This window comes from Aethalodelphis obliquidens, unplaced genomic scaffold, assembly GCF_003676395.1.
Source record: "Aethalodelphis obliquidens isolate GAN/ISIS:26980383/991018 unplaced genomic scaffold, ASM367639v1 scaffold2, whole genome shotgun sequence".
Lineage (NCBI taxonomy): Eukaryota > Metazoa > Chordata > Mammalia > Artiodactyla > Delphinidae > Aethalodelphis > Aethalodelphis obliquidens.
This window is the reverse complement of record NW_020837946.1, coordinates 52815950-52960128: the sequence shown is the minus strand read 5'-3', so window position 1 is coordinate 52960128 and position 144179 is coordinate 52815950. Positions and strand designations below refer to the sequence as shown.

At 37.4% G+C, this 144179-nt stretch overlaps 1 protein-coding gene across 1 annotated transcript; it reads right to left on the bottom strand.

Annotated features, from left to right (window-relative positions):
* Nucleotides 1–24003: 24003 nt before the first annotated feature.
* CWC22 (CWC22 spliceosome associated protein) lies at nt 24004–86635 on the bottom strand. The gene is made up of 20 exons (XM_027126877.1): nt 86520–86635; nt 65872–66009; nt 60938–61005; nt 59481–59591; nt 56657–56896; nt 52561–52689; nt 50849–51017; nt 50411–50464; nt 48045–48180; nt 47748–47954; nt 47595–47657; nt 43329–43433; nt 41982–42063; nt 38331–38391; nt 34512–34589; nt 33731–33883; nt 31462–31589; nt 29421–29522; nt 29110–29327; nt 24004–24833 (listed from the first exon to the last, which is right to left on the bottom strand). The coding sequence occupies exons 2-20, from the start codon at nt 65896–65898 to the stop codon at nt 24262–24264; spliced, it is 2703 nt and encodes a 900-aa protein (XP_026982678.1). The 5' UTR covers nt 65899–66009; nt 86520–86635; the 3' UTR covers nt 24004–24261.
* Between the last annotated feature and the right edge of the window lie 57544 nt (nt 86636–144179).

Here is a 144179-nt window from a genome sequence, read left to right as displayed (position 1 = left end):
CTCTCCACGGCATGTGGGATCTTCCCGGACCGGGGCACGAACCCGAGTCCCCTGCATCGGCAGGCAGACTCTCAACCACTGCGCCACCAGGGAAGCCCTGTCTGGCTTCTTTTGTTCAGCATAATGTTTTAAAAATTGTTTCATGCTTTTTGTTCTATTGTATACCACAATCTGTTTATCCATTTTCCTGTTGATGGCCACCTGGGTTGTTTCCAGATTTTAGCTATTACAAATAAAGCTGCTATGAATATTTTTGTATAAGGCATTGGTGAACAATATGTTTTAAATTCTTTTGGATTAAATACTTAGGTGTGGGACTGCTGGATTATAAAGTAAATATATGTTGCTTTTTTCTTTAACTGCCAAAGCATTCTCCAAAGTAGTTATTCCACGTTATACTCCCACCATGAATGTATGAGAGTTTTGGTTGATTCACTCCTTGCCAACTTTCGTATGGTCAGCCACCTTCATTTTAGCCATTCTAGTGGGTGTGTAGTGGACTATAATGTTCTCTTCTTGAATATTCTTGTCTGATCTTGATTGATATCAGGGAAATCTGGCCTCATAAAACAAGCTGGGAAGCATTTCCTCTTTCTGTATTTTCTGAAACTTTGGGAAGCTTTATATGATGATTTTGAGTTCTTTACCAGATATAAGTCTATCAAGATTTTCTTCAAATTGTCATGTTAATTTTTGTAATTTGTATCTACACTGAATTTGCCTATTTCATCTAAGTTTTAACTTATTGGCGTAAGATTGTTTATAATAACCCTTTAGTATCTGTAGAATTTGTAATGATATCCCATCTATCATTCCTAGTATTGGCTATTTGTGCTTTATCTCTTTCTTGATCAGTTCTGTTAGATATTTAACAATTTTATTAATCTTTTCAAAGAACAAAATTTTGACATCATTCATTTTTTGGTTTTTGTCCATTTTCCATTTCACTGATTTTAACTCCTGTTTTATTAGATCATTCCTTTTACTTATATTTGGCTTAATTTGCTCTGATTTTTCAAGCTTCATAAGTTAGAAACCTAGGTCATTTAATCTATATCTTTTTTTCCTAATATAAGCTTATATTGAAACTTATAAAAATAAAATTTAAAAAATTAAGAAAAAATGTAAGCTTATAATATAAAAAATATATTTTACAAGTTTATATTTTTTTCTAGTATAAGCATTTATATTTGAAATATAAATTTACCTCTAGGCACAGCTTTAGCTGCATGACACACATTTTGAAATGCTGTGTTTTAATTGTTATTAGGGCCTAAATATTTTTAATTTCTCTTGTGCTTTCTTCCTTGGTCCATGAGTTGTTTAGAAATGTGTTGTTTATTTTCCAAATATTTAGGGATTTTCTAGACATCTTAATGTTATTAATTTCTAATTTAATTCTAGTGTGAAATAACAAATGTTGGTGAGGATATGGAGAAAAGGGAACCCTTGAAATGTTGATGGAAATATAAATTGGTGTAGCCACTATGGAAATTAATATGGAGGTTCCTCAAAAAACTAACAATAGAACTACCATATAATCCAGTCAATTCCACTCCTGGGTATATATCTGAAAAAAATGAAAACACTAATTCAAAAAGATACATGCACCCCAATGTTCATAGAAGCATTATTTACAATAGCCAAATTATGGAAGCAACTAAGTGTCCAACAACAGATGAATGGATAAAGCATATGTGGTATATATACACAATGGAATATTACCCAGCCATAAAAAGTTATATTTGGCCATTTGAAACAACATGGATGGATCTAGAGGGTGTTATGCTAAGTGAAATAAGTCAGAAAGAGAAAGTCAAATACTGTACCTTATCACTAATATGTAGAATCTAAAAAATGAACAAACAAATGTATATAACAAAAGGCAAACAAATTTACAGATATAGCAAACAAACTAGTGCTTACCAGTGGGGAGAGGGACAGGGAGAAGGGCAAGATAGGGTTGGAGATTAAGAGATGCAGACTACTATGTGTAAAATAAATGAGCAAAAACAATATATGATACAGTACAGGGAAATATAGTTATTATTTTGTAATAACATTAAATGGAGTGTAATCTATAAAAATATTGAACCACTATATTGTACACCTGAAAAAAATACAATATTGTAAATCAACTATACTTCAATTATGAAAAATACTATTGTGGTCAGAAAACATAATCCAAAGATTTCAACCTTTGGAATTTATTGAGACTTGTTTTATGGCCCAATATACAGTCTACCTTGATAAATTTGCCATGTGTAATTGAGAAGAATTTATATTCTCTTGTTTTGGGCGGTACTGTTTTGAAAGGGACAATTAGATCAAGTTAGTTGATCCAGTTTTTCCAGTCTTCTATATCTTTACCGATTTTTATTGTCTACTTGCTCTATCATTTACAGAGGTGCTAAAAACTCCCAGTAGGTTTGTCTATTTCATACTAATAACTTCAAGCATTTAAGAGCTTTATTAGATGCACACATATTGTTTTCTGTTTTATTATTATGAAATGTCCCTCTTCCATCTATGAATATTCTTTGTCTTGAAGAGTCATATTTTAAAGTCTCACTCTGATGCATGAGAGCAAATTGTCTTTGAGTATGAGAATCTTAGGATTTCTGAAACATCACGCTAGCCTTTACTCAGATTTTCAAAATGTGTTAAAAAAGCCCAGCCATTTTCTTCTTACTCACTTTTGTGGCATCTTCCTCTTCCTCCAGCTGTTCCACCAAGAACGGAGCATCTGTGGATCTCCTCTCTCACTTTCTGAATTGTAGTTTATTAGGTTTCTTTGCATCCTCAGCTCTCTTCTGTGCTCCCCAAAAACAAAACAAAACTATGAATTTGTACATTATCCAGATTGTTCTTGTTGTTTTGGTAGGAATAATGCTTTCTTGTGACTTTCTATGGCCTACACCATAACTGGATGCAAAAGGGCCAACATAAGCATTTAAATAACATAAGACTCTCTCTCTTAAATCCTATACAATATTAAGTTCTTCAGATTAGTTTGTTACTTCTCCTTTCCCCAAGCAGGACCATGATTACATTAACCCAGACTTGATAGCAGGGGTCCTCAATCTTTTCTTGATGATGTTACTTTCAATATAATAGAAGTTTCATGTACCATCACAGAGATTATATCTAATATAAGTGAATCTTACCCTAAGCAAGTCCCTCAACTATGGAGTCTCCTCTCATTGGTGCCTCTCCACCATCCTTCTTTGTCACCAAGGCTCCCTCCTCTAATCTTGCTTGTTCTCATGTGCACTCTGTACACTGCTGAGAGATAATTCCTAAAACACAGTTTTAAAGCCCTTCAATGGTTCCCCACAGCACAGTTTACAATGCTTCTTATGATCTGGCCCTGCATCAAATCTACAGCCTCTTCATTTTAGATCACAAGATATGTGGTTTTAGTTTCATCCAAAAACCCTCTGTTTTGAACTCTATTTAGTGACAGTAAAGTTAATCTAGCCAATCTGGGGTAAATCCAGTGAAGCCATGGTTTTCTTGTTCCCTCTTTTCTCCCCTAGATTGGGCCTCTCATTCTTTAGTGTTTGGGTCCATCTTGGAACACTGTAGTTATCACCACTCTTCTACACTGGCAAATCCTGTGATGTCTGAGCGCTCATGAACCCACAGTGTGAAACAGTTGTGGGTTTCACAGTGTATCTGCTGCTGTGCCTTCTCCCTCTTTTGATGCCCCAAACCACAAATCCACAGGTTCTCAGTGTCATATTCACAAGAAAGTCTTTTGGCTAGTTCCCTCTCCTAGCTGAGTTTTTTGAGGAATCTATAAGTCTTCCTAAGATTCTTTCGTCTATTTATTGTATTTAGACATTTCTAATGTATTCTCCAGTGCTATGATGATATAAAGAATTCTTCAGGGCTTGTCACCTTCCCAGGAAACCCAAAAGGGCAGCAGATTACAGGACTCTTGAACTCTGAGAATTTCAAATTTATACCGGTCATCTGCTCTCCCTTAGGATTCAGAGAATCTTTATCTTAGATGGGAGTGATAAAAAACAAGTCCTCCTAATCACATATTCTTCCAAATATCTCTGCCTTACTCTTTTGAAACTCAAAAGCGAAGACATCTTTGTTCTCTGATTCTACTGGGGCAACTCCCATTGAGGACAATAAGTCACCTGCCTAATGATTTAAATGCTGAAAAGGGTAATAGAAAGTAGAAATAGCAAGAATAGAGATAGCATTCTCTGCAATACTCCTGAACAGTCTTAATGATGGTGTTATTGAGCCTCTATCAGTAGAGCATATACTTGGGGAGGTTTTCTTATTGTGGCCACACAGTTGTGTTAATTATTCACCAGTCTCCCTCATCCTGCACCTCTGATTAGTAATACACATCAGAAAGACAGTGGCTAGGAGATAGGGACTACCATGCACAGCTAAGAGAACTGATTCATTATATAGAAGTCTCCTAAAAACTCAAATTACAAGCCAAAAGTCTCTCAGAGTGAGGAAAATTATAAAAATTACTGGCTGTCCTACTACACTGCAAAGAGATGAATGCCAACTTTTCCTGAGTTTGCTTCTTTATGTTGCATTTGTGGCATAAACTAAAATCATGGGTTTGGCAGGGATCAAAAGATTACTTTTAGATATGTCCAAAACGGAGAGAAGTCTTTCTTTCGAAAGCTTAAAGTAGATTCCACAACCCTCCATGGTAAATTTGTTCAACATTTCTCTGACAGGAAACATATTCCTTTAAAAAAAAATCATGTAGTTGCTAAAGAACAGTTTTGACCATTATTTTCTAAACAGATAGGAAACAGTGATCAGCATGGTTTGTGGGAAAAACCTTACTATATCTGTAGGTCATTCCTGGAGTTTTCAAAGAGGCTGGTATAGTAAAACAAAATAATGATAAAAACAATGCAATAGATATTTTAAATAGTTTAATATTTGTAAAGCTAAATATTGGAGGTTTATGTTGTAAAACTGACCACTTAGGAGGAAAGACTAGAAGAACAAGGAGAAATCTCCATCATTATTAAAACATTTGTTAACTGTGTAATAATATGTGAAAGGTATTATACTAGTTGCTGTGCAAAATGTTCAGAGATCATTGTTGTATGTATCTGTTAGGTTTTGTTGTATAGCGAAATACTCTTAAATCAGTGATTTAAAAGAGCAAACATTTATTAGTTCATAAAGTCCTGAGGGTTGACTGGGTGGTTCTTCTGGTCTGTGACAGCCAGGTCACGGCTCACTCACGTTTGGTGCTTGGCAGTCTGGTTGGTCTGGGGGCCTCAGTTATATGTGTGGCAGTTGTCTCAATGCAGGCTAGGGGGGTGGCCCCAGCCTCTCATCACCCAGCAAGCTAGCCTGGGCTCATGCACTTGGTGGGAAAAGGATTTCCAGCATCACAATATGCCATGCCCCAGTGACAAGACTACTCAAGCCTCCCTGTGCATGTCTGCTAATAGTCCATTGGCCAAAGCCAGTCACATACCTAGATTTAAACCTCTCACAGAGGTGTAAATTATATATTCTTGTTGTAAAAAGGCTGAAATTCTAACTAGGGTTCAGATAAATACTCAGATTCAGTATTGGGTATCTCTTTGGGTCCCAACAGTGGAGTGATAGAGTATAACTCAGTGATAAGGGGTGTGCAGAGAGAGATTAGATAAATTTGTGGCCATGAATCTCCTTCATCGTGCATCTTTTTTTATAGTTATCATGAGGCAATAATTCCAGCTGTATCTGAGTTGGAAAGAAGGTCAAAAGCACCTATAGATTTTACACATCTGTATCGTTTTTTGGCTTTGCTACTGAACAAAGTGTACAAATCCAAAGTCAATGCATTAGCTCAAAATGAAGACAATTTTGTAACTAATACCCGGAATGTATTAATTTTAGTAACTAGTTACAAAATTAGTTTTGTAATAATAACTAACGTCTGGAAATAGAACAATATCAGTACCCCAATAGTCCCATTTGTCTCTTCTCCCAACATCGTCCCACTCTCCTCCCCAAAGGTAACCACTATCCTGATTAGGTCAGTTTTACTGTTTTCCTATTTCATATAATTGGGATCATATAGCATGTGTTCCTCTGTGTTCTTTCGTCAACATTTATGTTCTTTACATTTATCCATGTTGTTGAACACAGCTGTGGTTTTATCATTTTCATTTCTGTATAGCATTCCACTGCATGAATACAACACAAGTTTATTTATCCATTCTACTGTTGATGAATGTTGGGTTGTTTCCAATTTTGGGCTATTATGAATAATGATATTATGAATATTCTTGTACTCGTCTTTTGGTGCATATCTGTACACAGTTCTGTTGAGAAGAAAGGAGATTGAAATGTTTGTAGTTCTCTTACTGTTCAAGTACCTAAGTACGTAACATGTGGTGTTTTGGGGTTTTTTTAACAGCTTTACTGAGGTATAATTGACAAAACTGTAAGACGTTTAAAGTGTACAAAGTGATGATTTGATATACATTTACACTGTGTAAGAATATCCCCCCATGGAGTTATCTCTTACCTCACATATTTATCATTTTTGTTTGTTTGGTTGGTTGGTTTTTTTTGGTGAGAACATTTAAGTTCTGTTCTCTTAGCAAATTTTATTTATATAATACAATGTTATCAACTATAGTCACCATGTTGTACATTAGGTTCTTAGACCTTATTCATCTTATAATTGAAGTTTGTACCCTTTTACCACCCTCCCCCTATTCAACATGCAGTATTCCACTGCCCTGTTGAGCAATTAGGAGTGAAATTACTGGCTCATAGGGAGCACCTATGCTCAAATTTAGCTGATACTGTCAAACAATTTTCAAAAACTGACTTTACTCATTTACACTCCCATCACTTCTGTACTTTTTTTTCCTTTAACACACTTTTATGCATACATCTTTATCTTTCTTTTTTTTTTTTTTGCGGTACGTGGGCCTCTCACTGTTGCGGCCTCTCCCGTTGCGGAGCACAGGCTCCGGACACGCAGGCTCAGCGGCCATGGCTCACGGGCCCAGCTGCTCCGCAGCATGTGGGATCTTTTCGGACCGGAGCACGAACTCGCGTCCCCTGCATCGGCAGGCAGACTCTCAACCACTGCGCCACCAGGGAAGCCCTATCTTCATTTTGGTGTCCTAGGTTTGAAGCTAATGCATTCTTACCTTCTATTTTCTCTTGCTCTACTACAAAATACTTACATTTGGACTCCAATTAGGTTAACAATAATTGATCCTGCATTTAAAATTTCATAAAACCCAGAGGATCCCAAAGTGTATCAAATCATTCTGCCTAGCAATAAACCAAAATAATCTGTTTGCCCATCAAATGCTTATTGACTACCTATAAGAGATAGATTTGAACCTGGGGACACAAAGGAACGTAAAATTGAATGTCTGACCTCCAAGGAGTGTCTACAGTAGTAGAAGACTCTTTTTCATTAGTACTGCTTGTTCCTCTCCAGTGCCTCCCGTCTCTCCTATCGATTCTCCAATACTTGCCTCCAGCCTAGGCGAGAAATGCAGCGTCTTTCATTAACCACAAACACAACTTTTCCTCCTCTCTCTTTTCCCTCTTTAGACAACTATAATTAAGAATTTTGTTTCTTCCTTTTTGGACAGAAAATAATATTAAGGACATAAGGAAAATTGTTCTCCAAACTTGAGGAATGGCAATATTTACTTTCTGCGTTTTTTCTATATTTTGAGGAAGCATCTCTGTGTATCATGGGGTTTTCAGGCTGCATTTATATTCTGTAAGAAGATTGCAAATGTTCGAAGTCTTCTTACTGTTCAGTATTTCATAGTGTAAAATGATCAGGAGAATACATTAGTTGTAAAGGTAATGAGCTCAAGTATCTTTGTGGTTTAAAGGAGGCATTACAGCTCCCCAAATAGCTGCAGTTAGTCTTTTTCACTGGTAATATGAAACCAATTTTTGTTTGTGAACTGAATTGTTACATCTGTGCAATACATTTCAAAGCCCAGGAAGAGTGCTGTAGGAAAAGTGAGGTTCTGTTATAAAAATAGAGCACTAGTAATAAAATTAACCTCATTTAAAATCACTCATTTAGATATTTCCGTGAAGTATTAAGAGCCACCCAAAGGTCCTTCTTTATATTTTTCACAGGTTATCTTTATGGAGTATATATTTATTTTCTTCTATACTCAAAAGGAAAGGCTACATGCAGAAGTATATAAGCAAAAGTATAGTGTGGTGGGAAGAGCTGTCCTTGTCACCCAAAACTGCCGAACAACAGGAATCACCCTGAATTAATACAGATGCTTTTAGTGCAAGTGGTACAAATCCAAATCAAAGCAGCTTAAATAGAAAAGTGAATTCATTGGCTCATATAACTTGGAAGTCTAGCGCCAGCCACACTTAAATTTATTTAGGAACTCAAAATTGTTAGGACTCCTCCTCTATCTGGGCACTGCTTGCTTTTGAGTTGTACTCATCCTCTGTACTGCAGATTGGCTTTTTCCATGTGGCCGTGGATGCTCTAGCTTCAATAAACACCTTCCTTGCTCCGTGTGCCCTTAGATATGGCCCTGTGTTTCATGTTCCAAACTGAAAAACTACTGGAGAAGCTCTGAGTGGCCCAGCTTAGGTCACATGCTCACTCGTGAACCAATGGCATTGCCCAGGGGGATCAGGTACTTTGTATGGCTAGGCCAGGGAGTTCTTTCTTTGGCAGGTTTACCAGAATTATCTGATAAGAGAGAAGGAATAATCCTCATACAAAAACAGCGAATGTTCAGTACAGCCCTCATAAGGCTTTTATGACCATATATCGGTCGTAAAAACAGTGTTAGAGGTCCTTCCCTGGTGGCGCAGTGGTTACTAATCTGCCTGCCAATGCAGGGGACACGGGTTCAAGCCCTGGTCCGGGAAGATCCCACATGCCGCAGAGCAACTAAGCCCGTGCGCCACATCTACTGAGCCTGCACTCTAGAGCCCGCGAGCCACAACTACTGAAGCCTGTGTGCCTAGAGCCTGTGCTCCACAATAAGAGAAGCCACTGCAATGAGAAGCCTGCGCACCGCAACAAAGAGTAGCCCCCGCTCACCACAACTAGAGAAAGCCCGCACGCAGCAATGAAGACCCAACACAGCCAAAAATAAAATAAATTAAATTAAATTTATATTTTAAAAAAAGTGTTAGAGAAGGGTAGCTCTCTGGTTAAGCAAAACGGGTGCTATATAAAGTATGGGACTCATAAGGACTCCTAATTCATACCAGATACTGTTCCAGGATTTTTTCTAGGAGGGAAACCGACTCACAGGAGATTCAATCCCATTTGCCCAATCATTTAGGTCTTGTAATGCACGAAATTACTGATTAAATGACTAGTTAATTCACTTTAACAACCATTTGACTGTCACTGAAGTGTATGATCAAAAATTAAGGTATTTGGATATTGGATAATCTAATTCTCTAATATGGGATTAAAAATAATACAATACTCACAGCTGGTTGTTTTCCATTCCTAAAATGTGTTGGTTATAATAAACAGCTATGACAAGAAACCAGAACCTATATGAGACAATCATTTGAACAGGCTAATCATGCTTCCATTTGCAGAAAATCTACCTTTTAAAATGTCAACCAGAATGTGTTCTGTTCTCTATTAAATGGTGAGTTCCTCATTTAAAACAAATCTTGCCCTCACAAAAACAAGAGGGCTGTATAAGTAGACACAGCTTTATATGAGTGGAAGACAGTGAAGTTCCCACAATAAACACTATCATTGTGATCCACTGAAGGGTATTTCCTAAGTGCTACATCTATGGCCGTGGTCATCAACTAGAGATGATTTTGCCTCCAAGGGCCTATTTGGTAATGTCTGGAGACATTTTTCATTTTCAGGACTGGGAGGCTGGTACTACTGGCATCTAATAGGTAAGGCCAGGGATGCTGCTAAACATTCTACGATGTACAGGACAGGCCCCCAAACCAAAGAATTAACTAATCCAAAATATCAATAGTGCTGAGGTTGAGAAACCCTGGTCAATAGCAAGGTACAGACAGAAAGGCAATGTTTAAGACAAAACTCCTGCCACTGACAAATGTATAATCTACTTAGGTGGGTTAAGACAAAAAATAAAAACGATCTCATTGTATGACATACAAGTGCTAATTACAAGGTGTTTACTATGTGTGCCTTGAAATGCATCAAGCGCTATAGAAGCAAAAGCCATTGTTGGGTTCTACAGCAGAGCAACCTTCAAGTTAGTAGCAAGGTGGATGTGTGTTGAATCTTGAAAGATTTGAATGGGCAAGCAGAAAAGGATAGTTTAGGAGGAGGGTAGGAGGGAGGCAGAAATCCAGAGAGGAGAAAGGGTAGTATCTTTCCAGGGCAGTAAATAACCAGCTCAGCTATAGCAGTGTTTGTGCGACAGGGTAACCTTAAGAAAAAACTGAGTTCACCTGTCATGTGTGATCACGTGGGGGATAGAGTTCTGGCTTTGCCATGTCTTAGCTGGGCAGACATGAGCGTGTGAGCTGTAAAACTGGGATAGCTCTCACCTTTTAGTTGTCGTTGTAAAAATTAGGTACTCTAAAATGTGCCACACAGTAGTGCCCAGAGGATGGTCAGCTGCTAGAACCAACATTAAGAAAGACAAATGGAACTTGAACTTTAAAAAAATGCTAGAGAGTGTTCTTGTCCCCACGGTGAGCCACAGCCACACCACGCCTCTGCAGGAGGCCCTCCAACACTAGCAGATACACCAGAAATACATCTACACGTGGGACAACTCCTACAGAGCACCTACTGAACCCTGGCAGAAGACCTCAGACCTCCCAAAAGGCAAGAAACCCCCCACGTACCTGGGTAGGGCAAAAGAAAAAAGAAAAAACAGAGACAAAAGGATAGGGACGGGGCCTGCACCAGTGGGAGGGAGCTGTGAAGGAGAAAAGCTTTCCACACATTAGGAAGCCCCTTCGCGCGAGGAGACTGCGGGTGGCAGAGGGGGAAAGCTTCGGAGCTGCGGAGGAGAGCGCAGCCACAGGGGTGCGGGGGGCAAAGCGGAGAGATTCTCGCACAGAGGATCAGGGCCGACCGGCACTCACCAGCCCGAGAGGCTTGTCTGCTCACCCGCCGGGGCGGGCGGGGCTGCGAGCTGAGGCTCGGGCTTCCATCAGAGCGCCGGGAGAGGACTGGGGTTGACGGCGTGAACACAGTCTGCAGGGGGTTAGTGCGCCACGGCTGGCCGGGAGGGAGTCCGGGGAAAAGTCTGGAGCTGCCGAAGAGGCAAGAGACTTTTCCTTCCCTCTTTGTTTCCTGGTGCCCGAGGATAGGGGATTAAGAGCACTGCTTAAAGGAGCTCCAGAGACAGGCGCGAGCCGCGGCTAAAAGCACGGACTCCAGAGACGGGCACGAGACACTAAGGCTGCTGCTGCCGCCACCAAGAAGCCTGTGTGTGAGCACAGGTTACCATCCACAACCCCCTTCCGGGGAGCCTGTCCATCCCGCACTGCCAGGGTCCCAGGATCCAGGGACAACTTACCCAGGAGAACGCACGGCGCGCTTCGCGCTGGTGCAACGTCACGCTGGCCTCTGCCGCCGCAGGCTCGCCCCGTACTCCGTGCCCCGCCCTCTCCCCGGCCTGAGTGAGCGAGAGCCCCGGAATCAGCGGCTCCTTTAACCCCGTCCTGTGTGAGCGAAGAACAGACGCCCTCCAGCGACCTACACGCAGAGGCGGGGCGAAATCCAAAGCTGAGCCCCTGGGACCTGTGAGAACAAAGAAGAGAAAGGGAAATCTCTCCCAGCAGCCTCAGAAGAAGCGGATTCAAGCTCCACAATCAACTTGATGTCTGTGGAATACATGAATAGACAACCAATCATCCCAAATTGAGGAGGTGGGCTTTGAGAGTAAGATTTATGCTGTATACCTTTGCTTCCACCATTTGTCCTCGGGTTCTATCCGTCCGTTTTTTGGTTTTTTTTTTTTTATTTTTTTTTTTAATAATTATTTTTTTATTTTAATAACTTTATATTTTATCTTACTTTATTTTATTTTACTTTATCTTCTTTCTTTCTTTCTTTTTTCCTTCCTTCCCTCCTTCCTTCCTTCCTTCCTCCTTCCCTACCTCCCTCCTTTCTTTCTTTCTTTCTTTCTTTCTTCTTCTACTAATTCTTTCTTTCTACTTTTTCTCCCTCTTATTCTGAGCCGTGTGGATGAAAGGCTCTTGGTGCTGCAGCCGGAAGTCAGTGCTGTGCCTCTGAGGTGGGAGAGCCAACTTCAGGACACTGGTCCACAGGAGACCTCCCAGCTCCACGTAATATCAAACGGCGAAAATCTCCCAGAGATCTCCATCTGAACACCAGCACCCAGCTTCACTCAACGACCAGCAAGCTACAGTGCTGGGCATCCTATGCCAAACAACTAGCAACACAGGAGCACAACCCCACCCATTAGCAGAGAGTCTGCCTAAAATCATAATAAGTCCACAGACACCCCAAAACACACCACCAGACGTGGACCTGCCCACCAGAAAGACAAGATCCAGCCTCATCCACCAGAACACAGGCACTAGGCCCCTCCACCAGGAAGCCTACACAACCCACTGAACCAACCTTAGCCACTGCAGACAGACACCAAAAACAACGGGAACTATGAACCTGCAGCCTGCAAAAAGGAGACCCCAAACACAGTAAGATAAGCAAAATGGGAAGACAGAAAAACACACAGCAGATGAAGGAGCAAGATAAAAACCCACCAGACCTAACAAATGAAGAGGAAGTAGGCAGTCTACCTGAAAAAGAATTCAGAATAATGATAGTAAAGATGATCCAAAATCTTGGAAATAGAATGGACAAAATGCAAGAAACATTTAAAAAGGGCCTAGAAGAACTAAAGATGAAACAAACAACGATGAACAACACAATGAATGAAATGAAAAATACTCTAGAAGGGATCAATAGCAGAATAACTGAGGCAGAAGAACGGATAAGTGACCTGGAAGATAAAATAGTGGAAATAACTACTGCAGAGCAGAATAAAGAAAAAAAAATGAAAATAACTGAGGACAGTCTCAGAGACCTCTGGGACAACATTAAATGCACCAACATTCGAATTATAGGGGTTCCAGAAGAAGAAGAGAAAAAGAAAGGGATTGAGAAAGTATTTGAAGAGATTATAGTTGAAAACTTCCCTAATATGGGAAAGGAAATAGTTAATCAAGTCCAGGAAGCACAGAGAGTCCCATACAGGATAAATCCAAGGAGAAATATGCCAAGACACATATTAATCAAACTGTCCAAAATTAAATACAAAGAAAACATATTAAAAGCAGCAAGAGAATAACAACAAATAACACACAAGGGAATCCCCATAAGGTTAACAGCTGATCTTTCAGCAGAAACTCTGCAAGCCAGAAGGGACTGGCAGGACATATTTAAAGTGATGAAGGAGAAAAACCTACAACCAAGATTACTCTACCCAGCAAGGATCTCATTCAGATTTGATGGAGAAATTAAAACCTTTACAGACAAGCAAAACCTGAGAGAGTTCAGCACCACCAAACCAGCTTTACAACAACTGCTAAAGGAACTTCCCTAGGCAAGAAGCACAATAGAAGGAAAAGACCTACAATAACGAACCCAAAACAATTAAGAAAATGGGAATAGGAACATACATATCGATAATTACCTTAAATGTAAATGGACTAAATGCTCCCACCAAAAGACACAGATTGGCTGAATGGATACAAAAACAAGACCCATATATATGCTGTCTACAAGAGACCCACTTCAGACCGAGAGACACATACAGACTGAAAGTAAGGGGATGGAAAAAGATATTTCATGCAAATGGAAACCAAAAGAAAGCTGGAGTAGCAATTCTCATGTCAGACAAAATAGACTTTAAAATAAAGACTATTAGAAGAGACAAAGAAGGACACTACATAATGATCAAGGGATCGATCCAAGAAGATATAACAATTGTAAATATTTATGCACCCAACATAGGAGCACCTCAATACATAAGGCAAATGTTAACAACCATAAAAGGGGAAATCAACAGTAACACAATCATAGTAGGGGACTTTAACACCCCACTTTCACCAATGGACAGATCATCCAAAATGCAAATAAATAAGGAAACACAAGCTTTAAATGATACATTAAACAAGATGGACTTAATTGATATTTATAGGACACTCCATCCAAAAACAACAGAATACACTTTCTTCTCAGGCACTCATGAAATATTCTCCAGGACAATCATATCTTGGGTCACAAATCAAGCCTTGGTAAATTTAAGAAAATTGAATACGTATCAAGTACCTTTTCCAACCACAATGTTATGAGTCTAGATATCAATTACAGGAAAAAACCTGTAAAACATACAAACACATGGAGGCTAAACAATACACTACTAAATAACCAAGAGATCACTGAAGAAATCAAAGAGGAAATCAAAAAATACATAGAAACAAATGACAATGAAAACACGATGACTCAAAACCTATGGGATGCAGCAAAAGCAGTTCAAAGAGGGAAGTTTATAGCAATACAGTCTTACCTCAAGAAACAAGAAACATTTCAAATAAACAACCTAACCTTATACCTAAAGCAATTAGAGATAGAAGAACAAAGAGACCCCAAAGTTAGCAGAAGGCAAGAAATCATAAAAATCAGATCAGAAATAAATGAAAAAGAAATGAAGGAAACAATAGCAAAGATCAATAAAACTAAAAGCTGGTTCTTTGAGAAGGTAAACAAAATTGATAAACCATTAGCCAGACTCATCAAGAAAAAAAGGGAGAAGACTCAAATCAATAGAATTAGAAATGAAAAAGGAGAAGTAACAACGGACACTGCAGAAATACAAAGGATCATGAGAGATTACTACAAGCAACTATATGCCAATAAAATGGACAACCTGGAAGAAATGGACAAATTCTTAGTAATGCACAACCTGCCAAGACTGAATCAGGAAGAAATAGGAAATATGAACAGACCAATTACAAGCACTGAAATTGAAACTGTGATTAAAAATCTTCCAACAAACAAAAGCCCAGGACCAGATGGCTTCACAGGCGAATTCTATCAAACATTTAGAGAAGAGCTAACGCCTATCCTTCTCAAACTCTTCCAAAATATAGCAGAGGGAGGAACACTCCCAAACCCATTCTACGAGGCCACCATCGCCCTGATACCAAAACCAGACAACGATGTCACAAAGAAAGAAAACTACAGGGCAATATCACTGATGAACATAGAAGCAAAAATCCGCAACAAAATACTGGCAAACAGAATCCAACAGCACACTAAAAGGATCATACACCATGATCAAGTGGGGTTTATCCCAGGAATGCAAGGATTCTTCCATATACGCAAAACAATGTGATACACCATATTAACAAATTGAAGGAGAAAAACCATACGATCATCTCAATAGATGCAGAGAAAGATTTCGACAAAATTCAACACCCATTTATGATAAAAACCCTGCAGAAAGTAGGCATAGAGGGAACTTTCCTCAACATAATAAAGGCCATATATGACAAAGCCACAGCCAACATCATCCTCAATGGTGAAAAGTTGAAAGCATTTCCACTAAGATCAGGAACAAGACAAGGTTGCACACTCTCACCACTCTTATTCAACATAGTTTTGGAAGTTTTAGCCACAGCAATCAGGGAAGAAAAGGAAATAAAAGGAATCCAAATTGGAAAAGAACAAGTAAAGCTGTCACTGTTTTCAGATGACATGATACTATACATAGAGAATCCTAAAGATGATACCAGAAAACTACTAGAGCTAATCAATGAATTTGGTAAAGTAGCAGGATACAAAATTAATGCACAGAAATCTCTGGCATTCCTATACATTAATGATGAAAAATCTGAAAGTGAAATCAAGAAAACACTCCCATTTACCATTGCAACAAAAAGAATAAAATATCTAGGAATAAACCTACCTACGGAGACAAAAGACCTGTATGCAGAAAATTATAAGACACTGATGAAAGAAATTAAAGATGATACAAATAGATGGAGAGATATACCATGTTCTTGGATTGGAAGAATCAACATTCTGAAAATGACTCTACTACCCAAAGCAATCTACACATTCAATGCAATCCCTATCAAACTACCACTGGTATTTTTCACAGAACTAGAAGAAAAAATTTCACAATTTGTATGGAAACACAAAAGACCCCGAATAGCCAAAGCAATCTCGAGAAAGAAAAACAGAGCTGGAGGAATCAGGCTTCCTGACTTCAGACTATACTAGAAAGATATAGTAATCAAGACAGTATGGTACTGGCACAAAAATAGAAAGATAGATCAGTGGAACAGGAGAGAAAGCCCAGAGATAAACCCACGCACATATGGTCACCTTATCTTTGATAAAGGAGGCAGGAATGTACAGTGGAGAAAGGACAGCCTCTTCAATAAGTGGTGCTGGGAAAACTGGACAGGTACATGTAAAAGTATGAAATTAGATCACTCCCTAACACCATACACAAAAATAAGCTCAAAATGGATTAAAGACCTAAATGTAAGGCCAGAAACTATCAAACTCTTAGAGGAAAACATTGGCAGAACACTCTAGGGCATAAGTCACACCAAGATCCTTTTTGACCCACCTCCTAGAGAAATGGAAATAAAAACAAAAATAAACAAATGGGACCTAATGAAACTTCAAAGCTTTTGCACAGCAAAGGAATCCATAAACAAGACCAAAAGACAACCCTCAGAATGGGAGAAAATATTTGTAAATGAAGCAACTGACAAAGGATTAATCTCCAAAATTTATAAGCAGCTTATGCAGCTCAATAACAAAAAAACAAACAACCCAATGCAAAAATGGGCAGAAGACCTAAATAGACATTTCTCCAAAGAAGATATACAGACTGCCAACAAACATTTGAAAGAATGCTCAACATCATTAATCATTAGAGAAATGCAGATAAAAACTACAATGAGATATCATCTCACACCAGTCAGAATGGCCATCATCAAAAAACCTAGAAACAGTAAATGCTGGAGAGGGTGTGGAGAAAAGGGAACCCTATTGCACTGTTGGTGGGAATGTAAATTGATACAGCCACTGTGGAGAACAGTATGGAGGTTCCTTAAAAAACTACAAATAGAACTACCATATGCCCCAGCAATCCCACTACTGGGCATATACCCTGAGAAAACCATAATTCAAAAAGAGTCATGTACCAAAATATTCATTGCAGCTCTATTTACAATAGCCCGCAGATGGAAACAACCCAAGTGTCCATCATCGGATGAACGGTAAAGAAGATGTGGCACATATATACAATGGAATATTACTCAGCCATAAAAAGAAACGAAATTGAGCTATTTGTAATGAGGTGGATAGACCTAGACTCTGTCATACAGAGTGAAGTAAGTCAGAAAGAGAAAGACAAATACCGTATGCTAACACATATATATGGAATTTAAGAAAAAAAAATGTCATGAAGAACCTAGGGGTAAGACAGGAATAAAGACACAGACCTACTAGAGAATGGACTTGAGGATATGGGGAGGGGGAAGGGTAAGATGTGACAAAGCGAGAGAGAGGCATGTACATATATACACTACCAAACGTAAGGTAGATAGCTAGTGGGAAGCAGGTGCATAGCACAGGGATATCAGCTCAGTGCTTTGTGACCGCCTGGAGGGTGGGATAGGGAGGGTGGGAGGGAGGGAGACGCAAGAGGGAAGAGATATGGGACATATGTGTATGTATAACTGATTGACTTTGTTATAAAGCAGAAACTAACACACCATTGTAAAGCAATTACACTCCAATAAAGATGTAAAAAAAAAAAAAAATGCTAGAGGAGTCACTGGACTTCAGTGGATAAGGACGAAAATAATGCTTTAGATTAACCTGAATCTAGGTAGTTGGTATATAAGTGGTCACTGCACTGATTTTTCTGGGTAGCTAATATTTTTCAAAGTATAAGTTTTTATTTTTTAAACTTGATCTTGTTTTCCCACAAAAATTTAGGCTCAACTGAAAACAGGTCCCCTGTTTGTGTGTCCTCTTTGCTATATCCTCAGAACAGTACCTGGCACACAGTAGATGACCAATAAGCTATTGTCCAAGTCCAGCCATATGTAAAAAGGGCCAAGACTATGGTGGTGTCAGAGTGGGAAGATAGGGATATTTGCAGACTTCCAAAAGCAATATTGATAGAATTTGGCAATTTGAGGATAGGGGAACAGCTCTGAACATGCAAAAGTGACAGGAGATTGGTGGAATCATCTCACAGTTAAGTTGGAAAAGATGCAGATCTGAGGAAAAATGAATTGTATTTTGGATCCATGACATTATGGGGAATAGGCCAGTGAAATGCAGAACTGAAACTTGACACAAATTTTGGAGTAACTTAGCTAGAGGGGATTGCTGAGATTAGCAAAGTAAATGAGGTTTCTCAAGAAAGATGAAGGGCCTATTCTCCCACTATTATGAGAGCAGAAACTAAAGCTAAGATCTTCTTTGTATAATAACAGTGTTATTTCAAAATACGTGAAAGATCGTTTTTGAGGGTTTAGATTGGAATCACAAACCAGCTACTCGAAAGCTAATTTACCTGTAGAGACTGCTTTCTTTGGACCTTCAATAAACTTTGGGCTGTTTTAAACTTACTCAAAGTCATTGTCAACATTAAACAATCAAAAGCTACATACAAATTCTTATTCTTTAATCCTCTTGAAAACCAGGCAGATTTGTCAACCTCAGCCTACGGCACAATTGGGTGGAGCTGGGCACCTATTGCTGCCTTTAAATGACTCCAGTTTACCGCTGCATTTGATTGTTTCAGCTGTGTGATCCACCTGGCCCCTGTAGGTATTTGAGTTTGCAGTTCTTGGTCTAGTGGTACCATGTCAGTACACTGATAGTACAAACTGTAACGATGAGCACTTATTGCCAGGCACTGTTTTAAGCATGCCACAGAGATCATTTACTATTTGAGGGAGTTTCAATTATTAAACCATATTACAGATGAGAAAACTGAGACATAGAGGTTATAGGACCTGTCTGAAAAGTTAAAAAAAAAAGGACTGCCTGAATGAAGGTCAACAACCAGCAAGTGGTAAAAAGTTAGACTGACATGTGCAGTTAGCCAAATAGTATTCAATTTAAATGGTCATAAATTACTCTATATGAACCCGAGTCTTTTTCTAAAAGAAAGCCTGTGCCTTCTGTACGTACACACAGACAGACACACCCTATGTGACTTTGGCTAGCTGAGTATCTCCGCTCTTCTTCTACCTGTGCAAAGTTGGCCTAAGGTGAACTCAACAGTTTCATCCCTCCCCACAAAGCATGGTCTTGCGCAGTGAGGAGGGTGAGTCATAGTGGTAAGATGTCCACACATTTATCTCTAGAAAACATACAATGCATAGATAGGACTAACTTCAAGAAACATATGTTCTAGCTGGAGATATGTAATGTGCTCAAAAGTTTTTAAGGACATTTAAAAAGAAACATGTGGGTGGGTATAAATAGAAGTTGTGGAACATATCCAAGGCCGAAAGGCTGAGGGGACACAAGAGATCAGAATAAGGAGAGCCGGGAAAACCACGTGGAAGTGTTTCAGTTAGGGTTTGGAAGTGTGCACACGGAGATGTCCACAGGAAGGGAACACCAGGCACTCTGGGTTCCCTCCTAAAATATCAGCGGGCATTAATTAAAGTTTGCTTGACTGAAGAAACATCCAGTGGAATAAACATGGAACAGAATGAAAGAATGTGAAAGGTCAGAAAGGACATCTGACTACATTGGAAAAAGTGAGAAAAGGATTAGGAAAAAAGGATCAGGGTTCTAAAAGATCTTGATGAATGAAAACATATAATTATAAAGTAGACATGAATTAGGGGGAAAAAACCCCACACCAGTAGAGTCAAAATGACAGTAGAATAAACAAAGTATTAAAATCAAGAACAAAAAATTCCCTCATAAAAAAAAATTCACTCATAACTATCAGAGATAACGAAAACTTTTTTTCCCCTTTCTGACAACACATTTGGGAAATGTGAAATCAGGGGTATAAGAAGCTGGCCGCTTAAATTAAAAGAATACATACATCTGGAAAAGAAGTACTATAATAGGAGAGAAATGATAGAGAATTACTCTTTGTCACACATTGACTCTAGAAAAATCCATTAATTTTCTGTGTAGCTATTTTAACACAATCCTTTTTTAACACTCTATCACAGATGACTTATAACAGAACAATCATGAGTCAGTCAACGAACCTCAATTTTCTCCTAAGTCTTTGCTAGATGCTGGGGAAAAAGAAAACCGGTATTTGTTAAATGCCCACTTTGTGCTGTGAATTACTACAGGCCTTTGACTGCTTTATTTCATTTAATCATCACTATAACTGTGTAAGGTGGGCACCATAAACTTAAAAAAAATTTTGAGGTATAGTTGATTTACAGTGTTGTGTTATCTCTGCTGTACAGCAAAGTGACTGTTTTACACATATATACATTCTTTTTTATATTCTTTTTCATTATGGTTTATCCCAGGATATTGAATATAGTTCCCTGTGGGCACAGTAAACATTTTAAATTTTAAAGATGAATGTGAAGGTTGGAGAGATGAAATAATTTGCCCAAGTCCACATAGCTGGTAGGTGGCAGAGCTGGTACTCAAATATTACTCCTCTCAAGCTGGAATAAAGCTTATCTGGGTTAAAATCTGGTCCTGCTACATACCAGTTTTGTGGCCTGACCTAATTAACCTCTGGATTTCACTCTTTTCTTCTGCAATACAGGAAGACAAAACCACTTCTCAAAGGGTTATTTTGTGGAAATTAGTTTATTCATTTGTTCATCTATCAAATGATGGACCACAGAACAAGGAAGTGAAGAAATGAGGGAAGGGGTAACATTAGAACAAAGTCAATAGCTCTAAAGTTGTGATGGAAGTAAAAAAAGGTTGCTAGAATAGCAGCATTAAAGCAGATGAGCTGGATGGGCAGGGGTCAAAGTATAGTGCTTAAAGGAGAGTTTTTAGAGCTTGTATGGATTTTGATGTCAACATGAAGGAGATGACCACAGGAGGGGGTGGCTAAGGATGTAAAAGGTAGGGATGGGGGAAGAGAATCTTGGAGGCAAGGAAGTTGCGAAACTGAAAAACAATGAGCAACGCATGCAAAGTATCTAGAACTCAGGTGATCCTTACAAAATGCTAATCCTGAAAAGTAAAAAATTAGACATAGCAAACATACTTCTTGTTTGCATATTAAAAAGGATGAAAGTGAGAAACCTGCCTGAGTGGCAGGCAGTGGACGGGAACACATATTTGACGCTATAGAAATGCATCAAGAAGGCAAATAGTTCATTGCAGCTCTATTTACAATAGCCCGGAGATGGAAACAACCTAAGTGCCCATCATCGGATGAATGGATAAAGAAGATGTGGCACATATATACAATGGAATATTACTCAGCCATAAAAAGAAACGAAATTGAGCTATTTGTAATGAGGTGGATAGACCTAGAGTCTGTCATACAGAGTGAAGTAAGTCAGAAAGAAAAAGACAAATACCGTATGCTAACACATATATATGGAATTTAAGAAAAAAATGTCATGAAGAACCTAGGGGTAAAGCAGGAATAAAGACGCAGACCTCCTAGAGAACGGACTTGAGGTTATGGGGAGGGGGAAGGGTGAGCTGTGACAGGGCGAGAGAGAGTCATGGGCATATACACACTAACAAACGTAGTAAGGTAGATAGCTAGTGGGAAGCAGCCGCATGGCACGGGGATATTGGCTCGGTGCTTTGTGACAGCCTGGAGGGGTAGGATAGGGAGGGTGAGAGGGAGGGAGACGCAAGAGGGAAGACATATGGGAACATATGTTTATGTATGACTGATTCACTTTGTTATAAAGCAGAAACTAACACACCATTGTAAAGCAATTATACCCCAATAAAGATGTTAAAAAAAAAAAAAAAAAAAAAAAAAGAAGGCAAATACTGCAATTCCCCACCCAGGCTCTTATGTATTATGTCCTGATATGACTCCCTTACACTTTAAATACTTCTGCTTGAAGGTACTTAAGTGTTCCGTTAACTGCTTTTGTAAGAGTAAATAAAATCGTGAAGAGTAAAAAAAGCTGAATTAAGTACAACAGGAAACAGTTAACAGTATGCAACAATGGTATGTTATTTTAAGAATATTAAACATCCTCCTTACAACTTTATTTATATTATTAATTCACTTAGCAGTTCCTTTCCTGTTTTAAAATACAGGAACATATCCAATCCATGTTGAATGATATCTATTATCATCTGTTGATAATGATTATCTGTTATCAGGTTATTGGGATTCCAATTAGAGACTTAACTATATTTATAGAGAAAAAATATAAGTAATTTTAACAATTAAAAAATAAAAGTACAACAGGAAATGTTAACAAAACTTTCCAGGCAATATTTATTATAAATAAATATCTATGCCTCAGCAGTTCCTTCTGCCTTGGTTCTTCCCACAGCAAACACACCTTATGAGATATCTTCTCTGTCCTTCCTACGTAAAATCATCACCCCCCGCCCCCCTCCATTATCACACTCTCTTCTTCACATCATTTATTACCACTGGGTACACTTACCTTTCTTGTTCATTGTCTTTCACCATTCTCTCTCCCAACTATAAGAGTTGAGACTTTATTTCTTTCATTGTTTTACCTCTAATTCCTAGAACAGACTTGGGCACATAGAAGCTTGTAAAAGTTACATTAAAAAAAAAATCTACTTTAATAACTCTTTAAGGTCTTAAGTACTCAATAAAAAGAATGGCTTCCCATTTTTACATTTAGAAAAGAAATTATGAACTAAGGTTAAAGTGAAGAAAATAAAATTTCTAGTCCACTGTTTTTTCCTTGATACCACCTCTAAAGATCAATGTTTAGTTAAAAAAAAAATTAATGCTTATTTATTTCCTTTAGGGCTTACAGCCTATGTGTTCCTTAAATCCAATTTGCTGAGCTTCACAGTTCTGTGAAATGTACTATGTCTGTGTCGGTCCATTGTAATCACAACTCACCACCTTCCAACCACCACAGATGGAGAAAGTGTTGAAAAGAATTTTTCCAAGCTGCCATATTTGATTTAATACTTTGGGGGACACAGGAAGAGGAGGAGGAGTTTCTTTACTGACATGGACTTTATTGTTACTTATACTCAAGTTTTTAAATAACAAAAATAGAAGACATTTTGAATCAGAGTACGTCTCAAAGAGAAACATTAAAATGGTGGTCCCATTAGTCTTGAACCTGGATACTGGCTAAAATGGATTTTATGTACTTTTAAGGTGAACAAGTACAAGTAGTCTATTTAGTAAGTAAGGTTAAATGTCTGTCAGCAGATCTAAAATTTCAGAGGCAATATTTTATTTCAAATGTAAAAATAATACGGTCACATATTAACTGGTGAGAGTTACAATGATAGAAACCCTTAAAATTCTTATAAAAAAAACTAGAATTATTTCACAGTTAGTCTTGCCCACACTTCTCATGACTGTATGTTTTCTGGTTATCTATTAATCCAAATTAAAAATTAAATACATATTAACTTACCAACAGTGATATAACTTCAAGGCTGAGAAAAAGCACTAATCACAAAGAATTTCAATTAAACGTTCATCTAACAGTCCAGAAAGAGATGTTATCAAGAGAAGTCCTAATTATAAATCAGATAGCTGTGTATCTGTTTAAAGACTAACATACACCTAGCTTCACCAAAACACTTCTGAAAAAAACTACACATACCTATTTTGTTCAAGACATAATATGAAAATTAAAATAATTCCTCTACTTTAAAAAAAGCGTGACTCCTAATAAAGGTTCATAGCATCTCATTAACAAAGCAAAAATGTTAACCTGAAATGGTTCATCTATTTTGGTCTTCAGTTACAAATAAAAAGTCACTAACAATTTATTATAATAATTCTATAAAGAACTGGAAACATTATTATCAGAAAAAAAATTTTGTCAATGGAAAACAATCACTGATTCAATGAGCATTTGATCATTTTATTAACAAAATATGGGCAAGAATTACATCCCTCTCTGGTGAAACTTTTCAAATAATTTTATGTGGAGGGCCTTGAGAAGTATCAATTACAAAACATTTTTTTAAATGAAAACATTTTTTAAATGTACAAATACAAACCAGTACTTTATACAAGCTACAAAGTTTGTCAATCAATGTAAAAAATAATTTGTTTCAACTGAATATAAGGCATGTTCAGTTTCTGTAATTTTGCAGAATTATTTTTTTTGCTTTGTTGGAGACTTTTCTCTTCGCTGGTCCTGATTCTTCTTTGATTCTCTGGATAGTTCAGAGTATCGGCTAGATTTTTCCCATCGTCTCTCAGCACCATTCTGATACCTATCTTCATCACTTCTAGAGGCTGAATGTTTTTTATCCTTTTCTCTTGACTTGGACCTATCCTTTCTTCTAAAATTCTCACTGTCCTTATTTCTGTATTTGTGCTCATTTTCAGAGAAAGAATTTCTTCTCTCTCCTCTTTTCTTTCTGGGATCCCCAAGATTATGTTCCAAATCCATGTACATTTCTTGGTCTCTGTCCTTCATGGCTCTGCTGTAGCTGTTTCGCTCAGAAGGAAGCCCTCTGTCTGAAGTGTACTTTGTTACGGGATCTTTTGAATCTCTGTCTCTGGGTTTCTCTGACCTCCTTTCTCTCTCGGTCCTCGTTTCCTGGTGCCGTTGCTCTGGTCTCCTTTCTTCTTGTTTCCTATCATTCGTGTGTTGTTTCCTGATCAATTTATTTACTTCTTTCCTTCTGTGGTTCCCTTGCCCCTTCTTTCTTACATCTTTATCTGCATGTGTAAAATGAAATATAGTTAGCTTTCATTTTAGTCTTAATTTCACAACTGAAAAATCACACTTATTGATGCATTACAGGTTTACTAATTCAGACAAACTGGATGCAGAGCCAAATCGATTGAATGCAAAGTCTGATGACAGACATTATACAATAGTGTAATTTTTAAGAATATACAATATATTAACTGAAGTACTGCTTTGACCCTTAACTCAAAAGAGTAAACAAGAACTTTAAGTAAACTATAGCAAATGTAAAAGTTTTAATGAAGTGACTAAAGTGGTACATTTCCACTCACAAATTTTATCCGAAACATAAATTCTAGCCCACATGCATTATGTCATATGAAATATTATGTCAGATCTCGTACATAATTAAAATGCAATGATCATACATGCCAGCAACATCACTTCCTAAGAGGTGGGCTGAGCGGGATGACTGGGTTTGTGTAATGATATGAATATGTATTTTTCAAATGAAAACCTCTGCCTACAGAAATGATAGTCCTGCTATCAGAGAAGTACTAACTGTACTAGCAAAGAGAAGCTATATTGAGATATAATCATAGGTTTTATGAGAGCCACAAAGGCTTGATTTCTGAGAAAACTCTTCTAAGAAGGCCTTGAAACTTTGAATTTTATTAATATGATCACAAATATAAATATTAATTACAATGAAATATCTTACCATTTTAAGCTATAAAACACATTCAATCACGATATCTGTGTTATTTAGTTTGGGTACATAATCAAGGGTACTGAGATGACCACAGTTTCTGTCAAGTTCATATAAATACATACAGAAAGAAGGAAATATGGTGGAAGGTTGCCTACCCTTGTCCTACCTCCACCCAAATGTCAGTGTACCAGCCTCTGTTTCTCCTGCCAAATGCCTACCCCGGCACAGTCAGTTGGTTTGCCACTAAGGACCTATTTCTCTGGTTCCTATCAAGCAGCTCAGCTGAGCTGCAGCTACCCAAGCAGAAACCATCTGGCTCCGTGCAGAATCGACGTCTCTCTGACCCTGGTGTATGCCACTCTTGGTGCTTCTTGACACTAAAACCTGAGCCCTATAATAATATGCACTCTTCTCTCTCTTTGGTGTTTGCTTTAAAATTTTCTAATTTGGGGTAAGTTCATATTGCTTTTATGCTATTTAATATTTTACTGATAAAACTGAAAGCTCTCTACTGAAACAGTATGATGAGGCAAATTAATTCTGAATCAGCAAGCTTCCTTATTGCAGCAGTACATGCTGTGTTATCATCTGTTCTCAAAACAGATACCATGAAATAACAAATTCTTTAGAGGTGAATGGTAAATGAACAATGTTAGTGTATTTCAATTCAAGAATAAAATTTCCTGTGAGCAAATGGAATCTTGCTCTAATAATATAAAACACTGAAAGTCCCCTAATTCTGCATGCCACTTAGTATGTAAAACACTTTGAAGTGAAACAAGCATGTAAAGACTAGCCTTCCAACCTACTAATAAGGCTGTGGGGAAAAGTGCTGCCTGTCTGAAATACGCATTGAAAGATACAAGAAATGACATGCATTTTGGACAATCAGAGTATCTCTTATTCAAACTAAGATACTATGATGAAAGAAGCAGAATTGGCCCTGGGGAAAACAACATAGACCTTTTCAGAAAATGGCATATTTGAAAAAATCCTTTACTATAGCACTTCCCCTTCCCAAGGAGGACAGACAAAATTGTGAAAGACTAGTAATGCTGCTGAAAACAACTAGAAATGCCAGATAAAATTTTAACATCTTCTCTTGAAAGGCACTAAAGATCTGGAGCAACTTAAGATGCTATAAGGAAGTGCTCAAAAAAAGGGATGGGAGTATGTCAAAAGAACACTGGAGTCAACTTGAAGGAACTCCTAATTGCCAAAGTTGAAATGATCTGAACAAGAAAATAAATGATAGCATTGGACTTTAACCCATAGAATAAGATAAATATTCATGAGTCCACACTGATATAAATATATAGTTGAATTAATAAATAAATGGAGGAGGGCACAACTCTTTCTTACAGGAGAAATTCAATTACCAAATGTGGAAAAAGAGACAAACAGGAAAACCACCATTTGGCAAACACTACAGTAGTAAGTGTTGCAGATAAGATCCACAGATGGATGTGAAAATAGAAGACCAAAAGTTAGAGGAGAAAGAGGAGATTTGCATAGTACTGAATTATCTCCCTGCAAGATATTAATTTATAAAGAAAAACAGTTTCCATGAAAAAACCCAATAGATACCACCTTAACCAAGTGGTCAAACTTAATGTCACCAATATCAGTATTATCAACTCCTCAATAAGGCACAGTAAGAACAACATATCGTTTCTATGGTATTCTGGCTAAAAATGAATAACCTCATTCTAATCATGAGAAAACATCAGACAGATCTCCATACTGCGGGACATTCTGCAGAATAAGTGACCAGAGGACTTAAAAAGGGTCAAAGCCATTCAAAACAAGGAAAGCCTGAGAAGAACTACCACAGGTTGTAGAAGATTAAAGAGAAATACAATTAAAGGCAAGGAGGGCCCTGGAAAAAGAAAAAGAACATTAGTGGGAAAACTAGTGAAATTCAAATAAGACCTGTTGTTTGGTGAATAGTATTTTCCTGATGTTAATCTCCTGGTTTTGATAAGTGAACTACAGTTATGGAAGATGCTAACATTAGGGGAAGTTGGGTGAAGACTATATGGAAATTCTCTGCACTATTTTTGCAACTTTCTTATAAGTCAAAAATTAGTTCAAGATAAAAACTAAAAAATAGACACCAGAGAGCTGGCAAAAAAAAATGAGGACTAGAAGGGCCAAGACTCAAGAGAAGGCAGAACCACAGAGAGGTAAGGTAATGTCACTTTCTCCCTACGAGTATCTGCTGATTCAGAGGGCTGCTGCTGAGGGACATAGACCAGCAGAGCTCTGGCAGCCTTGCAGGGCTCGAGAGATAAGAACAGGACTAGTTACTTGCAATACATACATGTGACAAAAAATACATATCTGAAATACATAAAGGCACTTACAAATCAACAGAAAAGCCAACTTAATGAAAAGCGGGGGAGGAGGCAAAAATTCTGAACAGCCACTTAACAAAAAGAAAATATCCAAATGGCAGATAATACAGAAAACGATGCTCAACTTCACTACTGATCAAGGAAATGAAAATTAAAGCCACAATGCAGTACCATTACACACCCACCAAAATGGCTAAAATGAAAAAGACAGTCAGTTAAAGTGTTAGTGAAGATGGGAGCTATGGGAACTCTCATACATGGCTGGTGGGAGTGTAAACTAGAATAACCACTTGGAAGGCTGTTTGGGAGTATCTACACACACCCTACAGCCCAGTGATCCCACCTCTAGGTACATATCCAACAGAAATGTGCATATATATATATACATATATATATATATGTATGTCGCCAAAAGATATGTACGAGAGCATTCATGGCAACACTACTTATAAATTTAAATTTCCGCTGAGTAAAAAGGACAAATGTTAAATATACTGTGGAATATCTGCATAGTGAAAAACTATACAGCAATGAGAATGAATGAACTATAACTAAATGCAATAGTACGGACGTATCTCACAAACATAAAGTTGAAAGATAAACCAAACATAAAGAAGTTCATAATATATAATTCTAAAGTTTAAAGCAGGCAAAACTAATTTATAGAATTACAAATCAGAACAGGAGCTGCCATGAGGCAGTGGATGGGAGGAGTGGTAGTAAGTACAAGAGGGAAAAAGGAAGATTTCTGGGGTACTGGTTGTTCTCGTTCTGGGTCCTGGCTACACGGATGTGGTCTGTTTATGAAAATTTATACAGCTGTTCACTTAAAATGTGTGCACTGAATGTGTGGTATGCGTCAATTACTAATATAAAGCTTCACTATTAAAAGTAAAAAATTAAATTTTCTTTAAAATATAACCATCAGGAAAGCTCCTGTAAAGTAGATTACAGACATTATGAATGGCATTTCAGTCAGCACTCAAATAAATATTTGCCAATGGAATATCTTCATTTCGTTGAAGAGGATTCCAAAAGATAATCTTAGCATTATAAATGCTGAATTCAGTATAGACTGCAACAGTGATAGATGATCATTTATATTATTAACTGTGGCTTTTAAACAAATGAACTCTAAAATAAATAAGCAATCAAATTATTCTCTTCCCTTGTAAACACCACCAGCAATACACTTGTTAGAAAAGAGCACGATCAACTATACATCAGTTTCAGTACCTGAGGCTGAGCTCTGACTACTGGCGGATGAAGCGCTTTCTCCACTAGAAGACTCTGAACTGCTGTCGCTGCTGTCCGAATCAGAGGCAGAGGAGTCAGACTCAGAGGAGGAGGACTCAGGGGAGGAAGAGGAGGCGGGGGATTTATTTGGCTCAACATCTGGTTTTTGTGCCACGATGACCTTTGGTATATTTTTGAGATGCTCACGCAATTCATCCCTAATAAGAAACATAATCTCTGTTAGATTCTGCCTTGAAGGCAACTGTGAAATAATTCTGTAAATTGAATAAAATTCTGATAATAATTCTTACGTTAAACCTCCAAGACCTATAGAAGTAAAGAAGTTGATGGCAAATCGAGTGTTTCTTGGGTTATCTCGGGGTAATAATCCTTCAAAGAATGGCTGCAGAGTTCTAAAAAGGAAAAAGAAAAATGAACAAAAGAGAACAGATTGCTTAAATATAAAAAGGCAAAATCCTTATATAGTCATTTTTCAGATATTCTATACATTAAATTAGTAAATGAAATACAAGCAAGTGATTTAAAAATCATTTATCTGGTCAGGCTGCATGCTATCTAAATGAGTAGGGTCAAGTCATAATTTACTAAAATTAATTTCTAGGGATTTTCCTGGCAGTCCAGTGGTTAGCACTCAGTGCTTTCACTGTCATGGGTCCTGGTTGGGGAACTAAGATCCCACAAGCCATGAGGAGCAGTCAAAAAAAATAAATAAATAAATAGATTTCTAGAATTATACAAGAGGAGGTTTTTAAAAAACTTTCATATACACATACAACACTCAGAATAGATATACGTATATGACACATATAAACCTACATATACATATGTATATTTATTATATGTGAGTGTATGTACAGAAAAGTAAAAAACAAAACCTAACAAGCCTCCTCTGTTGTACATGCAAACACGCCTGTATACACAGCACTGTGGAAGGTACTGGAGGAGGGGAAGAGCAGTCAACAAAAGAGAAATCAAGGATGAAGACTGTAGGAATCACTGTTTCTAGGCAGGGGGAAAAATAGAGAAACATTAACAATATAATGTGGTTTTGGACATGTGTTTTTTTTTTTTTTTTGCGTTACGCGGGCCTCTCACTGTTGTGGCCTCTCCCGTCGCGGAGCACATGCTCCGGACACGCAGGTTCAGCGGCCATGGCTCACAGGCCCAGCCGCTCCGTGGCATGTGGGATCTTCCCGGACGGGGGAACGAACCTGCATCCCCTGCATCGGCAGGCGGACTCCCAACCACTGCGCCACCAGGGAAGCCCGGGACATGTGGTTTTGAGTGCTACATTCAATGCACTAAGCTGCAGAGTTAGGAAAAACCATTCTTCATAGAAAAAGGTAACTTAATGTAAGAGGAACGATTAATACGAGTTTGCTGGATAGAACAAGAGAAGGAATTCCTAGCTCTGGAAACAGAGGTAAGGAGGCATGAATGAGCCGGACTTGCTTAACCAGCTGCGCAGCGTTGGTGCAGTGCAGCCGCAGTGCGGCTTGCTGGGGAGGGAGTATGTGAGCCTGGCAAAGTAGGTAAGGACCAATAAGTAAGTATACGAAGCTAAGAGAAGTGGATGGACCCACCCAGAGCATGCAGAATCCAGGACAGACCTTTAGCGAATACCGGAGAGGCAGGCTGAAGAGGAGAGAGAGGTTGGGGGGAGCAAGGCAGAATAAGAAAGTGAGCTCATGAGCAAGTGGTCAACGGTGTAAGTGAGACCACGAGGTCACGAGGCATGAGGACTGAGAAAGACTGCGGGACTCGGCAGGTGGTCACTGAAAAAAATCTGAAAGGATTTCAGGAGTGTGAATGGAGTAGAAGCCAATGTGCATGGCAATGGGCAATCTGAATACACAGGAAGTAAGGAAGCTGGGACAGGGATTCCATAATAGTCCTGGAACAAAGCCCTAGTTCAGTGTAATAATTTCAACAGTTACAGGACTGATATTCACTGGTATATGTTCACAATCATCCACTGATAATAAAAAAAATTATCATTCTTTGGCTCAATATTAGGGTAAAAATGAAAATAAAACTACAAATACTCATTACTGGGAAACTCCAGTGAGCATGCAAAAAAAATTCTGTATGTTCTAACTAAACTAAAAGAGGCGTTAATTCTGCATTTTCTCTACTTGAACTAATCGATCGTTAAAAGTTTCACGTTGTTCTGTGCCACACAGAGCATCAGAGTCAGAACAGTGTAACGGACAAAGAATGTCCTAAGGACTTAACTTGTATTTTTACAACTAAGGGTGAACTTACGGCTGCTAAAGTAGGGGAAAACCTCCGAGGGCAGTAAGAATAAAGAGTGCTTAATAATAAACTTACTCATCCTTTAATCTTCCATTAAGTTTAGGAAGACCCATGTATTCACACAGTTCTTGGAAAAATATTTTCACAAAAATTCTACTGGATGATGTAGTGGTTTCTTCACTCAGCTTTATGCATTCAAGAACCTGAAAATTAAAATTAGAAAACGATAATTTTATCTTGGTGTTCAAAAGATGAGACAAAGTGACCAATATCTGTAACTTATAGTGTCCCTTGAAATTAACGATTTGCTCTCATCTGCAGTTAGAATTATCTCTAAATATCTTCCCTTATGCTGATACGCATTATTACTTGGGAAAGTTTAAGACTGCTTCTCCATACAAATTTCCAAAATGTTAAGATGCTACAGAAATAGAGTTCATTCTCTTTCCTGAGTAATGTGCTTTTTATAGCAGGAAGGAATATTGTCTTGAGCATATAATGCTAAGATTATTAGCTCCTAAAACTCACTCATCAAAACATGGGTGTAAGAGGGTATGGGGAAAAATGCCACTTAAAGCATCAAGCTACAGTTTTGTCCAGGACTAGAGTACACAAGACGAGTAAAGACGAAGAGTGATGGCTTGTTCTGAATAGTTAAGAGTGGGCTTACTGAAGCTCACAGAGAGAAATTTTAGGGTAAATAAAAATAAAAGCAACCTCCAGTTTTTTATGGATGTGTTCCAGGAGCTCACTTATTTCAATTGTTTAAAACTTTGATTTCATTTTCCCAGAGAAGGGAGTAAAAACAAAGTAAAAGTTATGATTAGCCTGCTGGGTTAGCTTATAAATGCCTATTAAAGTAGCTGGACACACTTAGTACTTAAAGTATTACAAAACTCTATCCACCATTTATAAGCTCAATGATGCTGCTTCATTCTACCACTGGGTTGTGGTATTCTACAATATGATTCTCTTTTTTCTTCCATCTTGGATATAATTTCTTTCCGATTTTTCAGTTCCTTCAGCCTAACCTACTACTTTGTATTTTGCATTATTACCTTGGGCATCTTACCTCTTCTGTTTTATGGTACTAAGCTTCTTGAAAGCAGGGACCATATACAATTCATTTTGGATGCCCAGTGTCTCTTTCTGGGCACAGAGTTGGTGACTAAACAAATGGCTGTTGAATGAATAGTAATTGTACAATTAAGTGCCAGCTTAATGAATGCAGTTCAAATTCCAACCCAGTGTACATTTCCCCATCGAGAGTATCTTTCCTTGTTCTAACTATGACTACAGAACTTCCTCCCTATCACTTACCCAACTTCAATGCCTGCTAAGAAAAATACATCTTGCCAGAACAGTCATTTCTCTTATGTCCTTACCAGAGGAACTATTGACAGTTACTCCGTCAGGAAACAGGCAGTAACTCAGAGGCTCATATGCCACCAGACTATTGGTGTATGTGAATATGAGTGTGCACACACGTGTGTATACAGAGAAGATGAAAATCTACATTTTCTCTGAAAACACTCCTAGCCATCACTATCAGAAAGAACTGTAATGTTTGGACTGTTAATATCATCCAGGATAGTATTTCTTACACTCACACATTATTTACTTAGCTTTTCTTTTTCTAAAATAATTAATTAATTAATCAATTGATTTATTTTTGGCTGCATTGGGTCTTCGTTCTTGTGTGCGGGCTTTCTCTAGTTGTGGCGAGCGGGGGCTACTCTTCGTTGCGGTGTGCGGGCTTCTCATTGAGGTGGCTTCTCTTGTTGCGGAGCATGGACTCTAGGCGTGCGGGCTCAGTAGCTGTGGAGCACAGGCTTGATTGCTCAGCGGCATGTGGGACCTTCCTAGACCAGGGATCGAACCTGTGTCCCCTGCATTGGCAGGCGGATTCTTAACCACTGCAGCACCAGGGGAGTCCCTACTTAGTTTTTTGATCCCATGTTATATGAACACAACCTCAAAGACTGCCATTATAGTAAAAGTTTGCTCCACATTTCTTTTTTTTTTTTTTTGCGGTACGCGGGCCTCTCACTGTTGTGGCCTCTCCCGTTGCGGAGCATAGGGTCTGGACACGCAGGCTCAGCGGCCATGGCTCATGGGCCTAGCCGCTCCGCGGCATGTGGGATCTTCCTGGACCGGGGCACGAACCCGTATCCCCTGCATCGGCAGGCGGACTCTCAACCACTGCGCCACCAGGGAAGCCCTCAACATTTCATTTTAAAGTACATTTCCTACATAGGAAAAGTATGGCTGTGCTATACTTAATATCTATTTCATAATAACAGGGGATTAGGAAAGAAGTACAAATATTGACCTATCTACTTACGCTCCATGGAAGTGAATCGGTGTATAAGAGGTGAGCAAACATCTTAGCAACATTTCTCAATTTGTTTGTTTCCAAGCGATGGATGGTATCATATTGTTCTTTGAATATACTTTCAAAGGATTCCATGTATTCTTTTTTTAGCATGCAAAATCGCTAATAAATTAAAAATAAAAATGTCAATACCATTATGAGCATATTAAATACTAATTTTATTCAATCAAAAGTTAATAAATATTTGTATATCATATCACTTAATCTTCTTGTGCTGTATAATGGGATGCTCAAAAAAGAAGTTAATATATATCACCCCTATCTACCTGGGATTTATATGCTAAAACAAAGTTATACATGTAGCTGACCACAGACATACACATTTGTATAAGATAAATATACTTCTCTGTGGGTTGAGTTTGGACTCAAAAAATTATTTTAGCTCATGCTTTATTTGTGCTGCCTGAGCATGTACTTGACTTCAGAAATTGCTGTGAAATTTTGAAAAGACAGCATTTAACTGTCCTCTTTGGGAAATTTTACAAAGCATGTGGAATTTCTCAAAGTTCTGGAAGAGTAATATGTAGTATTAAGGCACTACAAAAATGAAGTGGGAAAGGAGGAAGCTGCAGAGTGGGAAACCTGTGGAAGGGAAGAACAATTTGCTTTCAGCAAAGATATGTTACTAGACCAGGCAACAAAGCAGACACATTAATTCGCAATACTCATGTTAAGAATTACCCTTGTGATTTCATCAAAATCCAACAAGAAAAATGAGGTTGGAACTCACCCCAGCTAATAAGCCAAAAAATTTCTCATATGTCCTTTGTTGGGCACAGCAGTCAAGTATCATGTTGCACAGTTCTTTCTATTTGGAGAACAATTACATTAATGATTCAAAACACAGTGAATCCATGCTATATGATAATTTATCAATATGATAGAGACAGCCTGAATTTTTAAATAAGGTTTTAAAAACACAAAACTCTGTGAACTTTAGTTGTGCAGACAAAACAAAAAATTCAATCTATTCAAGCCTATAGTTTTTTAAAGTCTTCTGTTTGCCTGACAGAAATTCCATAGTCATTTATGCTAATTAGATTGATTATAAAATTCTAAATTCATATAAGTATGAACCACTTCATGAAAACCTAGTATAGGAAACAGATACATCAAAAAGAGACTGAATATACTGTATTCTAAAAAGATTCTACACAGAAGTCTTTTAAATATAGATCACCAATATGACATATAACAATTCAGTTATACATCTTCCAAAGATTTAAACCCAATTATGAAGGAATATATTTTGTTAGTATGGAGAAGGCAGAACATGGTGAGTCTTTACAGAAGCATACATGGGCACAGCTTCAATGTTAATGTAAATGACCCTCTGGCTGATAAAGAAGAAAATATATTTAAAAGAGCAACAACAAAAAAAGACCTTTGTGGCTAAGTTTTTTAGCCTCAAAATAAATGTTATACATATAGATCTGTCAATAGATGAATCTCTATAAATAGATGGAACCATTTCATAACTGCTATAATAACACACTGTCCAATCAGTTATTTATGGGCCTTGAAAACTCCTTTGTGAAAATTCTGTTGAACTAAGAAATGCAAGAATAAATCCAGGATCAGGAAATACCATCATCACAAATGACTTTAACAAATAAATATTATTTACTAATTCCTGAAATAACCTTAATGAAATATGTGTTGATTATAGAAATTTCATAAGTGAAGAAACTCAGGAAATGTGGACAAATCAATGGAGACAAAATGAAAAAAGGCATAACCCTACCCCTAACCCTGAGCACTGCTGTAGAATTAACTAAATATATTTCTCAACAAAACATTTCTTATCAGAAAGTTTAAAATTAGTTTTTTTAAATACAGTAACTGCAATGTATTTGCTTTCCACAAACAGAAACCAAGCTTATAAAATATAATGTATACATTTCAGTTCATTTTTACTTTAATTTTACCTTTATATCTTCAATTAAGAATTTTGACACTTTTGTCACTTGATAACATTTTGTAACATTTTGTCACTTGATATAATAATTACTAAGATACAACCTAAGCAATTATTGTAAATTATTTAAAAAATGAGGTCAATATGCATTTACTGCAAATATCTATGTGCAAGAGGAAGCAAGGGGACCCTGAAGAAGCACAGAACAGACACTCTAAAACTGTGCTGTCCAGTATGGTAGGCCCTAGCAACACATAGCTATTTAAATTTAAATTGCTTAACATTACATCAAATTTTAGTTTCTCAGTCACACTTTAAGTACTCAAAAGCGACATGTGACGAGTACAGTGGCCACTGTACTAAACAGTGCAGAATATGAATATTTTCATCACTGCAGAAAGTTCTATTGGACAGTGCTGTTCTAGAAGCTGATAATTCACTTATAAAACTATCTACTCAAAGGCCTCCCTTCACAATATAAGATTATTTTTAGATGTAATTATATAACTAGATTATTATAATTTTTTAAAAAATTAGTCACGAGTTGCGTCAATTAAAATGTTTATAAATGTCTAAGTTCTGAAGAGATGTACTTGTCAAAATTTAATATAGTACTAAAAACTTAAATGAGGCTTTTCTGAGTTCTGCCATATAATGTTAATTTGATATATTAAAATACATTTTCAACTTCTTCTACCAACACTGTATTTTACAATAACCTAACAGGTAATCAGGTTTTAAACAATATAACATGGTAATATGCTGATAGCATTGCTAATAAAGTCAGCACTACCTGAAAAACAAATTACTTTCTTCCTTAGACTAAGTGCAATTACAAGTTATTCCCTGTGGCATAAAATAATTAAATATTTTAACATTTTAATTAAATATCATAGTGATTTTAGGAGAGTCTTTTGAGTGCACGAAAATAGATGCACTAAGACACTCTTCCAAATGTTATCAAAATATGTTGAAGTTAAGTTCTAGAACAACTATCCTCTGGATTAATATTAATAAAATTTATAATGACTTAACTGTATTCCTCAAATAATGTGACAAGATCATACTATAACTTCAGTTTCAATTATAATTTTAAAGGTTAATTCACTAATCTATTCCCTTCCAATGACAACACATCAAGTGAACCATAATACAAATAGGTACACTATTATTAATATACCAATAAATAAACTTTAAGAGGGAAAATATAATTTTTTAAATTTGAGAAGAATAATCTCTTTTCAAAATTCCATACCATGGCATTTCAAGAACTAATCTATATTCTTGAACAAAGGTTGGGAAACTTTTTCTGTAAAAAGCCAGAGAGTAGGCTTTCTCTGGTGGTGCAGTGGTTGAGAGTCCGCCTGCCGATGCAGGGGACACGGGTTCATGCCCCGGTCCGGGAAAATCCCACATGCCGCGGAGTGGCTAGGCCCGTGAGCCATGGCCGCTGAGCCTGCATGTCCAGAGCCTGTGCTCCGCAACGGGAGAGGCCACAACAGTGAGAGGACCACGTACCGCCAAAAAAAAAAAAAAAAAAGGCCAGACAGTAAATATTTTAGGCTTTAGTGGCCATATAGTCTCTGTTGCAACTAGTCAATTCTGCTGTTATAGGGCAAAAGCAGCCATACACAATACATCAACCAATGGGGACAGCTGCACTCCGATAAAACTTTATTTACAAAAATGGGTAGTGAGCCTGGGCCACAGTGTGCCCATCCCTGTAACAGAACATATTTAAAGCCTTAAGACAAAGGACTTCCACTTAACGTTAACTTAGCTCAGATAGTCAAGAAGATCTTTTAGAAGAACTAGAAACCAAACAGCCTAGTAGAGCTGATACATTCACTCTGCACCTGTCTACTACATGTAAAGGAAGGTGTGAAAAACAAAACCTTGAAAGCCTTGGCTCAGGTTCCAAGGATCTAAAATCCAGATGGACAGGGAATAATATACATAAGAATACAACTAGAAAAAAACACCCATCTAGTCTTTATTATCCTTGGTATGAGGGTTCTATGATACTTTGAATACTGACGTTTACTAACTAGTTATAAGACTAATGGGCTAAGAGGGGGCTAAAATGTACTTTATGGCCAGCTGAATCCCTGACACCTTGCAGAGTGCCTGACATACAATATATGCTGAATACATTTTGTTAAATGAATTAATGCATGAAAAAAATGGTACAGATTCTTCTGTATGCAATTAAAGTAATGTAACAACATGTATGATGATCTTCACAACTTCTATGACAAAAGAACGTTTTAGTGCATAAAGTAGACGAACCAGGTAATTCATTAGAGAACAAACTTCCTATTGTATTTAAGCCACCATTTGATTTACAGGCAACCACTCAGAAATTTGTGTAAAGTGTGGTGGTTCAGAGAGACTTCCTCCTTTTCCCAAAGCCAAATCAAACAGCCAATTTAAGTCACTGGAATGAGTAGCATATATGAAGCACCTCGGAACTCCTAAGTTTTGAGTTACTTTAAAATTTTAGAAAATCTACATTTAAAAAAATGAGTATTCAGTACTGAGTTACTGTTTCAATTCATGAAACCTATTAACTGTCTTAACCATTTTTATAACCAGTATATATTTCCTAAAGAAAAAAAAGTATTAACTTACTGTTTGACCCTCAGGAAACTCCATTTTCAGCAATTTGTGAGCACACTCTTCAAAATCTAAACTGTAGAGATAAAATGGTCACAATAATTAGGTTAAAAACCTGCAGCATATTTAAACTGTAGCACCCTTTCATATATAAAAATCTTACTTTAATAATTGTTTTAAATATTTTTTTACTATAATTTCATATTACTGTATTGTATATATAAAAAAGACATAGTTCTTAACTCTGCAAGGAATGAAGTACTGATACATACTACAGTATAAAATGGATGGACTTTGACTTATGCTAAGTGAAAGAAGTCAGACATAAAGACCACATACAGTATAATTCCATTTATATACAATGTCCAGAATGTGCAAATCCATAGACACAGAAAGCAAGCAAATTTTTATTACACTGCTAAATATTTCCACTTCTCCTGATCCAAGTCAGGAAGAGGTAAAAGATGTTCCAGGAGCCCAGCATGACATCCAGTGCTTAATCACCACCTTTACAAGTTATCTTGATTCATACCCAAACACAGGGCTTCTATTGTACATTATATAAAAACTAAGTATAAAAACAGTACATAACCAAAATCACTTACAAAGAAAAAAATGTTTTTATACAACATTTATATAAATTACATGAAAAATATCTTCAATATGCTTCACTTAAGAGAATTATCAAACTCAGTGTGAACTTGATTCAGGAATAATGCTAATATCTTTTGATAACAGCAGTGTAAAATAATCACCCACTGAAATATAAGTACGAATTTAGTTTTATACTTCATCTCTATTCCTCAGCTTCTGTTACTGATTGGGTTTCATAAACACAAAAGGGGTAATAATTCAAGATGGTAGAATGGAATTTCAAAAAAACTAAAAAGAAAAAAAGAAAGCTATCAAGAAAGAGCTTTCACAACAGATAATATTAAACAATATCTAGCTCTAAGATTAAAATAGTTGACTGGAGTTGATAAATTTCAATAATATAGCAATACCAGAAAGTATTTTAAAAGATGTGATATTTTCTAGTTTTTATTCAAAAAAAAAAAGAATTAGTACTCAGGAAGAAAATCCTGTAATTTCTGAAAAACAAGTCAAGTAGGTCATGGAAATTTTTACAACTTTCCTTTTATCTAGTAAGTGAAGAATAAGGGAGAAGGTATGACAGTCTATTTCCCTTGTTCCTGTTTTACTTTAGAAGTATTTGGTGACTACTTACCATGACTGTTTTGAAGCTGCACTAAATGTAAATATTAAATGAATTAAATTTGCTTGATATTTTAAACCAAATGAATTCCAGGTTTAACACAAATTAATAGTGACTGAGGGAAGGGGAAAGAAAAAAGACTTTACATGATGCCAGTTTTCAAGCCGTGCTTACAAATGGTTTGTTGATGTCTCCAATTTAAGAAACTTCAAATTGTTGAGGACATTGAAGTCCCACCTCCCTCTGATGCTACAGCTTCAACATCACTTAAAAGCAAGAACAACCAGGAAAGTCTAATTTTTAATAGCAAAGCTAGTTGTGTTGTTTTATGTTTCCATAAATAAAAGAAGACTGCTTAAGGAGCCAGAACATTAAGATCAGAGTACTGTTGAGGTCAGTCAACAAGTCTAAAAGGAAAGAAAGTAAAAAAATAAAATCCCCAAATAGTTCAGTTGCCAGAACTTGGTTTTGTTCAGAAGATTTCCAAAAGTGAACAGTTTATATAAATAATCCAACCTCCTCTCAAGATAACCACTGGTGTTATGTTAATGTATTATTTCTAGAATCTGCCTTCCTATTTGTATACTTAAGATAATGCTACCAGCATGGTATTATATAGTCTATATTATTAGTTTTTATCCCCACCTAACAATAAATCAGACCACTTGCCCACATCAGTACCAATGCTCCATTAACCTAACTTGCCCACATCAGTACCAATGCTCCATTAACCTAATTTTCAATGGTGGTATAAATTGAACATTTTGATTATTCATACTGGGCAATAAGATTCTCTCTCTCTCTCCCCCTCTCTTTTTGCTTTGAACAATTCTGTGTATAATTCTCTGTCAATATGTATTTCTTTGAGAAACAATGAAAAAGAAGGGTCAAATGGCAATCAAACTAAGCCACTGATTCATGCTGCCAGAAGGCTTTCCATAAAGAATGCACCAATTTAAATTTCCACCAGTAATCTTTCCGTGTATCTAACTGAACTCATCATTACTACTAAGTACTGTTGCTTTAAAAAGATAAAGTAAACCACTTTAGCTGTTTTAATGACCAACATTACTTATTCATCTAGAATAATATTTGTTTCGTAACTTTTTCACATTTTATAATCCCATTATGTGAGTCTCCCAACCAAGTCCTTTAAACACCTTTTTATCAAAGTTGTGTTTACTTCCTAAAATTATTTTTACTAGGCATTTAGGGGCTGAGACTCTTAACAAATAACACATAAGACAGTACTTATTGTACTGTTACTAGAATTGGTGCCACTATATAATAGTGGCTGTCACTTGTCTAATGTTTTAGTTTTTCAAATCTTTTTGTGTGATTCAGAGGTTATCAAGGTTAGATCGCTTAAAAAACAAAGTTTCTTTTAAATAATAATTCAAAGAGCTCCACTGTGACTCTTCAAAGTTAGTGTTAATAGCAATATTAAAGCAGTGAATCTGCTCTTTACAACTGATTACTATTGAATTTCTAAAAAAAAGGACAAACAAATAAAAGGTCAAACTCTAAGAATAGCTACTTAAAACAAAAATTTCTCACTTTTAAGTTTGTATAAAAAAACATTTAATAGGTTTTCCTTTCATGTGAAAGGCAAAGAAACATGTAAGGGTAAAGCAAAAAAATTTCTTAGCAATGTTTTGCTGTTTAACATTTCTCTTTTTGAAGACGAATCTAAGCCAAAAAGTTTTCAGACAGACTGAAAACAAGACGACTCCTACTTATGAATCATTTTTGCTATTACATCATACTAAATGGAAATATACAAAACCTAGTAACAAAACAAAACAGAGAAAATATTCCTTCTCCACTGTAAAATATACACGGTGCCCACTAAATCAATAGGCTGATTACCATTCGAAACAACAGATGTACTAAGATTTAATATTTTCATTTATTTCTCTTTAAAAGTCACTGCCTTCAAAGGGAATAGGTTGTTTTCATGACATCATAGTAGTTCTTGCTTAACATTACTTCAAAGGGTCCTTAAAACCTTCCTAATTCCTACTTCTGTTCATATTCATTTCCATTTGCACAACAAGTCAAGTGTGCAAACGTCATCATAACAGTGTTTCTCTGCTTAGAGCCAGAGTTAGAAACCAAATTAAAAAAATAAAACATTAAACTTCCACTACACAATTAAACACTGTGCTAACTCTGTAATGTAGAATTGTTTTCAGGTTATTAGTGATATTTAAACATAAGAAATGACATAGCTTTAAAAAGAAAAACATTTAATTACGCAACAGATAAGTAAAGACAATTTGCTCTTGAAGTGAAGAACCAACAGCAGGAATCTATTAACTGGGGCTTGAGGCAAGTAGTTTGAGACTCCCTGCAATAGTGTCTAGTTTTCTGTTAACAGATTCTAAAAATCCCATCTGCTTGCCCATCCCCTGTCAAAAATAAGGATGAACTGATCTACAGTACCTTACCTTGACTGAATAGCAAGATAAATTGTACGACGAAATGAGACTAGATTAATTTCTGTTTTGTCATGAATAGTCACCGTTTGTCCTGAAATTAAACATAACAAAATTATAAAACTACACAAATAAATGTGAACTGAAAATGTATCCCTGTATAATATTTTCATAATCTATTTAGAATCTATGAGTTTAATAACACTCTCTTCTACAGTATAAGTATTTCCAGAATTCAAAGTAACTATTTCTAGGCTTTTGCCGTATCTTAGAGTATTTTAATAAGTTTATTCACCTCAAAGAAGTCCAGAACCAAGCCAGGAAAACTATTTTTGTTTCTGTGTCACCTGCTCATTTAGACATTATAAAAGGCTGCACTCATGCTGTTGTTTGGTAAAACATTATTTCCATATTTACAAACCGTTACCTTGATAATTTGAAAGAACTGTAACTTATGGGTAGAAATTCAGTTTCAGAGAACACTGGATCATCATGACAGGTTTAATGGGTCCAACAGTAATATGAATATTTGTTAAAATTTTCTCTTACCTAATGCATGAAAACTTTCCTTATAAACATTTAATAGTTTTTATTTGAATAGTATTTTCACATTAAAACAAAGAAATGCTAAAGTTAAATAAATGTAGTACATGGTTAGGAGATGTTTTAAATGAGGAAGACATTGGAAAAAATCAAACTCATTTTTATAAACTATGTTGTAGAAGAGCTACTATACTCTAAGACAGAACATTACGCCCTAAAAGGGAAAGATATACTTTTAATATTTTCAAATATGTAACGTAAGTAAATATTGACCAGTGTTATGTTCTGATGTTTTAACTGAGACTTAACCAAAGTAAAGTTCTGAGCTTATTTTCCTGTGAAATAATATAATCAAAGCTGAAGAGGAAGAACATCATGCCTGCTTCTGTTCAAGTATAGCTTTGGGCCTCTCCACTCTATTTTTCCAACATAAAGAGCAAATATCTAGTCACTCTCATCTGTTACATTCATGTCAGGGTAACATAAATCACATGCCCTCAACATGAATGTACCCTTTTCAGAGTTTATAATCAAAGTCATAAAATGTCAAGTTAAAATTATGTTGATATTAAAAATGAATTTCCTTGTTTAATACTTTCCGAGCAGGGTGTTCCAACCTTGCCAATACTGATACTTTGCTGTGGGGGGCAGTCTTATGACTCACAGGATGTTTCACAGCATCTCTAGCCTTCACCCATTAGATGCCAGCAGCATCGCTTGCAACCCTCCACAGATTAAGAGCCACTGTTTTAGAGGAGTACAGCAGATTACCTTGGGAGTATTTTACAGTTTCATTTGAATAAGCTATACTTTTACCTTCTTCATCTTCTTCTCCCTCTTCCTCCTCTTCTTCCTCCTCCTCTTCACTACTCCCAGCATCTTGGTCTGTGTTTGAGTCACTATCTCCTTCATCAAGAATTTCTAAAAGAAAAAAGTAGGTTTAGAAAATATGAATGAGCAAGGGATATAAATGCATCTCATTCCAAGAAGATAATTCTCAGTTCACTGCAACCCACAGTGGTGTAACAGTTTATCAACCAGTGAAGATGATCACACAGGCCGTATGCTATTGCCTGAGTGTTCACAGAGCATTGTAACTAATTTGACTAGAGAAAGCCATATGTGTAATTCTTCTGCCAGATAGAAAGTGGCCATGAAACAAGCAACGGATGAGAAGAACAAAGAAAAAGCAGATGAAGGTTTTCCAAAAGAGCAAGAGCACTGGAACAATAAATTAGGAAGAGAAGTTAGCATATCGGAGTCAAAATATTAGTTCATCATCAGAAAGAAGATAATTTATCATAAGAAGCTAAGGCTAGCTACAGAAAACAAGAATTTAGGCTAAGAATGTTTTTTGAAAGACAAAGAAGGGAGAAGAAAAAATTGTGTAATTTAGCATTCACTTTACATAAATAGTGGTGAGATTTTTATTAAAATATATACTTATTAAATAGAACATTACAATCCATAGACTTTGCATATGTACAATAGAAATGGAAGTTTAAAGGCCTTTAAGAAAAACTGGTAAGATGAGCACTTCATTGGAATATCATTTCTTAAAATACATGTCACATTAAGAACTGGGCGAAAACAGTGATGTAAATAAGAGACTACATAAGGCCTGTCATCATGTTAATAGTAATAAATGACAAAAACCAGAATCGTATTTTGCCCAATGGTATGTGCTCTATCTGTCTGACAAAGATTTTACAAACCTAGACAACAATTCACTTTTGCATTTTTATTATAATCAGACAGGACTTAATAGTTTGGGGGTCAACTAAGTTTTAGGAAAATTCTAATTTCCTTATATTTAACCAAGTAATATACATCAGGAGCCACATGTAATACTTAATGTTAGCAGAGAACTTCCTACTGTGAGAAACAAATCATTTTACAAAAATGGAGAGTTGTCATTCAGGCCTTAGCTGGCACACAGTCTCCTTGAGAATACCTCTAACAAATTGTGACTTCAAGAAGTGATCTTAAGTGTCTAGTTTATTATGACATAAAGTGGCTTAGACAGACCTTTAAAAGAGGAAACTGTTTAGTATTCAATAGTAGGAAGACAGGCACTCCTGCTGTTTTCCCAAATGCTGTAAGACCTAAAACACAAGTACACCTGGGTCACTCTAAGGTGCTAATTACTAAAGCTGTGCCCACTTCCTGCTGCAGCCATTTTTTAATGCCAACTCTAGAACATTTTCTGAAAGAATTAAGGTCAAATGGATTGTCTAGTCATTTACATCATCCTCTCCTTATCTCTTCACTTTAAGATCTACTTACTGAAATCACTTAGGCCATGACAACTGGATTTTATTAATTGAATAAAGCAGTGGTTTCCAAGCATGGTCTGTGAGTCCTGGGGGGAATCACTGAGACTTGTCAGGTAGTCTGTGAGGTCAAACTATTTTCATAATAATACCAAGATATTATCTGCCTTTTCACTGTGCTGACATCTGAAATGATGATGCAAAAGCAAGAAGGGTTAAAACTTGCTGCATCTTGAGCAAAATCAAGGTATTGAACTGCACTAGCAGTCATTGTATTCTTTACTGCCACACTATTGTAGTAGGGGGAAACACACACACACACACACACACACACACACACAGAGTTTCATTTAAGAATGCCCTTGAAGAAAAAATATAAAATTATTAATTTTGTTAAATCTTAGCCCTTGAGTATTGGCATTTATAATAGTCTGAGTAAGAAAATATGGAGTTTATATATAGCACTTCTGTTAAAGACAAATACAACGGTGGTGGCTATCTCAAGGAAAAGCACTTGTGTGACTGAGCTGCAAGATGAATTAGCCATATTTTTCATTTTTACTTGAAAGAATGGCAGACAAACTAGAGTTGTTAGGTATTTACCAGACATTTTCTCAAATATAAACAAAGTGAGACTATCATTTCAAGGAAAATGAACACAGGTATTTTCAGGTATTTGCCACCATGATCAAATTAAGAGTTTTCAAGAGGAAATTAGAATTTTGGAAAACTTGTATCCATCCCTGTGAGCTTGACAGCTTCCCAATACTTAGACTTTTCTGATAAGATAGGTGGTAATATGAATAAATGTGATTTCTTGACATTGTATTAATGTGTCAATTTTGAAAATGTTAACAAGTTAATACTTGGAAGATGTGAATAATTCAGTGAATCAGTATTTTCCAAATGACCAATGCAACATGTTATGAAATCACGCATGAGTAAAAGATCCATTCAAAGTGACAGGCCAATGGATTTTAATGTTAACAAAGTATGAAAATTTGTGGATATTGTTTCAGGTTTCACAATGCAATTAAATCATTAAGAAGCTACTAAATATTGATTGGAATAGTATTAAAGAGAAATATACACAATTATAATTCTGAAAAGGCTATTAAAATACTCCTCCTTTTCCAACGACGTATCTGTGGTTAGGCTAAATTTCCATTATATATTTCAATCAAAACAACCTACTGCAACAGATTGAAATCAGAAATATGAGAATCCAACTGTTTCCTATTAGGCCAAACATTAAACTGCACAAAATATATAAAACATGCTATTCTTTTTCTTAAATTTCTTTTTGTAGTTATTTTCATAAAAACATGTAATAGGCAAATATGTACTATGTTTATTATTATTTCGAAATCATCTAATATTTTTTATGTTATCAGTTTTAATTTCTAATAAGTAAATGTCAATAGATACAACTCACATAAACAAAAGCTCTTTGGAGTCCTCAACAATTTTGAAGAGTGTAAAGGGATCTTGAGACCACAGAATTTAAGAAATGTTGTAATAAAGAAAAGTACAACTTTCTTGGCCAACTGCCAAGAGCCCAAAGAAATGGATGGGGAATTTCCAAGTTCAAAAAAAAAAATAAAATAAACAAAACCATACCAGGTATAATAAGAATTCCACAAAATCATTTGCCGTCTTTTAGGGAGACAGTAGAAAAAGAAGTTCATAAGAAAAGAAGAAAATGGGTTTAAGGGGTTTCTGCATGTTTGAAAACTAAATTTATTAGAGAAAAAGGAATCTGGCTGTTGCAGTGAAACCCCCCCTAGGAAAACAGCAACTAAAGAGAGAAACATATTTGCTGTACCAGATTTTTAGGATAACGTATAAAACTGGAAGCTTCTTACACCTTTACCCGTCAACATTTCACTTCTAAGCATGACTAAAGCATAGAACGCAGCAATGACAAGAGTTCTACGTCTCTGCTCTCTCTTCCTAGGAGCTTTCAGAGCTGCAAGTATTTGTCAGGTAAAATCACAACTCAAGGTAAAAAAACCGATGAAATTATTATATAATTATAATATATAAAATAATATATATAATTATGTAACAGAATATAATAGAATGATATAAGTAGCTCTGGATATTAGCTTTAGAAGAAAAATAATGACACACATGAAAAAAAAACACCCAGTACCAGTGTCTAAATACATGCTCTGTGGCAATATAAAACACTGTGTTTTATTTATCCTTACACAAACAAGTAACATTACATCAAACAAGCAATTTGTTCTAGGTGACTAAGCTAGTAATGGCAAAAACAAAATACAAACCAGTATCTGTACAAAGTTAGTGCTTATAATATACTAATGATGTACAAATGATAAAATAATCAATTTATCCATTTATTAAGTATATTAAATACCAATACCATATCTAGCACTGTGACTGATTTTATCAGAAAAATATCAACCTGCCCTCAACAAATAATGAAGTATAGAACTTTATAATAAAGTACAGCACTGAATTGAATATTAAATTGGGTGGCAATTTAAGTTAAATAAAGGCCATTGGTAATACATGAATATTTCTTAAGAGGGATGAAGCTTAAGAGCTGAATAATTAAATAGAAAGAGGAGAGGGAAAATTAAATAATTTAGAATGAACTAATACCATGGATAAGCACTAGAGAGAAAAATAATGCATGGGCAAACAGTGAAGAGAATGGCTTCACAGAGCAAATATTTCAATAGGTGGCAGTCAGTGATCTATACCATTCTATCAGTATTACATAATTACATAAATTGCTTCTACTTATCCAAAGGAAATTATTTTGTAAAATTCTACATACCCTTCTTAATAGCTTTGTACTTCTCTTCATTCTCCATAAAATTAGGATCCATCTTGAAAACATCTCAAAAAAAAATTAAAAGTTAAGTTAGTGTTTATTTTCTGTATTTACATTTGTTTGTACTCCACTTCCCAACGCCTACCCCTGACTTACTAAGAACATCTTCTGGATTATAGTCATCTTCCAGAGGGAGCATATGGGTGAACTGATCATCTTCTTCCACTAAGTCAAGTCCTTCTAGAACAACAGGGTGGTCCTTGAATCCATCCTTCCTTACAGCAAACATCACTTCAATCATATACTGAACTCTTTTGTCAATTTCAGACTCATGGAGAATGTTTCGAAGACGTTCAAATATAGCTAAAGTTAAGCCGAAAGAAAATAAACTAAGCAATACATATTACAATACTCAAATAAAAGCTCAATATCAAACCAAGGATAAATACTTACCATTGATTCCTCTTGGTGACACTTGTGTTAATTTGAGACCACATTCCTTAAGAAAACCAATAGCTACTTCAACACTATCATCTGTTGGTCTTTCCAGGAGCAAAGTGAGCATTTCTAAGCATAAAACTTCATGAGCCTTGAACAGAATGAAGACACATAGAATAGAGAAAATGCTTTTACATATATTAATCTACTACTGACGGTCATTTTAAAAATTAGTAAATCTAGCTTTTGCTAGATGATGATGAGCAAAGATTTATAATGTACATAAAAATACTCCAAATATGCGATACAATTTTTCTTTCACTTCCATTATGCATCTGTTAAGAATTTTCTGAGGACTTTTCCAAAAGTCTTAATTTACTACACTGAATACAATTATATGATTTATCTCCAGAAGAAATATTCTCCTTATACTCTCTATATAGGAAATATATATTAGCTATAGGAAATGCCATAATTAACCTCAAAATATAAGTTAAAAAGTCATTTACTAATTTTTAATCTGAGATATTTTCATAATTACTATATGAAGAACAGTAACATGATTCTTTTTATATCCTTCTCCATGACCACAACTCTATATCCATTTCCCAATTCATTCTCTCAGCAACTGTTAGCAAATAGTTCTTAAGTTACATGAATACTGATTTTCTCAGAAAATATCTTTCCAGTAATTTATAGCATACAACAACAGTTTTGAATACTCCTATTTTTAATTAAATCAAACTCTACACTGGCCATGGTCAAAATTTAGAATTTTATAAACAATGCCAGGTAGAGAGGGAATAAAGGTCTACTGACAAGCTTTGCTGTAAAAGAAAATGGACTTAGGAAGCATGTTCAAAAGACCATATATATGCCTTTTTAAAACTAGACTCTTATTTGAGATGGAGAGAAACAAAATCCAAATCTCAACACAGGAAAATATCCTCTTACATTTAGCACAACATCAAAATTACATACTGCTTTTATTTTGGAAAGGCAGGCGAGGTTGAAGTCTTACGTTAGGGACAAGAAAACATTGCCCAGTACCACAGTTTGGAAGATTTAAAATATTTATCATTTTAACTGGTTTATGTCAATGCCAAAAATATCTCCAATATAAGTGTAATATACATTCAAAAACTGAAACATAATATCTGTGCTGTTACAGATTATGAAATTAGGTTTACAGACATGTGAAATCAAGTTTCCATGGTCTTAAGTAGAAAATTATCACTGTAATAATATGACTAGGTTAAAATCTAAAAGGTTTCTTAAAGTGAATAGTGGAAAGAATTTCATATAGGAAAAAACTAAAATATTATTAAATGTTAGAGAAATAAGATTAAGTGTGACTTCAAAATTCTTCCTTATGTATAGATATAATTTTAAAAACAACAGTATATATCTGAAGGAAAACTGTGAGTATGAACAAGAGCAATTTTACTATTTTCACGTTTAAAATGGAGCTAAATCAAAACTCTCAAACAGTGGAAGAAAATAAAAACAAAAACTAAATAATAAAATGATAAATTTCTGCATTTAAAATAGATTAAAATTATTTAATCTACAATATTTTATAAACTGATTCTAAGAATATATGAATATATGCATATACTATGTAGTTATATATATGAATATACACATATACTATGCAGTTGTGGGAAACAGCATTCTTTTTAAAGAATATCAGCTATTAGGTTTTCATGAACACTTAGGTACAGGGAAAAGAAGAAATAGCAACTTTTTAAATAAAAACACATTACACGGGCTTCCCTGGTGGCACAGTGGACAAGAATCCGCCTGCCAATGCAGGGGACACAGGTTCAATCCCTGGTCCGGGAAGATCCCACATGCCACGAAGCAACTAAGCCGGTGCACCACAACTACTGCGCCTGCGCTCTAGAGCCCGCGAGCCACAACTACTGAAGCCCGTGCACCTACAGCCCGTGCTCCGCAACAAGAAAAGACACTGCAGTGAGAAGCCCACGCACCGCAACGAAGAGTAGCCCGCACTTGCTGCAACTAGAGAAAGCCCACGTGCAGCAACAAAGATCCAATGCAGCCAAAAATAAATAAGTAAATAAGTAAAAAAAAAAAAAAAAGAAAGAAAAAGAAAAACCCAACACATTACACTCTTTGAAGGAACAATATGTAGTAAAGTAACCATGTACAGTATTAAGAGTTAAGATAAATTTGATAAAACACTTGTTCTGGGTTCCTCTTTATATTAAAAAATGCACTTATTATAGTTCTAAAATTAAAATATTCAACACACTTTTCCAAAGGACTATAAATCAAAACAAAGATGTCACTGAAGTGGCATCAAGCCTGTGGTCTAATGCCACTGAATGGAACCAAATTTTGAAATTAATACTTACCACATTTTGGTTAATAAGATGTGCCACAAATTTTGAAGCTGTCAGACAAAGTGGCTGAAAAGAGAAAGTAGGGACAAAGTTAATCTATAAACTAAAACCAATTTTCATTTATCTAGAGAGTCTACAGTTCACTTACATACTCTCCTTAAAATATGTAACATGAAAGGTAATTTTAACTTGTAAGAAAGTTATAAAATAAAAACTAATACATATGAAAAGGTGCCATTTCTGGATCAACAGTTATAATTCAACAGTTAACAGCCATCATTTTTGCTGCTCATTATCAGAGGCCAGGAATATTTACTAGAAAAAAGTTCTCATGAAACATGCAATTTTAAAAAGAATTTCTACATAGAAATCAACATTGCTCACTACAGTTGATACTGGTTTATTAGTCTGCCATGTGTAGCAGCCTACTTACAAGTCCATTATACATACCTTATCATTTCTCCGATAGCCTTTTCGAAAATTAAGAATTAACCTTTTGAGGATTAATTCTCCAATTTGTGGAAATTTTGAGTTGATAATTGCCACTAATGCTGCATAAACATGGGTGAAGATTGGAGAAGCACTCTGTGCTTGCAAAACAGATCTGGATAGCAGGCCTCTGATTAAAAGAGAAAAGAAAGGGAGTCAATAATAATTACCAGTTTAATTAGAAGGAAAAAAAACTCAGTTAAAATCCAGCTATACTACTCCTCTGTAAATCATCATAAAAGCTAAATCAGGACTAAATTTTCACCGCTCTTATCTAGGGGAAGAGTTTATCTTACTAATAAATAAAAACTGGTTTTGAGGAAACAATTTTCAATTTGTATATATATAAAATAGACAGATTTAATACAATATTGTTTTCAAAAATTTTTCTAAGTATAATTTCTCTTTTCCAGCTCCTGTTCATTACACCTAATCATGAATTTGAGTTTTTAACTTCTTGTATTAATTTGCTTAACTTTATCAAAAAAATAAAGGGAGAAAAACCTGCTTCAAAAGTACTGAACTTAAAGTAAAATTTCCACTATGGGCCCATCATTCGTATAAGTTAACTCTGGGATTAAAGACAAATCTGGGCGGTTTCCATCTTTAAAGATAGGCGTATGTCTATTGTTCTTGAAAATAAAAGTGGAAATATGGAATTCTCCTAAGAGAGATAAAGACATAATCAAAGCACTGCAAAAATAACGCTAAATCAAGGACAGGAAAATAAAAGGTTCTACCTTCTAACTCATTTTGAAATGGGCATGTTTCTACATATATTTGATAAGAGGAGAGATACAAAGTGGGCTAAATGAAGAGTTATTTTTAGAAATGTAATGACAAATAATTATTGGATTGTCAAAAGGCACAAAAACAATGTCTTTATAATTATCAGGTTTAGGTATGACATCTGAATCACTACAATAGAAAATGAGAAAAGAGAATTCAGCTTATAAACTGTAAGATCTTAATCTACCCTTCTCTGAGTCTGTTCTTTCTGAGTAAAATGTGAGAGCTCCTCCCTACCTCGGAGGACAGTGGCTGCCTCCTGGTCACCTTACTAACTCCCACAACCTGCTACACCTTACTTTATATCCCCAATGTTTTGAGATGATGAATCAAGGTCCTATGAAATGACATGGGAAAACAGCCCTCAGATTTTAAAATAATAAATAGAATACAGAATATGTCTATTTCCTGACCCTTTAAAATATCACAACTACTTAAAAACCACACAGAAAATGGTTGTTATTCCCTTCTGCTTTTCTAAAATTTATTACTAATCTTTCTCATTTCGTTCACATTCCCACTTTGCTTTCATCAGAAATTAAACTGGTCTGAGGTAGCACTTTACGTATATATAAAAAAATTAAATGTTTATTATTACTCATGAGTTTAAAATTATTGGAAGTATTCAGTAAACAAATATAGGTGTAAAAATCATTATGTGACATCAAAGCTTCTTAAAAAGTAAAAATTCCACATAATCTCTAACAGTGGAGTATGTTATCTGTTAGTAGCTTACATTTTTACAGGAACTGCATTTTAAATATTCCTTGAAACTTCCTTTGAAATGAAGTAGCATAATAAATCAATGATTATTATTCATGTAGATATTATGTTCCTTTGAAAAAGTACTATGAAATACTACAAATAAAATAGCTGATGCTTACCTTCCTCTAACTATATTTTCTTGAAGAAGTTCTTGAATAATAATACCAATATTGGAAATGTTGACTTTGTTGATCAGACCATTGATGGACTTCTTTAGGGCTTCCCAGCTCATCCTCTGGTATGCTAAGCTAAAAAGAATTGATTTTAATAAAGAGGAAAACTTACTCAACAATTACAATACCAAGAGATTATAATAACATAAAAAATACTTAGCGTTCCTTTACTTTCAACATTTTCACAAAGTGACCCCAAAGTGCAGTAAAATATATGACCATGTAGATACACAGATTATATCCTAAACCATATTTTACTCTCTGTACATGTGATACTCAGGTACAGACTAATTCCTTTTAATAACATAATAAAGTAATACAAGGATATGTAAGGATAACATTTTGTTCTTATGTCCATGAATACTGTAGTTTATAATATTTATTAGTTAGATTCAGTACATGCTTATTTTACATTATAACAATTTACTTAAACTTGTCTTCAAAGGAAATGTTTTAAAATAAAAGCAACTATTTCTTATTTTAAATTACAATATGAAATACCTAAATATAAGCCATGAAAAAAATTATTATTATGTCCCTTCTCAAAAGCATGACAAGAAAACAAAATTAAGTGTTGTAAACCATAAAGAAACAGTATTAATTACAGAAAAAGGGAGAGTCATACGAAATCATGGGGCTGCAAGACTGTTCAAAGTATCTTAAAGAACATCTCTATATTTAGGCAGTACCCACAGGTTTATCAGCTGAATCTTAGATGGCTACACTGTTTTTTAACTTAGAGCTTAGGTAAATTATTTAGTCTAACTGGGTTTCTTTACAATGAACTTGGTAATATCTAAGGGTCTTTCAAAGCTCTAAAATTCTATGTTTTTTATAATTATTTCTCTGTGGAATATGATTTCAACTGAAGAAAGTCTTAACTTTTCTTTTTCCTTATACTTCTCTGGCAGTCTGGTGAAGGGAATGAACTTCTTAGAATAATATATATAAATACATAGGATTACAAAGGATACCAATCATATTGAAAGAGTTTTCAAAGCATGAAAAGAACAGAAGTTTGATATAGTATTCTATGTGCTTCTTAACACATTAATAACAAGAAGTGGTGATAGGCATGATAACTTCTTTAATTTGCAAGTAGCATAAACAGTATTTTGAGGTATTTGCAACAAATAGTCTATTAATATCATGGTCTGTTGCCTACCTTCCTGATAGAAAGAAATGCTAAATTAGATCAATTTTAAAAGATGCAATTTTCTTCCCATTCACATTCATGGACTATCTGAATTCTATCCATGGACCTCTTGAAAGTTTGTAGGTTAAGAATCCCTGTTCTGAACCCTCCTACATGCTGATGGGAATGTAAACTGGTACAGCCACTATGGAGAACAGTATGGAAGTTCCTCAAAAAACTAAAAACGGAGTTACCACATGATCCAGCAATCCCACTCCTGGACATATATACAGAAAAGATGAAAACTCTAATTCGAAAAGATACATGCACCCCAATGTTCATAGCAGCACTATTTACAATAGTCAAGACATGGAAGCAACCTAAGTGTCCATCCACAGATGAATGTATAAAAAAGATGTAGTATATCTATACCATGGAATATTACTCAGCCATAAAAAAGAATGAAACATTGCCATTTGCAGCAACATGGATGGACCTAGAGATTATTATACTAAGTGAAGTAAGTCAGACTGAGAAGGACAAATAAGATATTATTATCATAGTATCATAATATTATGATATCACTTATATGTGGAATCTAAAAAATAATGCAAATAAACTTATCTACAAAACAGAAACAGATTCACAGACATAGAAAACACACTTATGTTTACCAAGGGGAAGGCGGGAAACAGATAAATTAGGATTATGGGATTAACAGATACATACTACTGTATATTAAATAGATAACAAGGATTTACTGTATAGCACAGGGAACTATATTCACTAATTTGTAATATATAATGGAGAAGAATCTGAAAAAGAATATATAACTGAATCACTTTGCTGTATACCTGAAACTAACACAATTTATATTTAATCAACCATACTTCAATGGAAAAAAAGTAAAAAAAAGAGAAAAAAGAAAGAATCCCTGTTCTGGAGTGGTATACCAGGTATACCAAGGAGAGGTGGTGAGGAAGAGTATTTTATCACTGACATTGTCCTCAGCAGACACTGAAGATAAAAAGCAGACTGACTTGCAGTTAATTTCATTACTGTTGCTGAATTCTCTATAGATTACAGACTCCTTTACTGCCTGCATCCAAGGTGGAAGACTCCTCCGGCCCCCTAACCCCAACCGTTTAGTATGCTGCTGTCTAGAGTAATAAGATCTATGGCTTAACAATTAGCCTGATCAATAAGATATTGCTGATACATAATCACAAACTCTCCTATTAAACTTTGGTCAACAGATGATAATTAAGTACACTTGTATTTCTTAATTAGGAAACCTACACTTAACCTGATTTAGTATCTACTGAAAGCAAAGACTACACTTCTACTTCTCCTGTCCCTTTTATAGCCTATAAGCAGAGTTCAACTGTATATAAAATTATCTTCCAAGAATCTGTTTAAAATTGCATATACTGTGGACTCTTCTCTGCCCCCTTTATAAGGAAGCCAGACTTGGGGATTAACAACAATGTACCCGGTCTTTTACAATTAGGATTGCTTTGGACTGGATTTGGACTGGATTTGCACTTCTCACTAATGCCGTCACACTGCCTCCAGTAAGAGCAGAATTCTGACATGATCATGAAGCTCCCACAAACCACAGAAAGCATTTCCCAATCCCTTCTCAACATATCACTCCAGGCATCACTACCAAGTGCCAGAATATGACGCATAGAGAAAAACTTACTTATTAGTTTTAAATTTAATGTCATTTAAATGTCTCCCTTCTAGCTCATAAATTTTTTAAACTTTATTTCAAATATTTATACTTTATATAAATGACATTTCTACTTCAAGCTAATTCTTGCAACAAATTTAGATTTCATTTATATAAGGTTCTCAAGTACTTTCAAGTTGCCAAGAAAATACCCAAGAAAGATGTGGGAAGATTTTCTTGATTCACCTGGAATCTGTTTTTCTTAAAGCATAGCTATCTTCTATCCCAATCTTTTTCCTGACTACCTGGCAATTGAGTGATCACTTCAATCTTGGACCACAGTTTTCCTGGTTATCTCATTCCACTAGAGAAAAAGACCTTGAAAAACTCAGCTGCACTTTCCTACATAGTTCCTCTTCATCCCAATTATTTTGCAAAGGGAAGAAAAGGTACTTAAAGGGTGAATGGTCATATATGAATTTTGATTGTTTGCCTTAGTGTAGCAAAAAACTATAGTCTAAGATGTTATGGTCTAAGAAAAGGAGGGAAAAGAGAAAACTGTCAACTGTTTCAGAGTTTAGTACAGGGGTTGGCAAACTACACCCATGAGCCAAATTTAGCCTACAGCCTGTTTTTTGCAAATAAAGCTTTATTGGAACAAAGCCATTCTCAATTGTTTACATATTTTATCTATGACTGTATTCACTACAATGGTGAAGGGGAGTAGCTATAACAGACAGAATAATGCACAAAGCCTAAAATATTTACTATCTGGCCTTATACACAAAGCCTAAAATACTTATTGATATTATCTGGCCTTTTATGGAAAAGTCTGCCAACTCCTGGTTTGGTACAACTGGAAAGATCCATTTTAGTTCTGAAATATCAATATTACTCTTGATTATCGACGAAGAATGGACATTACTAATAGGCATGCATGCAACTACAAAAGGAATAGCTTGAAACCAGGAAAGAAAAAAAAGATAAGCGATCTTTCCTCAAACTTTTCCATTCATTCATGCAAAAAGTAAAGAGCTTATGAGCTAATGTCAGGGAAAATAGTAAGCAGAGCTCCAGTGGAGCTTCTGAAGGTAGGAAGGAAAGAAGTCTAATTTGAAGTCTCTATCATTGTGGACTCATGCAAATTCTCAGCAGCCAAGGTTAATTAGAGCACAGATGATTTTTTAAAATGAGGGTATCACTTCCTTGTATACTTAGTGATATTGACATGCCTGTTTTTATCTGTAATCTGTTCTTGCATCATCCTGAGCTTTGCAGGAGGAATATATGCTCCACCAGTGCGAGTAAGAAGAGGATCCACCTCCTCTTTCTTCTTCTTTGCAGTAGGTTCATCCTGAGCAGAGGAACTCTGGTTTACCAATGGTTCTGGGCTTCTTCTCCCAGGAGATGGAGATTTCCGGGACCTTTTCCGATCCACATCTCTTTCTCTGCGTTTTTCTCGGTCTCTACTTCTGTAATATATTTTTTTAATGGAGAAAAGACAATACAAATTACATTCTTAAATGAACTGCATACCAAATGAGTGAGACTACTTGGGGGCCACAAATTCAGACAAGGAAAAGTGGTTAAGGAAGTGCCTCACAGAGAAAATGTAACAAACTAGGTCACCAAGGCTTAACAGGATTTACATTGGGGGCAAGGTAGGAAGGTGGGAGGGGGAATGGAGGATGGCATTCTGCAACTAGTAGAAGACAGAATAACTACTGAAAAGCTGAGCAAGGGTATTTGGGCCAGAATAAGTAGAAACAATAACGAATCATATATAACAGTAGTTGGAAAGGTAAGTTCAAGTCAGACTATGAAATCTTAAAAGACAAGCAAAGACTTTAGGTTGTTTATCCTGGAACTGATGAGGAATCTTTAATATTAGTTTCTGAGTGGAAGAGTGATGTGAAAATAGTATTTTAAGATGACAAATTGGCCTGTGATGTACATGATAAGTTGTATAAAGGAGAAACCAGAGTTTATCTCCAATAATGGCAATTTAGGAGTAAGAATGTTATAATAAACTGTAACATTTGAAATTGTTTCTTGATAGAACTCGTAATTTATTATAAATCTCAAAATATCAGAAGCTTCTGGTTGAGACAATGTGAAAAAATAAACCATTTTCTAGCAAAATAACTTTTCCCTATTAATGCAGGTGACTATCCCTTTTTAAGTTAGCACTTTTAAAATGATTAGGGTATTTAATGTTCCCAAACTATCAAGAATGAGCAAGAAATAATGCTTTGCCTTGCTTTTTGCTATCTTTCCCCAGAGAAGAGTTTGTCCACTTGGCTGTTTTTTACTTATACTGCCTGGAAAGTCAGATTATTCTGCTCATGCTTTGTGCAACCATGAGTTATATGAATACAATAAATAAAAACAAGTTTCATATTATCACTGCATTACCAGGAAACCACTCAATAGATTTTAGCTAAATCTAGAGGGTATATTTGAGATAATATGTCTTAATAAATAGAGAGACAGAAGCAGGCACCTACCCAGGCAGCTGTGGAGGAACTCTTTAAAACCGAAGTATAAAGAGACCTGAGTGACTGCCCCATGAAGACAGAGTCTGTACCTACTAAGACAACATGAACAGTGGGGGAAAAAAGTGGTTCCAAACAGAAACCCCAATTAGTCAAAGGCAGGTCCTCTGAAATCTAGCCAGAGATTTGTAATTGAGTTGCTTCTTACTGTAGATGTAAAATGTTCCAAGAGAATAGCAACAGAAGGGATTTACTGACACTGGTTATGATTCTTCTGAGAAACGCCAGGTAAGACTCTCACTGGCTGGTAAAATCATGTCCTTACATGATTATAGTGTTTGTTCCTTTAGAGTGCAGAAGTAATATTCTTCTGAGTCTAAACAGAAGTATTTCTCTTCAAGTGTTTTTGTACTACAGCCTTTATATTCTGCATAATACACAACCTGCTTTCTTCACAGTGTGACTGTGTGGAACAAGTGAGACTTTATATACATACAGTGGACCAAACACAGAGTTAGAGTGAAGTAATACAGTTAGGGCATATGGAAATAAACATGGGTTTTGGAGCCAGAATTGAGCTCAAATCTCAGTTTCATCATCTACTAGATGGGTAATGGCAACCTCAGGTTAGTTAATCAGTTCAGACCCCAATCCCTTACATGTTAAATTGTGAGATACAGTACCTAGTGTGTAAGAATTTTGACAGTATTTGAGAAGGTATAGGAATGCCTAGCTCACCAATTATGGTGGTAGTAGCTGCTCTTATTAAGGTGTCATTAGGGTAACAGCAGAAGAACCTGGCTTTTGAGGTTAATCTGACATTTAAGGATTGGTTACATATTAGAAAGTAAGTAGTGAGAAGGAAATTTTGGCTGCAGATATCAAATAACGTGTTCAATATGTCCAAACTGGAGATATTATTTCTCTACTCCAAACTGCGGAGAAATTTGATCAAAATTCTAGTGGGTTATAGTCTCAGTAGTCATAGAGTGGATAATGTGAGAGAGACATCAAAAAGGATATAGAACTAGGTGAACAATAAAACATGGTAGGCAAGTTTTTGAAACTGGATGACTAATAAGGTGGGAAATCAAGTTCTTCAAGACTCAAGTAAGAATAATTTACACTTAGATAAAAACTGCAGACTGGTAACTTCATTCTCAATGTCCCTCTGCCATTATGTAGGAAAGTAAATTAAGATCACTCTATGTCATATAATATAAATGGCTTTCATTCAGTAAACAATCTCAAAAACTCACATAAGCCAATTCCTCATGTAGTACAGTATAATGAATAAAAGCTTGGGCTCTAGTCAGACAGACCAGGACTTGCCACTGATACACTTCTAAAACACAAACAAATGACTTAACTTCTCTAAGTCTCATTTTCTTCATCTATAAGAGACATATATTTACTGCAATTAGGAGTTAATTCACATTAAGTCCTTGTTAGAAAGCTTAGCTCCTAAAAACATCCATTTAATACTAGCTGCGATTATTATTAAGCATAAAGAAAATTTAAACAAATATATGTTTCTATAGTTAAAATATCCAATACTAACCGTGACTCCATGCTATCATCATAAGAACGTCCTCTTCTTGAATGCTCGTAGTCTGACCTGCTGTAATCAAAGTAATCTCTATCCCGAGGGGATCTTTCTTGTTCCGTGTATCTAACACATAAAAGAAGAAAACCAAAGTTTTAAGTTGAAAATAATGATGTTATACTTAGGAAAGTCATATATTGGTAATGGCAACATAACTCTATGACTGAACAAAGTCTTATCAAGTGGATTTTAACAAACAGCTTATTTTGTTGACACCTATTCATTTAGTCATGATTATAAAAGCTTTCAGCTGGTGTGCAACAAAACAACTCCTGGAATTCACTTAACCAAACTTGACACCCTGATTCGTACTGTCCTTAGTAAAAGATATATATCTGCATATCATATATAGTTTAACATGAAAAAGGCTATCCTCCAAATGATTCCTTTTGTTGAGTCGGCTCATTTTACCAAAGTACTGAACAAATGACATTAGTGTCATTGGTTGGCCTCCATAAAGACCAGTTTAACTCTACTCCAAAACACTATTTTTATCAGCTGCTATTCTTGAAATTATATTATTAGATATCTGTGAGAATGGATTGAAATTATTAGCAAACAGGGATAGACAGTATAAATCTGCTATTTGAATCTTAGAACTAATAAAATCAGAGAACCTTAAGAGAAGTTAAATACATACACACACGATAAATAGACACAGTAACATAATCCATGTTTTATATACGTATCTACAATCAGTTTATACACACACACGTACATGTGTGTATGTCTGTAGAGAGATTTAAAAATATATATATATAGGGAGGAGGTGATCGTAGATGCATACCACAGTGATTAACGTGATGCCCATAAAGCAAAGGTTTTTAGAGACAGCAGAGTGGAATATGAACAAAGTACATAGGGAATAAGAAATTAGACAAATGAAACAAAGGTTAGAGGATGCTTTTCCTTTCACAAGTTATTTTTAATGGTTATAGCTTACTAAGTGAAATAACTAAAGTCCTACTACGAATGCATGATGAACATTAATGGTAATATTTCTGGATCTTTGATCTTAACATAATTATGGTAAGATATATATAAAAACATTTTGAAAACTTATATAAAGAGCTATGTAAATATAAAGGATAGTATTAACAGTAAAAGCACTTAAAAATAATGTGATTTCAACTCACCTTTCCATTTTATAAACTTTCATTCTATTTAGTATCTGAGATATTAAAATTATTCCCTTTCACCTAAAAAATTTCATAAAATCTAGAATTATTTACTAGAAATTCCTAGAACAGCCATTCAAGGATGATCTGTTCTCAAGCTCACTCAATAATATTGCCTGTAAAACCATCAAAAAGAAGTTGCTTACCCTAAAATTATAAATCTAAGAGCTAGATAATTTCTTAAACTCATTATAAAAAATTTAAATGGTATTTGGAACACATAAAACTGTTTACCTGTCTTCTGGAGAGGAGGTCCTCTGATATGAATTATAGTTTTCCCTTCTGTCATGACTAGAAGAATGCTTTCAAAGGAACAAAAGAGGGGAAGGGGGCATTTAAAAATTCTGTTAAAAAACATATAGACAATGACAAATGTATCTTGGAAAGTTGGAAGTGCTTTAAAAAATTATTTCAAAATATTTTTTTAACCATAAGAATAATTTGTATTACCTAAATAGTATAGAAGATAAAACAAAATTTTCAGGTCATCCAAGGTAAATGTTTGTGGTTTTCACTATAGATCAAATACTGTTTTTAACAAAAAAACTCAAGGTAGAAGAAAATTCTCTAATTTTTGATGCCACTTAGTTAATATTTTATTCCTATGTAATAATATATAAATTTACAGAACATAATTTTTTTTTATTAATTTATTTTATTTATTTTTGGCTGCGTTGGGTCTTCGTTGCTATGCATGGGGCTTTTCTCTAGTTGCGGCGAGAGGGGGCTACTCTGTTGCGGTGCGCAGGCTTCGTGGCTTCTCTTGTTGCGGAGCACAGGCTCTAGGTGCGCGGGCTTCAGTAGCTGTGGCTCACAGGCTCTAGAATGCAGGCTCAGTAGTTGTGGCACACGGGCTTAGTTGCTCCATGGCATGTGGGATCTTTGCAGACCAGGGCTTGAACCCGTGTCCCCTGCATTGGCAGGTGGATTCTTAACCACTGCGCCACCAGGGAAGCCCCTAGAACATCATTTTTATAAAGGCCTTTCCTGGTGAAAACCAAGACCAAAGCTTTCCTTTGGTGAAAAACATGACCAAGGGCCAGAGATTTTCTAGCAAGAGCTCACTTCTGTAGTTATGCCCAAGTCTTTTATAACACTGAACTTACTTTCTTATCTCCATTAGCTTACAGAAACCACAACATTAGTCCAGGTTACTAACTCTGGATAAAATAAATAGCTAGAAGAAACTGACTCCAATGTATTTATGAAAATTCATTTTTGTTTTCAGCAAACAATATTTGAGTGTCTGATATGGCATGTATGGTAATATGGTAGGCTGTAAGGATTTAAAAAATATGACTTGTAAAATATAGCTCCTAAGCCAAATCCTTTGAAAAATAACAGACATACAAATAAGTAACTTCAATGTAACATGAGATTGAAGATATGTCACACTGAGACAGAGATATGAACCATCCAGTTTAAGAACATATCCTAATTTAAAAGTCCAAATATAGTTAAGAAGCCAAAATATTTATCTCTATAAATAGGTAAATTTTTTAAACCACTGGTATAAAAACATTCATATTGACAAGCTTATTTTTAAGAATTAAAGTAATTTTAATTAACTGAACTGTAAGAAAGGAAAAACAGTATGTTTTCAAAGTATCTTTATCTTGAAATCTAAGAAAAAATAATTCAAATAATGACTAACTTGTTCCACATACTTACATGCTTCCCTCCTTAATGGCAAAAAAATACATTTAAAAATTGAAAATTATACTGCAAAGAAACGTAAACAAGCTCCAACTTCCTCTTATGTTATGACTATCTAATTACCAGCAGTGTGAGTATAACATTATCACAAGTAAATTGCCAATACAATCTTCTTAAGTATTGAATTTTTTGAATAGCATACACTAATTAGACTAATGCATGTTGGTGAATAAACATGTGATCAAATTTATAATTTAAAGAAGCCAGTCTGGCTGTATTTCACACTGAATGCAAACATCTTAAAATCCTGTTTCCAATGTGTATAACTTTTAAAAATTATTTCACTGGGCAGCATTAAATTAAATAGAACTGTTCAATATATATGATATAGGTTTTCATAACACTTGACATCTAGATTCTAAACCAAATATAGAGCACAAGATTCATTCAATTCATGGTAACGCTAAACACAATATTTACTTATTTATTATAAGACACAGCCCTTCCTGCCTAGACACTCTGGGGGATACAAAAGATAGGAAAAACCTTCAAGGAACTTGAGATCTTATGGGAGAGAGATGGTTATAAAGATTTCTACAATTAAACACATCAGAGTATATATGAGAGAGACAGAGAAGGGGGAGAAGGGGAAGGAGGGAAGGGAGGGGAGAGAGAAAGAACAATAAAATTGCACTGTCTACTTTTTCTTTTACAAGGTATGACAATTATTTTGACTACATTAGGGAGCAGGCCTCAATTCTGTGCTAATGATTTTTAACACGTCTACACAATATCTGTTGTGGGTAAGAGGGAGAAACCAAAAATACCGAGATCGTGAATCAGGATTTTGTAAATATGATCAAGTTAACAAATGACTGGCACACTAGTCAGTGCTAACAGGAGATCTTGAGTAGGAATAAGCACTGTGGTACAGAGTACTGAGGGTGACAGTGAGTAAAGGGGAACCTGAACTGGGCTTCGGTAGGTTTTACTAAGTGCAAAACAATTTCGAAGTGTGATCCAAATAATAATAACCTAATTTCCCTATTTCCCTTATCATAGAGTTTAGATTCTAAGAGCAGTAGTTGAAAGTAACATATTGTTTAAATTACCTTTAAAAATTCTCTAAATTGTTCATTCAGCGAAGCAAATATGGTACACAGTGCAGTCACCTGTAGTCTCTGACGATGTAGAGAGCAATATGGGGAGGTGAGTGGAGCAGACAGCCTGTGTTCAGAGGCTCTGAGCATCCATTAGGCTCAGGGAACAAGTCTTCAAGAGCCAGAGGGAGGAGGGGCTGGAAGAGTTAGGGAGCTTGCTTCCAGCTGGCAAAGGAAGCTACGGGAAGGCTCAATAGAAAAATAAGGGATCCTCAGCTAAAGCCTCCTGAACCTTAGAGATGAGGTCTCAGAATATCAAGAGAGGATCTGAGCTTCACCTGAGGTAAGATTGGGCCCAAACCAGCTAGTGGACCTGCTTATAGCCAACAAGATGGAGAGAAGGAGACAAACTAAACTGAGAACTGGCTGGAGGGCTGAGCCACTAAGTGTGAAGGGCTTGCTGATTGAGGACATCCCTTCCTAAGCTGGGGGAATGCCCCAGAGGACCACAAGAGGGAAACGTGGAGAAGCACAGTCTAAGAGAAGCAGGACAAGAATTCTGAGAAAGACCAAACACTTCTCCTTTTGTGTAAATGGTACAGAGTCTAAATCTCTGTGCTCTTACCTAACACGGCTCAGTCAAGAGCCAGTTCCCCACAAGGTCTCCTTTCTCCTTATGTCCCCAGCTCCTAACACAGAGTCTGCCACCTACTCAGCCCACAATTAATTGTTTAATTAACTGTCATTGGACCAATCAGTACAAGTCCCAAAGAGGCAAATTTCAGAACACTATATGAAAGTATCTACTGACAGATGGGGCCAGCTTCAGGGACAGTGAACCCCCTGCCAAAGGAGCGATGCAAGCACAGCCTGCATGTCTACCTAGGAGGGAGGCTGGAGAGTGTCTTCTCACACTCAAAAGAAGTTCAAAGAGATGGCAGCAGAGCCTGCCTTGGCCTGTAAGCATATCAATTCAGTTTATTAAGCATTTACCACATCCCAGGCCTGGTACCTGGTGCCTGCTGTTAAGGAGCTCCCATCTACTCACACTCTTTAAAGTAGGTTTAGGGGTACAGAGGTGGTGGAGGAGGGCAAGGGACAAGTGCCGGTCTTTACAATCAAATAAAAATCCACCTTTCCCTTTACTGACTCCAAGACCCAGGAAGTGATGTGCCTGCTTGTATCAACAGATCTGTGGACTACACAGATTGGCTAGCAGATCTGTGCAGCTGAAAAGAAAAGGAAGTAGAGTGGCTTGCTCTCCTGCCAAGTCCGCTCACAGGCAGAGGAACAGTTCTGAAGCAGATGGAGTTACTGGTTCCTGTGACTGCTCTGACCTCCTCTACTATTCTACTTTTCTCAGGACCTGCTCCAGCCACACTAGACTCTTCACCTTTGCCTCTGTTGTTCCCTCTGCTTGGCACACTCTTCTCCCAGACATCTATGTGGCTCACTCCCTCATCTCCTTCAAGTGTGTGCTCAAAAAGGCCCATTTTCACTGGGCCCTCCCTATGAAAAATTACATCATTCCAATGCTACTCATCAACCTTACCCTACTTCTTTTCTCCATAGCGCAAGTCTAGCATTTAACACCCTAATATACTATATAATTCACTTACGTATTAAGTTTATGATTTTTCTTTCTCCCCCACTAGAATGCAAACTCCGCAAGACCAAGGATTCTTGTTTTATTCACCATTTTACCCAAAGTACTGGGACATAGTAAGAATTCAGTGAATATCTGCTGAATAAATGAATGTATAATGTCTAAAGTACAACACAGAATAAGGAGCTCATTTATGCATATGCAATATGCAACAAGAGGTTCACTTGTAGACAGACATGTAGGAACTGTGACCAACTAAGGAAGAAGATACTCATCTTCCATTTCATGCTCACGCAGGTGAGTGGAGAAGACAGCCTATGTTCAGCGGCTCTGAGCATCCATTAGGCTCAGGGAACAAGTCTTCAAGAGCCAGAGGGAGGAGGGGCTGGAAGAGTTAGGGAGCTTGCTTCCAGCTGGCAAAGGAAGCTACAGGAAGGCTCAATAGAAAAATAAGGGATCCTCAGCTAAAGCCTCCTGAACCTTAGAGATGAGGTCTCAGAATATCAAGAGAGGATCTGAGCCTTTGAGAAGAATGGTGGAATTTCTCGCTGTTTATTTTTCTTTTGCATGTGTTCACCCACATGCACTTTCTTGATTAACACACACACACACCCTGTATGTTCTCTCAACTGCCCACCTGCACATCTGGCCAAGTATCTACATTTGAAATTGTGTTAAGTTAAATGTGCGTATGATGCAATTCTACTGTCTGGTTCTAATGTCCTAATTATATAAATGCATTTTGGTTTAAGGGTAGATAATTGACTACAAGTTTATGTTCTTTATTATAAGTTTCAAACACTTACCTTTATTTGTGCCACGCTACTTTTCATTTTGTTGCCAGTTGATCTGATATGTCAAAGACTCCTTAAGCTGGTCCAAATAACAAGTACCGAACGGTATGAATTCCTTGACAGTTTAGTTTTACTGTCTGCAAATGACACCTATAAAATATGCCAAAGAAACCTTTGTTAACACTTATAAAATGTGTGTAAAATAACAACATACTATTTCCACACAATGGACATTTGACTACCTTATTTTTCTTAATAGGCAAAGATATAATCAATAATTAAATGTAAGTTCAAAAACTCTTTAAACAGTTCCATATAACAATGTATAAAAAACATGTATTAGTAGAAAAGACTCAGAACAAAAGAGCAATGATAACAAAGGCTTATTAAACACCGTAAAGTATTCTAATACAAAACATCCAATGTTTCGATTTAAACTAAGAATGAAATAGCCAGTGTTCTTGTAGTAATGATCATTCAGAAATATACACCACATGGAAATATAAGGTGCTAAACCAGAATAATCAAGTCTTAATAATGATCTATTAAAGGCACAGGGCCTCAGATACGTGCACATATGAGAACTAATATTTGGTCACAGTAAACCTAGCCATCAATGTTAGATGCTAAATAAAATGTCTTTCAGTAGCCATCTATTAAGTAAAATTTAGTAATTTTGAAAAATGCTGAACTGATAGTTATGTTCGCACACAACTGCCATTCAAGCATTTTACTGGAATTGCATATCTAAATAGTTTATGGTATGGTATAAGGTAACTAAATCAGAAAAGTAAAATGAAACATAAAAAAATTTTAAAATTAAAAGAAGTAGAGAATATAGAGAAAAAACTGTGCTCAGTACCAAAATAACCGAATACAATTAAGAAAATTTCTAATTTGAATGTGAGAAAGGATGTTACAGATTATCTGGTCCAATTCCTTCTTTTTAAGGATAAGAACACTGACGGTCAGATAAATCATTTCAATGTCCTAAGCTATAATAATGTCCTAAGCTATAAAACAAGCTAGTGGTGGACTAGAAACCTAGCTTAAGGACACCCAATTAAGTATTCTTTTCACTGGACCACAAACACAAATAATCTAGATACTATAAAGTGATACAGAGTTGCTATCATTTAATGCAGATGGGGATGTACACAAATCACTAAGTCAAGAAAAATTTCCATTACAATGGTTAGCATGCTATCTAGGTTAGTAAAAATAATATACACCAGATTAATTTGTCAATCTATAAAATATAACTGCAATCTAAAGCACATCATTGCTCAGCGGCTCCCAAAGTGGAGAGAGCCAAAGAAAGGAAGCCCCACGGGCTATATATACTCTCCCAAATCTCTGACCACCGCTGAACCAATACACGTACTAAATAGTGTCCTACTCAGGATCACAGGACTGAACTGAGATGTGAACAACTGCTTAAGAGACAGAATTTGCAATTTAAGCCTAATCAAATTAATTGCCTGAAGGGTCACTATTCCTCAGAGGAATGCACCAGAATCCAAAGCCTTAACATAATAGTAAAATGTCCAGGATACAATTAAAAAATAACTCAACTTATCAGAAAACTGTGGCCCAATCTTAAGAAAAAAAGACAATCAAAGGAAACCAACACTGAGACACCAACCCAAATGCTGAAACTAGTATACGAGGTTTTTAAAGCATACTCAAAAGTGCAAAGGAAAACATGCTTGCAAGGAATAAAAATATAGAAAATTTCAGGAAGAAAAAAAACCCCAAAAACCCAAAACAAAAAATGAACCAAACTGAAATCCTAGAACTAAAAAATATATGAAGCAAAAAATTCAAAATGGAGACAAAGGAAAGCCAGTAAGCTTGATGTAAGATCATTAGAAATTATCCAATCTAAAGAACAGATAAAGAAATTTAATGAACAGTATCAGGGACATGTGGGACAATTATCAAAAGGCCTAGTGCATGTGTAATTAAAGTCCAAGAAGGAAAGAGAGAAAGAATGGGATAGAAAAAATATTTCAGGAAATTACAGCCAAAATTTCTCCAAATTTGGTGAAAGGCACAAATTTACAGATTCACAAAGCTTGGAGAATCCCCGGCAGGATACACATAAAGAAAACCACACTTATACACATAGTCATATATAGTAGTCAGTAGTTAACCACAATGCAAATTTGCAACAGGGGAGAAAAAAGAACCAAAACTTCCAAGGCCCTGACTTTTTTCTTAAAGTACTTAAAAAGGAAAATTTGTATTTTTTATTTACATTTTATATTTTTGTACATATTGTTAGGGGGTCAGCCATTTTTAATGATCTCAGATGACCAAACCAGCCTTCAGAGCATTCTCTGTCCTACTTCTGACTTTACTTGTGGTGTGATCATGTTCATTATAATCTCAAAGGAGAAAAAAAACCTTGTAAAAAAAACAAAAACCACCACAACAAAAAATCTTAGTCCGAGCATTCCAGTAACCTTTTTGTGTATGTACTTAGCTGTACTGTAAGAAGTTGGTTTGTATGAGACGGTTAAAAAGGCCAAAGATAAAAGGTTTCTTTTTTTTCCTTTTTTCCCATCTATGAAGTTGTTATTTATTTATTTTTGGCCTGTTTGATATATGTGAGAAACAATGTTGCTGAAAATCAAAGATAAAGAGAAAATCCTGAAAGCAGCAAGAGGAAAAAAACAACACATTATGTAAAAGGAAATAATTCAAATTACTGATGACTTCTTATCAGGAACTAAGGCGACCAGAAGACAGCAGAATAATTTTTAAAGTGCTGAAAGAGTAAGAAACTGAATTAACCTAGAATTCCAGCAAAAATAATCTTAAGAATGAAGATGAAATAAAAACATTTACTGATTGAACAAAGCAAACAAAAACAACGAAGAGAAACCAAGAGAATGTATCACCAGCAGACCTGCACTATAAGAAATGCTAAAGGAAGCTCCTCAGGCTTATTGGAAATGATAGGAGATGGAAGTCTGGATTTTCAAAAAGGAATGAATAACACTGGAAATGGTAACTTTCTCGAGAAATATAAATGACAACTTTTTCCTTTATCTAAAATACACAGGTTTGTTTTAAAACAAAAAGTACAATGTCTTGAGAGGGCATAGTGTATGCAGATGGGATATATATGGACTAAAATGGACCTACATGAGGCAAGGTTTCTGCATTTTTTTCTGAAGCAGAACAATATGAACTCTAAGAGGCCTGTGAAAAGTTAAGGCTATATAGTGTGTTCTCTAGAGCAATGACCAAAAAAATAACATAAATAAATATAGCTAAAAACTCTACAGACAAATTAAAATGGAATTAAAAAAAATATTTAACTTATAAAGGCAGGAGAGAAGGAACAGAAGAACAAAAAACAAAGGGGACAAAATGAAATAAAATAAGATGGCAAACCTAAATCTAACTCTATTAATTATATCAAATATTAATGCACAAACATTTTTAATTAAAAAACAGAAGCTACTCCTCCCTCACCTCAGGTGATACAACCCTGAAGGCACCTTGTCTTGGATGGATTTTATGTCCCAGTTGCCTCAAGATGACTTACACAATGTGTATGTGCCATACACAAATCACATGATTCTTTTCAAAGATCCTGTTTTTATGGCTATAAATGTATAGAGCTATAAAACTCAAAATTTTACTCAACTAACTTTTGCTCAAAGGCAATGGTATTTTTGTTCTTTACTTCTACTAGCACAATTGTTATAGTCTAGCATATCCTTATCACCTAGTATTATTTATACATATACTTGCTCAACAACAACAAATATTTATTACCCTTGTATTATTTTGTCAGGCATTTTTCTAGGAACTGGGTAGACAGCAATGAACAACCATAACAAAATCCCCTGCCCACATGGAGCTTATGTTCTGCTTATAAAAAGTATATCTATAATGATAAGCAAAGCACTAAGCTACTAATAAAGCAAAGTGGCTGGTTGGGCTTTTTTCACACACACCAGTTTCAGATCATTACTTAATATTGTAAAACCAGATCCCTAAGTCACTATGTTAAAAATAATTTGAAGTAAGAAAACTTGCATGATCAGAAAATTACGTGTACATCTACTGGGGCCCACCTGACTTACCACAGCAGAAGATACGTATGTGGGGGTGGGGGGAATACCTAGGCACGCTGGTTTTATGAAAGCATCCCCAAGGTAATTCCAACATTCAACTCTTCCTCAAGACTGCTCAGCTTTTCAATTCTGCATGAGAAACTGGTTCTCAATTTGTCTTAAACCATGAGCCACTTAAGGTAAAATACAGAGACTCCACAGCTTACCTACTTTATAATGACGAACTTAGTCATAAATCATTTGGAAAGGGAAACATAAATTCCAAATATTATTCCTTAACTCACTGGTAAGAAGCACATACATGCATGTAAAAAAAAAATCAGTGTCAGTGCTTTTTAAATCTGAGAAATTCTGGGCACAATTTATAGGGAGAAAATTCTCACTCATAATGCACTGATGACCACAGCGCAGGTTTTCTGGAGCTTAAGATATCAGTCATGGGACTTCCCTGGTGGCGCAGTGGTTAAGAGTCTGCCTGCCAACGCAGGGGACATGCGTTAGATCCCTGTTCTGGGAAGATCCCATATGCCTCAGAGCAACTAAGCCCGTGTGCCACAACTACTGAGCCCACGTGCTGCAACTACTGAGCCTGCATGCCTCGAGCCCGTGCTCCGCAACAAGAGAAGCCACCGCAATGAGAAGCCTGTGCACCACAACAAAGAGTAGCCCCCGCTCGCCACAGCTAGAGAGAGCTTCGCCACAACTAGAGAAAGCCGGCGCGCAGCAACGAAGACCTAATGCAGCCCTAAAAAAAAAAAAAAAAAAAAAAAAAAATCAGCCATGATAATTAAAGTAACACTATCTACTATAACATGATCACAAACACAAATTTAAGCACTGAAATGCAGTCATCCAGATGATTAAATATGTTCATAAAACACTTTTATTATCCTTAAAATGAAAACAAAACATGAAAAATTGAGAGAGGAAAAGAAGAGGAAAAAAACCTGCATTGAGTTCAGTCTTCCTATATATACGAGATATGTACCTGATAACAATAAATGTTTCAATGAACTTCTCAAGTTAAAAAAAATTCATATACATAGACTGAAATAAATTCTATAAATTTTATTTTGCCTGTAGGCCTAAATATGCTTATTAATTGGTGAGATCTGGAACATACTTTATATAAAAATTAAAAGTCTAGAGAACTCTCAATGTCCTTACTATCCATAATTTGTTCTTACTCCCAGGATGATACTGTATTATACCTCAATAAAGGATTCCACTCTCCTCTAATAATGTTTTTATATAAATTAATAGTTTTTGCTCATTCCTTACATTCACTCCTCTATGAATGAGCCTCAGGAATTGAATCGTCCAGAAGGAACCTCAAAAGAATCCAAGTAAAAGCCTCTACCTAGTACTCTTTACTTTTTTCAGGGAATATGCTGATGGATACTGCTGCCATCATCACCTGTGACTGATTTCCAGGACTTTTCTGATCCTGAAGGAGAAAACACTGAAGACAGAACAAGGGCCTCCTTCCCCTGATGCTAGACAGCAGTGACTGTCATGCACTTCTTTGCATATTTTTGTCCTTGATCCTCTTGGTTATTTTCTTCCCTCTCTGCTGGCTAACACTTCTAAATCAGCACTGTATAACAGAACTTTCTGCACTGATGGAAAGGTTCATATTCTGCCCTGTCAGTAGCCACCATACCAATACAATAGTCACGTGTGGCTACTGAGCACTTCAAATGTACCTAGTGGGACTGAGAAAATTAATTTTATTTAATTTTAATTAAGTTTATATTTAAACATGAATAGCCACATGTGGCTACTGGTTACCATACTGAACAACACAATTCTAAATGATTAGCAGACACTGGGGCCTTTCAGTCATGGTACTCCCAAGATCCTTGTTTTCTGACAATCTCCAGATAGGATACTAATTAATTCTTCAGATACTGGCAAAGTTAAAAAAAAAAACTCATATCCAAATTAACGGGAAGAGTTGTTTGGTTATTTTCCATGGCAGATTCAGATTATGGAAAATAAGGGATAATATAATAATGCTTATCTTAGAGTTTGTCTATGTTGCAATCATCAATGTGTGATCTCCAGAGTCTTAAATGCTGCTTTGCAGCTACTATGATGCCAAATGATCATTTTACATAAACAACAAGAAAAACCTGGCACTAGAGATACTACTACCATCACAAACTTGATATACAATCATGACCCACTGAATAACAGTGCAGATAGGGATTGATTACATCTCCAGAAGATAACAGTCTATCCTTCAGCTTAGATTGAGTAACCAGAAGGGGTATTAATAAAATGAAAAAAACAAAACAAAAAAACTGCCTTGATGACAGCCAAGAATTGACAACTGACAACTGACAACAGAAACCACAATTTGTAAAATGGATTTCCACTCATTTGCAAAAGAGAAAAATTAAACCAATCTAAGTCATGATATACAACATGGATTATTTAGGGTCAAATTCTTATTTCTGGTTAGTCCAGACCCATCTAACCCACACAAAATGGTGTCCGCATGGACTCGCACGTTCTAAAGATACGACCACTTACTGTTCCAGCAACTCTTTAGTTCACAAATTTTCTCTAGTCTACAAATTCCTGCCAAGACCATCTGATGACTACTAGGTACGTTACTGGGGATTTTTCATTGATGGGCTTTAACATACAAGACAACTGAAGCACTTTCTCCAACAATTCAATAGCATGGGGGACAAAAAAGGAAACGAATGGCACAGCTGTTAAAGAATAAAAGAGGCCTAACAGACTTAACATATGTAATATGTAGACCTTGCTTAGATCCGAAGTTGAACAATTTGCCCTACTCTAAAATGGGACTTCTTTACATAGCAGGACTCATGCTAACTTGAATTCAGCACTAACTCCTCTATGGAGCCTTTCTTCTAAAAAAGGAGATGGACTGAAGGTCTTTTCTCTTCATGGGAGACAAAATAATGGAAGAAAACACTTTCTAGTCCACTAAGACTGTGAACTTGCTGACAATTTTTATATTCACATCATGGTTTTCTGGGTAGAAGAATGAGAAAAGGGTGGGATCTGGACTCTCAGAATTACTTAAATCCTTAGATACATATTTTCTACCCAAGAGAACTTATCTTAGCATGTACCCGAAATAAGACTCATTTCAAAATCAGCTGTTACCTATATAGTGTGCCCAAATTGATAATAAAGGAGATAGTTTAAGCTTTAGTGCCAATAATATACAAACTTTAAAATAGCATTTTCCTCAACTATATTACAGTTCTCCAATGAGACAAGTCATTTTAAAATAATACGATGATGGGACTGCCCTGGTGGTCCAGCGGTTAAGACTCCGTGTTCCCAATGCAGAGGGCCTGGGTTCAATCCCTGGTTGGGGAACTAGATCCCACATGCCACAACTAAGAGCCCACATGCCACAACTAAGAGCCCACATGCCGCAACTGAAAAAAGATCTCGCATGTCGCAATGAAGATCCCGCGTGCTGCAACTAAGACCCGGTGCAGCCAAATAAATAAATAAATAAATATTTAAAATAATACGATGATCAGTGTCCCAAAGCTGATAGGAATAGTGCAGTGGTGTACACAGGCGGCCCAACACCATTCAAAACCAGCCAATGGAAGAAATGCCAATGTATACAGTAGCCCCCAATAAACTAATTTGCCATCCACACTAACAGATTCTATAGCACATTACAATGATGTTTCTGAGATATCCAGAGATGAACTAATTACATTTCCTGTGTTAGAAGTCAGAAACATGTAATTTAGAGTAAGATAACAATAACAAGAATAACAAATAATAATACATTATTATAGCCACAAAGACACTATGCCAGGCACTTCATTTATATATTCTTAATTCAACCTTCATGATTACCCTGCTTTCGTGATTTTTTAAGTCTTATTTTTCAGTGAGAGAATTGAGGTACAGAGTTGAAGCAATGTGTACAGTAAATCACAGCTAGTAAACAGCATTAAAATTCAAAAAAGTTTATCTGATGCTAAAACCATCTGATATTGTATCCCAATGAAAATGCCAACATTAATAAATTGATGCCAAATTGGTAAATTATAAAATGTAAACAGATATGATCTCTATTATCCAGAAAATTTTTCTTTTCTAAACTGATCCATTCTTCTAAAGTTCCAGATAGTAAAGCTTTTGATGTTAATATAATGAGGCACTACTTCTTTTTAAACATGAATAATTTTAAGGATTCCCTTGTTTAATTTGCATACCTAGAATTCACTGTGACCAGGTAGGTACAATATGAAAAAATAAATCACTTGACTCTATTGTGCAAGACCTAGTATTTTCCTTGACTATCCCTCTTGGGTCTTAAACCTGGTTTCTCTTCTCAACCTACCTACACACAGACACAGGGCAATTTTTAATGCCTTTTATTTCAAATTATCTCATCCATTTAAATTTAATGACTTTTCTGATCAGTGTCATCTTTCACCTTTCTTCCGTTTAACCATCATCATCAAACATTTTTCTGGCAATCAAGTACAACCTGTTACATTTCTACCTCCCAAAAGGTAAGTGTGAAATTGACAATACTGCAGACTGCTACCCAGTTCTAACAAAAAATGCATGAAGTACTATCATCATCCACATTTATATAGAATATGCCTGTAGGGAAATAATGAGAGTTCAACATGTGCATGCTTGATACTTAGACTAATTGGAAATTCCTGCAATGAGAGCAATTTATCTAGAGTTTATAGCTCTCACTGCTCTTCTTAGCATCACTGTGTGGATTTTATGATGAATTATTAAATTTCTCTCTCCTTGTCACAAGTAAGCAACTCAGCAAAACCACACCTGCTCTCCTGAGCAAGAAGGATATTTTATAATAAGATGTAGCTTCAGCAAGCATCAGAGAGCAAAATATTCAATAAGATTTGTAAGAAATGCTTTAGACTGTTAACTGGAAACTCTGAAATTATAAATTCCACAGTTATCTCAAATATTCAGAAAATGAGAAAATATTCAAGTAATGGCTGAAACGCAATGCTTTCTCAATCATTTCGGTATAACACATCTATCATTGTCCCTTACGTGTCCTCAACCTATGTTGGAGGAACTTGTGGAAGCATACTGTCCTAAAATTGTTAAAAGAAGTCAAAGAAGGACTTCCCTGGTGGTGCAGTGGTTAAGAATCTGCCTGCCAGTGCAGGGGACACGGGTTTGAGCCCTGGTCCAGGAAGATCCCACATGCCTCGTAGCAACTAAGCCCGTGTGCCACAACTACTGAGCCTGCGCTCTAGAGCCCGTGAGCCACAACTACTGAAGCCTGTGCACCTAGAGCCCGTGACCCACAATGAGAAGCCACTGCAATGAGAAGCCCATGCACCACAACAAAGAGTAGCCCCCACTCGCCACAACTAGAGAAAGCCTGCGCGCAGTAAGGAAGACCTACTGCAGCCAAAAATAAATTAAATTAAAAAAAAAAAGTCAAAGAAGTGGATTTCCTTTAGTTTGCTCTTCTGCATTCTAAATAGTAACAGCAGGTGTGGCAAACTCCAAACATTATAACAGAGTTAAAAACAAACGTTAGTTGCCCAGTGGAGAAAATAGAATATTAAATAGTATTCAAAATAAAAGCTAGTTTAAATCTGTTCTTAATAAAAAAAGGCGATGGTATCCTCGGGAAAATCTACTAATAGGACCCAAGCTCCTGACCCTTCCAAATAGTGATTTTCCTGTTCAGGGAGCAGATAGGAGTAACAGATGGGTCACAGTTCTTTGTTTGTTTGTTTTTTTTGGCCGCACAGCATGGCTTGTGGGATATTAGTTTCCCGACCAGGGATTGAACCCACGCCCTCCACAGTGAAAGTGCAGAGTCCTAACCACTGGAGCACCAGGGAGTTCCCTGGCCACAGTTCTTAAGCATTAATGACAAAATTGATATGGCTTTTCCCTATTTGTACTGAAGGAAAACTCCATTGTTTAAGAAAAGTGATTCCTTAGTTTTTCTTGCTGTATTTTTGGATATATACATATTAGTGAGAAATTTGCCCCATGATATGCCACATAAGAAAAAAATGATACTGTAATTTGAATTCAGCACAGGTTCACAATTTCAAGAAAATAAAAGGGCCAAAACTTTTTAGGAAAAGTCACCAGGGTGACAATCCCTTATCTGCAATTCTGAAATCTGAAAAGCCTTGAAATTCAGATTTTTCTTTAGCTTGTGCCAAACTCATTTGGCAGCAAAATTTGACATGTACTAACTTGAGACGTAATGTGATTCTCCACTGGATGCACTGTGGAAATATTACATGTATTTGATTACAGGATGTTGCCCTGGATCCCCAAAGGGGAACTACTTAATAAATATATCTGCACTGTATTTCTTCTCTATAATCTGAACAAAATTCTGAACATCAAATCAGAATTACAAATAAAGAACTGCAGACCTGTCCTCCCTGTTTGCTTCCTGGTACACCACTGTACATCAGGTATGCACTCTGATGCATAACCATTTGAATAACTGAAGGTTACCATGTTGAAGTACAGGGTTAAAAACTGTGCAGATAGTATTGGATATTGTTTGGGTTTTTAAGTGATGAGGAATAAACAATATAAAAACCCTTGACTGGTCTCTGACCCTATGTAGGGGAGACAGGACCAACTTGGGGACATCTTAAGACAGTGAGACTCAGATGAGTTAAAAAAATGACAAAAATCTAAAAGTTCTTATCATTTTAAGGAATCAGTAATACCAATATTCATATTGAAAATTACTCATTATAAACTGGGAGGAGGTATTACCCCCCCATTCATTTCCTACACGATGAAACCAGTCCAAATTAGTCTGTGTTTAAGTTACCAAAGACATTAAAGTGATATGATCATTTGGATATACTACTTAAACACTTTTTAAGTAGCATTCTTTTGCTGGTACATAGGAAGATCCATCCTGTTATGTGCTGCTTTTCACCAGAATGCAGGCTCTATGACAGCAGGGAAGTTGTCAATTTTTGTGTTTCCAAATTTCTATCAGCTATTTCTTGATTTATAGTATTGATTTCCACATGAATTGGTTTTAAAGAAAAATTCTATATGTTGAACTTCTTTACTGATTCATTTAAATATAAATTATGTCATTTATGGGGCAAATGCCCTGGATCCTACCCCCTTTCTACTTCCAGTCTCTTTCTCTACACAACCAGGTTTTTTTGGTAGATGAGTCCACACTGGCTGCCTCTAATTCTTAATCTCCCATTAAGCCCTCTTACGCACCACAATCTGGTTTTCCACTCCCACTATTACATAGTACTTGTCAAGGTTACATAATGACCTCCTTGTTGCTAAATCCAGGGGCCACTTCCTTATTTTATGATGTTGTTTCTAGCACTTGGTACTGCTAACCCCCTTCTTGAAGTTCTCACTTCTCAACTTACGGGGGTGCCAAGTTCATCTGGTGTTGCTCTTGTATGTCTCTTCTTCTGTCCACCCCTCTAACATTTTACTATCCCATAGAGTTTAATCTTTGCTCATGGATTTTTATCTGTTTTGTTCATTGCTGTAATCCCAAAATAGAAGTCTCAATATTTGTTAAATGAACAAATGAATAGTGCTTATCTTTTCTTTCTCCATATTCTTTCTGGAAGACCATCTCCACCCTCACATCTTCAACTCATATTCATAAGAATGACTTTATTCCAGCTCAATCTTTTCTACAGTGTTCCAAATCTTTATCGCCAAATGCCTATAGAAACCTCCATGTGGATGTCCCAAAGGCCCTCTGAACTAGGGGAGTCCAAACTGGAACTCATTTCCTCCTCTCCTCAAACCAGCACTTCCTCTAAGATATTACCTGTAAAGCTAGCCAAGTCACAGTTTCCTTTTCCTCACTCCCAGTCAGTCATCAAATCCCACTGATTTTGCTTTCTCAGTTAATAGGAGATAAAATCAAATCTCCCCATTCTCTCTGCCACTGTATACAAGAGAAAGTAGGGGGAATGCTCCATTTAGGGAAGATCCCATAATAAGATAATCCTCATTTCATTTTAGAAGAAGGCAAGTCGGTTTTGACCTAACAAGATTTCTCACAAGGTCTTCATCTCTTGGCTATAAGAACTTGCCCAACTTGCCTCTAAAAAATATATGCATACTACTAACCTGTAGGGTTCCACTGCATTCTACCCATGCAGGGTAAAAAGATCATTTAAATATCTGCAAAGCTACCCACAGAGAAATCAGGCCTTAAATTAAAAGTACATCTCACTATGATAAAAACTGTAAAAAATACAAACACATGAGGGCTAAACAATACACTACTAAATAACCAAGAGCTCACTGAAGAAATCAAAGAGGAAATCAAAAAATACCTACAAACAAATGACAATGAAAATATGATAACATAAAACCTATGGGATGTAGCAAAAGCAGTTCTAAGAGGTAAGTTTATAGCAATACAATCCTACGTCAAGAAACAAGAAACATCTCAAATAAACAACCTAACCTTACACCTAAAGCAATTAGAGAAAGAAGAACAAAAAAACCCCAAAGTTAGCAGAAGGAAAGAAATCATAAAGATCAGGTCAGAAATAGAAAAAGATATGAAAGAAACAATAGCAAGATCAATAAAACTAAAAGCTGGTATTTTGAGAAGATAAACAAAATTGATAAATCATTAGTCAGACTCATCAAGAAAAAAAGGGAGAAGATTCAAATCAACAGAATTAGAAATGAAAAAGGTGAAGTAACAACTGACACTGCAGAAATACAAAGGATCATGAGAGATTACTACAAGCAACTATATGCCAACAAAATGGACAACCTGGAAGAAATGGACAAATTCTTAGAAAAGCACAATCTTCCCAGACTGAACCAGGAAGAAACAGAAAATATAAATAGACCAATCACAAGCACTGAAATTGAAACTGTGATTAAAATTCTTCCAGCAAACAAAAGCCCAGGACCAGATGGCTTCACAGACAAATACTATCAAACATTTAGAGAAGAGCTAACACCTATCCTTCTCAAACTCTTCCAAAATATAGCAGAAGGAGGAATACTCCCTAACTCATTCTACGAGGCCACCATCACCTCGATACCGAAACGAAACAAAGATGTCACAAAAAAAGAAAACTATAGGCCAATATCTCTGATAAACATAGATGCAAAAATCCTCAACAAAATACTAGTAAACAGAATCCAACAGCACATTAAAAGTATCATACACCATGACGAAGTGGGGTTTATCCCAGGAATGCAAGGATTCTTCAATATACGCAAATCAATCAATGTGATACACCATATTAACAAACTGAAGGAGAAAAACCATATGATAATCTCAACAGATGCAGAAAAAGCTTTTGACAAACTTCAACACCCATTTATGATAAAAACTCTCTCAGAAAGTTGGCATAGAGGGAACCTACCTCAACATAATATGAAAAACCCACAGCCAACATCATTCTCAATGGTGAAAAACTGAAACCATTTCCCCTCAGATCATGAACAAGGTTGCCCACTCTCACCACTATTATTCAACATAGTTTTGTAAGTTTTAGCCATGGCAATCAGAGAAGAAAAAGAAATAAAAGGAATCCAAATCGGAAAAGAAGTAGTAAAACTGTCACTGTTTGCAGATGACATGATACCATACACAAAGAATCCTAAAGATGCTACCAGAAAACTACTAGAGCTAATCAATGAATTTGGTAAAGTAGCAGGATACAAAATTAATGCACAGAAATCTCTTGCATTCCTATACTCTAATGATGAAAAATCTGACAGAGAAATTAAGGAAACACTCCCATTGACCACTGCAACAAAAAGAATAAAATACCTAGGAATAAACCTACCTAAGGGAACAAAAGACCTGTATGCAGAAACTCATAAGACACTGATGAAAGAAATTAAAGATGATACAAACAGATGGAGAGATATACTATGTTCTTGGACTGGAAGAATCAACTTTGTGAAAATGATTATACTACCCAAAGCAATCTACAGATTCAGTGCAATCCCTATCAAACTACCAATGGCATTTTTCACAGAACCAGAACAAAAAAATTGCACAATTTGTATGGAAACACAAAAAAATCCCAAATAGTCAAAGCAATCTTGAGAAAGAAAACCAGAACTGTAGGAATCAGGCTCCCAGGCGTCAGACTATACTACAAAGCTACAGTAATCAGGACAGTATGGTACTGGCACAAAAACAGAAATATAGATCAATGGAACAGGACAGAAAGCCCAGAGATAAACCCACGCACATATGGTCACCTTATCTTTGATAAAGGAGGCAAAAGTATACAATGGAGAAAAGACAGCCTCTTCAATAAGTGGTGCTGGGAAAACTGGACAGCTACATGTAAAAGAATGAAATTAGAACACTCTCTAACATAATACACAAAAATAAACTCAAAATGGATTAAAGACCTAAATGTAAGGCCAGACACTATAAAACTCTTAGAAGAAAACATAGGCAGAACACTCTATGACATAAATCACAGCAAGATCCTTTTTGACCCACCTCCTAGAGAAATGAAAGTAAAAACAAAAATAAACAAATGGGGCCTAATGAAACTTAAAAGTTTTTGCACAGCAAAGGAAACCATAAACAAGTCGAAAGGACAACCCTCAGATTGGGAGAAAATATTTGCAAACGAAGCAATGGACAAGGGATTAGTCTCCAAAATATACAAGCAGCTCATACAGCTCAATATCAGAAAAACAAACAACCCAATCCAAAAATGGGCAGAAGACCTAAATAGATATTTCTCCAAAAAAGATATACAGATTGCCAAGAAACACATGAAAAGATGCTCAACATCACCAATCACTAGAGAAATACAAATCAAAACTACAATGAGGTATCACCTCACACTGGTCAGAATGGCCATCATCAAAAAAAATCTACAAACAATAAACGCTGGAGAGGGTGTGGAGAAACGGGAACCCTCTTGCCCTGTTGGTGGGAATGTAAATTGATACAGCCATTATGGAGAACAGTATGGAGGGTCCTTAAAAAACTAAAAATAGAACTACCATATGACCCAGCAATCCCACTACTGGGCATATACCCTAAGAAAACCATAATGCAAAAAGAGTCATGTATCACAATGTTCACTGCAGCTCTCTTTACAACAGCCAGGACACGGAAGCAACCTAAGTGTCCATCGACAGATGAATGGATAAAGAAGATGTGGCACATATAGACAATGGAATATTACTCAGCCATCAAAAGAAACGAAATTGAGTTATTTGTAGTGAGGTGGATGGACCCAGAGTCTGTCATACAGAGTGAAGTAAGTCAGAAAGAGAAAAACAAATACTGTAGGGTAACACATATATATGGAATCTAAAAAAAAAAAAAAGCGTCTGATGAACCTGGGGCAGGACAGGAATAAAGACACAGACGTAGAGAATGGACTTGAGGACACGGGGAGGGGGAAGGGTAAGCTGGGATGAAGTTAGAGAGTAGCACTGACATATATACACTACCAAAGGTCAAATAGATAGCTAGTGAGAAGCAGCTGCATAGCACAGGGAGATCAGTTTGGTGCTTTTTGACCACCTAGCGGGGTGGCATAGGGAGGGTGGGAGGGAGACGCAAGAGGGAGGGGATATGGCGATATACGTATGCATATAGCTGATTCACTTTGTTATACAGCAGAAACTAACACAACACTTTAAAGCAATTATACTCTAATCAAGATGTTAAAAAAAGGGCTTCAGTGGTGCAGTGGTTGAGAGTCTGCCTGCCAATGCAGGGGACACGGGTTCATGCCCCGCTCCGGGAAGATTCCCACATGCCGCGGAGCGGCTAGGCCTGTGAGCCATGGCCGCTGGGCCTGCGCGTCCGGAGCCTGTGCTCCACAATGGGAGAGGCCACAACACTGAGAGGCCTGCGTACCACAAAAAAAAAAAAAAAAAGATGTTAAAAAATAAAATCTCACTATGATATATTCAATCATTCCACACTTTCTAAATTTCCTTCTAAATTTCAAAAATGAAAATTCTGTCTCAGTGTATCAACAATCTATATCCTTATATTACTCTTTGACAGAAAAGAGTTCTTGGGGTAGCAGTCCCTCTAATTGCTGAATAAAATAAATCCTAAGGGACATCGTTACTGCTACTGTACCCTCAATCACTTGTACTTGACCCCACCTCCCACAAGCCCACCTCGTCTCGCCTCAGTTTCCCCACACTTCACTTGGTTCACAGCTCAACTGGCTGGCAAAAGAATTTTAACTTTCCTCATTAACCCCAGCACCTCATTCACTGGACAAATATTACCATTATGGGTTTTACTGGTCTGTGATTAAGCTCAATTTATACCCATTTTCAAGATAACAAAGAGACAAAACCTTACATTTCAAACCTATATCACAACCCTCACCACTTTACTTAATATATATCTTATGGCAAAGAAGTAGCTCTAGTGCTTCTAATCACCCACTGAATAGCTCCTTTTTCATTTTGTCTTAAAGTTTGTATTTGTGCAGGGGAGTCTCCTTTGTGAGGTCATAAAAACTGAAAAATTTTGTACAGATGAGAAAACAGAACTAAAAAAATAATAATAATGAGGCTGGTGCCATAATTGATAATTATATTAAAAAGTGGTTCACTCTGTAATGACCTATATGGGAACAGAATCTAAAAAGAGTGGATATATGTATAACTGATTCACTTTGCTGTACAGCAGGAACTAACACAACACTGTAAATCAAGTATACTCCAATAAAAGTTAAAAAAGACAAAAAGCTTACAAACTCCTAAAAAAAAAAAAGTGGTTCAGAAAAGCACTTGCTGAGAAAATGAGGAAGTATAAGGTTAAGAGAAAAAGCCAGATGGTCTTTTTCTACTTTCTTACCTTACCCCCTATTCTTCGGAAACAAATTAAGAATAGAGGGTTAAAGGCATTGTCTGTTGTATAGTGAGGGGAGATATATGTTAAGCCGCACAGGAGGCATTGAGGTCTGAGAGATGAGAGTTCCTATCATCAGGCAGAGCAGAGAAGTGCTATAGCAAGGTTATAAACTCAATACTACTGGAAAAAAGGAAGTGCAACTAGGTGGGTCTGGGGCATATAGAAAGAAATGGGTTTAGAAGCTGAATTTTGAAGGACAAGTAGGAAAGGGAGAAAAGGTCATTCCAGCAATGAGACAGCATCAGTAAGGACTCAGAGAGATGAAAGACCTTGTAGAAGAACACTGGATCCTTGAAGTTCTTGGTCACTGTTATATATCCAGAACTTAGGACAGTGCCTGCTACTTAATAGGTTCCAATTCTAATATCAAATATAAAAAGAGGTGTGTGGATTTTTGATTATTGCTCCTATTTCTTAACTCCCTATAATGATATTTTGACAACTTCTTTACCAAGGAATACCACAGCAGCCTTGTCCCACATATCAACTCCTATTTCTAGGAACAGCCAAGCTATATGTCATCAATTGCATCATGACAGTCCTATCAGGTGCCATTCCTTATCTGTCTTCATCCCACATTAACCTGGTGAGCAGCTTGAATATACCTCCCTATTGCCATGAAAAAAAGAAACAAGAACAAAAAAAAAAACAAAACAAAAAAACCCAGTTCCTTTGAAGGCACTGCAAGAGGAAATCTGATCCTGGAGATGCAGTTACTTCAACTTACCAAAACAAGTCTAATTATTGAGGATGCTGCATGCTTTCAAACATTCATACCACTTTGTCTCCCTTCACCCCAAATCTGTTCATCAGCTTGCCTAACTAAGTATATGGGCCGGATATGTTCACCAACTCTCACTGCACAGCTTTATAAGTGGGCTTGCTGAAGATTTAATGAAAGCGCCATTTAGTAAATCACATTCTAAGTTTTAAAGAAAACTTGGATGCCGTGTCCTCCACAGAGAAGTTTATGAACTATCCCCTAGACACACAGCACTACATTCTACTCCAGAGGCTCCTGTCCCCAGGTTTAGAAGAAAGCTGTCCTGGTAAACTAATTCAGGAAAGGACTCAGAGAGTAGCTTTTGAGATGGAAGTACTGAATTCTAGTCTGATCCATTTATGAGTTAGGATCAAAGTCAAGTTAAACATGAACCTCCACTGGGTCTCTCCCTCCAATTAGCCAAACTATTCGATAATTCCAGGAGCCCTTATGTCCCCAGGCCAAGGCAGCCCACACCATCTTTTTGGTATCTGTTCACTGGGAAAGATTTATTAACTTAGCTACAAATAGCAAAGGCTTACTTTAATCATTGCTTCCTCTCCAGATATATTATTTCTGAAGAAAATGCTTTGAAAGTTTGTACTCTGTTGTAGGCCTTGAAATGTCTCTTCCAATGTCCACTTGGGAAATGTATATACTGAGATAAAATATTCAGGCTACAGGTTTATTACGTCTGGAAGTTTGCTAACGCTAATACGTCAGAGGCCTTTTTGTTCCATTATCCTCCCACGCTAGGATTCTCAGATTTAAACAGAGAAGTAGAGAACTGCAGCAAGGAAGCCCTCCAAGTCATTAGTGGGATCAGCTATATTACCAATAGCCACTTCTTTCTTGAACTAGCTCTAGGCCAGTCATGACTTATATCAAGTTAAGGATATACCAGGTAGTACAAGATTCAGTCCAAATACAAGTGAACCATAAACAGAAAATAATGTTCAAGTTAAGGCATGGGCATTATAAATACACAACGTATCACTCTGTACACTCTTAGGTGGTCTCAGATACAAGGAGCCACTGCAGAACTCTTGGCAATGCACAATCATCAGGGAGGAGACTTAACCTCTAACAATGCAGCAGCTGGGAAAAAGGACAGAGCTAAGAAGACTGGTTTAGGAAAGACAGTTGAGCAATCTAGGAAGTGTCAGAACTCCAGAAGTGATTGGAACTAAGCTATGCAACATGAGGAAGGATGTGGCGGCATAATAAGGGAAATACTGGCTGGCCACAGATCAAACACTTTGGAGCAAAGAAGGCAGCAAACCTGATTCTGGGAGTAGGGGTGAACCACAGCCGATACCTAGGAGATGGGCTAGAACAGTGGCTCTCAAACTAACTGGCATGAGAATCTTGGAAATGCTCTGGCAAAAAAGAGAGTGAAGGGTCCCTCATTCCCCAGCTTCTGATTCAACAGGATTGGGGTGAAGCTCAGTAATTTACATTTCTAACAAGTTCCATGGAGATACTGACGCTACTAATTCTCCTGATTCAGGACACCACATTTTCAGAACCACTCGGTCAGGCAGGATATTAAAGGTTCTTGGCCTCTGAAGTCTCAGTGCCTTACATGCATTATTTTTCTTCAACTTCAAAACAACCTGTAATTTTTAGACGAAGAAGCTGAGACTAGAGATGTTAGGTAATCTGCCCCAAGTGACAGACCTAATAAGTTCTGAAACAAGACTGGAATCTTTGGTTTACTAGTCTTTCATCCAGTACCAATTCAAGTAGGCCTCCTCCTCCTCCTACAGATACTAGACGCTTCTTGTAATCAAGATCACACTTTTAATGCCAATTCTAAATCCACTTTTCCACAGTAGGATGTTAACTGAGGTGAACTGACAATCCTAAAACAAGTTTAAATACAGATAAGGAGGAGGCCAGTTAACTGGTTTTCTGAAGCCCAAGTTTGCTTGTTTCTCTATCTGTTATTCCTAGTCTGTGGAAACCTAAAAAAGCAAACTCTTACCACACTTTCAATCACTTAATTCTTGCATCTGGAATAGGCTTTCCCCATTTTTTTCGTTCTCCATTTATCTCAAAGAATTGTTTTAAGAATCAAGCGAAAATCGGTAAACTGATGATTGCAGTTGGAGTCAGTAAAATTAACTATGATATTATATTACCGTTACGTGCAAATGTACGTACTATAGGATTGGAGCTCGATAGAGATGTGGAGACTGGAGACCCAAGTTTGAGAGTTATCACCTAATTGGTGGTAGTTCAGGTTATGGAAGGATAAAGGATGACAGAGGAAGAACACATGTAATGAGGAACGAACAGTCTCCAGTAATAAATACTAGTAAGCGTCAAAAATTACGCGGCAAATGAATGAAAAAGAAACGACTAATGAAATTTTAAAGAATCAGTCACATTACGCCGCAAAGAGAAATGAGAGTGAAACTTCCACTGTTTTTAAATTAACTACCATTCATGGATCCCACAACCGTGGCCCGAGGCCGGGGCACTAAGAAAAGGGCCTTGGGAAGCCCAAACGACTCGGGAGGCTCTAAGTGATCCGCGCCCAAAACACACGCACACGAAAGGCGAGAGTACCAGCACTGGTGCTGGATTCCACAATAAACCCACTGCGGAGAGACAGGCCCAGGAACCTCTCGAGGAAGCTACTCTGTCCGCACAGGCGGGGCGGGAGTTCACCGCTGCCCCCTCCCCACCCGACCCGCTGGGACTCCTCGGCCCGACCGACACTCACAGCCCAACCTCATGGGCCAGCGCGCGGCGGGAGACCCAAGCGCACCCCAGAGTCGCCCACGGCCGTACCAGCGAGTCCGCACCCACTCCTGGTTCCCCTTCACTTCCCACCTGGTCTGGCAACCCACCACCCCCACTTCAGTTCGCTGCCTGTAGCTAGTCTACGGAGTTCGGTAATTACCTGGCGCTCCACCGCGCCGCCATTACACCGGACGCACGTCACTTCCCCTTCCCGGCCCGGCGGTAAGAGGAAGGCGGAACGTGAAATACATAAAAACCTGACGCTAAACTGACTTTGATACCTTATCCTATTAATTTATTTAAAGTACCATCTTGTAATACCAGATACAGAGCCGTCGATCCGGCCACATTTTTCCCTTCCCAAGACGCCGAAAAAAGAGAAGTTGACACAAACTACAAAATCCAGAACCCACCGCCAATGAGGACGGAAATTACGTGCTCAATTGTAGGCTGAGAAGGCAGCAAAGCACGACGGGAATTGTGGTTCTTCCGGATAAGCGCCCGAGAGAGCGTGCTGGAGGCCCGCGAGAAACCCGGTTGTGTTTAAGAGTTTTTAAAATTTACTTTAATCTATAATTATTTCTCAGCAGTTGGCAAGAAAGTAGACCTTAGTGTAGTCACTTTTCCGTGAAAATCTTAAGGAGAGCAGACACCTTCTTCAGACTTTTTACAATAGTTAAACCAGGAACCAAAAAAAGCAAAAATGTTACCACATGTTAAGTGCCTACTAAATTCCAAGATTTCCAGCCCAAGTGAATGGGAGAATATTGGACCACAGAGTGAAGTAATGAGGAGAAACTAATTCTGTAGAGAAGATGGTGCCTCTATTTTAGGTTAAGGTACCAGCTGGCGAGATATGCTGAGGAGAAGGAGATTGCCTGACCGACTTGGAAACAGCAGTCTGTACGCAAATCAGAGGTAATCCGTCGAAGTATTTTCTTAAACATTACTTTTCAACAGTAACAAAACCTAAAAGTTAACTGCTTGTTACTGTTTTGGAAACTCTTTTCCTAAAACAACTGTATCTTTATGTTCCTCAAAACAAGTGTATAAACCAGTCCTGGTTGCTTCAAACACTGATTTATTACAATGTTAGGGTACTGCTAAACCCTTCCTAGAGTCAGAAGAGTAAAGTGATTACGGATAAAGACACTGGAGCACAACTTATGTTTAAATCATGAATCTATTGATATATTCATGGACGATTGACCTTAGGCAGGTTACTTCACACTGTGTGCCCATTTCCTGATTCGTTAGATAGGACTGATAATAGTACCCACCCCACAGAACAGTTTTAAGACTGAATTAGTTTTGATACGCTTGGTGCATTTGTGATAATTCCTACCATATGATAGTATTATCTATCCTTTTTCATATGTAAGATATTTGGCCATAGCTTAAGGTGCATTTTGGTGTCTTAAAATATTTAAGTGGATAGATTTTAGTTGTAATAATAGGAGATGAATCTGGTAAGCATTTGTATCCACACCTGAAAAAAGCACAATACCACCTCTACAATTGTCAACAGAAATAGGAAAGTTGGAGTTGAACCTAGCGGGGCTGGGTGGAACTGGGAGAGACTAGGTTTGTCTTTTGGGTCCTCAAGGAAGTAAACAGTGATAAAATTAAGAATGTAAAAAAGATGAAAGGAAAAGGGAGAAAACTAGATGGGGTAGGGGTAGCTCCAGAGCAAAGATGAAGTCCCTCCCTGGGATACAGTGGTGAGACCTTTACAACACTGTCTTGCTTGGTCATTGGCCAGAGCCTCCCCGAGAAGTGTGTGGCCTCAACTCAAAACCTGAGGTGAACTTGAAAGTGGTAACAGTTAAAGGCTGTCACCTAACCACACTCCTTGTAACCAGGCAAAAGGCCATTTATTGAAGAGGTATCTGAGCAGCACATCTCTGTGTCTGTCACAGTCCACCCATTGCACCATGTAGATTCACTCTCCCTACACATTCAGGGAACTGTTGTCTTCCTGAAGAGAAACTTCAAAGACAGAAGTTAGTGGGACAAACTACAGTCCCCATCTTTGCAGTTGGTCTTGAGCCACAACTGAACTCATTGACTCTGTCCTCCACAGTTCATCCTGAATTTTCCTCTCTCTCTCAGCTACCACTTCTGCTGGTCTCAATAATTAAACTTGTGGTATGAAAACCCTGATTCCTGAGAAATTTGAGCCCCTGGTAACAATCCCCTTCTCAGGCAGGTGTTGCTGCACTTGTCCATTTGGAGTCACTATTGGAGAAGGTAGAGGTGTACAAGTGGATCACCTGAGTACCAAGTGTATTCCTACTTGCCTCCGTCGAATAACATCAAGCCTGCCTCCTCCTGGTGATGAGTTAGCTTCCCTGACAGGGTGTTGACTGCTTGCCTACTTGTCCCTGAACTCAAGAATTCCAAAGTTCCTAGGCAGCAGATGAAGCTTAGTTCAGTGGGACCCTTCCTGTGTCCCCTAGCAAGAATATACCACCTTTGGGGACTAGAACCTCTAATTCACAAAGTTCAGAGTTGCAGGAATGGGAAGTACTATGTCCCTTAGTGGGTCATTGGGAATGATGGTAAATGGGGCTATTCCTGTTTGAAGCCATTGTTTATGGCCCCACTTATTGTTTCTGTCTGGGATCCTGAGCCATATCGAGGTCTACTGCATCCTGGGGAACAGCACCTCATTCTTGCAGAGTATTGTCTTTTAGAAAGTACTTGAACTTCACCCTGAGCAGACTATTCCAGTGCTATACTAGGCCACCAGATTCTGGGACGTGCAGCATGTGGTGCAACCAGTGGAACCCATGGCCACAGGCACCTTCCTGCACCTGAAAACTGTAAATCAGTTCCTGTAAACTGATTTCCCTGTTTGGATGCTGTATTGTATTGTATTCCGTCCCTGTGGATCAGGCATTGTGTAAGTCCCCAGATGGTTGTGCTCGGTGAAGATTGGTGGGCTGCAAATGCATACCCCAAATAAGTAATCTATTCCTATGCTGCACCTTCCAGGATGGAATGAACTCAATGTAGTCAACTTGCTGCCAAGGGCTACTTGAGTAGGAGTGATGACATATTAGGAGCTCAGCATTGGTCTCTCCTGCTGGCAGGTTGAATTTTCAGATGAGGCAGTAGGCAGCTCAGCTCTGGTAAGTGGGCTCCATGCTGATAGGCCCATTTCATAGACTCCATTCTTGTCACCGTGGCCATTTCATTCATGTGTCCATTATGCCAGCACTGGGGTGGCCACTAACAAAGACAGGCTAACATCAACTAGCTGAGTAATTTTGTCTACTTGGCTGTTTAGTTCTTCTTCTATAATGTATACTTTCTGGTGGACATTGACATGCGACAAAAAGATCTTCACACTTTTTGCCCACACCAGTATTTATATCCACATATCTCTAAGCCTCTAAGACCTCCTTGTCTGCAACCTTCTAAATCTCTTTCTTTTCAGACCTCTGACCAGCCAGCCAGGCTATTTGCCATTGCCTATTAGATAATATTCGAAAGCCAGGCCACTTTTCCCTCCATACCATGTATACCACCCAAAGCTCTGCCCATTAGGAAGATTTTCCCTCTCCTCTGTCTTCAGGGCTCTTCCTGACTAAGGCTTTAATGTAGCTGTTGTCCAGTTTAAGCCTTCATCCACATACTTAGCCAACCCACCTGTGAACTACGTTTGGCCCTTTTTTCTTCCTTCAGCTTGTTGTTCAAGACCCCACCTCCTACCCCACATGGCCATCAATATGAGCTGAGAGAAGAGTATCGATAAAACTGTGATGGGTGATGTCAAGGTCTGCACTATGTCTGGTCTTCTTCATGCTTTGTCTCAAATATAATGCTTTCATCTTGTGACTGGGCCCCCAGAATTTATGACATGGTGGGTTCAGTAAGACACGTTTCATTTTGTACCACTAAGTGTCTCGTGATCAATCGTTCCCTTTTTAGCAGTAGCATGCCGAGAGCTATTTTTCAAAAGTTGTACAACCTTGATCCAGAACTCTATGAACCTGAACTGTGATTCTCCTACTAAGATTTCCATAAACTCCATACTGCATCTTTTCCCAAAACTGACAACTCTAACACCGTAGGATCTGCCAGATCCTTTAGCCCAAGTATCAAGGCTGCTTGCACTATAGCTCATACCTGGTGCAGAGCCCTTTCTTGTGCCAGGTTGCACTTGGTATTATAGGCCAGAAATATATTCCTAGGTCTGGAGTACGTTGTTTACAGAACCCAAAGCATCCTCTTGGCCGTGTGCTTTCTTCCTTCTTGTAGGGGATGCAAGAGGCAGCAATTTGTCTTTTACTTTGAAGAGGATGTTCTATCACTTCCCAGAACACTGCACGCTAAAACCTCTAACGAGGGGACAGGTCCCTGATCTTTCATAGGGTTCATTTCCTCCAGCATGCTATCCACCTCTTGCTCAACCTGTTTGATCAGCATGATGTCATTGTTATAATGGATCTATATGACCTTCGACAAAATTTCCAGATGATCTAGATCTCTCTGGACTGTATTATGAAAGAGGAGAGTTAACATAGCCCTGGGGCTAGAGTGTCAGTGCATGTTGTTGTCAGTTTATTTCATGTGGACATTAACTATTTCTAATTGTCTTTCTTGACTGGGATAGAAAAGAATGCTTACTCCAAATCAATGGATACGTACCATGTACCTGAGGTCCTGTTATCCTGCTTTAGCCATGATACTATGCTTGGCATGGCAGCTGCAACTGGGGCTGCTTCTTGGTTGAACTTGCAGTAGTCTACAGTCATTCTGCTAATTCATCTGGTTTCTGCAGGCGCCAGACTGTCAAATTAAATGGAGATATGCTGGGAACTATTACTCCTGTATCCTTTATCTCCACCATACCCCAGGCATTGTGATTTAATGCTTTAGATTTGCTCTCTTGTCTGGGAGAGACAGGTTCAAAGACTTCTGCTTGACTTTCCCCCACTATGATACCTCTCACTCCACAGGCCAAGGACAATATATGGAAATGGCTCCAACTGTGAAGTCTGTTAATCCCAATTATACACTTGAGACTAGGTAAAGGACTACCAAGTTAATCTGTGAATCCAGGGGACCATTGTGGGCCAGACTCTGGCCATAACTCCATTTATTACCTGGCCTCCATATACCTCTGTTCCGATAGCAGAGCCATGATGTTGCTTCAGATCTTCAGGTATCAATGTCAACTCTGACTTGCATCTAATAGTGCTCAAATATGTGGATACTCCCCTTTCCCTGTGTACAGTCATTCAACTAAGTACAAGTGGGTCCCTTTGGGAAAGGGTCAGGAGAATCTCTACAATATATACTTGATATGGTGTTTCAGGGTGCTTCTTCCTGAGACCCAGCTAAGTCTTCAGCCAATGGTTTGAAAACTGGTACAGGTTCAGGCACTGGGCAAGAGATGGTGACTTTTTATTGGGGCAACCACCTTCAGCCTCCTGCTCATCCATTCCTTCTTCTTTTAATCATGTATAGTGAGCAACAGTCTCATTGGCTGCCCATATATTTTGCCCCTAGTGACACCCTATTCTGTCAGGCATCTTCACAACTCCCTCTGGGCTGCTGCTCCTGTATTCTGGTCACTATAATTATGACCTCCTAGCTTCTGGGGGTTAAGTGTTGCTCATCCTCTATTGCTTCAGGGCCCCATTATCCTCACTGCTACTAATAAACCAAGCTCCATGGCGGGCTCTCCTGTACTCAGCCCTTGAGGAGTCAGCATTGGATGTCTTTCTTTGTGATGCTGGTGCCCCTCTTACTAGCACATTCCTGTTGGCCTTGAGGAATGATATGTCCTCTGGTCCTCCTGTGCAAAATACATTTGTGGTAGGTTTTCTGGCCTCACATAATATATTTACTCCAGCATGTCCACTTTCCTGAGCTTTTTGTGTCTTTTCTCCAGGGTCAGCTATGGCAATTCAGGCATTTCATTTCTCTCGCCATGAGCCATTACTTTCTCCAGATGTCTGGGAATCACCCTACCAGCACATTCGCTCTGCCCACTCAGATTCTTTCCAGAGTGTTTAATTCTATATTCCAAGAGAGTGCCCCAAAGTCAGTAAACTCTACCTATCTAGTATTATATGCCAGTGCTCTCTATCAGTGAAAAGTTTTAGCAATCACACTCCCATATTGTGCCACGTACTAATTGTTCCCCATATATCACCTGAGATGGGCTTTTCTTTGCCAGTCAAGAAGTGAGGGATCCAGTTTCAAGCTCCCAACTTATCACTTGCTTTTTTGGGTCTTTCCTGGAACCACTGTGTCAGTTGGGTCCTCTGAGAAGTGGCCTTTGAGATGGAGACAGGAGAATAAAGGTTTGTTGGGGAGTAACACCTGTGAAAGGAAAGAGCAGGAAAAAATATTGAGCAGAAAGAGTCAACAGACCATAATGCAGATCTGACAAAGTACCTGAAAGCCCAACAGAGAGGCCCAGAGTGAGGATTAGCTCTTAGAAGAGTCTTGCATTGGATGAAAGTCTAGACCGTGTAGCACATCTTGCTTGGTCTTTGGCTGAGGCCACCTCAAGAAGAGCATGACCTGGACTCAGAAGCTGAGGCCAATTGGACCTGAAGGAGTTAATAGCTGGAGGCCACAAGTCCTTTCTTGAAGAAGGATCTGAACATCTGAAGGTTGCATTTCTGTATCTGCCACAATAGGTACTAGCACTAGAAATAATTAGGTTTGTTTGGCATGTTCTGTATTTCTTAATTAGCTCACTGCTATTATAAGAATTGCATTGGAGGAACTGACAAATCAGAAGAGATCTCAGCCTTCCCTGAGTTAAGTTCATGTAAGCATTTCGGAGATTGTAGCTTTTAAGGGAAAGACCTGGAAATTTGCCCTCACTGTCCATAGTAGGTTCTTAGTTCATGGGAAACATTGATTAAATCCTTACAAAATAGCTAATAGAGAATTTTACTCTCCTTCATTTTGATATTATTGGTACTGTACTAAATTGACCACAGCAATTCAGTCTCATTATTAAACAGGTTTCTGCTTCTCTCTGAAGCTTGCCTGAGACTCTAGTTTAGGCAACAGGCTAGTGATTGTGTCATTAACAAAAAAAACTGTCTCAGAGCCCTCAAGATTGCACTAGGTACTCTGAACTATGGTTATTCAAAGAACAGAGTCTTGGGTACAATCTTCCAAGGTAAAATTGCTTAGGAAACTTTTAGACTGTACAGTGTACCAAGTCAGGATTCCCAGGACTCTTTTCTGTCCAAAAGCAGACATACTTCAACAAAACTAACTACTTGATCCAAGGCCCAATGAAATACGAATTAATTTCAGTGGACTTAAGAAACTATTAAGGGAAATTTTAATGTGGTAGTTTATTCAGAATATTTTTGGTATTATTTTAATGTTCTATTTTTTGTAGATATATGAAAAAGCCTTTTCCTTTTCTTCTGAAGCTATTTCAAATCTTCAATTTAATAAACTCTGCCTTTGGGATTTGATTCTTACTGATACATAAACATTGAGAAACAGATATTTTCACTGAGGCTCCTTACTTTCATAACTTTTTTTCAATAAGAATATTTTCTCCTTTTTACCAGGGTGTAATTGGACAAATCAGTGGTGCAAAAGTCACACCTGTAGTGTCACATTTGAGAATAAGTCTCATTTAATTGTGTATCAACCAGGGTTAACTTTATATGTCAAGATCAGCTCATGAATGGCACCAGCTGTTGACTTTAGCTGTGAAGGCCAGCCAGCTGAGTAATGACCATTGTCTTGGAGACCAGAGAACCTGGGAACATTGCACTAATCTAAGGATCCTCACTAATCCTTTTTCCTATAAAGACCAGATGCCACCTTGGAGAGGAGGTGGGGGAGGGATGGATCTGGCATGCTAAAAGATTTACCTAAATACACGAGCATTACTTAGGTTTCTTTTTTTTTCTTTCTTTCTTTCTTTTTTTTTTTTTTTAGGGACGTGGGCCATACTTACCTGCAAGGGGCTGTTTGGAAATGTGTAAGGGTGGTGAAGTTTGTCGTCGTGCCAGGAGAGGCTGCTTTGGCATTTTGTAGAAGAAGGAAGTAGGGATGAAGAGGGGCAGGGGTGCTAAATGTTTGCAGAGCTCTAGGAAGAACTGTCTCCCCAGCATACCACTTGAGTTATCATGAGAAACACAGAGAGGGGGAGGTTGAATCATGCTATCCGTTTGGGTTTAGAGGAGTGGCTTAACAGTTTGGTTTGGTTTCTGCACACAATCCAGTGGGGAGAGCTCTTGAGGAAGGTAGGATTAGTTGGAAGCAAATAAAGAATTACTTTTCCTTCCCATATTTGTAACGTGATTGGTCCTGTTACAGCTCTACTTAAAACAGAGTTAATCCAAATGCGAAGTAATTATAGCCATATTTTTAAAAGGTGGGAGTATAGATTCGTGGAAGGAACAAAAGATATTCTTTAACTGATTTTCTTTAAGATATGTTTTTGTCCAGAGTGCCTCATTCTCAGATGATCATGTTAGTCACACTAAAAAGCCAAAGCTTTGAACCACTGTTGTGTGACTCAATTCATATCATATTCTGAAAGTTTTAATAAGCCTCTTGTGCTTATGTAACCCACATGTAATAACTTAAAAGTGCTCTTGGAACTATTTCTGACAGTTTCTACAAAAACACTTTAATTGGGGTGACCAACAGCTTTTAACTGCCACAGGGGTTGTTTTGATATGGGAAGTGGGTGGGAACAAAAATCCACTAAAGAAGAGGGTTCCCTTGCCCACACCCCCCCACCTGTGTTTTTCTTTCTGATGATGTTTCCAGAAAGCTGTCCTTTTTAGACAAATGTTAAAGTTTCCAGAAGGCAAATTGTGCCTTTTTCTGTAAGTGAAAGCAGAGGCAGGAGAAAACTGTTTACAGGAGAAAGTGGAGATGCAGAGGAAAATTGGTTCTAAGAGTAAAGAAGAACAAAAAGTAGCATAGAAGCAGTGAAAAAAGAGAAAGTAGAGAAACGCAGAGAAATTCATGAAATGGTAATAAGAGTGGGTATTTTTGAGTCATAATCCAACAGGACTGATCGATAATGACTTTGTGGTGCAAGCGAGAGGACACAGACTCTTCTTTAGTGTAAGAGAAGGAGTTGATTATGGCCTGTGCTTTGTGCTGGAATCTCAGCACTACCTGGGGGCCATTGGGCAGCAGGAAGGAGCACACTGAGCCTGGCTGCAAATGCTGGCCTCTGAGAGGGATGCTGAGAGAACCAATCCCAAGTACCAGGGAGCAGTAGAGCATACTGGCTAAAATATGATGTCCAGAGCCAGATCGGCCAAGTTTAAATTTACCAGATGTATTATTTATTGTCACATAACAAATTACTCTAAAGCTTAGTGCTTAAAAAGTACACTTATTATCTCACATTTTCTGGGAGTTAGGAATCAAGGGCAGCTTAGCCTAGTCCTGGGGTTCAGGGTCCCTCACAAGGTTTCAGCCAAGGTGCTGGTCAGGGCTTCAGTCATCTCAGAGGCCAACTGGGAGAGGATCCACTTCCATGCTCACTCACATAGCTGTTGGTGGCCTCATGTCCTTGCTGTCCATTGGCCGGAGACATCAGTTCCTTGCCACGGATGTGGACCTCTCCATAGGGCAGCTCACAAGATGGCACCTGGCTTCCATCAGAGCGAACAAGTGAGAAGGCTTCAGAGAGGGCACAGTCTAATCTTGAAAGTGACATCTCATCATTTTGTCTATTCCTTTTGTTAGAATCAAGTCACTAGGATCATTCCACACTCAGGGGGAGGGGATGACCCAAGGACATGAAGACCAGGAGGTCATCTGAGAGGCTGGTTTATCATACTGCTAAGTAACCCAACCTACCTTCAGTTTCCTTCACTCTAAAATGAGGATGAATAATAGTATTTACAACATTAAACAATACAATAAAGAACATATATTTGGCCTACGTTATTTGAGAATGGACTAAGATAATGTATGTAAAATGCCAAATGTGGTGCCTTACACACTTACTTTTGAAATAGTGACCATCTTTCCTCCTAGGGATGTCCTTTTCCTTTCTCCCATGCAAGTAATTGGTTTCCTTTGCTCATTCCTCCAGAGGGAGATACGGCCACATGGGAAGCTGAGGCCTGCTGGTCTTCCCAATTTGGTTTCCAAAAGCCTAGAACCTTATGGAAACAGAAAGTTTGGGATGGAGACCAAATAACTGGGAAAATCATTAGGGAAAGAGCAGGTCCCGGGAAGGAAGAGTGGAGCGAGTGCTGAGCTTTCTCTTTCTTCAATCAGGCATCACATGTTATCGATAGAAAGGTCTTTGTTTTCTAATTCTTTGAATAAGCAATCTGGTGAAAATTATGGACATTTGAATAAGCAATTCAGTGAAGGAAAATGACCAGGCTATATTATGCAGAGGGAAGGTCTCTACAATCTTATTGAATCCTGCAGCATGTGTTCTGTAATCCTTGGATTAAATAAAATGACAGTACCCTGAAAAAGCAATAATGGGGATTTCACTGCCTGGAGTTTAGGTTTAGACTGCGTTAGTATTTAATACCACTTGGCAGTATTTTAAAAGTTGCATATCTGTAGTCAGCAAATTAGTTGACACTATTTTTGAATACTATAAGTATTCTATCATACAATCAAACCTGTGCTAAGGAAAATGCTGACTGGATGGTTGAAAAGTCAGTGTTCAACATATTGAGACATTTAGGGATAAAAAGAAATAAAGGACATTTCTCATACTGGTATGTTTGATCAATAAATAGGAATTATTACCAAGCACAGGTTACAGTAAGAGGTACTGTGAGAAATATGAAGTTTGTGAAATATTTTCTCTACTTTCAAATCTTCTATCTAGTTGAGAGCTTTTGTCAAAGCTGAGTTTTTAAAAGCTAGTTGAGAACCTCTGCAAAAGGCCTGACATACAGTGTCTTTTATCAGGTTTCCCATCTGACTTTCGGAAATCCCCAGAGAATAGGTCCTTGTTCCATAAACCTGTCACAAGGGACAGGATATCATAGTGGTTAAGGTGACTGGCCCTGAAGCAAAGGTGACTGCCAGAATTTGTACCTTGCCTCTGCCACTTGGTAGCTGTTGGATCTCAATCAAGTTACTTAAGCATCTCTGTACCTCAGTTTTCCTACCTGTGAAGCAGTAATAATGTGACTCATGTCATATGGTTATCGTGAGAACAAAATGAGATAATCTGTGAAAATACTTAGAACGTGTTAGTCCAAGTGTGTCTGGCTCAATAAACATGAGCATGTTCTTACTAGGTGGTTGTTGTTCACTTTTCTCCATAAAGTGACTGCTTCAGGCTTTTCTGCTCACTGGCTATTGCCATCTTATAAGCACTTCATCTAGTTGCTATTTTCTTCCCATTCTAGTTATGCCCCAAAGACAGACATGGCTCCTAATCCTTAATTGTTCAAAGCACAGCTGTGGCACTTTGTAAAACTTCACTGACGCATATATGGGTAGATAATACAATTAGAAAAGGAAAGCCTAAGACAAAGCATTGAGTGCCATTTCTCCTGGAATCTGTTAGTCATGCCCTTCCAAAGGGGCTCCTTGGCAAGCTGACGCTGTCCTTTACTCTGCCTTGCTACCATGATCTGGGGCTTGACTCATTTTCTCCAGGTGGATATCCCCTCAATCTTGCCCTTCTTCTCAGGGTCCAGGGCCTACACCCACTCTATCTCTAACTTTCTCAAGAGAAAGCAAAAACCAGCGAACACATCATAATCTCTGCAGAGAAAACAACATGCCCACAAAGAAAACAGAGCACTTCCTTTCTCGTTGTCTCAAGTATCTCCGTTTCCACTTTCTTCTTTGCTTTGTACAACACAAAGGTCCATAAAAATGTATTTTACCAAAGACCTGCCTTTTCCCAAATATAAATTTTCTGCCACCCCTAGAACAACAGGCACAAATTTCAATCTGATTTTACCTTCACCAAATTCCATCCAAAAAAACCTCTTTAGAATCTCTCTCACAATTCCTAAATTAATGTTTTTTAGGATGGAGGAAAGTGAGGAAAATATTGAATCAAAATGATCAGGCTGTTCCTGGGGGCAATTGCAGCTCATTTCTGCTGGAGATCCTATATACAATGTTGTCCCACAGAAATGTAATGTAAGCCACATATGTAATTTTAAACTTTCTAATAAGCAAAATTTTAAAAATTAAATAAAATTAATTTTGATGTTATATTTTACTTAACAAAATATGTCTAAAATATAATTTCAATATATAATCAATAAAAATATTAATGAGATAGTTTATCCTTTTTTTCATACTATGTTTTTGCAGTGCAATGTGTATGTTTCACTTAAGATGCGTATCTGTTTGGACCAGCTACTTTCAGGTGCTCAATAGTTACATTTGCTAGTAGCCATATTGGACAGCATGGAGAGCATACCTAGGAATTGCCCCTAACAGGACAGTGGTCCTTCGTTGACTGGGAGCTGCTCCTGGGGAAGTTGACTTCCTCTGGCCAGCCTGGCATTCCAGCCAAGCTTGCTCCTGCAGCCAGAGAAAGTTTTCAGGCAAAGAATCCTTATGCTAGAGAGCCAATAGGGGAAGTGTCCATCAAACTGCAGGTAACCTCTGCAGAGACTAGGGGATATGGTCAAGTTATCAACAGTGTTCACTACAACCACCTAAAACAGTAGCTGGCACTATTCCATTCCAGTGCTAACTAAAAATGGCCAACTAGTTACAAAATGAGGACACTGTATCAGGAAAATTACTAAACAAATGTTCCTTTTTTCTCTTCAACAAAAGAGATTCTTCTCTCCTGAATGTGAAATGATGTCTCAAGTTTTTTGGGTTTTTTTTCCCCCCATACTTTCTATTTCCTCCAGGAAGTATGCTCTGGGTGAGACTCTTGCACATTTGCAGGGCCCTAGGTCCTAGGAAATTTGAATTTTTTTTTTAATGGATTGGTTTCTTAAAATTGTCAACATTATCTCTAAAAAGCTCTCAGTTGATTTTCTGGAAGTATGGGTGGAATATTTAAAAACCTCAGATTTCATGAATTAAGCACAAAATTTTCACTTTTCACACTCTAGGACTGTGTCTATGTATCTGTTTTTCTGGCTTCCTGAGAAAAAAAAAGAGCATTTGTATTTTAAATAGTTGATGTTCTTCTTACATGCACATATTTATAAGATATCAAATCATGCATTCCAAAAATAATAATTAAACCTTGAAGCAGTAGCCAAAAAATGACATATGCATTTTAAGCAAATTGAATATTTTAATAGAAACATCTTCATTATTGCTGCTATTTATGGATTCTGAAATTTTATTTTACTTTAATTTTAAGTAAATATACTTTCAGGCTTACAGGAAAATTATAAGAATACACAATGAATTCTTATACCCTTAAGCAAGATTTCCTGAATTTAACATTTTACCACATCTGCTTTATCATTCTCTTTCTCTCGCTTTCTCTGTCTGTGTCTCTCTTCCTCGCCCTCAATCTCCCCCCACATATCCACTCTCATACATGAGTGTGTGTGTGTATATATATATATATATACACACACACATATGAGATTGTAAGGAAGCTGTAAAAATGTCTCCTTACCTTTAAATACTTTAACATTTATTTTCTAAAAGCAAAGACATTCTCTTACATAACCACAGCACAGTTAAAATCAGGAAATTAACACTGATGGAATACTATGACCTAATCTACAGACCTTAGGCAAATTTTGCCAATTTACGAGTCCTCAGTGGCAAAAGGAAATCCTAGATAACACATTGCTTTCAGTTGTCATGTCTCTTTTGTTTCCTTTATATTATATATATATATATATATATATGTATGTGTGTGTGTGTGTGTGTGTGTGTGTATATATATATATTTATTTATTTATTCATTCATTTTTGGCTCTGTTGGGTCTTTGTTGCTGTTCTTTAAATATGTGGTAGAATTCACCCAGTGAAGCCACCTGGTGCTGGATTTGTCTTTGTTGGGAGGTTTTTGATTACTGATCCAATCTTTTTCCTGGTAATCAGTTTATTCAGATTTTCTATTTCTTCATGATTCAGTCTTGGTAGGTTGTAAATTCTGGAGTTAATCCATTTCCAGTGTGTTGTCTAATTTGTTGGTGTATAATTTTTCATAGTAGTCTCTTCTGATACTCCTCTGATACTTTGTATTTCTGTGGTGGTTGGTTGTGATTTGTACTCTTTCATTTCTAATTGTATGTATTTGAATCCTCTTTCTTTTTTTCTTGGTAAGTCTACCTTTTAGATAGGCCTAACCTATGATCCATCCTAGGTAATATTCCAAATGTGCTTGAGAGAAGGTATATTGTACTGTTAGTGGTTGGAATGTTCTGTGTATGTGTGTTAGATTCATCTGATCTAATGTGTAGTTTAACTCTAATGTTTACTTGTTGATTTTTTGTTTGGATGATCTATCCATTTTAGAAAGTGGAGTATTGATGTCCCTTGCTATTACTTTATTACTGTCTATTTCTCCCTTAATATCTGCTAATATATGCTTAATATATTTAGATGCTTCTATGTTGGGTACATAAATACTTACTAATGAATTGACCCCTTTATCTGTATATGATGACCTTCTTTGTCTCTTGTTGCAGTCTTTGGCTTAAAGTCTAGTTTGTCTGATATGAGAATAGCTACCCCTGCTTTCTTTTGAAATATCTTTTTCCATCCTTTCAGTTTCAGGCTCTGAATGTCCTTAAACCTGAAGTGAATCTCTTGTAGACAGCATATAGTTGGATCTTATTTTATTTTTTTTCAATTCATTCAGCCACTCTATATATTTTTCTTGGAGAATATTAGTCCATTTTTATTTAAAGTAATTGTTGACAGGTATGGGCTTACTATTTCCATGTTGTTGTTTTCTGGTTGTTTTGTAAATCCTTTGTTTTTTTCTTCCTCTCTTCCTTTGTGGATTGATGATTTTCTCTAATGGTATGCTTTGATTTCTTTCTCTTTTATCTTTTGTGTATTTACTATGACTTTTGCTTTGTGGTTACCATAAGGCTTACATTAAAATATTATATTTTTAGCAGTCTATTTTAAGCTGATAACAATTTAGCTTCCAATGCATATGAAAGCTCTACATTTTTACACCCACCCATTTTATGTTTTTGATCTTTTTATATTCTGTATCCATTAACAAATTATTGTAGTTGCAGTCATTTTTAAATACTTTTGTCCTGTAACCTTCATACTAGAGTTATAAATGATTTACCTACCTATTACAATATTAGAATATTGTAATAACTAAATAGTATCCTTACCATTGAGTTTAATCTTTCATGTTTTTGTGTAACTAATTAGCATCTGTTTGTTTCAGCTTGAGGAAGTCACTTTAGCATTTCTTGTAAGGCTGGTCTAGTGGTGATAAACTCTGTCACCTTTTGTTAGTCTGGGGAACTCATTATTTCTCCTTCAATTCTATAGGACAACTTTGCCAGGTAGAGTATTCTTGGTTGACAGTTTTTTTTCTTTTCCAATACTTTGAATATATCATCTCACTGTTCTGACCTGCAAAGTTTCTGCTGAAAAATCTGCCGATTATCTTATGGTGGGGGGGGGTCCCCTGTACATAACAATTTACTTTTCTCTTGCTGCTTTTAAGATTCTCTCCTTCTGTTTAACTTTTGACATTTTAATTCTAATGTGTCTCAGTGTGGATCTCTTTGGATTCTTCTTATTTTGAACTCTCTGAGCTTCCTGGATCTGAATGTCTGTTTCTTTCCCCAGATTAGGGAAGTTTTTGGCCGTTATTTCCTTGAATAAGCTTTCTGCCCCTTTATCTCTCCCTCTTCTCCTTCTGTTACCACTATAATGTGAATATTGGTCTACTTGATGGTGTTGCATAAGTCCCTTAAGCTATTGTCAATTTTTTACATTCTTTTATCTGTTTGCTCCTCTAATTGGATGAATTCCACTGCCCTGTCTTTGACTTTGCTGATCCTTTCTTCTGCTTCATCTAGGCTGCCACTGAACTTCTCTATTGAAATTTTCAATTCAATTATTATATTCTTAAGCTCTGTGATTTCTTATTGGTACTCTATTATATTTTTTAATCTACTTACTGAATTCTCACTGAATTGTTCTTCTGACCTTAGGGAGCAGCTTTATGACCAGTGTTTTGAACTCTTTATCTGGTTAATCACTTATCTCCATTTTATTAAGATCTGTTTCTGGAGTTTTATCATGTTCTTTTGTTTGGAACATATTCCTCTGTTTCTTCATTTTCCTTGACTCTCTGTGTTGGTTTCTGTACACTAGATAATATAGCTTTTTCTTCCAGTCTTGATGTAGTGGCCTTGTATAGGAGATCAACCTTATTAATCAGTCCAACCCAGCTCTTGTTTTTCTCTCACACCATTTTGATTATCCAAGCTGCCTTCTTTATTCTTGTTGCCTCCCCATAGTTGAAAATGTGCCAAGACCCATCAATGTCCCAAAGGGGAGGATCACAGTTGGCACCTAGATGTAGGCTGATTAGAACATGGACCTTCAGGCAGCAGCTGGGAAAGTACGTACTTACGGCCCTTCCAGGGAGAAACTGGGAAATAGGTGTTTTTGTCTGCTCTGTCTGTGCTGGGCCTGGTTGTATAGTCAAGGAGACGGGGTGGTCCTCTGCCCATTAAGAACTATTTCTTTGTTTGCTACTGTGGGATTGGTGAATGCAAACCCCATTGGCTATCAGAGCGAAACAATCTGGAGGCCCATCTCCCGGCAGCAGATAAAAAAGCTTGGGTGCCATATGTGTGTATAAGCTCTTTCCAGGGAGATACTAGCAACTTGGTTTTATTGTTGGAGCAGGATGTAGGGAGAAGGCAGGAGATGTCTGCCAGCTTCCCCAGTCTTTGAGGGAAGGCCTAAGGTCAGCCAGGCCTAAGATCTATACTAAAGTTAGAAACCTGACCCTCAGGCAACTGCTTTTAAATTAGGTATGTAAATCCCTTTCAGGGAAAAACTGGGAGATTAGATGAGCTCTAGGGGGATAGCTGGTTAAAAACTCTTCTTTGTTTGCTACAGTTCTGTGGAACTTGTGAATGGAAGCCCCATTGGCTATGAGTGCCAGGTGATCTGGGAACCCATCCCTCAAGTGGCATCTGTAAAAGCTGGAATGCAGACATATGTACAAGCTTCTTCCAGGGAGATACTGGTGACTTGGAGCAGACTGGAGAGAGAAGGTGGGAGAGCTATCTGCCAGCTTTCCCAGTCTCTGGAGATGATCACAGCCAGCCTCTAGATTCATGATAAATTAGAAGCCTGGCTGTCAGGCAACAGCTTTTTAAAGTATGCAGATAAACCCCTTCCAGGGAAAGAATGGGAGATGGGCATTTTTTGCCTGCTTCCTCTGTGCTGATCCCTGGGGGACAGCCAGTTACGAACTGCTTCTTTGTTTGCTATAGTCTTGTGGGTCTCATGGATGCTAGCCTTAGTGGCTTTCAGAGCTACGTGTTTTAGGGGCTTGTCCCTCAGCTGGGAGTTTTAAAAGTTGGAGTGCTAGATGTTACTCAGCATAATGTATTCAAGGTCATCCATACTGTAGCATGTATCTGCAGTTCATCATTTGTTGTGGTTGAATAAATACATCAACTGTATGGATATATCAAACTTTGTCTTTCTATATTCATCCATTGATGGCCATGTGGATTATTTCTGCCTTTTGCCTATTGTGAACATTGTTACTTAAACATTTGTGTATAACTATTTATTTGAATCCTATTTTCAATTCTTTTGGGTATATACAAGGAGTGGAATTGCTGGGTCATATGGTAACTCTGTGCTTAAATGTTTGAGGAACTGCTAGACTCTTTTCCAAAGTGGCTGCACCATTTTGCATCCTTACCAGAAGTGTATGAGGGTTCTAATTTCTCCACATCCCTGTCAACACTCGTTATTATCTGACTTTTGATTTTAACCTCTTAGTAGGTATGAAGTGGTATCTCATTGTGGTTTTAATTTACATTTCTCTGATGACTAATTGTGTTGAGTGTCTTTTTATGTGTTTATTGGACATTTGTATATCTTCCTTGGAGAAATATTTATTCAAATCTTTTGCCTATTTAAAAATAGTGGGTACTTTCCTTTCTATTATTGAGTTGTAAAAGTTCTTTTTGTATTTGGGATACAAGTCCCTTATCAGATATATGATTTGCAAATATTTTCCCCCATTTTGTAGCTTGTCTTTTTATTTTCTCAGTGGTATCCTTTGAAGCACAAATGTTTCTGATTCTGTTGAATTTCAGTTTATCTATTTTTCCTTTTGCTGCTTGTGCTTTTATTATCATATCTGAGAATTTTTTTGTCAAATCCAAGGTCATGAGACTTACCCTTTGGTTTCTTCTAAGAGTTTTATAGTTTTAGCTCTTATAATTATGCCTTTGATTTATTTTGAGTTAATTTTTTAATATGGTGTGGAGAAAGGAAAGAGTTCAGCCTCTATCTTTTGCATTTGTCTACCCAGTAATTTCAGCACCATCTGTTGAAAGACTCCCCATTAAATGGTCTTGGCACCATTATGCAAAAGCAGTTAGCCATAAACATGTGATTTTATTTCTTGGCTGTCAACACTATTCCCTTCACCTTTATATCTATCTTTTTGCCACTACCACACAATCTTGATTACTTCTGCTTTGTAGTAAGTCTCAAAATAGGGAAGTATAAGTCCTCTTACTTTGCTTTTTTTTTCAAGATTGTTTTGTCTGTTCTGGGCCCCATGCAATTCCATATAAATATTAGAATCAGTCTGTCAATTTCCACAATAAAGTCAGTTGAGATTCTTATAGGCATTGTGTTGAATCTGTAGATCAATTTGGGGAGTATTGCCTCTTAACAATATTAAATCTTCCAATCCATGATCATGGATTTTTTTCCATTTATTTAGATCTTCTTTAATTTCTTTCAATAATGTTTTGTACGTTTCAAATATGTAAGTTTTGCACTTCTTTTATTAAATTTATTCCTAAGTATTTTATTCTTTTTAATGCTATTGTGAGTGGAGTAGTTTTCTTATTTTTATTTTCAGACTGTTTATTGCTAGCGTATAGAAATACAATTGATTTTAATATATTGACCTTGTATCCTGCAATCTTGCTGAATTTATTCTTCAGTTCTAATAGTTTTTTAGTGGATTCCTTAGGATTTCCTGTATACAGTATCAAGTCATCTGTGAATAGAGATAGTTTTACTTCTTCCTTTTCAATCTGGATGTCTTTTATTTCTTTTTCTTGCCTAATTGTCCAGGCTTGAACCTCTACTACAATCTCAAATGTACTGAAAGAGGCCATTTTTGTCTTAATTCCTGATCTTAGCGGGACGGGTCTAGTCTTTTACCATTATGTGAAATGGCACAAGCTGAAAGGTCTCCACTGACAAGGTCTGGATGTTTCAACAGTTATAAATTTATTTTGTGAAGATTATTTGGTACTGGAACCTCTGGATTTCCAGTGATCTTATTTCCCGTGGTCAAACAGGTTTGGGGGGCAGAATTCTGGTTGCAAAAAGAAGAGAAGTAGAAAGGTTTTTTTTAGCTTATCTAAAACTAAGACAAGGAGAAATTCAATTTGTGAACTGGGGTAAAAAGAGAGACTGATTTCTTGCTTAGATATTGTGTGTGGAAGCAACAAAATAAGAAAGGAGAAAGAAACAGTTACAGAACAATGTAATTTATAGTTAGGGGGAAAAAAAAACAGGGTACTTCACTCAAAAACCTTTTTTGCTTCCATCAAACCCACATACCTTCTAGTCACTTTTGCTGTAATTAGATTCTCAAGAGATACAATAATGAAAACAATCCTGGTTGAATGAACCCTTTATTCCTAGACAAGGCTTCCATCCTGAATCTTTTCCCACTTTTCTCACCAGATGAATTAGATATAGATATCTCTTTTATAAGAATCCTTTAAAATTACTACAAGACCCAAGTCTGGGTATCCAGATTAGTCTTCTCTGTCTTTAGGGTAGAACTGTGGTCCCCTTAGATAACCATAGTCAGAGGTAGCCTGAAACAAAAGTCTGGATCACCAGAAGTTTTTGGAAAGAGAAGAAAAAAATGCAGAATGTAATTATATTTCTGTGATCATTTAATTCTATCCATAAAATGTTCCATCTGCTTATACTGGGAAAAAAGGGTGAATTCAAGGCATCATTCCATGGTGGCCTTACTGTGTGCCCTTACCAAGGTATTGTGCCATGAAGCCGGAAGCTTTGAGGCATTCGAAGTGGGGATATTGCTGAAGATTGCTTCATCACTAATTCTGGCAAAAGGTTTTGTGGAAAAATTACTGTGGATCTTATGAATTTATTCTTAATATATTAACATTTAATAATGTAACTAGAAGCAATGACTAATAATGCTTAATGGACTTTAACTTCTTGGTAATAAACAGTTTTTAAAGCTAAAAAAGGAAGAGAGTACAGTAAGAGTAGACTATATGACAAGTTAAGTTTTATTTTTTTTATTTTTATTTTTTTTGCGGTACGCGGGCCTCTCACTGCTGTGGCCTCTCCCGTTGCGGAGCACAGGCTCCAGACGCGCAGGCTCAGCGGGGCCTAGACGCTCCGCGGCATGTGGGATCTTCCCAGACCGGGGCACGAACCCGTGTCCCCTGCATCGGACTCTGAACCACTGCGCCACCAGGGAAGCCCGACAAGTTAAGTTTTGATTAGAAGCTAGTATGAAGTACGGACCTAGTTAATGAGGTCCTGCTTGGGATGGGCCAGTCAGAGGAGGATACTACATGGGAGTACCCAGCCCACCGGGAGACACTAAGGGGAATTTGAGTGCTGAGGGGGCTTCATAAAGAGACAGAGTGCAGAGTAAATGATATTTGGAGGGTGCCAAAGAAAACTTTCAAAATGTTATGTATTAGCTAATTAATTTTTAAATAACACCATTTATTATTTTGGGATTACTTTCTCAGATTGCATCAACCTATTACAGCAAGTAATGGTGGGCATTTATCACTTTTAATGATCCAAATGAGCACTCCCTGTACCTCCCATACCATTCCAAGAGTTATTCAGAATCACTGCTTGGCAATGCAGAGATTCTATGGAACCCTCACTTTAAGTTGCTCACAGGACTCCTTGGTTTGAGAAATAAGCCTTTAGAAACTTAATAATTTTTTATAAACACTTTTAGTGCCCCAACTGAAGCAACAGTTCTAGAAGGGAGTATCCTTTTGGGGACTCTGAGTGCACCAAAGAGGTGGTATTCATCATGGAGGTAAAAATAATCCTTAGAGCTCTGTTCCTAAAGCCCCAAACTCTTGTTAGATCAGGTTGTCCCAAATCTAGAGGCCCCAAGGAATGAAAGACCAGGCTCCTGGGCATTGCCCCCGAAGTCCTAACTTACATTAAGCCTGAAGGAGTTCAAGATTATCACAGGAAGTGTATGTGGAAATATAGTATTATGTGTGTGTATGTTTTGGAAGAAGAAGTGAGGAAGGAAGAGAGAAGGGAGCCAATTCCAGATCTTGCATGACTTCAAAGCTTGAACCTTTTTACTGAGCAAATTAGAGCCAAATCTTCAACCTAAAAATGTCAAATGCCCCTTGAGTCACTTAGGACCATGCTTAGAACATCAAGAACAAGTCGTGGCAAATCTTCAACCCCTGCACCTCCTCATATTTCATTCCTGTTTCCCCATATCCAAGATCTGAGGGCTTATTTTTATGCTAGATTAAGGTGAAGGATGGATTTAGGCCTGAGCTTTCCTCCATCTCCCACTCCCAAGCTTCCCATTGTCTCTCTTGATTTTGTTCTTTCAGGAGGAGTGAAGAGAGACCTGATTCCTCTGGCTTGATTTGTAATCCCTTTGTTTCTCCTTGTAAAGATCAAATGGAGAGAAAGAACTTTGATCCCCTTTAAAAATTGTACCCTTTTCCCTCTCTCAACCCTCTCTTCTCTCCCAGCCCTTCCCCACAATGATGACAATATTGAATACTGGAGGATCTGGTTTTAGCCCTGATCCAGAGAAGGTCTTCCCCTTCTTAGACTTAGAAGACATCAAGGGAGGCCTCTGCAAGGCCATATCTCTATTGCCGTAGAAACTGAGAGGAGAAAGTTGTTTCAGAAGTTGAAACAGCAATTTGGGGGTGATATATTTCCCCCATATTATGATTTCAGCAAATCATAGTAGTATTATGTTATATATGAGAAAATTGAGTCTCAGCCAGGTTAAGAGACTTGCCTGAGGTCTCAGAATGGCAGTGTTCAACCTTCCTGACTGGACTAGTTCTCTTTCCACTACACCATGGCTACTACTTAACAGTTTATTATTTTATGCTTTATTATTCTCTATGCTTTATTTATTCTCTTAAAAACTTGTGGCTAAGGGAATTTCCCCACCATAATTTATGAAGTTAGTCTGATTCAGGTTAAAAGAAAGAAATCTTGGGAACATTTCCCAACAGAAAAAAAAAATTTTTTTCCAAGAAGATATAATTGCTGAGAATATTTTAATCTGTGAGGGTATTGCACAGGTTTAATCGGCACAAAACATTCGTACCAGCCAAGTTAAAAATTGCTAAGAGAGGCTTCCAAACAAAATTGTCAATTTGAGATGTTGACTTCTTTTTTCCCCATTGAAATAGTGAAGGTCACAGATTCCAGTTAATATGTTTTGGTTAGTTTTACAAAAATGAATACTAGAGACCAACTTCTGCCCTCCCTTTCTCTTCTTTTTTCTGGATTCATTTGTTCATTGGTTAACAGAATTTTTGCCTTTCAGTTAATTTCATTATTTAATTGTTTTTGTTTTAAAGAATATAGAAAAGTTTTCTTCTTGACTTCAGTAACATAAACCAGGCAGAAATCACACACACACCCAGCCTTGTATTTGAAACCAAGTGAATATTTAAAATATTTTTCTCAGTTGTTTGAGTTTAGTATTATATGACACTGAAATTATGCTATTAAGGCAGGAAGTAGGATGAAACTGTCGGTAAAATAGTGGCTAACCGTGGATATTTCTTTGGAAATGCTTAGTTCACATCACTGCTATGATGTTTACAGAGCACCCACCATGAATACAGGTGAGAGACCATGAAAGACTTGCTTGGCTGACATTTGGCCCAAACAGATGATGGATCTCCCATTCATCAGAATGGCCACACAGACATGGTCCCCCGGCCTCAGGCTGCACCCTTCCTTCTATCTACTTCAGCCTAGGATCTTCTCACCCTTGTGTGTTTCCTTTCCTCTTGCTTCCTCAAAACCATCTCATCCACTGCTCATTCTCTCACTATCTTTTAATATAGATTCTACAGAAACAGGAGGGTAAAGGTTGAAGAGAGGTGGGGAGAATAAGGCTATAAGCCACGGAGCAGCTGCTGTTCTCCTTTCTACCCTTCTCCTCTCTCAGCCTCAGGGCTAATCTCAGATTGTTTGAATATTTTCCACCATTTCCCCCAATATACCCCTTTCCCTGTTCAGCTTCCTACTAAGAGACTGTGCCCCATGTACTCTTATGAAATGCTTCAGGATTCTTCTGAACACAAGGCAAATTTTACTACATAAACCTGCCCTATCACTTATGTCATCTTTATCTTTTCTTTTTAAAATGTATTTTATTGAAGTATAGTTGCTTTACAATGTTGTGTTAATTTTTACTGTACAGCAATGTGATTCAGATATATATATATATACACACACACACACACACACACACACACACACACACACACATTCTTTTTCATATTCTTTTCCATTATGGTTTATCACAGGATACTGAATATAGTTCCCTGTGCTATATAGTAGGATCTTGTTTATCCATTCTATATATAATAGTTTGCATCTGCTAGTCCTAAACTCCCAGTCCATCCCCTACCTCCCACCCCTTGGCAACAACAAGTCCGTTCTCTATGTCTATGAATCTGTTTCTGTTTTGTAGATAAGCTCATTTGTGTCATATTTTTGATTCCACATATAAGTGACATCATATGGTATTTTCTTTCTCTTTCTGACTTACTTCATTTAGTATGATAATCTCTAACTCTAGGTCCATCCATGTTGCCGCAAATGGCACTATTTCATTCTTTTTTATGGCTGAGTAGTATTCCATTATATATATAATATATATACACACATATATATATATGGCACATCTTCTTTATCCATTCATCTGTCGAGGGACATCTAGGTTGCTTCCATGTCTTGGCTATTGTAAATAGTGCTGCAGTGAACATCGGGGTGCATGTATCTTTTCAAATTAGAGTTTTGTCTGGATATATGCCCAGGAGTGGGATTGCTGGATCATGTGGCAACTCTATTTTTAGTTTTTTCAGGAACCTCCATACTGTTTTCTGTAGTGGCTGCACCAATTTACATTCCCACCAACAGTGTAGGAGGGTTCCCTTTTTCGCCACACCCTCTCCAGCATTTGTTATTTGTAGACTTTTTAATGATGGCCATTCTGACCCGTGAGAGGTGGTACCTATCTTTTCTACCAGAATTGAAGCAGAAGGATGAATTTAAAAACTGGATACATAGTAATCAATCTTCTAAGTCACATTTTTATTCATTCATTTTTTTTTCAGTTTTATTGATGTATAAATGATAAAATTGTAAGACATTTAAAGTGTACCTCAGGGTGATTTGATATACATATACATTGTGAAAGTCACATTTTATCTTTAAATAACATTTTGTCGTTAACTTTAAAAGTAGAACTGTGAGAAAAACCACAAAAATAGGTCCATACTTGCTTAAGGCCAAGAGAATAGGGTAAATGCTGTAAGATCACTGTTTCTCATTTGTCCAGAGAAGGGCCCTAGACACACACAAAAGATGTGGTACTAAAATAGAAGTAGCTTGGCTGATTCTTGAGGCTTTTAGGAGGTAAGGAAGGTGGTGACAGGGCTGTTGACGGAAAAAAAAAAAAAAGCACAACCTAAAAGTTGAGAATTATGTTTCATTTGAGACTTGCTGAGGACTTAGGCCCTGTGCCTCTCAGATAGCTCTGGGGGACTGCTCTGAAGATGTAAGGGAGGAGCCATATATAGGAGTTTTTGCAAAAAAACCCAGTTACAGATAGCTCTGGGGGACTGCTCTTAAGATGTAAGGGAGGAGCCATATACAGGAGTTTTTGCAAAAAAACCCAGTTAGTCGGAAGTCAAAAGATTACTGTTAATTAAAGGAAAAGAGACCTCTCAAGTTAATGAATTTAGTGCTTTTCTGTCTATATATGGGAAGATGCAAGAGTCTGGGCTCATTGAATTCATTCCTTTGATATGTACCCTTTGATATCTAGGGCCAGTATCCTGCTTTTCTCCATTCTGAATCCCCTCAGGGTGCATTCACAGGCAGGGTGGCTGCAATGACTAATGGCTTGATGGCCGCAGCATCCTTTGTTTACTGATATGGCAGGTGATACTCTTTGTTCACTGGGCATTGGCCAAGATGGTGGCCTTATTTATCCTCACTCCCAGGAACCCCTGACTCCAGTTCCCCAAATCCCCATCAGGCTATATTCTGTTGGAGCCCCTCCCCAGGCCATGATAACTGCATCAGAAACTGGGATTTGGGAGGGTGAAGAGAAACCTTAGGGAGCCAACTGATGGAACCACAGCTGAGTTTACTCTGTTGATGTATTTTCATTGGCCAACATGGTGTTTCACTGTTTTTCTTTAAATTTGAAGGCTTTCAGGTGTGGAGTCTTTAGTGTGCCACTGTTTCCACCACTCCCTGTTACTAAATACACAACAGCTTCAGTTACTTACGTAGTTGCCCAATCTTGAAGACATTTATGATCCTCATTACAATTCCATAGCTGGAAATGGAGTATGGGGAGGTATGTTCTTACTTCTTCCCAGGAATTATGTAGGGTGAGGTCTTTTATGGCCAGATCTTGGGGAGAGGGGGAGGGGGTTGCTCTGAAGCTCTGTGTTTTATTTGTTTTGTTTTTACTTTTTTTAAAGCTTCATTTCTAAAGCTAGCTCCAGAGACTTGCATTCCCCACCATTGTTTACCTCAGAAGCCTCCATTTTGCTCTGTACTGACAGTGTTCATGCCAAAATGCTGAACAGTTCCCTACAGGAGTATGAATGTATGTGTATATATTTATTACTCTTTTGAAAAATCAATAATAACAAAATAGAGCAAAATTCTGATACACGCGACCACATACCCCTGACCTTTGTATTTTTTTTCCTCCAGCAAAAATTGCTCAATTGAGAAGAAATTCATTTGTTGAAAGTTGTAGTTTTAAATTTAATTTAAATGAAAAGGCAATATTTATTAATTAGGATTTCAAATACATATGTCTTACCTTAATGCATTGCCTACAATTTTTGATGAAACAGAAAAGTATTATTGTAAGGAATTTCAAACCTCAGCCTCATTACTAGCAATGCAGTCTATTTTCTTTTCGCTGCTGGATTTTACTGGTAGATTCTGTGGATAGTTTGACTCTCTGGCTATAAAGAATCAAAAACTGAAAGAAAATAAAAGAACTTAGAAGGGGTTAAAAAGAAGAATTTTTCTCTTCCTTGGTAATTTCCCTGCAGAATCAACAAAGCAGGGAGCTGTGTTAACTTCATCTCCAGGGAGGACTGGGGGAGAGCTGGACACAGACTGAAGAAAAATGTCAGATAAAAATAAATCAACAGCTTTATTGTTTGAGGTGAAAATGAAATCTAATGGAAAATAGTGTGTTTTTTTGTACCTGTGAATGATATCCTATAGAAACCAGTAAGAACTGAAAAATGGTCAAGATAGTAAATTTTAGTTATGTGTATTTTACTGTAATAAAAAACGTGGCAGAAAAAAAAAGAAATCAGTAAAAAATGAGACAAGCCATGAATTGTGATTTGATAGGAGAGCTTTTATTTCAGAAGATCACAAACTCAGTATGAGAATGGCTATTCAAATAAAGAAGCTAATTAGCATGCGTTTAAGTTCTTCAGTGTCAGCTGTGATTAAGTTTGGATTTTTACCCCTTTAAACTATGATAGCTTAATCAAAACAGTAGGAACGGTAAAGCGAGGGAAAAGAAACATAAAACTTGTGGCAGAGAATATTCTTGGAAACTGATACCCTCCACTGGCATCCTGTGCAATTTGAATGAATGTTTTAATTGGATGAAAATCAATTAAACATCTGTTAAGGAGCTGTCTTAGAATATTGTATCATTAAGTAATAGAAGTTGCTAATTTTTCTTAATCACAACTGGGAAATGTGAATAAAAAATTGGAGTAAAGAGGACATTTTGGAATGCCGTAGTTGACCTGTAAAACCTGCTCTGAAGTAGTTATAGTTCTGTCTGGCTCATTCATTGTACTTTTCAGGATTTCAGTGGTGCTTATTGGTAGGGAGAAGGAAGAAACTAAAACTATGAGGGACCAGAAGAGGAAGAATGGACCTCTCTTCTGGATGGTGGATCTTAAGCTTCTTCTGGGCTATAGATCCTTTGAAACTTGGAAGAAAATTCATTTGCATATATCAAAAACTATCTGTAATAAAATTAATGTTGAGGGTTCATGGATTGTCAGAAACTCATCCATGTGTTATCCAGAGTTCTGTGGACATAGTGATAGGAACCTTTTCTCTAAGGTTTGCCTTCAAGTTGGATAATCAGCAATAATGCCCAGAGTCAACTTTGGCCCGATGGTGGCCCAGTCTGGAAGATGGTAGATAGAAGTAAGAGAATTTAGGCAATGCTGACATGCAAAGCTAGGGAGGCATCATAACAAATTATCCAGATCATCACATTATTCCAAATCAGACTCCAGATTGCAGCTGAGACTACAGGGGACAGGGCCCAATGTCTCCATAAATGAGCAGTTTCAAATAATTAACCAGGATCACAATCCTTATTAAACAAAACAGCCCTAATAACAGAGTAGAGTACTGAGTGAGAAATTGAGGCACATCTTGTAGCTTGGACTAGCTAACCCAGTAGGGATTTGGAGAGTATATGCTACTTGGAGGGTCCACTGGTTTGCCAAACACCATACCTTTAGCATCAAACTAAATTTACAAGCATCAAGGAGATTCTTTTTGTACTTCGTGTCCTGGTTATAATTGTTTTAGTAATTTCTGAACTCAGACTTGTGGGTAAACACTATCAGAGACTGTAGTTGGGTATGGCTAAGAATGTGAAGAGTGAACTGTGCCTGTACATTTTATTCTGGCCATAAACTTGGACTGAAGTATGTAGACGGTATGGCAGTAGCATTAACCCTTTACATGCAAGACCACACATAAAGCCCCTTGGTATAGAAATGATATCTTAAGCACTGACATTCTCCTTGGGTGAACAGCAGATTAGATCTCATTATATTATGTTGTTTCCTAGTGGACTTTCTGTATCAACCCAGTTCTTAACCATTACTTTATTTTTTCTCTTCTAAGTCAGTAATTGAGGCTGTGCTTTTAGGAGAACATATCTATTATTTGGTATTTTTTCCTCCCTCTAAATGGTTTGCATCATCAGACTCATCCCTCTGAGCACAGTCTGACTCAGTGTGTCATCTGGCATATCCACACCTGCCACATTTCAGCCCTGCTCTGTCATGCATAAAAGTACAAGCAACATGCTGTTTAAACGGAGCCACACTGACAGTTTCCATTCATTCAAATAACATCTGTGAGGTTTGCATGGATTAACATTCAGATGACAGAAATCTAGTTCTGATTCAGATAAAGAGATAAGGATTGGTTCATTTTAACCATGGGCAGGCACTAGAGAAGACTCACATCTCATTGGAATGAATTGGTGACTATTATTTTACCAAAGGTTTTCCATCTAACGTACCATGTGTTTAGGCCAGGGTCCTGGTACCTCTATAAAGAAAACATCACTGGACATGCAAATAATACTATGTTTCTTATTACTGGGAAATTGCTCTCAAGAATTAAAAACTTCAGTAAGTGCCTTCTCTGCTCATTGCAAAGGAAGAATATCTTTTTGAAAATTGTTAGGTTTGCCCAAACTCATCCACATAGCTGCCTCATTCTTCAAGAGATGTAAAAGACTGTGTAGGTTAGAATGACAGACATCCTTCAGGGCTTGATTTTGTTCAGTTAGATAGCTATTATGTGCTCCGAATGAGACTGAATGAGACTGAGGAGGATTGGTGGAGGGGATAGTAGGGATGTAGAACACAGGGGTGCCTATAGATTCTGTCTATTGTGGGAGCTGCTGGCCTTATCTCCGTGTTGGAGTACAGATGCCTTGCAAAGAGCTGCCCATCAGCAAGTGTAGACCTAAGGACAGCTTACAGAACACCAGTCATAAGGAAAGTGACTTTATGTAAGCTTCTTATTTGTGTATCATAGGCCAGGTTGTGTAATCATAGGCCAGAGTGAGGAGTTGCTTTTTTATTGTTATAAATGCTGAATCATAAATATAAGCCTAGACATATCCCTAGAGTCTAGAATTTCTTGAAATCTTTTCCCCAGGCCATCCCTAGGAAACATTGGAAGGTAGAGTAGATTAATGTCTGATGCCTTGCTGTTCTTGGTTTCCACCAATGCTGTCTTCCCTTCAGACACTCCCTCAGATCGCCTTTGTTTCTTATCCGCATCAAAGTTTGGATCTTGTTAAAAAAAGAAAAAGTCAGAATCATATTCACCTCCACATTAAGCTTAAAAAAAAAACTGAGTGCTGACTTTTGCTTTGCTGAAACAAATAAGAAACTGGACAAAATATATAAAACAATGGTTTTCAAGACATCAGATGATGAAGGACACTAATCCCTGAGAAACAGGAATAAATGAGGTGAGCCCTATGTTGGCCCCAACTGACTGCATTGAGAGAGCCCCCAGACCGTGGTGTGCTGGCAGGGGAAACCCAGGTGTAACCTGGTGGACTAAGTGGAGAAAAATGAGTATGTTTTTAGTTGTTTCTATGACTGGACATGCTGTAGATATCTAGTGGACAGCAGTTGATGGGAAATTCCTGAATAACAAAGAATCTTCCCAGCCAATTTGTACAAGTGCCACTGAGGAGAAATACTGGTGGATGATCTCTGCCCAGAATGCTGAGGAGGTGAGGGAATATCCATGACTCTCTACTGGAAGGACACTGGGATGCTGAGGATAGAACAATTTCTAAAAACACGAGCAGCATACAATGAATTCTTTAGTTTAAGAGTTATTTGAAGAAGAAAATATTTTGACATTGTATGTATTTCAACCAGTCTGAAGGCTTCAGGGCGAATTTTCTTTGATGTGATGTTGTAAAAACCCATGATCCTGAAGCACTCTTTCATTAGTCATACATTCTGATCTCTTCTGAATTTCAATTTTATCATGGCATGGCCTTTGGTGAGCAATTGTCTTTAAATAAAGAAACATATGGTTTAATTGTGGCTTCATGAACTGAGAGTCACATTCCTGCGGATGAAATGGCACTTCAGGCAAAGTGCAGGCTGCCCACCTTATAGCATCCTGATCATTAATTATAAGTAAACATCTTGTCCTCTTGGTGATAAATGAAAAGAATCAACTCTTCCTATTTAATGACTATATTCATTATGAAAGCAAAACACAATTATGCTGGAAAAATAAATCTTTGGTTTCAAAGGATAAGATTATTTTGTCTTAGAGCTCATTAACGTAGGTAGAAATCACTACTTGTGTGCTAATAGATGATTGATATATTCAACAAAATTACTTTTATAAGTACTGTAGCTTGCCTTTGCCAAGGAGAGGTGGAGATAACTGTTGGCTAGTGTGCATTTTCCTTTCTTCCCTTGATCAATGCTCCTTCAGTGTGCTCTGTGGAGAGGGATGGTGCCAGATGCTGAGACACAGGGGAACAAGACAGACACTGCCTTGGCTCTCTTCCTTCTTTGAGTTGCTGTCAGTTCATAAAAGTGAAGGGATTGGAGCTGAAGAGGGTGCTTCTCAAGTGGATTTGGTGTGGAAAGGATACAGGGAAAGAATTACTCTGGAGTAGAGTAGGACTTAGGGTCTGGGAAACAGCTCTGGCACCAATACCTGACCCTGAGCAAATCATATTAGCCACTGGGTGTCAGTTCCTTCATCTGTGAATTGAAGGTATTACTCTTTGATCTCAAAGGTTGGTTTTTTTTTTCAGCTTTAATTTGTAAATGAAGGAGATCTGCTCTTTGCCCCAAGTAATGGGTTTTCCTCCCAAAGCAAAGTTTATGTGCTAAGCAGAGACCTTACTTGACCCTCCCCTGATGATTCTTTCCCTGCTACACCCAGTTGTACAGATCAAGACGACAGAGTGCCTGAAATCATGGAGTATACATTCTTTTCTCCTGACCTTTTTCCCTTAGGTGAGAGTCATGGTTGTCTCAGATGCCTTAGGAGAATTTTCAGAAGGCTGAAGGCTTTTCAGTTCCAATGATTATGTATTCAATACAATGCATGGACAGGCCCAATGTTTTTATATACGTAATTCGTCTTAATGACCTCAGACAGTCTGACCTGGCCTAACTTAATACATGTGTAGCTTTATTGTGTATCTTTCCTATTATTCTGGTTTAACATTAATGCCCTATAAATATTACTATAAAAGCTTAGAAAATTACTTTCAGATTTTCATCTGGAAGCATGAAGTATAATAGCATTATTTATTTGTCATGACAATACTTTGAACAATGCCTAAGACAGTGTAAGCCTTCAGTAAATGATAGCTGCTATTCTTTTCTGATTACTAAAGTTTAGGGATGCTTCAATGTTTGGTAGGGCAAGTGTTCCCTCATTATTTTAGTTTTTAAAAAATTATTGGTTATTATCACTGAATATTCATAAAGATGACCTTAAGATGCTTTTATTAAGGCCCGAAGGAGGTGAGGAGAAAAGAATAACACTGTCATCTTTGCAGTGTAAGTTTCCCCCTCTGTCTCAGTTACCTATTGCTGTGCAACAAGCCACCATAAAACTTAGTGCTTTGAAACAGGAACAATATTTCTCACAATTTGGTAGGTCAATTAGGTTGAGTTGGGCAGTTCTTCTGTTCCATGTAGTATAGGTTGAGGTTTTTTACATTGTCCTATTCAACTAGGAGATCTGCTGCAACTGGGCTAGAAAGTCTGAGAAGGTCTCTCACATGTTTGGAAACTTAGTGCTCCCTGTTGCTTGGATGCCTCAGGTCTTCTCCACGTCGCCTTTCACACCAGGTAGATAGCTTGGACTTCCTTCCAGTATGGCAGCATGCTTCTAAGCGTGCAAAGGTGGAAGCCGCAGGTGCCTTAAAACCTGGGCTCAGGGCTGCACAGTTTCACTTCTACTGCATTCTATTAGTCAAGTCAAGTCACAAGTCTAGCCTAGTTTCAAGGGGAGGAGAAACAAATTCCACCTCTTGGTGGAAGGGGCAACATGTACATCCAGGGAGGGGAGAATTTGATGGTGTCTGGTAATGGGCTGGAACCCATGTTGGTTAGCATGGACAGCAGTCAGGAAGAAGTGCTGGACATGGAACAAAAGAGAGGGAGGACAAGCTGGAACTCAAACCACTGTATCTGTCACTGCAAATAACCATTATTAGCAATAGCTGCTGCTTCACTTCTACCTCCCAATTCCCATTCAAATATTTCCTTTGGCCAATTCTAACTCAGGACCGTACAGAGATGAGGCATCTGGGAACATAGCTCTAGCTTAACCAAGTTGAAAATATAATGATCTAGTACACTATTTAAGATCATGGTTTATTTCTCCATTCATTTAAGTCCTCTTTTAGTGGTGTTTTATAGTTTTGTTCACATAAGTCTCTTCATATTATTCACATGTGTTTAGGGAGGTTTCATTGTCTTAACAGCTTTTCGTTGTCTTAGCGGCATGTATTTTTCTTATTTTTTGTTGATGTTAGTATTTATGTAGTGCTTTTCAAAACATGTTTATAACTGGACAGGTTATTGATAAAATTAGTTCCCATAGCCTTTTCACCAGTACAATTGTATTTTGTAGACAATCAGGTGAAGACATTCAGAGTTACACTTTCTTCTTTCCAAAATTTATAACTTATATGTTTTGAAGACTGGATACATTGGTTAGCACTGACAAGGAGGCCCTCTGATTGAAATTCATACTTTATAGGGCTCCACATATCTCAGGAAAATACAAAAATAAATTTATTAAAGAGCTTATGAGTGTCACTGCCGTTTGAGATTGTATACTCAATCCTGATATAGTACAGCCTGTAACCTTAAACATCCACTTTTCTGACTAACACTGTTCAGGATCCAAAAGAAATGCTTCTCCCCAGCTCTTGCCCAGTGTCCTTGAAACAAAAACCAATAAAATATTTTGGAGATTGTGCCAGTGTGAATGTTTGTGGATTGTGCCTCTGCCGACATTGGTGATGGGCTCTGTTTTGAAATGCAAGGAATCTTTGAACCATGTAAGTGCTTGGGTCATAGAAAAGACATATTCATTAACTCAAAAAAATCCTTTCTGTCATAATAGCATGGATAGAATAGGATTTTGTAAGCATCTGTTTTCTTGCTTTTCTTCATGTTCTACTCACAGTTCTGGAGGTGCTTATAGATTAGCACAACCTTTGCCACAGATACACTTGGCAACTGAGAAATATTTTGCAATATTAAACAATTCTTATTACTCTAAATTTTGTATATATGTAAATATGAATATAATGTATGAAAACGAATACAATTCTTTACATTACTCTGTGGATCTGATGTTGTTTTAATGATGGTGAAAATTGCAATATAAGTATCATAAACTGACATGAAAATAAATATTTTGTAATATTTTCTGTAATGATAATTTATAATATGTAACCCATTATAATATTGGAACATAATATAGGGACTTTATGGACATTTCTGAATCCAAACATTGGTTTAAGATTTTTATTTACATTTCCAGTTGCTACTGTCATGGCAAAATGAAGTTTCTCAAAATTGAAATTGTGAAAAAAATTATCTGAAATTTACAGTGAGTCAAGGAAGGTTGTCCACTTTGTGTTACTATCAATAGAATACAAATTATGTGAAAGTCTTGACCATAACAATATAATTTGTGATTTCTTTGAAATGAACTAAGAGAATGGATTTATGGAATAAATCTATAATGATTTATAAATTGTGTATATTTTTATTTTCTACTCATATGTCTCCATCCCATCGACAGAATACTAAGATAGGTGCACTAATATAAAAATCTAGCTGTCTTTGATATTTTGATGACTTTTTTTTTTTGCGGTATGCGGGCCTCTCACTGTTGTGGCCTCTCCCGTTGCGGAGCACAGGCTCCGGACGCGCAGGCTCAGCGGCCACGGCTCACGGCCCAGCCGCTCCAGGGCATGTGGGATCGTCCCAGACCGGGGCACGAACCCGCGTCCCTTGCATCGGCAGGCGGACTCTCAACCACTGCGCCATCAGGGAAGCCCTTGATGACTTTTAAGTTATATAAAATCATTGCTTTACATAGTTGAAAAATTTTTTGAAATCAGGGCTGGTAAGTGGATGGGTGGAACCAAGAAACAGATTCTAGATTATGGATGCACCCATGTGTCTCCTTCAATACATGGACTCTAATGCTGTGTGGGAAGTGAAACCGCAGAAATGCATCTCGGAGGGCTCTGAGGAGCTCTGGTTCTTTATGTCTCAGCACAGAAAGAATTCAGTGAGAGGCAGAGTGATAGATAAGAAGTGATTTATTAGAATAGGACGCTTGTGAGGTTTACACGCGGGAAGGCAACAGGGTGCTGCCCCAAGAACATAGTGGGCTACAGTTTTATAATCAAAGGAAAAGTGGGGAGTAGAAGATCACCTTCTTCCTCATTCTTGGGTACATGTCAAGCTTCCATCATCAGTTCCTCCTCCACATTGGGCAGGGGAGTTTTCTTGTCTGTACATGGTCAAACTGGGCCTGTCATGGCACAATGGAAATGAGGAAAAAGGCAGTAACATATACTAAAGTATGGTAAGTCATATTAGGTTTCAGTATAAAGTCACCTTTTCTGTATATTTTTGTTTTTAGTGTGCATAGAGGGGCATGTCCTAGCAATCATTAACTTACTTAGCTCACTGCGCAGGATGTAGGTCTCATTCCACCATTGTTTTATTGTTTTGGCGCGTGTCTCACGTTTCTGTTGCATGATTTTATTGCTAAGCAAGCCTTCTTGGTTTTGTGGTTAAGCAAACCTGCTTTCTTGAGTGATAATTAACTTACAGGGGTCTCCAATACTTTTTTCTTTACGTATGATCCCTTAGTGGGATTAACTATTTAATCACCTACTTTGTCCCTTTACTCTGTCCCTGTCAGAAGCATCCTAAGACAGTGACCTCACACACCTATGTCAAGTTACGGGATAGAACAAATTTTAATTGACAGCTTTTTAGCCTGATTTTTATTTTTTTATTAAAAATGTTTTTTTTATTGAGATATCATTGACGTATAACATATTAGTTTCAGACGTATGACATAATGATTTTATATTTTTATACATTGGGAAATGATCAGCACAATAGGTCTAGTTATCATTGTCACCATATATAGTGTCGACAGAAAAAAAAATGCACAACCTAAAAGTTGAGAGTTATGTTTGTTATTCAGTGGACAAAACTGAGAAGTTAAGCCCAGGACACAGCATCTCAGATAATTCTAAGAGACTGCTCTGAAGAGGAAGGGGTGTGGGAGAAGCCAGGATATATAAGAGTTTTTACCAAAAAAAAACCCCAGGTAGCTGGAACTGTCAAAAAATTACTGTTAATAAAAGAAAATCTGATATCTCAAGTTAGGGAATTTAGCACTTTTCTATGTATGGGAAGCTGTGAGAGTCTAGGTTCACTGAAATCATTCCTTTGATATGCACCTTAGCTACCTGGGGCCTGTATCCTATGTTTTCTTATCCAGAGTCTCCTCAGGATAAGGGGGGGCGGTGGCTGCAGCAGTTGACTGCTAGATGGCGGCATTCTTTGTTTCTGTCCTGAGTTCCCTCAGGGCTCACTGCTGGAGGTGAGGGCAGCTGTAATGTGATGGCTGGATGTCTGCCTTTGTTTACTGATATGGCAGGCAGCATTCTTAGTTCACGATAGTTATAAAAAAATTGTGATAAGTTTTAAGATCTGCTCTCTTAGTAACTTTCAAATATGCAGTACAGTATTGTTAACTATAGTCACCATGCTGTCCATTACATATCTGTGACTTATTTATTTTATAAACGGAATTTTGTGCCTTTTTACCCTCCTTTCTCATTTGTCCCACCCCCTTCCTCTGGCAACCACCAGTCTGTTCTCTGTATGTATGAGCTTGGGTTTTTTTGGGGTTTTTTTTGATTCCATATATAAGTGAGATCATATGGTATTTGTCTTTTTTCTGTCTGACTTATTTCACTTAACATAATGCCCTGAAGGTCTATCCATGCTGTCACAGATGGCAAGATTTCCTTCTTTTTTAAGGCTGAATGTATATACACCATTGTGTATATATGTGTGTGTATATATATATATATATATATATATATATAAAAAATGCATTTTCTGTATCCATTCATCCATCTATGGACACTTGTTTCCATATCTTGGCTATGGTAAACAATGCTGCAGTGAACATGGAGGTGCATATATCTTTTCAAGTTAGTGTTTTAATTTTCTTCAGATAAATACTCAGAAGTAGAATTGCTGGATCATATGGTAGTTCCATTGTTAATTTTTGGGGAACCTTCATACTGTTTTCCATGGTGGCTACACCAATTTACATTCCCACCAAGAGTGTACAAGTGTGTCTGTATCTCCACATCCTTGCCAACGCTTGTTATTTCTTGTCTGTTTGATGATAGCTATTCTAACAGGTGTGAGGTGCTATATCATTGTGGTTTTGATTTGCATTTCTCTGATGATTAGCGATGCTGAGCATGTTTTCATGTACCCGTTGACCATCTATATGTCTCATTTGGAAAAATGTTTATTAAGATCTCTCTAAACACTTTTTTTTTTTTTTTTTGCGGTACGCGGGCCTCTCACTGTTGTGGCCTCTCCCATTGCGGAGCACAGGCTCCGGACGCGCAGGCTCAGCGGCCATGGCTCACGGGCCTAGACGCTCCGCGGCATGTGGGACCTTCCCGGACCGGGGCACGAACCCGTGTCCGCTGCATTGGCAGGCGGACTCTCAACCACTGCGCCACCAGGGAAGCCTTCTCTGCCCACTTTTTAATGGCATTGTTTCTTTTTGCTATTCAGTTTTTAGGAATTCTTTATATATTTTAGATATTAACCCCTTATCAGATACATGATTCGCAATTTTTTTCTCCTATTCAGTAGATTACCTTTTCATTGTGTTAATGGTTTCCTTAATGTGAAGAAGGCTTTTTAGTTTGATGTAGTCCCACTTGTTTACATTTTTGCCTTTGCTTCTGGTGTCAAATCCAAAAAAATCATTGCCAAGACTGATGTCAAGGAGCTTACTGCCTATATTTTCTTCTAGGAGTTTATGATTTCAGGTCCTTAACATTCAAGTCTTTAATCCATTTTGAGTTAATTTTTGTGTATGGTATAGGATAGTGGTCCAGTTTCATTCTTTTGCATTTGGCTGTCCAGTTTTTCCGAACACCATTAGTGAAGAGACTGTCCTTTCTCCATTGTGTATGCTTGGCTTCTTTATTGTCATGAATTAGTTGATTATATATGGATGGGTTTATTTCTGGGTTCTCTATTCTGTTCCATTGATCTATGTGTCTGTTTTTATGCTTATACCATGCTGTTTTGATTACTTCAGCTTTCTAATACAGTTTGAAATCAGAGAGTGATGCTTTCAGCTTTGTTTTTCTTTCTCAAGATTGCTTTGGCTATTTGGGATCTTGTGTGGTTTCATACAAATTTTAGGATTATTTGTTCTATTTCTGTGAAAAATGCCATTAGAATTTTGGTAGGGATTGCATTGAATCTGTAGATTGCTTTGGGTAGTATGGGCATCTTAACAATATTCTTGCAATCCATGAGCATGATATGTCTTTCCATTTATTTGTCTCCTTCAGTTTCTTTCAACAATGACTCATAGTTTTCAGAATATAGCTCTTTCACCTCCTTGGTTAAATTTATTCCTAGGCATTTAATTCTTTTTGATGCAATTGTAAATGGGATTGTTTTCTTAATTTCTCTTTCTGGTAGTTTGTTATGATTATAGGAAAGCAACAGATTTTTATATACTGACTGTGTTCTGATAGCTTGATTTTTTTAAAAAACATCTTTATTGGAGTATAAATGCTTTACAATGGTGTGTTAGTTTCTGCTTTATAACAAAGTGAATCAGCTATACATAAACATATATCCCCATATCTCCTCCCTCTTGCGTCTCCCTCCCACCCTCCCTACCCCACCCCTCTAGGTGGTCACAAAGCACTGAGCTGATCTCCCTGTGCTATGTGGCTGCTTCCCACTAGCTATCTATTTTACATTTGGTAGTGTATATATGTCCATTAATAGCTTGATTTGTAACTTCTAGTTATTTAAGTCATATGGTACATGGGCCTCATTTTGTTCTCTTGTCGCAGAACCCACAAAGTTAATGGAAAGCGTGACCAAAACTCTATTAAATAAAGTTGTGATAACTAAATCCCTATCTTGATTCTTAATTTAATAGAAAAGCTTATTTTTTAATTTTATGATTTCATATGGTGCTGGTTATTTTGCTGCTTGAACTTGTTATTTGTTTGATTTTAGTCACCAGGATTATTTCCTTGAGTGAATGTTTTAGGAAAAGTTAATATTTGTTATATTTTCTGTATTAAGGGATATCTGGGAATGTCTTTTTGTTGCCCTTAAATATGATCTCTCACTGTCTGTTGAATTATTATGTCACTATCTTTTTCCTAAAATGCTTCAATTATTTTTATATTTGAAAAGGTTATATTGATACCAATATGATTCCTATTTCATTCAATTCATTCAACAATTACTTATTGCAAGCCTCCTGTATGTAGTGTAGGTAACTTGATTTCTCCTCCTTGGGTGTTTATAATTTTGACTGTTGACATTTAAATTCATTTTCACTTACTATGTTTACCTCCTTATCCTTTTCTTCTGAGTTTGAGGAGAATTTCTTGAGTGTTATTCACATTGTGATATTTCTGCAGTATGCAGTCTGCTGTTTGCTGTCCACATAATGTTTGTAATTCAGCTCCTTCCTTTCATAGAAAAGTGGTTTTTCCTGATAGCAAGCAGAGTGTTCTCTCTTTATAGATGCAATGTTCTCTTAAAGATCTTTGACAATATAAATTGATATTTTAGTTATTTAAAAAATCTGTTTCATAGGACCACATTTGCTTTATCCCTCATTCATTCAACAAGTATTTACTGAATACCCATTATGTGGCAGGCATTGTTCTAGGCACCGGGCATGTATTAGTGTGCTAAAGAGGTCTTATACTGATATACGATATATCAATGAGCTGAAGGGATTTTTAAATCCCTGGCCTTGGGGAGCTTATATTCTAGTGGGAGAGGACATATGATCAACAGTGAACATAATTTTTTGAAGGTCACATGATCATTCACATGTTTGGTGACTTGCTGGGAAGACTCACTGGACTCAGAGGTAGTTGTACTCACAGCTCTTTCCCCCCTCTGTAGGGGGAAAGACTCATCAGGCAGAGTCTGGAGGGGTCCAGGCACAGCCTTCCAAAGTTCTCTCACCCGGGGGTTGGTATGTCACAGAAAACTTGCTTCTTCCAGCGATCAAATGAAACAACACGTGTGCAATGGCATTGTTTCTGCTCAGGGAAGCCTGCTTGAGACTTAGAGTCCAGAGTTTTAATTAGGGGCCAGTCATATAGGCATTCTCTGTCTATGAAACCAGCTGCATATTGCCAAAATTCCAGACTCCCAGAAGGAAAGAAGGTGTTTCATTGTAAATCATGCTGTTTTCACAAATATAGGCAGACCTTGTTTCATTGTGCTTCACTTTATTGCTCTTTGCAGATATTGTGTGTTTTACAAATTGAAGGTTTGTGGCAACCTTGTGTGGAACAAGTCTATTAGCCTCATTTTCCCAACAATATTTGTTCAGTTCATGTCTCTGTGTCGCATTTTGGTAAATATCCACTATTTCAGACTTTTTCATTATTATATTTATTATGGTGATCTGTGGTCAGTAATCTTTGATGCTTTTATTGCAAAAAGATTATAGCTTGCTGAAGGCTTAGATAATGGTTAGCATTTTTAGCAATAAGAAATTTTTAAAGTATGCACTTTTCTTTAGACATAATGCTATTGCACACTTAATAGAGTACAGTATAGTGTAAACATAACTTTTGTATGCACTGGCAAACCAAAATATTCTTGTGACTCACTTTTTTGTGATACTTACTTTATTGCTGTGGTCTGGAACTTAACTCGCAATGTCTCTGAGGTTTGCCTGTAGCCTAGGCAACCAAACTTATCAGTAAGTAAAATAGGGAACATTCTAAAATCCAACTTCCCAGGCCCAGCCAAAAACCAGCCCCCTAAGCAGGCCCTTTTGAAAACAAACATCAGATGTTCTATGTGAACAATTTTCTGCACAATTGTAAACAAATAAATCTTATAGTTTAATATAACATGATAAATACCATGAAAAAATAGAGCAGAGTAGGGGGGAATTGTGGGTGCCAGGTGGGGCTGCAATTGGCAAATAGATTACAATTTTAAAAAGCTGCTTTGAGAAGGTGATATATTTGAGCAAAGGCAGAAAGGAGGTGAAGCAGTGGGCCATGTGGATAGCTGGAGAGAGAGCTGGCTTGCAGAGGAACACCCAGAGTGCAAAGCCCCCTAGCAGGAAGGTTTCTTTTCTTTTCTTTTTCTTTTTTTTTGATACATGTATTTATTTATTTTTGGCTATGTTGGGTCTTCGTTGCTTTGCGCGAGCTTTCTCTAGTTTCAGCGAGCGGGGGCCACTTTTCGTTGCAATGCGCGGGCTTCTCATTGCAGTGGCTTCTCTTGTTGCGGAGCATGGGCTCTAGACGTGCGCGCGGGCTTCAGTAGTTGTGGCGCACGGGCTTAGTTGCTCCGCTGCATGTGGGAATCTTCCCGGACCAGGGCTTGAACCCATGTCCCCTGCATTGGCAGGCGGATTCTTAACCACTGCACCACCAGGGAAGTCCTGTTATTTTCAAAGCACAACAAGGAGTACAATGTTGCTGGAGCAGAGAGTATGGAGGAAAGATTAGGAGAGGTGATCAAAATGGCAAATTTGGATTTTCATTTACTGCAGATTTTCATACGCTGTTTTTTTGTTTGCCTTTCCTTATGTGGAGATTTCTATTAGGGGGAATTGCAAGTGGTTCTGCAAAAATCTCATGGCTTTCTAATCAAAATTTTAGTCCTAAACAAAGTAAAGAAGAAATTTTACAATTTTAACATTTTTATATAGATGGATTAGAGGTTTTCTTGCCTCGAGGGTAGGGTGGAATGAGGGTGGGGACTGTTTACAATTCATTGCCTAATTTCTATAGCAAAAGAGATTTCTTTCTTTGCCTTTTACAAGTGGGGTCTGCTGCTCCTTGTGCTGAATTCCATTGTGCTCACTGGAATTTGTTCTCAGGTTGACCTTTGCCCCCCACCCCCAGTTGCCCCAGGACCAGTCTTCACATCAAGCTCCTGAATTAGGAGTAAGTTAAATTGGAGTTCTAGATGCCTGAGGAAGGCAGTAGACCTGGTCTGGGAGTGCATTTCAGGTCTCTGCTTATTGTGTGTGCTGGTCCAGGGTCAGCTGGAACAAAAACCTCTTACTCTAATTGGCAACAGAATCTATTGGAATCTACCATGGCAATTCCCTTTTGAATTTAGATATTTGGATTTTAAGAGGGCTTTTTCAGCCAGGACTGCTAGGTAGGTGGCACCTAGAAACAGTCTCTAAAAGAGGGATGTGCCTGTGAGCCTTCTTCGGTAGATGGATCGTAATGCTGTTTTGGGAAGCACCCCAGGGTGCTGAAGAGATGTTGTGATTAATAATTGATGCCTGCTCTTACACAGGGGAAACGAGTAGGCACACATCTTCCATGTATTGGGCATCTCTGTTCTGGATCTGGTGAAAGAATGACTATGACTGCAGTTGCAAGCACTGTTAAAAGCAAATCCAGGAGTTCTTTGGGAACTGGAAAGGGACCTATTCTGGTATCCCTCAAATGGTACCGCAGAGTCATCATTACATGTAATCTCCACATTGTGTAGTACCAGCAGCAGCATAAGCCTTCTTGCAGTTGGTCCAGAAAGGCTAGGCTAGGTTTCATATAACTGGATCCTGCTATCCTGTAACTGGGGAAGAGGTCCAAGAGCTGCTGCAATCATTAAAGCATAGCACCATGCTCAAAAAGAGGGCCCTTCATATTGGTATGTAAGAGATCTAGTAGATGTCATCAAAGACCAGAAGCATTGCTGGGATTTGTTCTACCTATATTAACAAGGCACTTGGAAGAAGTTTGGGTTAGAAAGAGCACAAGAGCAGATTTTTATGGAAACATAAATTAGTGCTTAGCTCTTAAGTAACTCTCTATACAAGTCCTAAGTTTTCAGCCCTTTAAAATCAGGGACTCAGTTCCCGCCAAGGCCTCTGTGAGCCCTCAATACACATTTGTTGAACGGCCAGCTCTTGAGGGCCAATCCTGTGGCTTCTAAAGTCCAAATTAATCACTTAGTTCAACCATTTTTCCACATAAAGAGATTAGAAATATGCTGTGGAAAGACTGTTGCTCCCAGGTCAGTCTTTTTGGGCATATTGATAAATAGCATAGCATCATTATTTTCAAATCTGAAGGTCCTTGGCTGCACTCTCTGGAAAATATTGTATTCTTTCCAGAGAAATTACAAGGGTTAAATAAGATAATTCACAGTTTCTAAAGACACTTTACTGGAACATAATAAATGGTAGTTTCCTCTTCTCCTCTTAAACATGGCAGCTTAAGAAAAAATATAGCAATAATCTACAGATTGAGAGTAAGGTAATAAAATTCAAAATGGCTTTTGCAGTTTGTTAAAGTTGAGTACTCTTGACTAGATATAGTTTTGCTTTTTTTGTTTAAATGTAGCTTAAATCAAGAATCAATCCAAACAACTTTTTCAATTAATTCTGGCACAAATAGAGCTGGTTTGCTCATTATGTTATTACTGTCCGAAATCCTGTTTTCTAGTTTAGTTTACGACTCTGGAAGAAGCTTTTTGGTCTGATCTAATGTGCCTTTTGAGAATTATTAGACTTGAGTGGATTTCAAAGAAGAATTCTATGAAAGTTTTGACTATTATTTTTGTTCTCTATTACTCTTAAAAATACATTGATTCATATGTAAGTCTTTAAGATAATTAGAATTATGTTCACTATCCCAAACATTTGTAGGATTATCACAAGATTATAATGGTAATGATATAAAGTTCTTTCAGTTTTTATGTTATAGATACCACGCCAACTTCTTTACTTCCAGGTAGGAAAATACAACGTAAGCTGAATGGCAAAATTTCTATCAGCAATGCATAGCCTCTGAAAGAATGTTTTTAGTCCTTAGAACTGTCAGGAACTGAGTTCCTGATTTGTGTGGGTACCAGACAACAAGAAATGAATTTTTTTAAAGAATTAATTAATTTTTGGCTGCGTTGGGTCTTCATTGCTGTGCAGGTTTTCTAATTGTGGTGAGCAGGGGCTACTCTTTGTTGCGGTGGGCAGGCTTCTCGTTGTGGCTTCTCTTGTTGCGGAGCACAGGCTCTAGGCACGCAGGCCTCAGTAGTTGTGTCACGTGGGCTCAGTAGTTGTGGCTTGCAGTCTCTAGAGCGTAGGCTCAGTAGTTGTGGCTCGCAGGCTTAGTTGCTCTGCGGCAAGTGGGATCTTCCCGGGCCAGGGCTCGAACCCATGTCCCCTGTATTAGCAGGCAGATTCTTAATGACTGCACCACTAGGAAAGTCCCAACAAATGAATTATTAAGAAGATAGAAAGGGAGTATTATTCAGCTTTAATGATGCTTATTCCCCCAAATTTATAGTTGTCTCCACAGCACGCACATTATGGGGGAAAAAGACAAAATTAATTCATGAATCAGGAATCATAAAGTCTCCAAGGATGATATTGCTGTTTAATAAATAAAGTACTAAATACTAAAGATTTTAAATTTCATTAGAAAGCTACTCTCTGGATTTTTTAGCTTCTGGCATTTTTTTTCAAATCTGAAAATTTAGCAGTTTTGATATTCACTTGAGCTCTAAATTTTTTATATTTGAAAATAATATTTTTTTCCAATAAGCCTCTGGCAACATCAGCCTGAACAAGAATATAGCAGAAATAAATTGACTTCATATTTGAAAATCTCAAAGGACTTAAGATACTCACAGTTGAAAAATGCTTTAAAAGACGTATTTCCTTCAATTTATAAAAATGGCCAGTTTGAAATTATGCTTTTAAGAAACAATTTTAATATTTATGATGATTGTGAAATAGCGTAATTGAATGCTGAATTGATATTCTATTAGAATATCTAGAGACCTCTTAAAATGATTTTAAGGTTACCTAATAGGATCTCCGTGTTTTGCATTACATTTCTGGGAATTTTAATGAAAAGTTCAGCAATTGCAGTCAGTAGATCTTTAAAGCTCATGTGATTTCTGTTATGTTATGCTTAGCTTCTCAAAGCTGTCACATTGTTTAAATCCCAGTGGAAGGACTGGAGCCAGGTAAAGTCAGAGTTGTGAAGTATAGTAGGTGAAGTTTGTATTTACTGGCCAGAACTTCGATATTTGGTGCCCTTTTTACATTCTTGATGTGAGTACCCCCCAGTCCTCATTTAATTATAGATATACAGTGTTCACATATAGCCCTCTGTGTCAAAACCTGTTTACAGATAAAGAGTAGATAAGAGATAGCCATAAATTTATTTAAACAAGTAAACTGGTAACATCATTTGCCCTTGACTGAGAAATTAGAAAAACAAATTTTCTTTGCTGCTATCAGTGATCCCAGAAGGCAGGCACCAAAAATACAAGATCCTACATTTTGCATCAAATTAATAGCTGCTTTCATAACGTTGTCATGAATTATGAGCCAAAGAAAAGCCTTGTACATTACCTAGTCTAGTTCCTTTATTTATGGAGGTGACAGGTAGTGGGTGGTTAGTGGTGGTGGGTTGGGGGAGGCCCAGTATCACAGGTGTAGTGTCAGTGGAAGACTGAAATTCAGGCAGCCTGAATGCTAGTTCAGAACTCAGCCTTGTGAAAAGCAGTGTATTATGCAGATTAAGTGCACAGGCTCGGGACTTAGACCTTCTGGGTTTATTTTTGGCTCCAGCCCACTCCTTGCTATTTATTTAACCTAAGTACCTGTACCAGTCTTGATGTGAAGATTAAATGAACTAACTGAAGTTTAAGATAGCCTGGCCTGTGAGTACTCCACAGATGTTAATAACACCACTGGCCTTGAGGAGGCTGGTCTCCTCTGCCATTTGACCTATATTTAGAATCATTTCAGCCTGGTTTCAGCTCATGCTGTAGTGTTATGTTTTACTTTTTCAGCCCATTAGGAAGGTTATTCCTATTGACCTATGACTTGACCCATGAATAAAAAGGCATTAGACCCCACCATAAAAAGAAGCCCTGGACTATATATCTTTGCTACTTGTATGTATTAAACTGAAGTTCATATAAGTCAATTCTTTAAGCATGGGGTAGAGAATTCTTTGTAATAATTCTTGCTATGTGTTTCCATGGAAAAAGCCATTTAGTTTACTTGATATTTCCCAAATGGACCATATTAGGGTGATAAGTAACACTTGATTTTGTTTCTTTTGCACCTACTAATTGCTGCTGCTGCTAAAACAGCAATGTGCTCTCTAATCTGCTTCTAGAATAAAGGCAGCTTGAGTGGCTGGGACTAGAACTACACATCTGTTCTTTCTACTCTGGTTGGCAGACACTTCATCTCTACATCTATGTTAACCCACGAACTTTTTGTTTTAGGAATTATTCAAGTATTTCCGGAAATGTAGTACTATGATTTTTTTTTTTTTTTTTTTGCGGTACTCCCGTTGCGGAGCACAGGCTCCAGACGCGCAGGCTCAGCGGCCATGGCTCACGGGCCAAGCCGCTCCGCGGCATGTGGGATCTTCCCAGACAGGGGCACGAACCCGTGTCCCCTGCATCGGCAGACGGACTCTCAACCACTGCGCCACCAGGGAAGCCCTATGATTTTTTTAAAAAATAAATTTATTTATTTATTTTTGGCTATGTTGGGTCTTCGTTGCTGCGCGTGGACTTTCTCTAGTTGCAGCGAGCAGGGGCTACTCTTCATTGCAGTGACTTCTCTTGTTGCGGAGCATGGGCTCTAGGCACGTGGGCTTCAGTAGTTGTGGCACATGGGCTCAGTAGTTGTGGCTCGTGGGCTCTAAAGTGCTGGCTCAGTAGTTGTGGCGCACAGGCTTAGTTGCTCCGTGGCATGTGGGATCTTCCCCGACCAGGGCTAAAACCCGTGTCCCCCTGCATTGGCAGGCGGATTCTTAACCACTGCGCCACCAGGGAAGTCCCAGTACTATGATTTTTTTTTTCCCAATGGCTATGAGTTACAGTTGACATGGATGCTAAATTGTTTTAATCTTGACATATTATTAAAAGATGTTCCGTGGCACCACCTCAGTGAATTACATACATTATGCATTTGACAAAGGGATTTTTTGAAAAGAAATACTGCCCCCTTGTGCTGTGATGTGGTACACTACTGAACGAGGGTAATTTTAAGAATATCTTGTAAATTCTCTGAATTCTCTTTAAGTACAACAGATCTCATTTAGAAAGAACACTAAATAATGTGCGTTGTGTTTAACACTTTTTTACACATTAGCAAGTAGTAATAGAAGCAAAACCAGACAGGATGACTATTTCTTTTATATAGTATTACAAGGAGCAGCACAAATGTTGCATTTTAGAATGATTATAATCTATCTATAGTGAAAGTTCTTTGTGTTTTTGTTTTGGTCTTTGCACACCATTTCACCTGGAAGAAATACTACTATATAATAATAGATTTGTAGTAGTGCTTTACAGATGACCATGGGGCCTCATTTAGTCCTCAAATCAAGTGTGTCAGGAGAGATATTAGTGTTATTCTTCCCACTTTATAGAATAAAATGAACATAAGAAATATTGAATAACTTACCCATATTAATACAATTAGGAAGTACAATTGGTAAGAACATAAAGAAAGCTAATGTACTCAAACTCATACAATTAAGATCTTCTGACCTTAAATGCTGAGCCTTTTCTACTATAAAGTACTGACTACTAAGATGTTCAAAAGTCAGTATAGGGGCTTCCCTGGTGGCGCAGTGGTTAAGAATCTGCCTACCAATGCAGGGGACACGGGTTCGAGCCCTGGTCCGGGAAGATCCCACATGCCATGGAGCAACCAAGCCTGTGCGCCACAACTACTGAGCCTGCGCTCTAGAGCCCACGAGCCATAACTACTGAGCCTGTACACTACAAGTACTGAAGCCCACACGCCTAGAGCCAGTGCTCTGCAACAAGAGGAGCCACCGCAATGAGAAGCCTACACACCGATACTAAGAGTAGCCCCTGCTCGCCGCAACTAGGGAAAGCCAGCAACAAAGACCCAACGCAGTGGGGGAAAAAAAATAATGAAGTCAGTATAGCAGTCACACTACTGAAATTGTAGAACTAGTGTTTTCAAATCTTTAATCAAACTGAGGTTCTGTTGTAATTTAATAGCTCCATATTCTTTACTTATCTCTTTGCTTTATGAAACACAACATTAGATTGATATTCAAGTCAGTTGGTAAATTTAATTTGTGGGTTAGCATTGTGAAAGAATGCCAAAATAAGAAAAAAAATCAAATGGGTTTGCTTGTATTCTTTACTTGGAAGAATTACTTTTTTTTTTTTTGCGGTACGCAGGCCTCTCACTGTTGTGGCCTCTCCCGTTGCGGAGCATAGGGTCTGGACGCGCAGGCTCAGCGGCCATGGCTCACGGGCCCAGCCGCTCCGCGGCATATGGGATCTTCCCAGACCGGGGCACGAAACCTTGTCCCCTGCATCGGCAGGCGGACTCTCAACCACTGCGCCACCAGGGAAGCCCCGAAGAAGTACATTTTATAGTTCAAAGAAATCATTTGAGCTGAAGAAGTTACTCAAAGGGAAATGTACCAATAAAATATGCTAAATAAGACACAAATCAAGTATTACATAGTTAAAAAGCTTTTTTTTAAAAAACTTGAACAACGAATAAATAAATTTCCATGGTTAAATTTTTCAACAATATGAGAAAAGGAATTAAGGGGTTAAGGATTTTTCCCCCTGCCCAAATCCCATTTTTCCCCCTGCCCAAATCCCATTTTCTTCCCCAGAAGTAAACACTGTTAGCAGTGTGGTATACATTTTTTCATTCTATTTTCTATTCATTTACACATATTTGCATGCATATGGACAAATATATTGTTTTCGGAGGTCATGTGTAGAATCCATTTGTAAGTATTCTGTTGACTGCTTTTTTCACTTAAAAGTATTTTGAAGATCACACATACAAGTGTGTATAGATCTTCCTTCATTCTTTTTAATTCCTGTGAAGCAATTCATGGTATTACTATGATTTAATTATTGCATTATTGGTGACCCTTTAGGAGTTTTCTTGTTTTTCACTGTTACAACTGATACAGGAATAGAGCACATTCATGGCTATTTTTTCTAGAATAGATGCCTAAAATTGGAATCACTGTATCAGAAGGTATGCATGTATTTAGCATTGATAGATGCAGCTAACATCACCTCCAAAAAGCCATTACATGTTTGTATTTTGACAAAGCATGTCCATTCCCAACACTCTTCTCAAAGCCAAATCATATTAATATTTTATTTTATGCCAATTGGTTGGGTGAAAATTTTTATTTCCTTATAGTTTTAATTTATATTTTTCTGATTACTGGTGAGGTTCAGAAACTTAACTTCTATTTATCTTTTATGTTTTTTCCTCTAAGAATTGCTTGTTCCTCTCTTTGTCCCTTTATATATTGAGGTTTTTTGGTCTTTTACTTATTGATTTGTAGGAATTCTTTTTATACTTAGATTTTAATTTTTTGCATTTTATATATAGTAAATATTTTCTTTGTCTATGTAAAAAATTTTTGTGTCCTGTTTTGGACAGAAGTTACATATTTTTATATTCAAATATGTTAATCTTTCTCTTTGGGTCAATTGCTATTGTGTCAGTTGTTACATTGATTTGGTGAGACATTACATATTTAAGACATTATGAGTCTTTCCATTTAACAGTTTTGCACATATCAATCCATTTATGTTTTTGATGCAACTGGATATCCAATTGTAAAGAAAAGTTAGATGTTAACTTCATATCATACTAAAAAATAAATTTTAGATGGAATAAAGAGGTAAATATAAAAGTGATGTGATATGTCTTTATATTTCTTATTAGAATCTTTTTAGGTATCTTATTTTGTCTTGTTAGTAGAATCAACTTTTCTGTGTTATTTTATAATTGATCATTGCTGGTATATTAGAGATCTATTATTAGTGTTTGCATTTTGATCTTGTATTGGCCCCCTACAGAACTCTTATTAGTGCTAATTATTTCTCAGTTGACCTTCTGAGAATCAGTTATTTCCTCCATAAATAACGATGTTTGTCTCTTTTTCACAGTGTCTTTTTTTTTTTAAATTATTGCATTGACAGCTTCCAGTATAGTCTGTAAAGCAAGATTGCTAGATGACATTCATGCTTTATTCTTGACTTTAATTAGAATGCTTGTAATGATTATCATTACATTTCCAGTTTCATATATATGTATATGACATGATTTTCTTGACATGATTACATGATTCATGATTACATTTTGGACCCTATAATATGATAATATAATGAATTACAACAATAGACTTGTTAAGTTGAACCACCCTAGCATTTCTGGGATAAAACCCAAATGGTCAAGATAGATTTTTTTTTTTAATCTACACTTTTGGATTTAATTTCCTAATAATTTATCACATTGCACCGAGGTCCTTAAGTTAGCTTTCCTTTTTTGATCTTGTTCAATCTTAGCACCACAATAATGATTCCTTTGTAGAATGTCTCAAAAAGTGCTTTAAAAATCTATTTATTTTATGCTCTGGAAAGGAAAACTTATACATAGTAATTATTTATTGAAGATTTGGTAAAACTATCTGAATGTTATCCTTCTTAAGTGACAGACATTTGACCACTTTTATAGTTTATTCTAGGATTATTGGCCTATTCAGAATTTCTTTATTGGGTTGGAATAATTTTCACAATGTGTATTTATTCAATTATTCAAGCATAGATGATCAAATTGATTACAATAAAGTGATGGTACAAAGTATTTTATTACTATTTCAAGTATATTTTCTATATCTGTAGTTATATTTCCTTTTGCATTTATGCCATTATTTTGATCATAACTACAAAGATTTTAAAATTTTATTTTATTCACCTTTTTAAAAAGGTGGCTTTTGGTTATAATGGTGAAAGTATTATTTTTATTTCTATTTTTATATTTATTAATTCATTTTTTACTTTTGTTGGAACTTCTTGTTAGTAGCTATTGGAGTTTTAATATTAATTCACATTTTTCTTTTTTTTTTTTTTTTTTTTTGCGGTACGTGGGCCTCTCACTGTTGTGGCCTCTCCCGTTGCGGAGCACAGGCTCCAGACGCGCAGGCTCAGCGGCCGTGGCTCACGGGCCCAGCCGCTCTGTGGCATGTGGGATCCTTCCGGACCGGGGCACAAACCCGTGTCCCCTGCATCGGCAGGCGGACTCTCAACCACTGCGCCACCAGGGAAGCCCCTCTTTTTTTTTTTTTAAACATCTTTATTGGAGTATAATTGCTTTACAATGGTGTGTTAGTTTCTGCTTTATAATAAAGTGAATCAGCTATACATATACATATATCCCCATATCTCCTCACTCTTGCGTCTCCCTCCCACCCTCTCTATCCCACCCCTCTAGGTGGTCACAGAGCACCGAGCTGATCTCCCAGTGCTATGCGGCTGCTTCCCACTAGCTATTTTACATTTGGTAGTGTATATATGTCCACATTTTCTTGATTTCCAACAAGTACAAGTGAGGCTAAGTATCTTCCTCATACTATTACTTTGGCTTACATCTCACAGATTTTGGTATGCAGTGCTCTTATTTTTCATTCACTTCTAAATATGATTTCTGTTTCCTTCCTTGCTTCCTTTCTTCCTCTCTATTTCTTTCTTCCTTCCTCTCTCTCTTGTTTCTTTCTTTCTTTCTTCCTCCCTCCCTCCCACCCTCCCTTTCTCCCTTTCTTTCTCCCTTCCTTCCCCTCCCTCCCTCCCTCCTTCCCTCCCTTCCTTCCTTCCTTCCTTTCTTTTCCTCTCTTTTTCTCTCTCCCCTTCCCTCCCTTTCTTTCATCCTTCCTTTCCTCCTTCTTCCCTTAGAGTGAAGGGTCCCTATTAGCAAGTGCCCTCAGGATCAACACCTGCAGGAGGGGGAGGGAAAGGAAGCAGGAAGGACAAGAGAGGGCAGTTGAGCCGCAGTGCAGCTCTAATGACAGCCTTGGTTGACCCCACTGGGAGTTAAACAGCCTGCCAGGATTGTCCCAAATTTGTCCAAAATGGCTAAGCCTCTATATCCCTGCTTTGACCAACCATCAGATGTGGGCTGCCCTTTGTCCTTGAGTAAGGTGCTTCTCTTTGACTGGGACCCTCCCTGGAGGGGCCGATAGATGAAGGATGTCTGCTGACAGCTCTCCAGCTGTTGGAGCAACCAGCCCTTTTCTGGAAGGGACGCTGTATAGTTCTTCACCATGGCCACCACAGTCTTCTACATGCTCAGCACTTTCTCTGTTCACCATTCCTTTCATACCTTCGTCTGGGAACATTTTTCTTCTGGAAGTACATCTTTTAGAATTTTCTTTAGTAAGGGTATACTTAATTTCTCTCTCATTCTTTTTTTGTTAATAAACACAGGGAACCCAAATTTTATTTATTTATTTATTTATGGCTGCGGCGGATCTTTGTTGCTGCGTGCGGGCTTTCTCTAGTTGCGGTGAGCAGGAGCTACTCTCTGTTGCGGTGAGCAGGCTTCTCATTGCGGTGGCTTCTCTTGTTGAGAGCATGGGCTCTAGGCGCACGGGCTTTCGTAGTTGCAGCACGCAGGCTCAGTAGTTGTTGCATGCGGGCCCTAGAGCATGCAGGCTTCAGTAGTTGTGTGGCGCGGGCTCTGTAGTGTGGCTCACAGGCCCAGTTGCTCCGCGGCATGTGGGATCTTCCCAGACCAGGGCTTGAACTCGTGTCCCCTGCATTGGCAGGCAGATTCTTAACCACCACGCAACCAGGGAAGTTCTCTCCCTCATTCTTAAACTGGGTACAAATGTCTAGCTAAGTGTTTTGTGTTTTTTCCCCCCAACACCTTGAAGATACGATTTCATTATCTCTGACTTCCATTGCTTCTGTTTAGAAACCTCCTGTCAGTTTAATTGTCATTCCTTTCTGTGCTTTTCTTTCTGGCTGCTTTTAAGATTTTTTTTGTCTTTAGTTCTGCTGTTTCCCTCTAATATGTCAAGCAGATTTCTTTTTATTTACCTTGCCTATGTTGTCCTTCCTGCACCTGTATCTTCTACATTAAAAAAAAAATTCCAGACACAAGCTACATCTTTTCTTTCTATTATCTATACCTTCTATTTCTTCTCTGTATGTCTCTCTTATCTCTCTTTCTCTGTCTCTTTTTCTCTCTCAGTAACTTTAAATTTTGATATAAATTCAGATTTCTAGAAAGTCACAAGAACAGTAAAAATCACTCCCATATACCCTTTACCAGGCTTCATTAATACTTTATATTTGAACCCATTTGCTTTATCATTAGTACTTTCTCTTTATGTATGTGTCTGTGTATTTCATTACTATGGCTACATAATACATTTTTTCCCCAAAATTTAGTGACATTAAACACCATTTATTACACAAATGGGTCCTCTGGATCAGGAATTTGGATAGGGCACAGTGGACATAGTTATGTCTGCTCATGGTGTCTGGAAGACTCAAAGGCTAGATGCTAGAAACATACGCAGGCTTGTTCACTCACGTGTCTGCCAGTTGATGTTGACTAAAGGCTGGTGGAGACTCAGTTCCAGTCTACGTGGGCTTCCCCATGTGGTCTCTGTCCCTTTATCTAAGGAATTGAGTCCTTTCATTTTGGACTTATTAATGTCATCTTATTTTGTGTTTCTGTTTTCTTTTTTCCTTCTTATTTCTCTCTCTGCCTTTTGTGGATTAATTGTGTTTTATTTACACCTTTTAGAAAAACTTCCTTCGGCTATTTGAAAGTTACATGCTCCATTTGTCTTCTTATGGAAGTTACCCTAAATTTTTTTTCACACACCTAAGATCAATGTATAAGCTTTGTCTTCTAACAAAGTCTAAAATTAATCTAAAGAAAAACTTAACCACTTTTTGTTTCCTGTTTTCTCTCCTACCTGCTATTACTAAGGTTAAGATCATCTGGTATTATAGACCAGATTGTCAATAATTCTATTTGCATTATGCTTAAAGAATTATTTTTGCTAGATTAAGTACATGTGTTCCAAGTAATTTTAGAAGTATAAGTAAAATAGACAAGCAGCCTGAAATCCAAAACAGAATTCTCAGGAGTCATTTCTGAGCTTGAGGCACCCTAGTGAATAGATGTCCTTCATGGTCTAGAGCCTGATAGATCAAGAAGGAGCTTGGACTTCTCCCAGTTATCTAAAATCAGTGCCTCATTGCTCCAGCTTCCTGTTTTCCCCTCAAATATCTCTGGGGAGAATATTCTCTTTAGTAGAACATGCATTCTTCCATTCACATTTGTAAGCGCCAAATGCTCTTATGTTTCTATATCCTCTGATAAGTTGGCTTTATTTCATGGACAGACACAAATTTTAGACAGAAATGTTGTTCTTTATAAACAGTTGATTTAAAGTAGTAAAGTATACCACTAATAGAAACTACAAGTTATTTTATTAACAATGTGATAAGAGCTTAATTCATTTATTGAGTCAATTCATTTACTGTGTCCTCAATGCTATCTTAAGAAAACATCTTAAAATCTATCACTCTCAGTTTTCTTATAGGTAAAGTTGGAAAACAAGAAAACCCAAACCCTAGCTCTCAGAGTCATTATAAAGATTAGAAATAATGTTAAGTACAAAGCATAGCACAGAGAAGATGTTCAATAAATGGTGGTGGTTTTTATCATATCCCTTATTTTAGCACCATTTTGCCCCCATGAAGTTCTTAGGGTTCTCCGCTGTCCACACTTTGATAACTGAGAGTCCATCTGTTGAGAGAACACTGGCCTATGGGGGGTGTGTGTGTGTGTGTGTAATTTTTAATCCCTTGGTCTAGAGATGAGCTGCTCTTCTCTAGTCTGATAATTAAAAAATCACAGAATCATAACAGGGACTATGAATTCAAGAGAATCGCAGCAAAATATCAGAGGTTTATCTTGTCCTCATATTTTTTCATGTTCAGTCATTTTAATGCCATCTTCATGATTTTTGCTTTCTACACCTAACAGTTATAGTATTAGATAGTAATTTTTTAAATTGACCTTAATTCAACTCACTTATTTTATGTTACCTATCTTAATCAATAATATATATAATAGATTATATAATAATATAATCAATAATATATAAAATACTTTTAATTTTAATGGCTATTATAAATATTATAATTATTAATATAAAATGATTCCTTTGTATATCACCTAAAGTTATATTACAGCATATTTGATCAGTGCTATACTTATTTGGGGAAGCTCTGTTCTAATGAATGCAGTGCTCACTTTCTTTCCATACTGTGATTTGTTATAGGCCTGAGAATTCAACTAAGCAACTAGCTGACTTCCTGCCTCCCTCCTTTCCCACTTGCTGTTTATCTGACCACCCATTTATTCATTTATTTACAATTTAGTGTACTGTACCATGCTTGGCACATGGTAGGCACTCAATGAGTAGTTGTTGAATAATGAAACTGATGCTTTAAAAAATGATTTGAGGCATCTAATTTTATTAAATTTGTCCTTTCTATTTAAGTTTACATTTTAGCCAGTGTTTAAAAATACGGCAAACAAGTAGAGATCACAGTTGTGCCTTGTACACAATATACGCAGTTTATCTGAAAATAATAATAAAATTCCTGGATATAACAAAATCCAGCCTTTATTATTTTTTATGGCTGAGAATCTTGAATCTTAAAGGTGTGAAGTTATTTTTCCAGAGACCTCAGAGTAAATTAGTCCTAGAGCTGATTTTGAACCCAGGCTACTTGACCACTGAATCAGTTTCAACACTCTTGGAGATATTTCCCAACCACAGCTTGGAGATTAGGGAAGCAAAGTTTTATTTTCTGTTGTCCATTGTCCATTCCCTTTTCCTTTCTCTCCCCAACACAATTCCCCTTCCATGTACCCATACACACACCAATATTATATTTTCTCCATCACTCTTGGGGATTGAGCTAGAAACTATGTTTGTAATTACACTATGATTTGGAATAGGTAAAAAGTACACTATGGCACATTATTCCAATTTAGGGTGGAACTACATTAGATTATCTTGCTGTTCAGTAGGAGGGTCATATATTTTTGTACTTGTATCACTTGTATTACAGAAACACGGCATACACTTGTCCATGCAGACTACAGTGAGCAAATTTGGGTTGCATAATCAAATAAGGATTGCATTACCTCCAGAAAAAAAAAAAACCTCATTGACTTTGTATTCAAAAGCTCTTTTATATAAGATAATTTATATCTGGCAGAAGATGCGAGGTTCTGATTGAAAAGCAATCAGATGAGAGCAGAGTGCAGTTTATAATACTGTATAATCTGATAAGCTGTTCCCAGTTTACCCCTGCTGAGCACAGTGGACAGGAATACAGTTCTCCTAGGAAGAGATGAGCTGTAATGTATTCTAATGCCAAGGACAAATTCATGCTGCATCTTCTAGTACAGAAAATTTAACAAGAGGAACCATCTTTTAAAAAAAATATGTAAAATTCCTTATTCCTTTCATTGATTAACCTGATGCTCTTTTAGTTTTCACCAAGATCTCCCACCATTGGAATATTACTCTGTGAAAATTATGGCTTAGGGCTTTTTTCCAGAATATTTGTGACAGACGCACATAATAAATTATTTCTGAAAATAAGAATCAGGGCTACCCCTCTGCAAAACAGACATTTGTCTTTCACATCCAGCTCCTCATTTTATGTTCACTGTCTCTATTGTAGGCACAGACATGGATTTCCCCCCTCTGTCTCTCCATGCCTCACACACATGTGTATGCTTATGTGCACACACACCCTCCTTCTCTACCCCTTTCCCCCTTCTTTTTGGCTTATTGGTTCTTAATCTTTTTTTTTTAGGTACTTTCTGGACTGGGACCTGCCACTAACAACCCATACAGGTCAGTGATAACCTTCTGACAGCTCAATCCTTATGTGTATCAACTCCCTTTCTCTGTAGCTCTGTGTTTTGGTTAACACATACTTTAATAAGATATCTACTTTGGGCTTCCCTGGTGGCGCAGTGGTTGAGAATCTGCCTGCTAATGCAGGGGACACAGGTTCGCGCCCTGGTCTGGGAAGATCCCACGTGCCGCGGAGCAACTAGGCCCGTGAGCCACAACTACTGAGCCTGCGCGTCTGGAGCCTGTGCTCCGCAACAAGAGAGGCCGCGATAGCGAGAGGCCTGTGCACCGCGATGAAGAGTGGCCCCCATTTGCCACAACTAGAGAAAGCCCTCGCACAGAAATGAAGACCCAACACAGCCAAAAATAAAATAAATAAATAAAAAATAAAAATAAAAAAAATAATAGATCTATTTTGTAGCTTGGATGTCAGAGTAAGTGCTCTCACCTTGTCCAATGGCAATTAGTTGATCTCCTAAATGCACTATGAATTGACATGCTAAGGGTAAAAAGCTAGAAGAGTACATATTATTTTTGAAGCATGTGAACTTTCATGTGTGAATTTATAATCTAACTTCTAGAAACAGGACATGTTAAGCAGGAAGACAAAGGCTAGAGGAAGAGCTGACTTTGGACATTTGCATGGTTTGATAATACCCCTCAAGGCAGTTGGTATATATATATAGCCTCTGGTAACTGTGGGGTATGTTGCACTGACTACATTAAAATTTCCACAAGAAATTGGGTCAGACATTCATAGGGAAAGTCTCCTCTCCTCTTCCTTTTCCTCTCCTTTCCTTCCCTCCATCCCAATCTCATTCATGTGCATATTGGCAATTTTTCTTCTGTATCATTGTTTTTAAGGAAAATTTTGTGTTTGTGAATATAAAGAACCTGGCGGCCTCAATTTTCTTTCTTTTCACTAATATTTTGGCTTCTTGCCATCCTCAGCTGACTGTGCATTAGAGTGATGCTGCCAAAAAAGAAATAAAAAAGGAAGTTTTATGCTGATGTAGAATTAATTCATAAAGACTGGGGTAGAGAAGTTAACCTCTGTGCACAAGACTCCTTTCTGATGAGCAGATGGCTGTGGATCCTACATCCCCAGAAGATTGGATCCTATTATAGCAGGTGTAAAACCATCCCTGCTCTGCGTGCATCTCTGTGGAGTTCAGGTCTTAAGTCTGCTCTTCCCTTAAATTCTTTGGGTGCTTAGATTTTTAACATGAAACTATGGAATGACCTCTTATTACAAAGAATGTTTTGAATTATTTTAAAAATATAGTTTCTTTGAACAGTATTCTTGTTCCCTGTGAGATTTTTATTGGGAGATGTTAGATACATTTTAAAAGGTTTACAAGGTGCTGCTGTGACAGTGTAAATTAGAACTTGTGAGGTGAATTTTCTGTTTTCATAAGGTTAGTTCTCTTCAAATAACATTAAGCACCAATATATTCTTTTCATAATCTTTCCTATGACCAGGGAATGTTTTGA

What these genes read in the sequence shown, in the direction of transcription:
- CWC22 (XM_027126877.1), bottom strand. Translation starts at nt 65,898, where the DNA reads ATGAAAAGTAGCGTGGCACAAATAAAG. An exon ending in ACCTCCTCTCCAGAAGACAG is followed by an intron (nt 59,592 to 60,937) that starts GTAAACAGTTTT and finishes TTTATGTGTTAG; the next exon opens with ATACACGGAACAAGAAAGAT. An exon ending in GATGATAGCATGGAGTCACG is followed by an intron (nt 56,897 to 59,480) that starts GTTAGTATTGGA and finishes AATATATTACAG; the next exon opens with AAGTAGAGACCGAGAAAAAC.